The 144179-nt window shown below is 36.1% G+C and overlaps 1 protein-coding gene across 1 annotated transcript; it reads left to right on the top strand.

Moving 5' to 3' along the window:
• Window positions 1-140882: 140882 nt before the first annotated feature.
• LOC308427242 (ADP-ribosylation factor-like protein 5A) lies at window positions 140883-141428 on the top strand (the record flags this gene model as incomplete). The annotated part of the gene is made up of 1 exon (XM_080925325.1): window positions 140883-141428. Exon 1 carries the CDS (start codon window positions 140889-140891, stop codon window positions 141426-141428), a length of 540 nt encoding a protein of 179 aa, XP_080781451.1. The 5' UTR covers window positions 140883-140888.
• Between the last annotated feature and the right edge of the window lie 2751 nt (window positions 141429-144179).

Raw genomic sequence — 144179 nt, 5'->3', positions numbered from 1 at the left:
TGGATTATTTTTTAATTAATATCTGCTACAATTATTACTTGTATAGGTGACAGGAACACTCATTACAGACCCAACTTGTCAGCAGAGCCGTCACTGAGATATTTTTCTGTCTTAGACAACCATGAGATTTCACCTATAAGTCCATGGTCAGAAGAATTATGAGGTAGTACCTATGTTCCAGAGATGGTAAGGTCAGATTTAATGTGACCCATGCTAGATCAGTGTAAAGAAGACACCAGTCACTCCTATATAGATATAGTTCATTCACTTTTTGAAACCAGTATGTACTACTATTCCTTAGCAAATTTAGGGAAATATGTTTGATTTCATAAAATAGTATAGCCTTCAAAAGTGTATATTCTTCATCCAGTGATATAAAAGGGATATAAAGAGACTGGGAAATTTTTGGGAACAAACAGTTATTTTAGGAAAATACATACTTTGGGTCTAAATAATTTACTTATGACTACTAAGAAATTGCATTATGCTCTTGCAATTCAGACAATACTAGTGTCTTCACAGAAAAAGCATTCCTATAATACAAATAGCAATGAAAAAGAAACATGTCCTTGAAAAGAGAAAATAAAGCTAGTTGGTTTATAAACAGTGACTACATACCTTGTTACTTTGTCTTAATTTACTTAGGGATCCTTTAGATTCACCACCAATATTCTTTGAGAACCTCTAATACAGAAAATATTGTCTTGAGACTTAAAGTCAATAAGTTTGTGAGGCACATTCATTTTTATTTTGCTAGTTACTTGTCCCACTTCTCCTAGAAGGATCTGTCTTCATTGTTGAAGTGATTTCAGATGTTTCACAATACTTCAGTGTAGATATTTTTTTATGGACAATTGCTATATTCTTACAAGCTTGTTTCTTTGCTACTATAATTTTAGTTATCTCAAGGTATAAATCTAAAGCAGGTCTATAACCCAAAAGAATTTTGTTGGAAACATGTCCATATTAATCAAAAGTAATGCCCATGGCTGCAGATGCTACCATTTGTGGGTGAAATTTGTCCATAGAGAATCAAAGTTATATCAAGAAAGTTATTATTTCCATGTTATCATATTGAAAACATACAAAATTTATTCACAAACTGAAGGCAGAGAATTTGGTATATCAACTACTCCTGAACACAGTTTTACACACATTGTAAGTTTGATCTGATCAAAGGAAAATTACTATCATATGTTGGATAGACTTTCTCCTTCTTTTCCATTTCTCTAAGCAAAATAATATGATCTTAACTTAAGGCTGAGCACACTCAGGTCTAATTATTTATTTATTAATAATTAAATAAATCTGATATTTCCATAATGCATACAAATAATTTGATGACTAAAATAACTTTTAAACTATTTTAGTATTTTTAGCATTGGAATTTCAACTTATTTACATAATATTCCCAAAATTATATAACAAAATGAGGAAAATAGTATTTTCCTATTTAATTTGTTTTAGTGTTATTTAAATAATACCATCCACTTATTATCACACACAATAAAGGCAGTTCTTACTAAGTCCAAGGCCCAAGCCAACATACAACGTGAGAAACCCAAAAAAATCAAACTGAAATCAGGAACAAGAACAGGTTTGTTAGTCTCTCCATACTCAGTCATTATAGTACTTGAAGTCTTAGGTAGAACAATCAGGCAACTGCTGTAGTTCAAGGGTATACAGTTTGAAAAAAAAGAAGTCAATGTATTTGATGTAATGATGATATGAGGGTATACATGAGTTCTATTAAATGCCACCAAAATCTCCTATACATGATAAATATTTTCAGCACAGTAACTGTATAAACAGTAATTCACTAAGATCAGTAGCCTTCCTGTACAAGGAACAAATTAATTGAGAAGGATTTCTTTGAAAAAATACATTTCACAAAAGTCTCAAATCACATAAAACATCTTGGTCTAACGCTAACCAAGCATGTAAAAGTCTTGTTTAATATAAAATTTATGACACTGAAGAAAATTGAAGGTATCAGAAGATTGAAACTTTTCCAATGCTAACAAAATTGGTAGGCTCAATATAGTAAAAATGATCAACCTACTGTAATCTATAGGTTCAATGTAATCCTGTCAAAATGCCAACACAGTCCTTTAATGTTCTTAAAAGGACAATTCGTAGCTTCACACAGAAGAACAAAACCAATGCTGAACTATTAAAGAACTGCTGGATGTATTAGCATTGCCATCCACTAACCCAAATTGAAAGACAGAGCCAAATTAATTTAAAAAATTCATGATATTGGCATAAAAAGGCACATTAATCATAAACACACACAGTAAGTAGTAAATATACACACTTATGTCCACTTTATTTTTTATAAAGAATCTAGAAACATGTACTGGAAAAAAGACAGCATCTTTAACAGATAAAAATGGTCATAGTTGATGGTCACTAGTAGAAATCAAATACTTCTATGTATACAAATATGGTGACACCAACCATAAAATTAGATTCAGTGATTCCTCTGAACAACAATTTTGCTACTATTGAGAGTCATAATATAAATATCTAGAAAGTAGGATATATGATATTTGACTCCTGAGAAATAATTTTTCCATCACCTAAATGGGAAACAACCCACATCTTGAGAACACCCATACACCTTTTCTTTTGGTGTAGTATGATTCGATGTTTGGATGAAACCAAAACATTGATCCTGTTTTCTAATCCGATATTTAGTCTGCATATTTTTACAGTGAAATTTCATATCATTAACTATAAAAGTCATTAATGAAACATTTTTATTAATATCTTTTATTTTGTTATTGGGGTACGGGTTCTCAGTTTCACTAACTTTTCTGAGATTATTCATTCCTTGTGTTCTCTTAAATCCAATTAATCTTTTCATAATGAGGCTTTCTTTGTAGTTTATTCTGAAGTGCTAGATTGATGAACAGTACTTGCTTAGATTTTTTTTTCAGGAATTTTTTTCTCACACAATTGAGGATAAATCAAGATTTGTTTTAAAATGGTATACTGTAAGAAGTACATGAAGATTAAACTCAAGAAAATTAAGATATTAACAGAAGCCAGAAAACAAGGTACAAAGCCTCTTGCATACAGCTATATGAAATGATAGGCAGCCATGTGGAAGATGAGTACAAGGTATCAATTTAGGACAGTGAAGATATTCTGTGCAGATAGACTGAATGCAATGACTAAAGAATGCAAAAAAAAAAAAAAAGAGTTTTGCGGTTGATTCATTTGACTGGTGTTAGAGAAATTTAAAGAGAAGCAGACATGTGTTTTCCGGAAAGTAGAATTGAAGAGTCATATTTCAACCCTTGAATAGTGAGCCATTGCTTACAAATAAAAAGAGTGAAGTCAAATTCTTAGAAATTAAAATGAAGACATTCAGGCAAAGGTAGAACACAAAACATACACAAACACACACACTCTCTCTCTCACACGCACACACACACTGGTGCACATACCACAAAATTTAAATGAATATTAGCCATTCTATAGCCTTTAAAATCTTTATTAAATACTATTATTATTAACCTAACACAAGATTAGAACTCAAGCTTGATTAGCATGTCTCTCTCTGACTCTGTCTGTCTGTCTGTCTTTATGTGTGTGTGCATTAGTTTTATTCATTCTCTCATACAATACATCTTGACTACAGTTCCCCTTTCTTCGTTCATTTTCATACCTCCAAACTCTCTTCTCCCCCAGATCCACTTCTTTTCCCTTTCCCTCCAAAACTGACCAGGCACAAACCTTCACATCAAGTCATGGTCAGACAACCCACTAGGAGATAAAAGGGTTCCAAAAGTGGGCAAAAGAGTCAGAGACATTCTAACAGCCACTGTCAGGAGTCCATTAAATATACCAAGCCAAGAACCATAACATAAACAGAAGACCCCTAGCACTTCCTCATGCAGGGCCCACATTTACAGTTTTAATCTCCTTAATTCCCCCATGAGTCCTACTTAGTTGATTCTGCAGGGGCATGCTCTCCTAGTGTCCTTTAGCCATGTGGCTCAGACAATTTCTCCTTCCCTCTTCTGAGGTGTTCCCTGAGTTCCCAGAGGAGGAGCCTTACAGTGACCTCCAACCTGTACTCTTTCTCCGCCGAATGTTTTGTTATGGGTCTCTGAGTATGCTTCTATACACATGTCTTAACAGCATTACAACAGTAAACTGTTTTTACAATTAAGTTACAAGACAGTGCTTTATCCTTTGACTTTTTGGTCCCCATCTGGTTTTCCTGGTGTTGGAGATTCTAGGAATTTTAGGAGTTTGGACCAAGTTAGAGGGAGAGAATCACAACAGTGGTTCTATGGATTGATTATTCATGGTCACTTTGAGTGTTTTAGTCTCATTTCTTTTGAACTAGGAAGTGAACAGCACATTTCTAGTGCCAAGATTTTGTTGTTGGTGCTGGTGGTCCTGGTAATAGTACAGTAATTAACACTCATATTTATCTGAGTGTCAATACAAACCACCTATTAAAGAATATTTATTTGTTCTTCTCTTTTTCACCAATTGAGGAAATATATTAGACTCCTGTGTCTGCCATCATTAAGAACTATAAAGCTCTGAACACCCCAGAAACAACTCAGAGACTGTGTGAAGTTCAAGAAAAGAAAGAAAAAAAAAAAAGAAAAGAAAAAACCATTATGTTTACTCCTTACACACCAAGAAAACTTTGACTTATTCCGGGTTACATCCTGTTTTACATGTACTTTATGCTCATTGTAACTAGTAAGATCTTAATGTACACTATCAAACCTTTAAAAAAAAAAGCCAAGCAATGACAAAAATGTATTCGTACTCTTTTATGCAAAAATGCTTAAAATTTGTACATTTATCTTTGTTTGTTAAAATAAAGTTCTTCAATAAAAAAGAACTATAAAGCAGGCATCTTTTAACAACAACAACTTCCTTTATCACAGGTCTCAAAGCTGTGAGTCTGAAATCAACACAACAGAGCAGAAATCATGGTGTCATTCTATGTCCTTGATACAGCCTCTGAGAGTCTGTTCTTCCACTCAGTTTCCCCCTACTTTTGTCATGAGAGGTCATGGTACATCACTCCTGTTTCAACAGCCAGTTCATCCAGCGCTCTACTGTGTCTATAATCATCTGTAGTCATCACTTCTTCTATGGCCATTTCATATCTCCTCAACTGCCATTTGTGTGTGTGTGTGTGTGTGTGTGTGTGTGTGTGTGTGTGTGTGTGTGTGTATGCTGGTTTCACTTTGATAATTCAAAGATGATTTCACTCCAACTTTAATATTTTAATCTCATATGGCCTACCCTTTTACTGCAGAAAGCAACAGGTCTCATAAATTTTGTGGTTGATATTTGGTGATAGTGAGGTAGCCAGTTAATGCTGTCATATATAGCATTTAGGATAAAAAAAAGTTATAAACCTTAATGTCATAAAAATTGTGGTTAACTGTCAAAGCAGCCTAAACTCAAAACTTGACGTGAAAATAAAAATCAAATAAATTGATTTTAGAAATGAGTGAGGACAAAATTTTCTGTGCCATTTATCATAATGGAGAATTGCAATTTGTAAGTTTGAGAAGGGGAAAAATTCAAACACTAAAAGTTGTATAAAATGATCAAACTCCCTTGAATCTGCAAGAAAAACATATTGAACACCAGTTCCTAAAGAATCAGCTCCTTTTCCATCATAATTGTTTAACCTTTGGAGGATTTAAATAATTTATGGCTTAATATTAGTAAAAGTCCTAGATCATCTTTGGGGAAATAAGTTGTGCATATTTGAGACATAAAGGAAAACATATAATCAATATGTAATTATACTAACATTGTCTTTCTCAGTGGTTCTCAGTCTTCCTAAAGCAGTAACCACTTAATAGAATCCCTCATGTTGTGGTGACCCCCCCACACAGCATATAATTATTTTCATTGCTACTTTACAACTATAATTTTGCTACTGTTTTAAATTGTAATGTAAAATAACTGTGTTTTCTTATGGTCTTAGGTCATTAGAACCCCTGAAAGGGTTGAAAAAAACTACTGGTATCTGCTAACATTTCAAGGATAAAAAGGAACCCTGGAGAACTTTATTTTTCTTGGAGGCAACTTTGTATCAAGGATGGAGAGAAAACCACATATGGAGAATGGAGAACATGAAGAGTAGCTTGCAGGGGAGAAAGGAAAGGATAGAGAACAAGCATAGAAAACTGGAAAGAAAAACTGAGAAGACCATGACTAAGATTATTAGCATCTTTGTCATCACATGTGGAGGAGGTGGAGAACTGAGATATATTCCTGTGTTTCAAGGAGTTGCAGTGAAGAACACACGGTGAAAGCGGCTCCTGCATATCTACACTTGCATATCTGCTGCACGTTTGGGAGTGTGTTGTTCCATTTGACATAATCAAGAAATGACTGAAGGGGTAAAGCACCACATGGTGAAATCTGAGAAAATGATGTACATTGTTTATGTTCCCTGCATTTTCCAATGTTGCACACATAAATGTCTATAGACAGCCCTCACTGAGTAAGAGAAAATGAGATGTGTATCATACAGAGAGACAGAAAGACCTTTTAGTACTGCAAACATGCAGTGTCTCATACTACAGAGGACTGGAAATCACTCTTGATTGGGTAGTATGGTATTATTATTATTATTATTACTTTTATTTTTTACAGTCTAAATGTTACTCCCCTTTCAGTCTACCCTCTCACTATTCCTCATTCAGTTTCTTCTTGTAGTTCTTCCCAAGACTCCAAGAGAATGAGGTCCTCCTCGCTGCCACTCCCTGGGGCCTCAGGTCTCTCAAAGATATCTTCTCCCACTGAGATCAGATCAGGCAGTTCTCTACTGTATCTGTGTTTGTATATGTGTCAGGGACCTCAGATCAGCTGCTGTATGCTATATGGTTGCTGGTCAGTATCTGAGAGATCTCAGAGGCCTTATCTGTAAATTAAAAAGGAAGAGACTGGGGAAGAATTAGCATATCGGGGGCAGATAAACATCTACCACATACACAAATGCATGCACATACACATGTTTTTGTTAGCTGTGTTCATTTGGAGCATAAACATCCTGCCTTCAGCCTTTCTATCTTAGTAGAACTGATGAGGTAATATTAGCAAATTGTTCAGTGAAGCCTGGATGTTTTTCTGCTAATAAAAACATTTTCCTAATGTGACATTTGATTTGAAAGATTTGAAAATTGTGTGTGTACACTTGAGGGGCTATTGTAAGCAAATGATATAATTTTAGTAATGAAGACAAAGACGTGGATCTGCCTCCATGTCTCCATTCTGCATACTGTTTGTGTCAATTTTACACATATTTCAGAATTAATTTCAAAACAAGAAATATAGAAGGCTGTGACATTTAACTTTGTTCTATTTTCAGTTCTGAATGGAAGCAGCATGTGACCTCTGTGCACCTATTCCAGCTACAATTTCTTCTGCAGTGTTTTTCTCAGAATCCCCTTTCCCCAAGGCATTGGTGTGACTCTGACATTGCATTTAACTGTGGGGCTGTATGGTCCAACAGGCGGGGCCTCTACCTTTGAGATCTAATAGCATGTGAAAATTGTTGTCAAAATAGAAGTACATGTGCAGATATTAAAATGCAGTTCAAACAAACAGTTCATGGAAATCTTTTAGTGTGAATTTTGAACAGCCAAGCTCTGTCAAGCAGAGTCAGGGAAAAAGAAATGGACAGCTGCCAAGAAAAACACATTTTTTTTCCAGAAAAAATCAAATACAGAGAAGAGATACAAATGATAAAAAGTTTTGATACATGAAAACTGTTTTGAAAATTTCGAAGTCTATGATATGGTTATGAGGGTATGGTGGAAAGGTGGAGAGGTTATGGGGAATAAAAGTCCTTTTCAAAAGTAGAGCTGGTGACTGGCAAAGAAAGAGGATGAAGGTGAAGCCAGAGAAAGACACCAGTTCAAAGCAAGGAAACAAACAAAAAATCAGAATTGTTCAAGAGAAAACCAAAGAAATAAAGCATTTATTTATGGCATCCCAAGGAAGAATTTAAACAGAAGGAAACCTTGGGTCAAATTTGTCATTAAAATTGTTTCCTTACCTAGAGAATATGGGAAAGTAAGATGTCAGTTAACACTATGACCTAAGTGTCTAGACTTTGTGGATAAGAAAAAAATAAAGTTTGTTCTTCTTCTTATTATTATTATTTTACTATTTCCTACTGTAGAGGTTTTATCCCACTGGGTTCCTATTTACGGCTTTGTCATGTGGCTGTACTTTTACTCTTGCTATAGTAACTCAGGAACTAACAGTCTTTGGAGATCAGGTCAGGACTCAGTGGAACCCACAAATAGTATTTAAGGAGGAGAAACCAAGGGAAGTAATTACTATAATATAGCATGTCCAGACAGCTGGCTTGACCTTTCAGAATCCCATGAGCTGAAGTGCATGCTCCAGTTACTGTCTGCACTTGTGAAGAGATGCATTTTTCCTCCTAGGCTAAATAGCCTTTGTGAGAGATCCCGCTGAGGAAGGGAAGGAGGGATTTATGCCTGCTGAGTTAATGCAGGACACATAGTTGTTTGGCAGCCCAGGGTTGGATGCTGAGGAAGAGAAAGAACATGTGTAATCCTATAGGGATCTAACAGCCTAAAAGTAAACAATGGTTAACTCCATAAGTTGCTAAAAGTGATATGAACTGGGAAAGAAATGAAAAGGTGTTGCTCTGAACAGAGCTAAAACTAAACTATAAAGAATATAACATAACAGCATTGACATCCTGGTGAATTACATTTCATTTTGATGGAATGATTGTTTGGATATGAAAAATGCTCACACATGATTCATTGTTTGAAAATTTAATCACTGGCTAGTAACCCTGTTCGGTGGATTATGGAAATTTTGAGAGGTAGCAGTCTTACCTGAAGGAAGTTGACCTCTGGTTGAGTGGGTCTCAGATTAGTAGCCCTAACCCACTTCCAGTAAGATAGGAAATTATTTAAGGAATCTCAACTGCCTGCTTCTACTGACATCACACCGTGAACCTTCATACCTTAGGCAGGATAATAAATGATATTCCTTCAAACTATTAGTTCATCTTCTCATATGCGGCTTTGTTGTGTGTCACTGGACAAAAACAATAAGAAAAGAAGTTAGTGCTGAAAATGAATAGGATTTTTTTAACAGTAAGCAAAAAGCCTGTCAATAGGTTCTAAGGTTCAGTCCATTATTATCAAAGCAGGAACATGGCAGTGTCCAAGCTGATGAAAGGCTAGAGTAGCTGAAAAGTCTATATCTTGACCCAAAGGTAGACAAAATTTGGCCTCCATGTGGCTAGGAGGAGGGTCTCAAACCCAATCCTAACACTGACACATTTCCTTCAACAAGACCACCCCTCATAGTAGTGGTGGAATCCTCATATTCATATCACAAAACCAATGTATATTGAACACAAATGAAGATAATAGTCTCATCTGCAAGATATGTAGAAGCATGGTTTTGTATTTGCTTTGCTGAATTTTGGGATAGGATGGATCCTTACTTTTGTTTTTATTTTTGAGTCTCTGAATAGTTTTAAAAATTTGGAATTCATAAAAGAATATATGTCTATTTATGTGATGTACATGTGATTTCAGATGCCTACAGAGGCTGGAAGAGAGCTTCGGTTGTTTTTGAAGTGGAGACAGACATCGTTGCAGGACTCAGCTTCTCAGATGGATGCTGAGATCTGAGCTTGGGTTCTCTACAAGAGCAACATGTGTTGTTCAGCACTGAGACATCTCTCAGGCCCTCACTTTTTTTTCATCTTCTTCTTTTTCTTTTTCTTTTTTTTTGTTGGGGGAAATGCTTATTGGTTTTTGTTTGGTTCTGGTTTGGTTTGGTTTGTTTTTTTTTTTTTTTTCTCTATGTTAAACATGAGCGTTAGTTAACATTTTTAATGTGTCCAGACAAGAGAGGACTTGAATCTCAGAAGAATTTTTGAAGGTTAATAATTTCAAAATGTTATTGATTTTATAGTACATAAAATATCATAGAGACACTTGATGTTGTACTGAATACATTATGTAATATGTGACTATAATATCATAAGTTTATGCCATAATGTTATAACTTGGATGTGAATTAAATCACTCAGCCTCTTGTGATTCCCAGCCATGGGACTGTCCTCTCTCTCCCATGCCTTCTCTTCTGTGTTGCATTATACCTCCTCACACAATGAGCCAAATTAATTCTTCCTCTCCCAAGCTGCATTGTTAGGTTTGTTGTTATCATTGTTGCTGCTGTTTTATCAGGTTTGGTGACAGGAAAAATAAACAGTGGACAGAGAAGATTCATTTAACCCTCATAAAAATGGTTCGATCTGCAATCAACTTTTCATTTATTATATCTGTCTGTTTTTCTTGCTATGGTCACAAAACCCAGTCTAAAGTTTGTTTTTCTAGTTTCACTACTAAATCCATAGAACACCCCTGAGAGAGAAGGTATTAAATAATGAATGTTAATGCCTTAGAAAGGATACAAGATATTTCAGACCACTGATTATCAAATATTGAGAGGATTCCTATAAGGCACCTGAAAACTTTACTAGTCCACAGGATTTTACTAAGCAGTGTTAATTCTGAAGGTCAGGGTAGGTGTTATTAAACCACTATTCTTCTTAATGTCAGCCCATGACTCAGGCTTTTAGTTTAGAAATTAGAGGTGAATACCAAAATAGAAATTTTATTATTTTGTTAAATTTAACATGAAGATTAGGAAGCAACTTTGAATAAAATTCAGACCAGTCTGCTCTTTAATTCTGAAGAATGATCCTTCATTTGTTTCAGTGTACTGTTGACTTTAACTATTAATGTGGCATAGACTAGAGTTATCTGAAATGACAGTCTCAATTGTATAATTGCCCAGGTCAGCTTGGCTTATGCAAGTGTCTTGATTAATCACTATAGAACGACCCAGACCACTGTGGGCAGTACCATTCCCTGGGCAGTTAGTTAGTCTTAATCAGTAAAAAACTAAATTAAAAGAAATCAACTCAAATCTAGCTATAACTGATATGGAGATCATTTAGGTAAATTCAACAAGGCACAAATTCTTCCTATAGCCTTTCTATAGATGGCTTATCTAGTAAGCCACCAGCAAACAAAATCTTTCATAATTTCTGCTTTACTTCCTTGGCTATAAAATGTGTACTTTGATCAGAGAAAGTGGAATAAAAAAGGCCTGTATCCACATTCCTGCCTTAACTTCCTTCAGTGATGGATCTTGACTGGGAGTAGTAAATTAATAGTGGACCTTGACCTAGAATAGTAAACTAAAATGAACTGTAAAATTGATTATATTTAATATAACTGTAACCAGTGAATTAATCTGATAATTGTATTTCTTTACCTTTGCTAGTCTAGAAAAACCACACAGAGAAACCAAGATATATTTCAAGCTGCACCTCAATACTGGGCAGTTAAATGATCTATAATAACTTGTATGCTAATCTGGCTATTTCCTAGCCATGATCCACAATAATTCCATATTATTATTGATCTGGGTGATTGGATTTCAGATGGCTTTTGTTTGTTTGTTTGTTTGTTTCATTTCTTATGGCTGACCCTCTCCTCCTTCTAGATGTGAAACTCTTTCTCTCTTTTTCTCCAAGCTCAGAGAAACCCCACCCTATGCTCTCTTCTGCCCAGCCATTGAGTGGTCAGCACATATTAACAAGGCAGAGGATAGAGGGTAAGTGTTGTTTACACAAATTTAACATAGCATTACAATGCTGACATTAGCATTACAATGCTGCACTGAATTTAAACAAGAAGTATGGTTAGTGAAATCCAGCATTTGAATGACACAAAAATACCCTTTGCACAGCATGCAAAAACAGTATGCCTATAATGAACCTCTCTATCTATAAGTTGCTTTTAGTGAGATAATTTTATCACAGCAACAAAGGAATGGGAGAACTGTTACCAATTGACATTACAATATCACTGTCTCTTTAGGAAATTATGTGTTCATCTTTGGTTCTTAAAGATATTGTAAGGAGATGATGCCTCGCCTTGTCTGACTTGGGATAACTATATGCAAGTGGTTCCTGTCTTCTCGGAGACAATATACTATAAGAAGACATTGTTTGATGTTAAATTAGCCTAAATCATCTACATAGCTTCAGGTATATCTAAATTTGCCTTGGTTTCTCCTAATACAAAATTCAGCCTTGATAGTAATAGAAGTTGTCAATTGTTTGTTCATCTCAGCAGATTTGTTTGGTTTTTTTGTTTGTTTAGAAAAGTGTGAAATATGGGGCTTAAAACAACTGTGAAAGTGAAGATGAGTAGTTCAGTGTTAGGGGAAATGGAGAGTAGAGTTCATTCAAGTAGGCAAGTTTTAGTGCAGCGATTCTCAGCATTCCTAAATCTGAAAATTTTTAATTCAATTCCTCATGTCAGGGTGACTCTGCACCATAAAACTCTTTTTGTTGCTGCTTCATAACTGTAATTTTGCCACTGTTATGACTCATCAATATCTGTGTTTTCTGGTGGCTTTAAGTGACTCCTGTAAAAGGGCCATTCAGTTCTCCATGGAGTCATGACCCACAGGTTGAAAAACCTTGTCTTAGTGGATGACATCTATGTATTGGTTTCTGAAGGATCAGTAATAAATATTGTTAAAAAAATATAGCAGCTTGACCTTATCAAAAGTTTGTTTATTCTTTTTAGAACAGGTTGGGTGAATGACTCTCATTATAATATGGCTGAGATGATGAGCTATATGACTTGGGTTTTTACTGGGCAATGTGTACAGTAAAGAATAGGGGGAGATTCACTTTTCTCAGCTGTAAAGATGCAGAAATTTTAATTTAAAATTAACCTTTCGGCTGATTCCTTGCATAATTGCTATCTTGTTTTGCTAATACTGTGGCTAAATCATCACTTGCCAAAGCCTTTGGGATTTGCATGCTGGTTTATCCTCTGCATTAGTATTGACATGGTTTTCAGTCAAGTGTGTAACTAAATCCTGTGGCTATGAGCAAGGCTGGCAATATTTGCATTGAAAATCAGTGGGAGATTAGAGTAAGAATGGCTCTATGCAGCCTTCCTAAATAGATTCCATGATGAAAATTCTGGTCTCTCAAACCACCATTCACTCCCATTAACTAACTGTGGCTGCTGAGCCTGCTCTTGTGTCATATTCTCAAACAAAACCAGTCAAAATAAGGGAAGAGCACGGGCTTTGCAAGTGCCGATTCTGGCTTCAGTTGATAATACAGCTGGCTTAGGAAGTACAGTACATCTGCCTGTGATGATGGGGGCAAGGGTGAGCCATCCGAGAGGCATGAGCCCAGGGAGAAATGGCTTGGCATTGTGTTTGCTATCCTAGGCAGTGATGGAGAGCTTACCTTCGTGTTGTGGGTTTGGAAGAGTTGGTACGCACAAGAAATCTGCTATAATCCAGGCTCAGATGTGTGGCTTTGAGTTGGCCAATTCCAACATATACCCCATCTATACACTGCTGGAGAATATGGGTCAGTCTTGCAGATCCAAAGATGTAGGAATTCCATGACACAAAGCAACAATAGGGTATCAGAAAAGAATCCTGATGAGGATTCAGTATTGGAGCAATTCAAAAGCCAAAGGCCTTAAACCAGAACAATGACTCACTGTAATAAATATTTACAAGTAAAGGTGTGTTGACAAAACATATACTTAGGGACATACTGTTACACATTATAGCTTACAATTTTCTTATGCTTCATTTTGGTTATGTTTACTTACATTTTTTGGTTTTTATTTTCTTTCAGAGGTGAGGTGAGAAAGGAGTACATGATGGGAAACTCAAAAAAAAAAAAAAATCAATAAGAACTTGACAAAAATAATTGGGTTCACAACTATGGTGTTGGTGTTAGAGTGTTAGAAGATATTGTAAGGTAAAAGTCTACCATGTCATTTTGGATAGCTTTTCTAAAGACTAAAAGGAAAGGATTTCTTTTTCAACAGGGTTTCTCCTTCCCTGTTCTTGTCTGGGAGGCCCAACCCCCTACCCTCTGCCTTAGGAAGGTCACCAAAGCATTGACAAGTGTGCAGTTCCAATTTCTTCTTTCCTGAGAATAAGCCATCCCTCAAGTACCTGGGATTACTGGAATGCTTCTCCATACAAATAAAATATGCAGAGGACTTTAAATTCCATCCAAAAATTTTACATTCACCCTGGAAAATTTTTCCCACTCCTCACTGTTTACATGTATCCCCTCTACCACAAATGAAGTGTACGCACACCAGCTGTTTGACTGAAGATCATTTAAGATAACAGACTTATTGCATGTCATCCAAAAGACATATAACACTGAAATCTTCAGAGAAAACTTCTCTTTAAGAAGGACTCTTGTACTGTCACCATCCTTGCCACTCCTAACACCCAGCAGAATGGCATCATGCTTATTTGACCAAGTCCAGAAACACTGAAGAAGGAAATGGAGGACTTGAAATCACAGCTGGCCCCCAACAAATACCAGTTTAGAAGATTGAAAAAGAAACAAATACCATGGTAGAGGATTGAAAAAGAATTGGTGGCACAATTTGGGTAGTAGAGGACAAGCTAGACATGTGATTCGCTATTTGGTCTCCACTGTCACATAAACTGCCATTGTGAAACACACTTAAAATTCCCTAAGATTTAGAGATGGATGCAAGAGGATTATAAGTTCAAATCACATCATCATCTCCATAGATGCTACAAAAGCTTCTGACAAAATATCCATTCATGTTAAAAATATTGGAGAGATTCACAACCCATACCTAAATATAAAAACAATTTATAGCAAACCAACCTCCAATATCAAATTAAATAAAAAGATACTTGAAGTAATCCCTCTAAAGCCAAGGACTAGGTAAAGATGCCCACTCTCTCCGTATCTAGTCAATATAATACTCAAAGAGATCAAGAAGGTACAAATTAGGAAAGAAAAAGTAAAGGCATCCTTATTTGCAGACATATGATAGTATACATAAGAAACTCCAAAATTTCTACCAGAAAATATCTATAGCTGATAAACAACTTCAGCAAATTGGCTGGATATAAAATTAACTCAAATAAATTATTAGTCATCCTTTATACAAATAAAAATATGGCTGAGAAAGAAATTAGGAAAGCAACAACATTCACAATTCCCATAAAATTATACAATATCTTTGGGTAACTCTAACCAAACAAATGAAAAATATCAATGACAATAACTTCAAGTCTCTCAAGAAAGAAATCAAAGATCTCATAAAATAGAGAGATCTCCCATGCTCATGGATTGGCAGCATCAACATAGTAAAAATGACCATCATACCAAAAGCAATTTAGAGAGGCACACAAACCCCACCAAGAAATCCAACACAATTCTTCAAAGATATTGAAAGAGCAATTCTCTGTAGGAAGCCGTTGGCCCCAATAGATAGCGCCAGCTTCCTGCCCATTGTTCAGCCTACAAAAACCTTTCCCCTCGTGTTGCTTGGCAACCACATAAGTCACAGCCCAATCTCGGGGCACGTGATTGAGCTACAGGAGGATGCACCAATCAGGTAGCAACACAAGTCTCTTAGGCATATATAGCAGTGCATTTCTCCCTCACGTGGAGAGGGAGATAGTGGAGAGATTGCGGGAGACACCACGTGGAGAAATGGCAGAGAGATACCACGTGGAGAGAGACCCGATAGAAGAGATTGCGGGAGATCCCACATGGAGAAAGACTGGGCAGAGAGATCACACGTGGGAGACTGCACGTGAGAAGTCTCCTAGACAGTAGACCCCGGTAGGAAGTCCCCGGCTCAGAGAGAAGTTTCCTGCTCAAGAAGTCCGTTGCTCAGAGTGCTGTACAATAAAGGTTGTCCACAGAAGAATCTTGTTGTTTGTTGCACGCCTGTTCCTATCGGCAGGAAGCGTGGGCGCGTGACAAGTGGTGCCGAAAATCCCGGGAGTGCCAAGGGGAACCTTCAGGCCGCTGAACTAGATTCAGAACTGCGGAAGAATTAAAAGATAAGTTCTGAGAGACATGTCACTCTTTAGTTTTTACGGGGTGCCAAAAGAACATGCCAAAAACTTAGGCATGTCTCTTCTTGGATTTTCTCCGGCAGTAGAAGGGTTATTGCTTGTGTTTGTGGTAACTGTTATAAAATTACTGTTGTGGAAGTTATCTAGACATAAAGTTAGCATGCAGCACCTAGAGGGTGGGTCAGAAACAGAATGTGATAAAGAAAAAGATAAGGGAGATAGTCTCCGAGAGACATGTTCAAAACAAGTCAGAAATGGAGAAATGGCAAAAAAAAAAAAAAAATTAAAAAAGGTAGTCTCCAAGAGACATGGTCAAAACAAGTCAGAATCGGAGAGGTAGCGGCAGAAGAACTGCCGGGAAAAGAGAGGACTGCTCCAGAGTCCAATACTTTGTATCTTCTAAAGGATCAAATGGCGGAAAAACCGCCAGGAAAAGATAGGATCTCGTCCAGGGAAACAGAGTACAAGTTTCCCGGAGAGAATGCTTTGTATCCCTTAAAGGAACAGAAGGCCCCAGAGCTGGCAGAAAAAGGATCACAAACTGAATTTCAATTTGAGGAAATTTTAGAAAAACAAGAGACAAAAGAATTTGGGGCAGAGCAGTTTCAGGGGAAACAAAAGACTTTAGCAAAACAAAAGGTGGCCTCTACCTTTTCACCTCATGCAGAGAGGAAGTGTGAATTTTCCTTTTGTCCGCCAGAGACTTGCCTTGCCCTCAGGCAAATGTTTCCGGTGTTTGAGGAGAATAACATCTGCAGTTATCATACTCTAGAACATAAACAAGCCAAAGAGTTGGCAGAGTCAGTCAGAATTTATGGAGTCACTGCTAATTTTACTATGTCGTTAATTGAAAGATTAAGCTCTATAGCCATGACACCTGCTGATTGGCAGTTTGTTACTAAAGCTTGTCTCCCAAGTATGGGACAATACATTGAGTGGAAAGCCTTGTGGCAGGATGCTTGTCAGGTCCAGGGTTGTGCCAATGCAGCTGCAGGACAGCCAGCTTGGGATTTTGATAAGTTATCTGGACAGGGACAGTGGGCAGTAAATCAAACCACCTATCCCGCAGAAGTCTATGGCCAAATAGCACTTTGTGCCGTAAAGGCATGGAAAGCGCTCACTAATAAGGGAGAAGTGTCAGGAAATCTAACAAAAATTATTCAGAGTCCAAGTGAACCTTTTTCAGATTTTGTGGCCAGAAGGATAGAGACAGCTGGAAAAATATTTGGAGACCAAGAACAGGCTATGCCCTTGATAAAGCAACTAATTTTTGAACAATGTACTAAGGAATGTCATGATGCCATCACCCCCTGCAAGGCTAAAGGATTACAAGCCTAGATTAAAGCCTGCAGAGAGATAGGAAGACCTTTAACTAATGCAGGTTTGGCTGCTGCCATACTACAGGGTAAATGTCTTTTAAAAAAAGGTGTCAATTGCTTTCAATGCAGGAAGCCTGGTCATACTGCTAATTATTCAAAAAACCTGAATAGGCTAATGCCACCTGGATTGCCTGTTGCTGGCCTATTTTTCAGCCAAAGAGTAATTTGTTTATTCCAGCCCAACCTAAGTGGTCACATTTTTGTATAAGAAAAAGAGATTCAGCCCTGCATCCTTAGACTGGCTGTCAATCTCAGAGAGTACATTGGGCAGTTAAGGGCCTCTTTACCTTTTCTTCTAATATAAAAACTGTTTATAATAATACCTTAGAGAATTGATCTGGTTCAAAAACGGATGGATATATTGTGGCAGGTCACCCAGCTGGGCTGCCAATGAAAGTTCTCAGGATTACGTGTAACCACTATTCAGTATAAAAATTTTACTAAATCTGCAAATTATTCTAAACCATTATCTCAGTATCTTTTACATGTGTCCATTGATACTTGTTCAAGAGTTTTTTTGCTTCTCCTTTATCAGGAGAAAAGGCTTCTCATGTTATTACTCATTGTCTTGAAGCATGGAGTGCATGGGGCATTCCTAAAGTGTTAAAAACGGACAATGCTCTTGCATATACCTCGGCAAAATTCAAGCAATTTTGCCATCACATTGGAGTTTCACTCCTGACAGGATTGCCTTATAATCCTCAGGGTCAAGGCATCATTAAACGTGCCCATCGAACCCTAAAGGTTTATTTAAACAAACAAAAAAGGGTAATTGAGGAAGTGCCCCCTACACCTAAAATGGCCATTTCTACTATACTTCTTACTTTAAATTTTTTAAATTTGGACGCTCATGGCCACTCAGCTGCCGAACGCCATGGACAATGGTCTGTGCCACCTAAAGAGCTAGTGAAATGGAAAGATGTCCTCACTGGTAATAGGAAAGGCCTGGATCCTATTTTAATATGATCCAGGGGAGCTATTTGTGCTTTTCCACAGGGAGAAGAAAGTCCAATTTGGATCCCAGAATGTCTAACACGTCGAATGCTACCAGAACAAGAAGCTGTTCCACCTGCTTCAGTTGAGCCTGTCCTGCATGACAATTCAAGCGGAACCGAGTTGGAAGATTCTGTCGGTTTTCCCAAAACCGATGCCCATGTGTCTTAATGCAAAACTATTTTCTTGTTTGTTTGTCACCATTGTAACCTTTAATGTACTGTACTTGCCCTTAGACACAGAGATAGCAGGGTTATGGGGATTATAAAACTCTTGCCTTATCAAGTAATTTTGGCATGCTTTTGTGCAGAGAGACTGTGTTTCTGCTCTAGATGGTGTGCAAACTCCGTAATCAACAATAACGTGACAAAGTGGTCATAGCACAAGCTCTTGCTGAACTCAAAATGGGCACCTCTCCCTCTGTTTGGCTTAGTATGCTTTAAGAAAAATGTTGGCTCTGTGTATGGATAGCCCCTGCACCCTGCAGGGCTTGTTCCCATTGCACGCAGGAAGGTGCCTTAACCAAAAATTATTACTGATCATGGTCTTGAACCCTAAAGGTCCAACAAGAGCCTGATTGGTTGATCGGCCATGTTTTATGTTTTTTATTTAAGAGAAAAGGGAGAAATGTAGGAAGCCGTTGGCACCAATAGATGGCGCCAGCTTCCCTCCCATTGTTCAGCCTACAAAAACCTTTTCCCTCGTGTTGCTTGGCAACCACATAAGTCACAGCCCAATCTTGGGGCTTGTGATTGAGCTACAGGAGGATGCACCAATCAGGTAGCAACACAAGTCTCTTAGGCATATATAGCAGTGCATTTCTCCCCCACGTGGAGAGAGAGATAGTGGAGAAATTGCGGGAGACACCACGTGGAGAAATGGCAGAGAGATACCATGTGGAGAGAGACCCGATAGGAGAGATTGTGGGAGATCCCACGTGGAGAGAGACTGGGCAGAGAGATCGCACGTGGGAGACTGCACGTGAGAGGTCTCCTCGACAGTAGACCCCGGTAGGGAGTCCCCGGCTCAGAGAGAAGTTTCCTGCTCAAGAAGTCCCCTGCTCAGAGTGCTGTACAATAAAGGTTGTCCGCAGAAGAATCTTGTTGTTTGTTGCATGCCTGTTCCTATCGGCGGGAAGCATGGGTGCACGACAATTCTCACAATTAAATTGTAATATATCTTAAGGTTAGGGTGGTGATTCACTGAAATATATTTTATTGTTGAGACTAGTTTTTGCTATCCTGGGTTTTTTATTATTCCAAATGAATTTGTAAATTGTTCTTTCTGACTGCATAAAAAGTTGGAATTTGATTTGTAGATTGCCTTAGGCAAGATAGGCATTTTTACTATCTTGATCCTTCCAATCAATGAGCATGGGAGATCTTTACATCTTCTGAGGTCTTCTCTAGTTTCCTTCTTCAAAGGCTTGTGGTTCTTGTCATATAGACCTTTCCATTGCTTGGTTAGAGTTACCACAAGATACATTATATTCTTTGTAACTATTGTGAAGGGTGTCAATTCTCTAATTTCTTTTTCAGCCTGGTAAATCTTTTGAGTAGTGGAAGGTTACTGATTTGAGTTAATTATATATCCAGCAACTTTTCTGAAGTTGTTAATCAGCTGTAAAAGTTCTCTGGTGGAACTTTTGGGATCATTAGCTTATACTATCATATCATCTGCTACTATTGATATTTTGAATTTTTCCTTTCCAAATTGCCCTCTTTTTACTGTCTGATTTCTCTGTATAATATTTCCAGTACTATATTGAATAGATATCAAGAGATTGGGCAGCGTTGTCTAGTCCCTGATTTTAGTGGGATTGCGTCAAGTTTCTCACCATTTAGTTTGATGTTGCCTACTGGTTTCCTCTATGTTGCTTTTACTATGATTAAATATGACCTTGATTTCCTGATTTTCTAAGTCTTTTAAAATGATGAGTTGTTGAATTTTGTCAAATGCATTTTCAGCATCTGAAAAAATGATCATGCAGTTTTTTTCTTTAAGTTTATTTGTATAGTAGATTACATCAATAGATTTCTGTATATTGAACCATCCTTGCATCCCTGAGATGAAGCTTACTTGATTTTGGTGAATGATCATTTTGATGTTTTCTTAGATTTGGTTTGTAAGGATTTTATCGATTATTTTTGCATCAATGTTCATTAGGGAATTTGGTCTAAACTTTTCTATTCTTTGTAGGGACTTTCTGTGGTTTAGAAATGATTATAATTGTGGCTTTGAAGTATGAGTTTGGGAATGTTCCATCTTGTTCTATTTTGTGGAATATTTTGGAGAGTGTTGGTATTAGTATGCATGGTATTGATAGAGAAACAGAAAGGTAGATCAATGGAATAGAATCAAAGACCCAAAAATGAATCCATACACCTCTGATCACTTGTTCTTTAACATAGGATCTAAAAACATTCAATGAAAAATGTTTAGCCTTTTCAACAAATGGTGCTGGTCTAATTGGCAGTCAGCATATAAAGAATGCAAATTGATCTTTTCTTATCTCCTTGTACAATGCTGAAGTCCAACTGGATTAAAGACATCCACATAAAACCAGGTACACTGAAACTTATAAAACAGAATGCAGGAAAGAGCTTAGAACACATAGACACGGGAAATTTTCATGAACAGAACACCAAAAGCTTATGCTCTAAGATCAAAAATTGACAAATAGGACCTTATGAAAATGCAAAGCTTCTGTAAGGCAAAGCACACTGTCAAAAGGACAAAACAGCAACCAACATATTGAGAAAGGATCTTTACCAATCCTACATGGAATACAAGTATCCAATATATAAAAAGAACTGAAGAATTTAGACTCTATAGAATCAAACAATCTTATTAAAACTGGGCCACAGAGCCAAACAACTCAACTAAGGAATATCAAATGGCTGAGAAGCACCTAAAGAAATATTCAACATCCCTATTTATAAGGTAAATGCAAATCAAAAACACCCTAAGGCTCCACCTCACACTAGTCACAATGGCTAAGATGAACTCTGTTGACAGCAGGTGCTGGTGAGGATATGGAAAAAAGGAACACTTCTCTACTGCTGGTGGGGTGATAAACTGGTATGACCACTTTGGAAATCAATCTGGCAAATCCTCAGAAAACAGAACATACTACTATTTGAGGACCCAGCTCTACCACTACTGGCATATACTCAAAAGAAGCTCCAACATCAAACAAGGACACATCTTCTACTATGTTCATAGCAGCCTTATTTATAATAGCCAGAAGCTGAAAAGAACCCAGATGTCCGTCAATAGAGGAATGCATACAGTAATTGTGGTATATATACATAATAGAATAATACTCAGTGATTAAAAACAATGAGTTCGTAAAATTCTTAGGCTAATGGATGGAACTTGAAGCTATCATCCTATGTGAGGTAACCCAGCCACAAAAGAACAATCATGGTATGTAATCAATTATAAGTGGATATTAACCCAAAAAGCTTCAATACCCTAGAAACAACTCACACAACATATAGAGCTCAAAGAGAAGGAGGACTAAAAGATTGATGCCTCAGTCCTTCTTGGAAGGTAGAAAAAAATACTCATGGGCAGAAATAAAGGGACAAATAGAGGATCAGGGATTGGACAAAAGATCATCCAGAGATTGCCTGGATCCACTCCACGTGCAGCGACTAAACTCAGGTGCTATTGCTGATGCTTAGTAGTGCTTACTGACAGAAACCTGATAATGATACTTCATCAGAGGCTTTGCCAGAAACATACTGATACAGAGGAGGATTATTGCAGCTAAGCATCAGACTGAATACAAGGAGCTAGAAAAAGCACTGAAAGAGTTGAAAGGGTCTACAACCCCATGGAAAAAATAAAATTATCAACTAACCAATCCCACCACAGCTCCAGGGACTAAAACACCAATCAATGAGTTCACCCAGAGAGACCCTATGCCCCAGTAGAGGATAACATTTTGTGGGATCAATGTGATGAGAGGGCTTTGGTCCAGTGAAGGCTAGTTTTCCCAATGTAGGGGAATGCCAAGGTGCTGAGGTGGAAGAGGGTGGTTGGGAGAGGGAGTATTTTCATGGAGGCAATGGAAGGGAGAGGTATGATGGGATTGGCAAAGGTGATAACTTCTGAAATGTAAATGCAGAGAATATCTAATAAAAATGACAAAAAGGAGGAATTTTCAAATTCATCTGGAAAAAAGAAAAGAAAACCAGAATAGAGAAATACTATAGAGCGATAATGATAAAAACTGTCTGGAATTCATACAGAGAAATTGATCAATGGAATAAAATTGAAGACCCAGAAATAAAATAGACACTTGTTCTTTGACAAAGAATCCAAAAGTATACAAGGGAAAATCTGGAGAATCTTTAATAAATGGTACCAGTCTAACTGACAATGTCTATGTACAAAAATCAAAATAGATTCATATTTGTCACCTTGCCCAAAGCTCAAGTCTAAGTGGATCAAGGACCTTGACATAACAACAGATACATGGAATCTTTTAGAAAGTGGGAAAGAGCTTTGAACTCATTAGCATGGGGAAATTTCCTAACCAAACCACAGTGGCTCAGTCTCTAAGATCATGACTTTATAAACGAAACCTCATGAAACTGGAAAGCTTCTGTATGGTAAAGGACATAGTCAATAAGGCAAATCAGCAACGTACAGACTGGGGAAAGAACTCTTCCCAAGGCAGGTACAAGAGGAAACAAAGCCTGTCATTGGATGAGAAGGAAGGGTAGGAAAGAACAAAGTTTTAGAGAAGCCAATGCCAGAGAAGAAGAAGTTGGAGGGAGAGGCAGATTATCCTCTTTGTGCATCTGTGCATAAATACAGGTTCTTATGAATATTTTATGAGGGATAGATTTGTTCAGATTGTTTTCTCTTGATTTGTCTTGTCTAGATGGGCAAATTATATCATATTATTTGAATCAGAGTTTATGGTGTGGATGTTTTGTGGAGTGAAAAATGTACTGAGTAAATCTGAGATAAAGCTATAGATAAATTATAATTTTCTGGGAATTTAAATTTGTTAAGGACATTGGAGTGTCGGTAGTATTTGTGGCTAAAAGATATGCAGCCAGGAGAGATACTAAGCAGAGGGTGGTAACAGCTGGGATAAATATCCCATAGTTCTTTATGGCTCACCCACCAGTGCCTGAACTAATGTGGGTGAGGTGGCCACTGAGAAGAGTGAATATTAATTCTTTGTTTTATCACATTTATTGTATGTATTCTGTAATTACCTCTCCTTTCCCCATTACCCCTTTCATTTGGTTCCATGAAGATGCTCCCAGTCCCAAGCACCCACTCTCAACTTAGTGTCTTGGCATTCCCCTATACTGGAAAAATGAGTCTTTACTGGACCAAAGGTATCTTCTCCCATCAATGCCAGACAATGCCATCCTCTGCTACAGGTGCAAATACAGATATAGTTCTATTCATGTGTACTCACTGGTTAGTATTTTAGGGACTGGGAGCCCTGGGGGAGGGGTTGGTTGGTTGGTTGATATTGTTGTTCTTCCCATGGGGTTGCAAACTTTTTTAGGTCCTTCATTCTTATCTCTAGCTCCTCCAGTAGGGTCCCCGTGCTCAGTCGAATGGTTAGCTACAAGCATCCTCATCTGTATCAGTAGGGCTCTGACAGAGGCCCATAGGAGGGTCACCTATATCAGCCTTCTGGGAGTAAGAACTTCTTGACATCAACAATACTGACTGGATTTGGTGGCTGTATATGGGATAGATTCCTAAGTGATGCATTCTTTGGATAATCTTTGCTACAGATTCTCTATAATTTGTCCCTGTGTTTCCTCTCATGAGTATTTTGTTCTCCCTTCTAAGAAGGACTGAAGCATCTATATTTTGTTCTTCCTTCTTTTTGAGCTTCATAATTCTGTGAATCGCTCATTGGTTATTTTTAGATTTGGGGGGAAGTATCCACTAATCAGTGAGTGCATGCTCATTTGAGACTGCCTATCTCATTCAGAATGATATTTTCTAGTTCCTTTCATTTGCTCAAGAATTTCATGAAGTTGTATTTTTTAATAGCAGAGTAGTACTTCATTGTGTAATAAGTATACAACATTTTCTGTATACATTCCTCTGTTGAGGACTGAATATCTGGGTCCTTTCCAGCTTCTGGATATTATAGATAAGGCTGTTATCAACATAGTGGAGCATGTGTCCTTGCTATATGTTGGAGCGACTTTTGGGTATATGCTCAAGAATGGTATAGCCAGGTCAGGTAGTACTATGTCCAACTTTCTGAGAAATCACCAGCCTGATTTCTGGAGTGCTTGTGTCAGCTTGCAATTCCACCAACAATGGAGGGAGTGTTCGTTTTTTTCTACATTCCCACCAGAATCTGCTATTACCAGAGATTTTGATTTTAGTCATTCTGAGTGGTGTAAGGTGTAATCTCAGGATTGTTTTGATTTGCAATTCCATGACTAATGATGTTGAATAATTCTTTTCGTGCTTCTCAGATATTCAGTATTTCTCAGTTGATAACTCTTTGTTTACCTCTGTGCCCCTTTTTAAATAGGGTTATTTGATTCTCTAGCATCTACCTTCTTGAGTTCTTTGTATATATTGTATATTAGCCCTCAACTGTATGTAGGATTGGTAAGGATTTTTTCCTAATCTGTTGGTTGCCATTTTGTCCTATTGACATTGTCCTTTGCTTTATAGAGCTTTAAAATTTTATGAGATCCCATTTGTATATTCTTTATCTAGAGCATAAGCAATTGGTGTTCTGTTCAGGAAAAATTCCATTGTTTGAAGGCATTCTAGGCTCTTGCCTACTTTCTCTTCTATTAGATTCAGAATATCAGGTTTTATTTGGAGGTCCTTGATCCACTTGTACTTGAGCTTCTACAAATAAATAAGAATAGATAAATTTGCATAATTCTACATTCAGCCTGCCAGTTGAACCAGCACTATTTCAATGCATTAATTTAAACTATTGGTATGTTTTTTATATAAGTAGTAGTTGATATCTTTAAAATGGATCTTATGAGTTGATTTTCATAGAGCAGGAATATGCATGCCGTTGAATTATTTGAAATTAAGCGTTTGTTAGGAATTAAATAACTACTGAACCTACTTCATTAGTTATTTCTCAATAAGATCTAATAATGTTTGCCCTGATCATTATAGAACTACATGCTATTTTGGTGAAATACTTTAATTATGGGAAGAATCTAGTCAATAAAATAAACTGCATTGAATAAAATGTGTTTTAGGACCTAGTTTCTGAAACTTGTATTTATTTTCAGCATCTTAGATTTTCATACTTCTTTTTAATGTTTTGGTTGCCTAGCAACAACAGAGCAGTATTATTAACTATTTACAAGATGACATAAAGTATCATGTGCTATTAATATGGATGTATTAAATAAATTAATAGTTTTCTTTTGTAATTTTCCCTGTATTCATTTCTTATGCAGTCCCTGAATGTGTACATGTAATTACTTTATTTTCAGTATATTAGTAGTAAATAATTTTAGTTGAATTATGATATAAACTTGGTTCAAGAAAATTGAAGGTGATGGAATAAATGTAGAATGAAAGTGTGTATGCTAATTTTTATAGACCAGTCATCTTTAGCCATCATGTTAATGGTGATGAATTAGCATAATGATTTATTCCTGCCTTTAAGGTTTTCAGCTGCCTTCTCAAATTCATGGGTAATTATTGCATTTAGACATAGCAACAAAGATATAATTTATTGCATACATGTGTACTCATGATGTGGAGATATTTTCAGTTAAGGATATCTTGCTATAAAGTTCTTCTTTATGAGTGAATGTATAATTTTTTGAATCTGTTTTGATTTACTTTTCTTAGTGTTCAATGAACACAACAGTTAGTCTCATAACCATTTAGTTAGGGGTTTATGTTGTATCCAGTAGAAAAATCTGTACATTCACATAGAATTACAAACTTAGAAACATATATGCATTGCTAATTTTACATACCTGAACTTTCTTACAGATATGATATATATGTATATGTATATGTATATATATAATTTTTGAATATTAAATTATTTTTTACAGAATGGTTGGGAAGGGTTTTTTCTTAACTGGTAAAGCAGATGGAATTTATTAAACTTCCCATACCATTATTTTTCTCTAATAATCTGCCTCACCCAATACTGTGGTTGGAGTGGGGGGAGAAAGGCAGATATACTGAGGAGCCTATTCTTCCCTAACCTTCTCTGCAAGGCATCTGCTAAGACCCCATTCATCACAATGAAATTTGTGAATGGATATTTCTGTAATGCCCAAAGGTCTCATTGAGAATGGGGCTGCAATGTTTAACCACTTCTCTGGAAAAGTAAAATCAGCATACACTTTTGTCAAACTGTCAGCAAACACTTCTCGCTCGATACAGTTTGTTCAGCTCAACCTACTGAAATGTCAACTGGTCAGAAATGTTTCATTTGGAAACAATAAATAAATGAACCTCAAAGTTTACTTTTATGTGGTTCACACAAGTGAGAATATTTTCCTCTATGGTGGGGGAATATTGTCTCCAAAGGGCAACATAGTGAGGGGAGAAAAGGGCTTTAAAAAGTTATTGTCAAATTAGGTTAGTAATATATATGTACATTCTAGACACTGAACTGAATAAGATCTGTTCCACATAACCTACCTGATATTATAAGGGATCAGTATTTGTCTCCCACCTATCCTGGAAGTAATGGATGGGTACAATAAAAGCTAGAAGACATCATTCCTGATTTCAAGGCAGACTCCACTGGAATTGAAATATAATGAGGTGTTAACTATATGGCCGATGCTTCTATTCAATCATAAATGCCATTTATTTTCAATTAAGTTCAGAGAAGACTGAGCCTGTATTATATGTGAAAAAATGCAATCGTGGATTAAACAGAAGGCATAGAACCATGAACAAGAGACAATCACATGCTTTATATAGGATGAGATATGGCCTAATAAATTGTAGAATATTTCCCAAAGACTACAATCTGTTACTCCCTTCATAATTCTATACTCTACAGACTCAAATACAGGAAACTGGGAACGTAAGTGAACTTGAGTAATTGAAAGTGAATTATATATTACCCTTTCTACTTACTTTATTTGTCCTGGAATGTCTTTAATCATCAACGACCATTTTGTTTCTAATTTTTTTTTTTTACTTTTTAATGAAATGATTTCTGGCTTCCAGTATCTCCTGGGGACTGATGGAAGAATGTCCATGTATACTGAATTTATTCCCCTTCCCTAATGTCATTGGGAGTTTTGAATTCCACAGAAGTTACACATCTTAGGGCCTACTCTAAAAAATGTCTATTAGTCAGCCTCACAAATTCTAATAATAATTTTTTTAAGGACTTTATTTTGCAAAACAAAGATAAATGTACAGATTTTAAACATTTTTTGCTTAAAATTATACATTTTTGTCAGTACTGTTTTTTCAGACATTAAAATAAATTTTACATAAAACCATATATTTTTATGAATATATTTTTTGTCAGTACTTGATTTTTTTCAAGGGCTTGACAGTATGCATTGAAAACCTACTAGTTACAATAAGCATAAAGTACATATAAAACAAAACGCAACATGGAAATAGTCAAAGTCTTCTTGTTTTGTGAATATAGGTATATTTTTTGTTTTCTTTATTTCTTGGACTTCATACAGTCTGTGGGTTGTTTCTGGGGGAGTGCAAGCCTCTGGGGTTAGCATCCCACTATCAGTGACTGCATATTATGTCTGTTCTTTTGTGACTGGGTTATCTCACTCAGGATGATCTTCTCTAGATGCGGCCATTTTCTTAAGAATTTGGTTAAGTCATTGTTTCTGGTGGCTGAGTAGTATTCCATTGTGTATATGTACCACAATTTTTGTATCTATTCGTCTTCTGAAGGACATCTGGGATTCTTCCAGCTTCTGGCTATTATAAATAGAGCCGCTATGAACATTGTGGTGCATATATCTTTGTTGTGTATTAAAGTGTCTCTGGGGTATATGCCCAGAAGTGGAATAGCTGGGTCTTCAGGTAGTACTATATCCAATTTTCTGAGGTATCGCCAGATAGATTTCCAGAGTGGTTGTATTAGCTTGCAACCCCACCAACAGTGGAGAAGTGTTCCTCTTTCTCCGCAGCATCTCCAGCATCTGCTGTCATCTGAGTTTTGGATCTTGGCCAATCTGACTGGTGTGAGGTGGAATCTTAGGGTTGTTTTGATTTGCATTTCCCTGATGGCTAAGGATGTCGAGCACTTTCTCAGATGTTTCTCCGCCATTCGGTGTTCCTCAACTGAAAATGATTTGTTTAGCTCTGTACCCCATTTTTAATAGGGTTATTTGATTCTCTGGTGTCTAGCTTTTTGAGTTCCTTGTACACCTTGGATATTAGGCCTCTATCTGATGTGGTGTTGGTAAAGATCTTTTCCCATTCTGTTGGTTGCCGTTTTGTTTTCTTGACAAAATCCTTAGCCTTACAGAAACTTTGCAATCTCATTAAGTCCCATTTATTAACCTTTGACCTTAGAGCTTGAGCCATTGGTGTTTTGTTCAGAAAATTTTCTCCTGTGCCTATGTGTACTAAGGTTTTCCCTACTTTCTCATCTAATAGTTTCAGTGTATCTGGTTTAATGTGGAGATCTTTAATCCACTTACACTTGAGCTTTGTACAAGGAGATAAGTACGGGTCTATTTTAATTCTTTTGCATGTTGAGTGCCAGTAGGACCAGCACCATTTGTTGAATAGGCTGTCCTTTTTCCATTAAATGTTTACTGCTCCTTTGTCAAAAATCAGGTGACCATATACATGAGGGCTCATTTCTGGATCTTCTATTCTATTCCATTGATCCACCTGCCTATTTCTGTACCAGTACCATGCAGTTTTCAGCACAATTGCCTTGAAATATAGCTTGAGGTCAGGGATAGTGATTCCCGCAGATGTTTTTTTTGTTGTTGAGGATGGATTTTGCTATTCTAGGTCTTTTGTTATTCCATATGAAATTGCACATTGATCTTTCCAATTCCATGTAGAACTGGGTTTGGATTTTGATGGGGATTGCATTGAATCTGTAGATTGCTTTTGGTTGGATGGCCATTTTTAAGATGTTGATCTTTCCAATCCATGAGCATGGGAGATCTTTCCATTTTCTGAGATCCTCCTCAATTTCTTTCTTTAGAGGTTTGAAGTTCTTGTCATACAGGTCCTTCACTTTCTCAGTTAGAGTCACACCAAGGTATTTCATAGTTTTTGTAACAATTGTGAAGGTTACCTTTTCCCTAATTTCTTTCTCCACATGTTTGTCCTTTGAGTATAGGAAGGCTACTGATTTGTTTGAGTTAATTTTGTATCCGGCCACTTTGCTGAACTTGTTTATCAGCTGTAGGAGTTTTCTGGTGGAATTTTTGGGGTCACTCAAGTACACTATCATGTCATCGGCAAAGAGTGATGTTTTTATCTCTTCCTTTCTGATTTGTATCCCCTTGATCTCCTTTTGCTGTCTAATTGCAATTTTAAAGTAATCTGATAAATGTTCTTTCCAGTTTCAAACTTGTTTAACTACACATGTTAACCTTTTAAAAATCTCAGTAGAATAAACACATATTCTCTACTTCTAAAATCTTAGATATTTAACTGACAATATTTCTCCCCAATAAATAAACTTTAAATAGAATAAATAAGGTAGAATATTTTAAATTGGTCCTTTTACTACATGAATGTCGTAAACATTAAATATAAAATTAGAAATCCAGATTACTCAACATTTCAAATTTCAAGTACAAAGATGACTTTGATAAAAAAAAACTTTATATAAAATATTCACAAATCCAAATATATCATTTAAATAAAAGATTTTAATAATTGTTTTTTTAATTTTCAACATCTTTTGGTTAAAAATATAACTGTGTGCAAAATGTTTTGCCCCTTCAGGCTTTTTTATTGCTTATTTTTGTGGCAACAATTGGATAATTACTAGAAACACAATTTTCAGTTTGACTACTATATGCCAAGTTCTTTTTAGTGTCAAATTAGAGATCTGTTACTTAAAAGTTATGAAACAAATATTTTACAATAGTTTATTGATTTATTCATTTTACATTGTCATCACAACCCCCATCTACCTCAGTACCTGCCACACAGGCCCCATTAACTCCTCCCCTTCTCCTTTCTCATTCAGCTGATGTGTGGAGCCTCTCAAAGGACAGTTACTCTAGGCTCTTATCTGCCAGCATTTCAAAGTATCATTAATAATGTCGTGGGTTGGGTCTTTCCCTTGGAACGGGTCTCAGGTTGGACCAGTCATTAGTTGACCATGTTCTGTTTCTGCTCTATTTTTGTTCCTAAACATTTGTAGGCTGGACACATTATAGTTTTAAGCTTTTGCAGATGGGTTAGTGTTCTTACCCCTCTAGCTTTAGAAAGGAGTCACTTCAAACTCCATATCCCTCACAGCGAAGAGCCTCATAGATTCCCTGGAGCTTCCCCCATCCGAAATCTCTGGCCTTCCTAGATATTACCCCTCTCCCCACACCTGCTGCTCATTTTCCTTCCCTCTATCAGCCTTCTATTCCAGGCTTTATTACTGCATCTGATCCCCATTTCCTCTTCTCGTCCCCTCTCCATCTCCTCTCCCACAGATTTTTTCTCTCCCTCCATCTCTGATGTATATTTTATTTCTCCTGAATGAGATTCAAGTATCCTCCCCTGGGAACTTCTTGTTATTAACTTCTTTGGGCCTGTGGATTGTTACATAGATATCCTATACTTTAAGGTTGAGTACTTATGAGTACATATTATGCATTTGGGAGGGGGTCTGAAATATGTGATTTGGGGTAATAGAATCTAGTTCTATCAATTGGCCTGAAAATTTCATTTTTGTTTTTTTTTTTGGGAGGGGTGTTGGTATTTTTTTTTTTTTTTTTTTGTTTTTCGCTTTTGAAACTGAGAAGTAAGTATTACATTGTGCAAATGAACCTCATTTTATTCATACATTTTTTAGTAGAGAAATCTGGCTTGTTTCCCATTTCTGGCTATTAGAAGAAAGATAATATGAACATAGTTGATCATTTGTCCTAGTATTATGGCAGAGGATATTTTGAGTATATGTATAAGGATGATAAAGCTAGATCTCGAGGTAAGACTACTCCAAATTTTCTGTGAAATCCTAAAATTGATTTCAAGAATTGTTGTACAAGTTTGTACTCCCAGGAGGAATGGAGGAGTGTTCACTTAGTTCCAGATCCTCATTGGACTGTGCTGTCACATGAGTTTTTGATCTTAGCCATTCTGATGATGAATCTCAAGTTTATTTTCACTTACATTTCCCTGATGACTAAGGTTATTGAACATTTTTTATGTGTTTCTGGAACCATTAGAGATTCTTCTATTGAAAATTTCCTAATTATCTCTGTACTCCACTTTTTAAAATTCAGTTATTTGGTTTGTTGGTTTCTAACTTCTCGAGTACTTTATATATTTTAAATAGTACCCTTCTGTTAGATATATGATTGGTGAAGATTTTTTTTTACCATTCTTTAGGCTGCCTTTTTGTCTTATTTAGGGTATCATTTGTCCTTACAGAAGATTTTCAGTTTCATGAGGTTCCATTTACTTAATTGTTAATCTTAGAGCCTGAGACATTGTGTTCTGTTGAGAAAGTTGTCTCCTATACCATGGTGTCCACTGGCATGGAATACAAAATGCAAAAGAAGAAGTCACCCTACCACAATTTGCAGAAGATATAGTATTTATAACTCTACCCTAAGACTCCTACATCTGATAAACACCTTCTGCAAAGTGGCTGTATGCAAAATAAAAAAGAAATCAGGAGCCCTGTTTTATATAAATAATAAGTAGGCTCAGATAAAAATCATGGAAACAACACCCTCATACCAGCCACAAATAACATAAAATATATCGATGAAACTCTAACTGAGAAAGTAAAGTATATGTATGACAGGAACTTCACATCTCTGAAGAAAGAAATTGAAGAAACAAATATTTTTTTTATCATGTCAATATCTGAATTTTTGAACCCACAGACATCAACAAACATCACCAAGATGCTATGCCAGCCAACATAAAACTGTAGTATTAAATTTTATCAATGTAAGAGTCTCCTTCTGGTATACTCTAAACATTTGAACTAGACAAGTTCTTTTCTTTCTGAAAAGGAAATCATGACTGAATTATTATTTTCACTGCAGTTCAACCATCCTAGCTACCTGTTTTACAGTTATAAGAAGACTTGCAAGCAATTCCTGTAAGTGAAGACTGAACATTGGAAGTTCTTCATGAAGGATTAACTTATTTTTGTGGTCTGTCCTATAGTAATTTATCACTCTCCTTCTGAGTTAGTGATTCTTAGCTAGTGCATCCTCTACATTAATAATATCATGTTCTAATATTCCAAAATCTCAACTATCTTATCTCCCAACTTTCATTACTCAATTCAAGTGCCTCTTTCTCCGCAGTGATTTTAATTTTTTTTTCAATCACACATAATGTACACCTTAATGGTGAGCTGATATGGAACTTGTGAAAGTCTCTTATATATTAGTTCATAACCAAATATTATAAAGTGTTTGAGGTAATTCTCAATTACCTTAATTAAATGTAATAATATCTGACATTACACTATAATATGTAGGGCCCTTAATTCATCGATGCTGTTCATAACTGAGAAAGATAATACCATCAGGATAATGATAGAGAACAACAGACAATGAGCAGACAGAGCTCCAAAGCTTCCTTCAACCAAAGTGTGATTCCTGATTATTTGATTGGTTGCTTAATTAAAACTTACATTTATATACTATGGCTCAATAATTATAATATTAATTAACAATGAAGATTAGACTCAATATACAAAACAAAAATTTTGAATCAATAATAATGAGTACATACATGTCTTGCAAAGAATCTGAGTGGTTACTATCACCATAGAGAGGGGCTCAAAATTCCCTGTATCTTTAGTTACAGGAGATTGGATACCCTCTGGCTTTCACTGGCCCCTAAACTCTTGTGCACTTATCATTCTATGTCTCACACACACATATAAAAATAACCTAATTCTTATCATCCTAATAAGTGAATATAAAGTGAAATATGAAGAAAGAACATCTTCCCTACTGGATTTAAAAGCCACAAAAAGGATCATGTGCAGAATTCTTTTGATTTCTCAATGCCAATTTATAAAAATATTTGCTAAGTAAACAAATAAAATGATAGTAATTACATTGATATAAGAAAAATAAACCAAGACCCAATATGGTATCATTGAAGGACAATCAGGCTAAGGTTTATGGAAGCAAGGTCAAACCTATAACTAGCTTACCGTGTTAGTTATAGAGGTGATGTAACCCTGTTGGTGGTTAAATTGCAATTATACTTGATAATAATTACTGTGGTGGTGAAGTCACACACTGATTCTGAGTGGCAAAGATATTTTTCATTAAGAGCTGGTCTCTGAGACAGAACTTTCCAAATTCATATCCTGACTATTATTTCCAGCTTTGACCTTGATCAAGTTGTATAACCTTCCAAACTCTTAGTGATGCTGATTGTGAAATAGAAATAATATTATGGCATTTCTTGTAACAACTTAGATTACTTTCTGTGGAATGGCTTAATTCAATGTAATCCATCCATAAGATTCAATAAAGAGATGCCTTGAAAAATGTAAGGCACCTATAAGTCAGAACGTAACACTGAGTAACATAGTACTTTTCAATTTTCTATTGAAGCTCTTTTAGCTATGCAGAGTTTGGCATTCTCAGAAAGATTTCATGAACACTAAAAAGCCTTTCATTTAAATCACATAAATGCAAAATTATGTATTTTTCTTTATATTAAAAAAATACTACTATAACAGCATCTACCTTGAATAATTTCCTCAAAATATGCAATAGCTGTGGACTAAAACCTAAGTGTGACTTGCATTATTTTTATATAATGTTTTATGTAGTATTTGAGAATTTTATATAATATTTTTCTTTAATATTCATTTCTCTCACAGCAATTTTTCTCAGATACAACCTTAGCACTCTCCCTACCCAGGTTAATGTTGTCTTTCCCAAATCTGAACCCCATGGAGTCTAGCTTGTATTGGCTGACTGTTTCTGGGGATGGGGACTAATGTGTGGTATGGTCATATGGAAAATGTAACATTGCTAAATAAAATCAAATGCCAATAGTTTCTCAGCTAAGGATGAAACCTCTCATCTACCTCTTATCTTCCAGGTTGGGGTTTTGTCTGCATTAAATTTACAAAGGTTTGGTGTCTGCTGTCACAGTCACTGCGAGTTATTCCATTTGTGAATCTGCCCAGTTACGTTTGAAAAGGTGTTTCTGTGAAATTTTCCAGCAAGTCTGGCTCTTACTGTCTTCCTGTCTCATCTTCTGCATGAATCCCTGACCCTTGAGGTACTCTAAAGATTCGTTTTCTATGGGCATTTACCAATTGTGAATTTCTGTGTCAATTGTCCTTTATGGAAAGAAGACTCTCCACTGGCGAGCAAAGTACTCAACTATGTGTAAGGCAAAATGATGTTAATAGTCCTTTATTTATGTCCATTTAGCAGAATGAGAGATGTAGGTTTTCCCCCATGAACCATGACCTAGCTAGCCACTTATTTTTGGATTTGTTGACAGTATCGTATATTAGTTTTATTTTATGAAGTGGGACTAAATCAAAATCAAAGGGTGGTTGGCCAGTCATTTAACCTGTATTCTACTACACACCACAGGCAGGCACATCTTGACAGGTAGAACATTAATGTAGCCTTCCTACAGGAGTAAGGTGATACCAGAAGAAAAAAGCAATCACCATTTTCACCCTGCTGGAAATTGACATGTTCATTCTTCATTATCATTTACCCCTTGATGTAAGCACCCTAAGAGTACCACCTTCTCACGGCAAAAGAGCAAGCTCAGGAATGTCTCCAATTTTCCAATTTTAGCACGAAAAATTCTATTTTCGAGCACAGCTATTAGAAAACTCCATGAATTGGTTAGTTCCCCTCAGTTCTATGTTCTACCATAGAAAAAAATCAGTCTCCTAAGTTGTAAACAAAGTTAAATTACCATCCATTACATCACAACAAATAGATTTATGGCTGGCAAAATGCCCCAAGGAGTAAGGAGTAAGGTTGCTAGCTAACAATACTGATGCCCCAAATACCATGTAATTCATATCATGGAAATAGAGCACTAAGCTCTCCTAGAACCTAGACACCCCCCCGCCTTTAGAATATTCCCTCTCACACAATGTGTAAAAAGATTTGATGAAATTTTCAACTAAATAGCAAAATTGAATGAGCTTTTGCCAAAATTCATCAGTTTGTTATCAATCTTGACATAATGGAAAATGTGCTGAGCATCTTAAAAGACAAATGGGTTATCGGGTGAGTTAGTGAAGATCCAAGAAAGTCACTGAAGTAAACAAACAATACCAAAGTAAATCCAATGATATATACTATAAGAAAACTACCTGCACAATGTTCATTGACAATAATTACATTTCTTTTCCATCCATCAGGAAGAATGAGGGAAGTTAATCTTAATTATCCAAATATGTAATATTAAGTTAAATATCTGTACTTGGCATCCAAGTTTATTTTAGCAAAGTAAAAATTGCACATTTAATAAACATTAACAGCTGGTGAAAATATGGCTATGAGACATTCTGGAAAAGTGCTCTGAAATGTATTTCTTGTTAAGAGATTCAAAATATTTTAATACATGATATTTGGAAAGTAATATTTAATTAGATGAAGATATTAACCATATCTGCTTTAAATAAAGCATAGATAAGGGTTCTTAATTAATAGCATTAAAGCAAAGGATAAGGGTCTGTTTAATGATTCAAGTTTCAAAGTTTCCTTAATGTTATCTTGGTTCTGGAGGTCACTGGAAAGGGAAGACAGACCTGATAAATTTATACTCTACTCTCAAAGCTTTGGTGACAGGGAATCAAAGAGTTAGAAGTTTATAAGTCATATTTTCTTACCCAGTCCCTGTTAGGAATAACAACAGAACATTCCCTCCAATGTGTTTTAAGTTCTTCCAACCACTGTTGGAAGCAGGAAGAGAAAAGGGAAAAACAACACACACACACAGACACACACACACACACACACACACACACACACACACACACACACACGCACACACTACATTTACAAAGTAAAGAAACAACATCAAACTTGAAAAATAGAAGAGGAAAGAATTTGGATAAATTTGGGTTTGGATGAATGTTAGGATTTTTCTTTTTCCTTCCCAATTATTAACTCACCAAGCCCATGTTCCTGTGAGGGCAGAATGTCAAGCAGCTTTGTCCTTTGTGTCCCTCTGTACTCTGAGTGACTCCTCTAAGCTCTGAGCTCCCACTGACTTCAAAGGAGGAAAGGCCAGGGGAAACCCTGACAGGGGGCTGAGTGGGAAAGACCAGGCACAAAGCACAGGGTTCAGTCATCTGGATTTTGTGTGGTTCCTGGGCATCATCTGCTGGGATCAATTAGGTGCTTTAGCACTATGCAGATAGTGGTATATTAGTTTTGTTTTATTTTTTTCTTTTATGGGGAACAAAACTGTGTATATATTATAAGAAAGAAAACCTTAAAACTACATGGTAAATAATTCTGGATGTTTGTATGTATATAGATCTCCAACCAGACAAATATTGGAACTGCACCACAACAGTTGACTGTGAAGTTCTATCCCCTCCTCCTTCGAGGGTGCATATAATGTGGTCATTGTCAATGGTGGTGACTTAGTGTAGGTTAAGTCAAATGAGTAGTGTCCAAGTTGTTCAAAATTGACCAATGTGTAGTTGGTAGGGAATTGTGGTTGCATAGAAACACTAAGAAAAGCAAGGTAAATTAAGGAAGCAATGAGTGCCTGACAGCTTTTATGGAAAGCAAGTTTCACTACGGTAATCATTCTTGCATGTGCAAATTTCATGCATCAATGACCTCTTCTCTCTCTATTTAACCCTCACCTCTAAGTACTTCTCTTGACCTATATGTTGAAGTGCACAAGAATAAAATTACTCACTTTTCAAAGCACTTTACTAAAAATAAATTATTCAAGATGTATATCTTATTTATATAAGAATGATTTGTGTTTGAGTCCTTTTCTGTTGTTGTTTTTGTTAGAATTTTTTATTTACTTACTTTATGTATATGAATATACTGAAACTGTCTTCAAACATTACAGATGGTTGTTAGCCACCATGTGGCTGCTGGGAATTGAACCCAGGACCTCTGGAAGAGTAGTCAGTGCTCTAAACTGCTGAGCCAACTCAGCAAAATAAAATTCCAGCTTATTGTTGGACATTGTTTCACACATACAACAAACAGGCCAAATAAATAAATAAAGAGCAACTTCACAGACACAATAAAAAAAAAAAGGAAAAAAAAATCTTTGGCCTTTTTAACCATCCCATACAAACCAAACTTCTAGTATAGCTAGGTACATACACAAAAAAGGTACTGGAAGGCTCAGAATAATATTTTTGTTGTTGTTGTTGCTGAGATTATAATGAACATGGTCACACCACAAGTAAAGTCTGAGGACAGAGAACCCTCTGAAGGCTGATGGCTGACCTCTACCAATATGTACAATAATATAAAATGTAAATAAAAAATACAAACAAATTTTCCTTTTAAAATATTTTTAAGAAAAAAAGCAGGGCCTGGGAAGTTCTGTTCTATTTCCCTCCCATGTTGCCAATTCATGTAGTGGTTTTGGCAGTGTGGTGGAGAGTGTGTGTCATCAGTGGGTGGCACTGCCCACTGTGGGCATGCAGGGCCTGCTTCTCTGCTCGAAGTTGACCACGTTTAAATTCTCAGCTGGGAAGTGGAGTGTGAATAGCTCACGGTGTGTAAGGTCAGCTTTTCCTCTTGCTGTCTGGTCATCCTCATCAGTCTTCTGCTTCTTGCTGTCAGCATCATCGTCCTCATCATCCTCAGCTAACTGCTTGCTGGTAGGAGCCTGAGATTCCTCATTTTTATATCCATCCTCTTTCTCACTGTCACCTTCTTCCACCTCCTCCTTTTCCTCCCCACCTTCTTCCTCATTGTCAGCTTCCTGCTCCCCATTTTTTTCATTCTGAGCATTATCCATTGGCAGGTGCATCTCTTTGGTTCTCTGACTCCTTCACAACTTCCTTCTTCTCCTTCAAGTTCTTGATGGTGGTCTCAGAGCATTTCTCATGGTGGGGCAGGCCGGTGGTCTGATGCTGAGTTTAAGAGATTAGTAAGATGCTGAGAGTTTGAGGATTCTGGTGATAAAGCTGCTGGAGTCCGCATTGGAGGAGGTGGTGGGTGGCAAAGGTGGCTGCAGTAATAAGTGTCGGGAACAAAGCAAAGATGGCTTTTCAGAGCAACCATGCCTGTTATAATTCTTAACACACTGGCTTGTATGCAGGTTTCACATCAACTTGATTTTGTAATTTTATTTTCTGGGCACATCTTAGTCATTGACCAGCTCTGCTGTCAAACACGGTTTCACAGTGCAATTTCTAGTATTTCCACTCAGATTTCCACAGCTCTGGTGGAATTTGTTACTTGAACATCATATTCATGTTATCCTTCTTCCAAAAATCTAATAATGAGCCTTGAAAAATCTGTGACTAATTTCTTCCAGAACTCGTCACTACCAAGCACTCACATTTAACTTTACTCTATTGCTTATGTAAGAAGATCTACACTCAGCCAATTTTTCTTTCTCTGTTATTTCTCAAATAGCCAAACACTGATCCCTATGGTCACCACTAAAGTAGAACCCTAGATGATCTGACAAGGTCTTTACTCATAGCTTAACTTCCCCAAGAAGTCTTATTCTCTTTGAGACATATTACTAGCAATTACAGGGAATATGGTAACAGAATAGATGATACTCAAGTCTCCGAACTTCTCTGGTGCTCCTTTGTTCTGATGGTAAAATTAAGGCACAGTTCAGGCATTTCGTGTTACCATATGCCATAAACTCGGACTAATAGTTTTCCTGAATGAAGCCTCCTCATATTAAATCTGGCTACCAATTCTTTGTTTCCTCCTAAGTCTAGCTTCTAACTCCCACAACTTCACTGGATCATTAAAACAGGAACATGTTACAATTCAAAACTGGCTCAAAATATTGACAGCCTGGCCTGGAAAATAAGTTGGCCAAGTACTTCTGTAACAGAACCACTAGTAATTCCTATGATAGAGCATCTGTGAAACTTTCCATTTTGTTAGGTTTTCCAACAAAATGGGGGTGCTTTGTCAACAGCGAGGAATCCATCTCGAATTTCTCTCTAATTTAGATGAGTTATTCCTAATGTGCAATTTATAAATTAGAGTTTGGATTACTTTCTTCCAGGTCTGCATGTACAGTTATTTTTCAATAGAGCAATCATGTGCAATCAAGTGTAGTTTGAGAAGATGCTAGGATGTGAAGCAAAATCCATCCTTGGACTGCATGAGATATAACATAGCTTAATAAGACCTCCTGAGACTCAGTTGTCTTATACAAAATCTTAGAGACACTTACTATACTTGAAAAGCCTTGATAAGAATGAAAAGAATCATATCACCGAAAATGCACTTATATGTATGTATATGTAAGTTCATATCCTATCTATGAAAGTGCTATCAGTTCATTATTATTGGGTAGGAAGCTAGTTGAGTATTCAGGGTCAGAATACATTAACTAGTTATTCATGCCTCTCTCTGGAATTCAAGCTAAGATGGTTTATCCCTATAAAGTATCTAATAAAACGCACTAGTTTGTTTAGTATAAAATGCACAGAGACAGTAGATTCATGAAGCACAATTGATAGACTTCATTAAATACATTCCTGGAAAGCATACATCACATCTTAGCTTAATTCTAAGAATAACTAAAGTGTATTGAGTGAAAAAATATCCAAATGCATGTTACAATGGATTTTTTTTCATATCTTTGAATCTCTAACCATAAACATCAGAACATTTTTATATTTTTACTTTATTTCTAGGCTGGTGGGATAGGCACACTGTGATTATTAATAAAAAATACATAGCTCACCAGTTGAATGGTCATTTGGAAAATAGAAATCAATACAGTAGAGTTTCTTGAAGTCTGCTAAATTTCCTTGAGGGACACATGACACTTAGATTTATTTAATAATTAAAAATAGCAGGGCTTTAGCTTGACCAACTCATTGTTTAACTAAGGAATAAAACATACAGGATGAATTTGAGTTTAGAAGACAGACCTGGTTATTTTCCATCCTTTCTCATCTGAAGTGGTACCAGCAGCGTTGAGAGTGACAATACATATGTTATGCCTGTTTGCATTTCAGAAAGCCTTTGGTTAGATTTCTGCATAATTGGTTCCTGCTTACCAAAGAGCTCACAAGAATCCAGGAGGAGACAAGGGAGTAGATAAAGAATGAGTGGAAGAAACAAAAAACAGACACTCCTGGAATGAGGAACCACATCCATTCTGAAGGGAAGTATTAAGGGGGTCCCACATGGAGCCTTGCTTAGATCTTGGCTGCCTTTTATCTGAGTAACTGACTCAGACAGGGGGATCAGATTTAAGTGGTCACATTTGCAGACAATGATTGGAGGACAGCGAATATGAAGATAGTTGCCAGGGAAATTCGGAAGGCACGGATGTACTTCATTACCGCATAGACCAACACATGGCATTTAATGGTTACAAACACATTATGCTCAGATCTCATTTCCATGAAAATACCTCAGGAGGAGACGAGAGGCAGAGCCCTAAACACAGGCATATATGGCAGAGAAATCTATCCATAGAAGCATGGGTTTGAACATGTTTTCACTCAGTGCACTAAGATTTTATATAAAAGGAGTTACCTGTTTAAAATAAAATCTTAACTTTGAAGTAAACAATACTGCTCCAGAGATTAAGATAAAGGTAGTATCACTTGCATCTTGGAGGCAGCTTCAAAGTGTTTGAATCCATTAAGAATTCAATTCAGAAAATTCAGCTACAATATTCCTCTACAGGTGGACTTTAAGGGGGCATTGATGGGAACAGGGAGAGAGAGAGGTCATAATCAATTCAAGAGTAGAGTGTCCTCCAGTAGACTGTCAATACAATTACATTAGTTTGGAAAGAATGTGGGACATTTGGAAAGATGACTAAATAAGCAAGAGTCAATCAATAAAGGCTGAGTCAGCACTAAAATGTTCTTTATTGTCATCTTATAAACTTTGCAGACTCTATTGACAACAACTGAATTTTTCACAAATCCTGACCACTCAGATTGAGTATTTAGCTCTGTGGTAGAACATTGCAAGACCTGGCTCTTTTGCTAACACCAGGAAAATAAAAATAGTACACATGAAAATGTCATCATTGTAGCTTCAATTTAAAGAAAGCAACTTAGTCATTACCATTACTGGATTCAAAATGAAGGGGAAAGTGCATGTAGTAGGAACTAACTGCTTTCCTTAAAATACACAGCCATTGTCTATAAGCCATCCGATGACTCACACCGATTTAAAAAAGAAAACACTCACATAGCTTGTAGCACACAGTTCTATTCATGTTCTTATGTGATTGTGCAAAACACCCCGGGAAGATGACAGATCCCTAGTTTTCATTATGATGGATCATCACCAAGGCAAGAGCAGAAGGTGCCAAGTCAGAAAAGAAATGCTTTGAAATCAAATACTTGAGACAAGGCTCATTTTTTTTTCCCTGTGTGACTCAGCTGAATCTCATAAAATAAAGCAGAACATATAAGAGGGAAAAAAAATGGAAACCTGATTAAACGTCTGGAATTACTTCACAGATATTAGTTTCCTGTGCCAAGGTTCTTGTATTTTCTAGCTGATAAAGACATTTTCCCCCTTGATAAATTCTAAGCAAGTGAGATAAGAGCTAACAAGCAAATGCACTGAATTTCATTTGTGGAGAAACAAGATTAGATGCAGTTAACAAAGCTGTTCTCACTTTTATGTTTGCCGTATGGAATGTGCCTGAAAGATTTCGAAGCCATACCTAGGTTCACTGGTAGAGTAACATGATGACAGCTTTTGAGTGTTTCATGCAGGAAACTCTTGATAGATTGTTTTGCCATAAGAGATTAGGAAACTATTTTAAAATTTCTAAATTTTACTTTGGAAAAAAATGTGTATGTGTCTGTGAGTGCTTGAAGATTCTCATAGAGACCTTATCTTAGAAATTTAAATCTTAGATCTCTTTAGAAATTCAGGAAGGAAAAAATCTGAATAAATTCAGAAGTTGATCATTATTTATTTTTATTATTACTACTATTATAATTTTCCTACAAAGTTGGGGAAAGGACTGAATGCCCAATGGTGATAGGGACTTCACAGGACACCAGGAGTCAATAAATCTGGACACTAGGGGTTCTCAGAGACTGAACCACCTATCAAACAAACTGAGTGAGCAGGAAGTAAGCCCCTGCACATATGTAGCAGATGAGCAGCTTGGTCTTCACGTGGGTTCTTAGTAACTGGAATGGGATCTCGCCCAAAAGCTATTGTTTATCTGTAGATTATGTTCTTGCTGGGCTCTCTTGTCAGGCCTCAGTGGAAGAGGTATGTTCCTAATCCTGCAAAAACTTACTGTACTAGGGTGGTGGGATAATAGGGCCCCCCACCCTCTCAGAAGAGAAGGGGATGAGATGAAAGAGAAACTCTGTGAGGGGAGGACCAGAAGGGGTTAGTGTCTGGGATGTAAAGGTGGGGGAGGGGGAGAGGGAGAGACAGAGACAGAGAGAAAGAAAGATTAAAGATAGATTCTTCAACTGTTTTACTTGTCAACCATTTTTTTTTTTTATACATTATTTTTTTCCTGTGAAGTATGGATGTCTTAAACAAGACAATAAACTATTTTTATTACAACTTTTAAATTTTGTCTTTAATGTAATAAAGACACATGTATAGCTGTCATACCTGTTTAAAGTACATAAACTAAAAGATATTTAGCTTATATTTTCTTAGAAGTTTTGCTAGATCATTGGGCCATCTTATATTTATAGATTATATATTGTGTGGTTATAGCTAAAATTAGAGTGCCACTTGATATATTACTATGAATTTCAAAAGTGTTTGCACAATGATTCAAAACTCTTACCCTTCTTTGGAAATCCTCTGTTTTTTTGTTTTTTTTTTTTTTGTTTTGTTTTGTTTTTTGATTTTTTTTTGCTGTTGTGTTTTAGTTTTGTTTTGTTTATTCATCATTTTGATGATTCCTTTTCTTTACTTATATTATTATCATTTTTTAACCATTTAGTCATTGCACTCCTCCTGATCTGCCCTCCCATAGTTCCTCATCCCATTCCTTCTCTTCCCTGTCTTCAGAAGGATGCCTTCCCTGCTCCCTGCCAAGCATCCCCACTCCGTGCAGCCTCAAGTCTCTCAAGGGTTAGGCCCATCTTCTGCCATTGAGGCCAGATCAGGCAGCCCTCTGCTGTACATGTGTCAGGAGCTTGGACCAGCTCCTGTATTCTGCCTGATTGGTGGCTCAGTGTCTGGGAGATATCAGGGGTGCAGGTTAGTTGAATCTGCTGGTCTTCCTATGGGGTCACTCTCCACTTCAGTTTTTTCCAGTCTTTTTCTACTTCAACCAAAGGCATCCTCGATTTCAGTCTAACTGTTGGTTGTAATTGTCTGTGTCTGTCTCTATCAGAAGGTTAACAAGCTGAAGGACCCAAGTGAGGATGACTCAGTTCCATTTGGAAGAAAGAAAAAAAAAATAAGGGAGGCAGAGAAAGGAAAGAACCTAGGTGGAAAGAGAGGAATATGGTCAAGTATGAGAATTGGAAAAGACAGGATAGAAGCCCTAATGGCCAGCAGAATGAAAGGAAATATGCAACCTTGGGTGGTGGGAGGTGAGGGGCCCTGGAGAAAGTACTGGTGGGAGGTAAGTGGCTCTCAGGACTCAAAGGGACCTTAGATGAAATGCCCAACAACGGGGAGAGGAAATTCATAGTGTCCACCCCAATAGAAAGGCCTTCAAGTTGAGGGATGAGGTTGCCACCCCACAGTCACAAACCCCAACCCAGAATTGTCTCTGTCTTCAAGAACTTCAGGGACAAAATTGGAGAAAAAACTGAAGAAAAGGAGGTCAAGTGACTGGCCAAAATTAGCATCTAGCTCAAGGCATGACACTATTCCTAAGGCTATGGTGTGCTTACAGACAGGAGCCAAGCATGACTATCCTCTGAGAGGTCTCTGTTGGTTTGTACAGTGATAAAATGAAGAACATTTGTAAATGTCCTCTGTATTAAAAGTTTATAAATCACCTCAAGTGACTGAATTGTTGTTGGTGATTCTTTTTATTCATCTTTTCTCCATTAGAGGCATTGTTTGCTTGCATCTGGATCACTCCTGTACAAATTGTCTTCTGCAGACAATGCATAAGGAGTATGTTCTCATGAATTTTCATTCTCCCTAATTTAGTTTAATAAATTGCAACTATGTTATATTTTCTACACAAAACATGTAGGTAAAGGAATTATACAAAATTGTGTTTCTCCACACTACCAACATAGCAACCAATAAAAGAAACTGAGTAATAGCAACAATCAAATTAATAGTGAGGAAAATTTAAACTATAATCTCTGATTATATGATAAGTCTTTTAACTATGCTGCACTTAAATTGTTTAAGTAGCTGGAATTTCATCAGCAGAGGACATACCTTTCCCCTCACTGATTGCAGAAACTGCAAGTGGAGAGAGAACTTGTAAATTTAGTTAGATTTATTTTTGTATAACATATCAATATTATTTACAAAGGACAATAGATCTGAAAAAAGACAAACAAATAGCAAATCTGGACATACCTGTGGAAATACTACTTGGGTTTTTTCTAATCTCTTCAATGCTTTATAAAATGGTACATTTTTATATCATGTACAGCTTATCAAGTCTCATGATTGAGCTCACATAAGATGTTTGTAAATAGACTGATGTGTTCTAAGAAAATTACAAAATACTATCATTGAAAGACATTTGTTCAACACATAGTTCTAAGTAATACATATAACCATCAATGGTTTGTTGGAACAAAACTTCACATTAGAGTTACTATTTTAATCTCCTCCCCATGTTTACATTAAAGAAAGAGTGTAGAAGAGGCCGGAAGCTGATCTGAAGAAATTCTGTCATGGACAACAAGAACCCATGTTTCTTGTTACTATTAGTGTTTTCTGTTTATCAGATTCTTTTTTTTTTTTTGTTTCAGCTTCACTCACTCATTCAAGGACACAAACAGGACATATGTATCTCACTTAACCTTCATGCTTACATATTGGTAAACACAATGCATTTGAAGATTTAAATAAATAATGTACTTTAAATGCTTTAGAAAGATCACAGTAATTTTTCTTGAGTGCAGGAAAGAAACAGCAGAATGAGTTTAAAAGCACATCAGAGAAGAGAAACATGTTTCTGTATATTTCCACAGGGACCTTCTATGTCCTCTCCACTTTCTTTAGAGGCATAGCTACCATAAAACCATGAACATGTGAATGTCCCCATCACCCTAGAGCACTGTGAATTCCAAGGGTGAATGTGTAGATGTCATGCAAAGTGGCTTAATCACTTTGATGCTCTTACTTTTGGCTTATTGAACATGGGGGAGGAGATGTCACTTAGTTGGCATAAGGGCACAATGTTTATAAGAATGTTTATAATGAACACATAAAAATCCCCAGGAGGTGAAAGTGCATTTGCTTCTACTCACTAATGAAATCTGTTACTCCTGACACTGTTGCTGGGGTTCTGAGACATCACAGTGTCACAGCAGATTTAACTCACAGTCAATAAAATGTTTCATCATCATAGTTTAGTTTTATAAGTAGAAACTAAGACATAATGTATTGTGGAAGCCAATGGAGGAACACAGTTTTATACAGTATTTAACTTTGCCATGTAACTATATAATAAAACATGAAAATCTAAGAAATTAAATTGGTATTACAGGTAAATGTAAGTAATATCCTGGCTGAAAACAGATGTGCTCAATTCCTTGCAGCCATTTCTGGCAATAGAATAGGATGGCACTCTATTTAAAAGCCAATAAGCTAGGAAAGCACTGTGAAGTCTTGAAATGTGAGACACTTCAAAAGCATAGGCTAAAAAATTCTCCTGAAATAGCCATCCTAATATCAAATAAAATATATTTTTAACCAAAAAGTCATGAAAAAACATAAGGAAGAACACTTATTACTCATCAAAGGTAAAAAAATCTATCAAGATGAACTCTCAATCTTGAACATTCTATGCTCCAAATACAAGGGCACCCACATTCATAGAAGAAACTCTACTAAAGCTCGCAGCCTATATTGCACCATACACAATAACAGTGGGAGTCACTCTCATCAATGGACAGATCATGGAAGCAGAAACTAAACAGAGACACAGTGAAACTCATAGAAGTTATGAACCAAATGAATCTAACAGATATCTATAGACCATTTCATCTTAAAACAAAATAATATACCTTCTTCTCAGTACCTCACATAACTGTCTCCAAAATTCACTATGTAATCAATCACAAAAGAGGGATCAACAGAACATTGAAATAATCCCATGAATTCAATAAGATCATTCTGGACAAAGGCTGGTCATCAATAACAAAATAAAACAAAAACCAAAAAACAAACCAAAAAAAAAAAAAAAAAAAAAAAAATCACGCGCCCACGCTTCCCGCCGCTAGAAACAGGCGTGCAACAAAACAAATAGCTTCTTCTGCGGATAACCTTTATTGAACAGCACTTTGAGCAGGGGCTCCTTGAGCAGGAAACTTGTCTCCGAGCCGGGGACTCCCTACCGAGTTCTACTGTCTAGATGGCCTCTCACGCGCAGTCCCCCATGAACGATCTCTCTGTTCAGTCTCTGTCCACGCGGGACCTCCCACAATCTCTTTTACCGAGTCTCTCTCCACGTGGTGCCTCTCCGCCATCCCTCCACGTGGGGTCTCCCGCAATCTCCCCACTGTCTTCCTCTTCTCTCACGTGGGGGAGAAAATGCACTGCTATACATGCCTAGGAGACTCGTGTTGCTACCTGATTGGTGCATCCTCCTGTAGCTCAATCACGTGCCCCAAGAGTGGGCTGTGACTATGTGGTGCATGCGCATTAAGTCTCTTGGCTGGGCAACAGCTCTGTTTGCTGAGTTCTCGGCGGGAAGCCGGCACCATGTTTGGGCGCAGCACAAATGGCTCCCTACAACCCCCCCCCCCAAAAAAAAATCCAAAAAATAAACACATGGAAGTTTAACAGTACTCTACTCAATCATAGTTTGGTCAAGGAAGAAATAAAGACAAATTAAAAACTTTTTAGGATTCAATGAAAATGAAGGTACAACATACCCAAACTTATGGAACACAATGAAAGCAGTTCTAAGAGAAAACTCATAGGTCTAAGCACCTCCAAAAAAGAAACTGGAGTGGTCCTGGGCTTTTTTTGGTTGGGAGGCTTTTAATGACTGTTTCTATTTCTTTACTGGTTATGGGTCTGTTTAGATGGGTTATTAACCTGGTATCGCTCTAGAAAATAGTCTATTTTCTCTATATTTTCCAGTTTCCTTGAGTATAGGCTTTTGTTGTAGGATCTGATGACCTACTGAATTTCGTCATTTTCTTTTGTTATGTCTCACCTTTTCATTTCTGATTTTGATAATTTGGATACTCTTGCTGCATCCTTTGTTTATTATTTCTAAGGGTTTATTAATTTTGTTAATTTTCTCAAATAACCAGACCCTGAATTTGTTGATTCTTTATATAGTTCTTTTCATTTCTGTTTTGTTATTTCAGCTCTGATTTAATAACTTCTTGTTATCTGCTTTTCATGGTTCTGTCTACTTTTTGTTCTACAGCTTTCAGGTGTGCTACCAAGCTGTTATTTTATGCTCACTCCAGTTATTGTGTATGGTGCAATATAGGCTGTGAGCTTTAGTAGAGTTTCTTTTATGAATATGGATGCCCTTGTATTTGGAGCATAAAATGTTCAAGATTGAGAGTTCATCCTGATATATTTTTACCTTTGATGAGTAATAAGTGTTCTTCCTTATTTTTTCACGACTTTTGGTCATGAAAAATAGATGGAGGGACTAAGATATTCCAAGACAAAACTAAAAGTACACAATATCTGACCACAAACCCAGCACTACAATAAATTATAGGCAGAAAACCCAATACAACAAGGAGAACTACATCCTATTAAAACAAGAAATCTCCTAAGCAAGAAAAGCAAAAGAAGACACACAGACAGTTCAAACTACAAAAGGAAAATAGGAGGAAACATTAACGACTATACCTTGATATCTGTTCACATAAAAGGACTGTATTCTCCAATAAAAAGATACAGGCTATCAGACTGCATACATAAGAAAACCCAGCATTTTGCTGCATACCGGAAACTCATCTTAAAGACAAAGACAGACACTATCTAAGAGTAAAAGCTTGGGAAAGAAAAACTTCCAAGCAAATGGCCCCAAGAATCAAGCTGGAGTGATCATTCTAACATTGAATAAAGTAGATTTTCAACCAAAAGTTATCAAAAATGATAAAGAAGCACACCTTTTTACAAATTACAGGAGAAATTTGTCAGTGGGAACTCTCAATCCTTAACATATGTGCTCCAAATACAAAAGCACCCATATTCACAAATGAAACACCAACTAAAGCTCAAAAAATTCATTGTGACCCACACAAAAATAGTGGGAGAACTCAAACCCACTCTCACTAACGAACAGATCATGGAAACAGAAAATGAACAAGGACATTGTAAAACTAGCAGAGGGTATGAACCAACTGGAATTAATAGCCATCTACAGAACATAACATCCTGAAACAAACAAACAAACAAAAAAATACACGTTCTTCCCAGCACCTCACTGTACCTTCTCAAAAATTGACCACATAATTTGTCACAAATCAAGCTTCAATAGATATAAGAAGATTGAAATACTCCCATGCATCCCTTCAGATCACCATGGTATAAGGCTGGTCTTTAATAATAACAAAGAAAACAAAAAGCCCATATACACATAAAAACTAAACAATGCTCTATTAAACAATAGCAGGGTCAAAAAAGAAATAAAAAAATTAATATTTTTATAGAATTTAATGAAAATGAAAACAGAACATACCCAAATCTATGGGATGCAATGAAAGCAGTACTGAGAGGAAAAGTCATAGCTCTCAGTGATTTCGAAAACAAACTAGAAAGCATACACTAGCAAATTGACAGTTCAGATGAAAGCTCTAGAACAAAAGAAAGCAGATCCACCCAAGAGGAGTAGAAGGCAAGAAATAATCAAATAATGGCACAAATAGACCAAACAGAAACAAAAAGAACCATTCAAAGAATCACAAAAACCAATAGCTAGTTCTTTGAGAAAATTAACAAGACTGATAAACCCTTAGCCAGACTAACTAGAGGGTAAAAGAGAGTATCCAAATTAAAAAATTGGAAATGAAAGTGGAGACATAATAACTGAAAATGAGAACATTCAAGAAATCATCAGATCTTACTATAAAACCTATACTCAAGAAAGCTGGAAAATCTCTAAGAAATGGATAAATTCCTAGACACATACCAGATACTAAAGTTAAACCAGTAACAGGTAAACCATCTAAATAATCCCATAACACCAAAAGAAATAGAAGCAGTCATTAAAAGCCTCCCAACCAAAAAGAGCCCAGGTCCAGATGGGTTCAGTGCAGAATTTTATAAGACATTTATTGATGACCTAATACCAATATTTTCCAAACAATTCCACAAAATACAATCAAATGGACCACTACCTAACTCATTTTTGATGCAAGAAATAATCCTTGTTCCTAAAACCACACAAAGACCCTACAAGGAAAGACAACTTTAGACCAATCTCACTTAAAACATTGATGTAAAAGTACTCAACACAATCCTTGCAAACCGAATCCAAGAACACATCAAAATGATCATTCACTATGATTAAGTAGGCTTAATCCCTGGGCTGCAGGGATGGTTTAATATATGGAAATCCATCAATTGTAATCTACCATATAAACAAACTCAAAGGAAAAATCTATGGTCATCTCAGTAGATGCTGAGAAAGCACTTGACAAAATTCAACACCACTTAATGTTAAAAGTCTTTGAAAGAACAGTAAACCAAGGCCCATACCTAAACATTATAAAGACAATATACATCAAACAACAGCCTACATCAAGCTCAATGGTGGGAAACTTGAAGCTATCCCACTAAAATCAGGGACTCAACAAAGCTTCCCACTATCCCCCTATTCAACATAGTACTGGAATGCCTTGCCAGAGCAATTAGACAGGAAAATGGAATCAAAGAGATAGAAATTTGAAAGGAAGAAGGAAAACATCACTATTTGCATATGACATGATAGTCTACTTAAGTGAACCCACAAATTCCACCGGAGAACTCCTACAGTGATAAACAAGTTCACCAAATTGGATGGATATAAAATTAACTCAAACAAATCAGTAGCCCTACTCTACTCAAAGGACAAACACGTGGCGAAAAAAAAATAGGGAAAACATACCCTTTACAATAGTCACAAAAACTATGAAATACCTTGGTGTAACTCTAACTAAACAAGTGAAGTACCTTTGTGACTGGAAATTTAAACCTCTAAATTAAGAAATCGAGGAAGATCTCAGAAAATGGAAAGATCTCCCATGCTCATGAATTGATAGGATCAACATTGTAAACATAGCCATCTTACCAAAAGCAATCTACAGATTTAACGCAATCCCTGTCAAAATACCAACCCAGTTCTTCATTAAGTTGGAAAGAGCAATGTGCAATTTTATCTGGAATAACAAAAGACCTAAAATAGCGAAATTCATCCTGAACAACAAGAAAACATCTGCTGGAATCACTATCCCTGACCTCAAGCTATATCACAAGGCAATTGTGCTAAAAAAAAAAAAAAAATACATGGTACTGGAACAGATATGGCCATATGAATCAACGGAATAGAATAGAAGATCCAGAAATGAGTCCTCACATATATTGTCACCTGATTTTTGACAAAGGATCTGTAAACATTTCATGGAAAAAGGTCAGCCTATTCAAAAAATGGTGTTGGTCCAACTGGCACTCAAAATACAGGAATGAAAATAGACCCTTTCTTATCTTCTTGTTTAAAGCTCAAATCCAAGTAGATCAAAGATCTCCACATTAAACCAGGTACACTAAAACTATTACATGAGAAATTAGGGAAAACCTTAGAACACATAGTCACAAAAGAAAATTTCCTGATCAGAACACCAACGGCTCATGCTCTAAGGTCAAAGATTTACAAATGGGACTTATTGAGATTGCAAAGTTTCTGTAAGGCTGAGGACACTGACCAGAAAACAAAACATCAGCCACCAGAGTTGAAAAAGTTCTTTACCAACCCCACATCAGATAGAGGCCAAATACCCAAGGTATACAAAGAACTCAAGAAGGTAGACACCAGAGAATCAAACAACCCTATTAAAAAAAGGGGTACCAGCGGAACGGCAGCTCATAGAGGCTGAGCAACTGGGATTGGGAACAGAAAATTAGAACTTCTGTTTCCAACCGGAGGTGACTTCCAGACACAGAGCAGAGCCTGGCTTACCTGCCACCCGGATCAGCAGCTCATAGAGGCTGAGCAACTGCTATTGGGAACAGAAAATTAGAACTTCTGTTTCCACCCGGAGGTGACTTCCAGACACAGAGCGTAGCCTGGCCTACCTGCCACGCAGAACGGCGGTTCATAGAGGCTGAGCAACTGGTGAGTGGGAGACCTAGACCGCAGGGGAGCAGAGAGATCTCTGCGGAGTGCACAGCAAAAGTGCACCCCCTGTCTTGCCCTGCCCTGCCATGCCTGATCCAGCAAACAAAAACAGAACATGGGAACTTCTTCTCACACCCAACAACTCTGAGACATAAAACAGGGCTCAACCCATCTGACACCTCAACCAGTGGAGAACCAGAGACACAGACCAGATAAAAGGGAAAGGCAAGAACATATCACTGACAACAAAATGGAAAGAGAAAAGAGAAAGAGTATATCCCAAGGGAAACAAGACAATCTAGCAACAACAGAGCCCAGCTCTCCCATAACAGCAAACATCGGAATTCCAAACACTCCAGAAAAAGAAGACACAGACCTGAAATCATACGTCAAGATGCTGATAGAGATACTTAAACAAGATAGGGAGGAAAAGCAAAAAGATTCAGAAGCTTTTAAAGAAGAAACAAGAAAAACACTCAAAGATATCAAAGAACAAGAGGAAAACAGAACCAAAGAAATAAAGGAATGGAAGAGGGAAACTAAAACAGAGATTGACACAATAAAGCAAACACTAAAAGAGATAACCCTAGAGTCAAAACACCAAAAAAAGAAATCAGGAGTCACAGAAGCAAGCATTTCCAATAGATTACAAGAGACCGAAGAGAGAATCTCGGGGGCAGAAGACAACATTGCAAACATAGACAAAACAGCCAGAGAAGATGCAAAAAACAAAAAGCTCCTAACCCAAAATGTCCAGGAAATCCAAGACACAATGAGAAGACCGAACCTAAGGATCATAGGAATAGAAGAGGGAGAAGAGTATCAACTAAGAGGCACAGTAAATATCTTCAACAAAATCATAGAAGAAAACTTCTCTACCCTCAAGAATGAGATGACCACGAGCATAAAAGAAGCCTTCAGAACTCCAAATAGGTTGGACCAGAAAATAAATACAACCCAACACATAATAGTAAAAACATCAAGTGCCCAAAGTAAAGAAAGAATACTAAAAGCAGTAAGGGAAAAAGGTCAGGTAACATATAAAGGCAGACAAATCAGACTCACACCCGATTTCTCAACAGAGACTATGAAAGCTAGAAGAGACTGGACAGATATCATGCACTCCTTAAGAGAGCACAAATGCCAGCCCAAGCTGCTATACCCAGCAAAACTATCAATCACCATCGATGGAGAGACAAAGATATTTCAAGACAAATCGAAATTCACACAATATCTGACCACAAAGCCAGCACTACAACAAATTATAGGTGAAAAACCCAATACAACGAGGGAAAATACAGCCTAGTAAAAACAAGAAAACTCCTAAACAAGAAAACTAAAAGAAGAAAAAGACACATACACAACTCAACCCAAAAAAGCAATAATGGCAGGAAACAGAAACAACTACTCCTTGTTATCTATTAACATAAATGGTCTCAACTCCCCAGTAAAGAGACATAGACTATCAGACTGGATACATAAACAAAATCCAGCCTTTTGCTGCATACAGGAAAGTCATATCAGAGACAAAGACAGACACTATCTCAGAGTAAAAGGGTGGGAAAAAAACTTCCAAGCATACAGCTCCAAAAAGCAAGCTGGAGTGGGTGTTCTAATATCAAATAAAGTAAATTTCCAACCAAAAGTTATCAAAAAAGATAAGGAAGGACACTTTTTACTCATTACCAGGCAAATCTGTCAGGAGGAACTCTCAATCCTTAACATATATGCTCCAAATAAAAAAAACACCCACATTCATAAAAGAAACCCTACTAAAGCTCAAAAAATACATTTCACCCCACACAATAATAGTGGGAGACATTAATACCCCACTCTCAGCAATAGACAGATCAGGGAAACAGAACCTAAACAAGGACACTGCAAAACTAGCAGAGACTTTGAACCAACTAGAATTAATAGATATGTACAGAACATACTATCCCAAAGTAAAAGAATATACCTTCTTCTCACCACCCCATGGCACCTTCTCAAAAATTGACCACATAATTGGACACAGAACGAGCCTCCATCAATATAAGAAGATTGAAATACTCCCATGCATCCTCTCAGATCGCCATGGTCTATGGCTGGTCGTTAACAACAACAAAGACAATAAAAAGCCCACATACACATGGAAACTAAACAATGCTCTGTTAAAGGATAGCAGGGTCAAAAAAGAAATAAATAAAGAAATTAAGGATTTTCTAGAATTCAAACGAAAACAAAAACACAACATACCCAAACCTATGAGATGCAATGAAAACAGTATTGAGAGGAAAACTCATAGCCCTAAGTGCTTCCACAAAGAAACTGGAGAGAGCTCACATCAGCAACCTGACAGCACAGCTAAAAGCCCTAGAACAAAAGAAAGCAGATATACCCAAAAAGACTAGACGGCAAAAAATAATAAAAATTAGGGCAGAAATAGACCAAATAGAAACAAAAAGAACCATTGAAAAAATCAACAAAACCAAATGTAGGTTCTTTGAGAAAATCAACAAGATTGATAAACCCCTAGCCAGACTATCTAGAGGGCAAAGAGAGTGTATCCAAATTAACAAAATCAGAAAGGAAAGTGGCAACATAACAACTGAAACTGAAGAAATTCAAGAAATCATCAGATCCTACTACAAAAACTTATACTCCACAAAATTGGAAAATCTGGAGGAAATGGACGGATTCCTAGAAAGATACAAGATCTCGAAGTTAAACCAGGACCAAGTAAACCATCTAAATAACCCTATAACACCTAAAGAAATAGAAGAAGTCATCAAAAGCCTCTCAACCAAAAAAAGCCCAGGTCCAGACGGGTTTAGTGCAGAATTTAATCAGACATTTATTGAGGATATAACACCAATACTCGCCAAACTATTCCAAAAGATAGAATCAGATGGAATATTACACAACTCATTTTTTGAGGCTACAATAACCCTCGTACCTAAACCACACAAAGACCCTACAAGGAAAGAGAACTTCAGAACAATCTCACTTATGAACATTGATACAAAAATACTCAACAAAATCCTTGCAAACCGAATCCAAGAACACATCAAAACGATCATTCATCATGACCAAGTAGGCTTCATCCCTGGGATGCAGGGATAGTTTAACATAAGGAAATCCATCAACGTAATCCACCATATAAATAAACTCAAAGACCAAAATCACATGGTCATCTCACTAGACACTGGAAAGCATTCGACAAAATCCAACACCCCTTCATGTTAAAAGTCCTGGAAAGAACAGGAATCCAAGTCCCATACTTAAACATATTGAAAGCAATATACAGCAAACCAACAGCCAACATCAAACTTAATGGCGAGAAACTTGAAGCAATCCCACTAAAATCAGGGACTCGAACAGGCTGCCCACTCTCCCCCTACCTATTCAACCTAGTACTGGAAGTCCTGGCTGGAGCAATTAGACAGCAAAAGAAGATCAAGGGGATACAAATTGGAAAGGAAGAGATAAAAACATCACTCTTTGCCAATGACATAATAGTGTACTTGAGTGACCCCAAAAATTCCACCAGAGAACTCCTACAGCTGATAAACAAGTTCAGCAAAGTGGCTGGATACAAAATTAACTCAAACAAATCAGTAGCCTTCCTATACTCAAAGGACAAACATGTGGAGAAAGAAATTAGGGAAAAGGTACCCTTCACAATCGTTACAAAAACTATGAAATACCTTGGTGTGACTCTAACTAAGCAAGTGAAGGACATGTATGACAAGAACTTCAAACCTCTAAAGAAAGAAATTGAGGAGGATCTCAGAAAATGGAAAGATTTCCCATGCTCATGGATTGGAAAAATCAACATCTTAAAAATGTCCATCCTACCAAAAGCAATCTACAGATTCAATGCAATTCCCATCAAAATTCCAACCCAGTTCTTCATGGAATTTGTAAAATCAATGTGCAATTTCATCTGGAATAACAAGAGACCTAGAATAGCGAAATCCATCCTCAACAACACAAAAACATCTACGGGAATCACTATCCCTGACCTCAAGCTATATTTCAAGGCAATTGTGCTGAAAACTGCATGTTACTGGTACAGAAATAGGCATGTGGATCAATGGAATAGAATAGAAGATCCAGAAATGAGCCCTCATGTATATGGTCACCTGATTTTTGACAAAGGAGCAGTAAACATTCAATGGAAAAAGGACAGCCTATTCAATAAATGGGGCTGGTCCAACTGGCACTCAGCATGCAAAAGAATGAAAATAGACCTGTTCTTATCTCCTTGTACAAAGCTCAAGTGTAAGTGGATAAAAGATCTCCACATTAAACCAGATACACTGAAACTATTAGATGAGAAAGTAGGGAAAACCTTAGAACACATAGGCACAGGAGAAAATTTTCTGAACAAAACACCAATGGCTCAAGCTCTAAGGTCAAATATTAACAAATGGGACTTAATGATATTGCAAAGTTTCTGTAAGGGTAAGGATATCGTCAAGAAAACGAAATGGCAACCAACAGAATGGGAAAAGACCTTTACCAACACCACATCAGATAGAGGCCTAATATCCAAGGTGTACAAGGAACTCAAAAAGCTAGACACCAGAGAATCAAAAAACCCTATTAAAAAATGGGGTACAGAGCTAAACAAAACGTTTTCAGTTGAGGAACACCGAACGGCTGAGAAAAATCTGAGGAAGTGCTAGACATCCTTAGCCATCAGGGAAATGCAAATCAAAACCACCTCACACCAGTCAGATTGGCCAAGATCCAAAACTCAGATGACAGCAGATGCTGGCGAGGCTGCGGAGAAAGAGGAACACTTCTCCACTGTTGGTGGGGTTGTAAGCTAATACAACCACTCTGGAAATCTGTTTGGCGATTCCTCAGAAAATCGGATATAGTACTACCTGAAGACCCAGCTATTCCACTTCTGGGCATATACCCCAGAGACACTTTAATACACAACAAAGATATATGCACCACAATGTTCATAGCGGCTCTATTTATAATAGCCAGAAGCTGGAAGGAACCCAGAATATCCTTCAGAAGATGAATGGATACAAAAATTGTGGTACATATACACAATGGAATACTACTCAGCCACCAGAAACAATGACTTAACCAAATTCTTAAGAAAATGGCTGCATCTAGAAAATATCATCCTGAGTGAGATAACCCAGTCACAAAAGAACAGACATAATATGCAGTCACTGATAGTGGGATGCTAACCCCAGAGGCTTGCACTCCCCCAGAAACAACTCACAGACTGTATGAAGTCCAAGAAATAAAGAAAACAAAAATATATATTTATATATATATTTACACAACAAGAAGACTGACTATTTCCATGTTGCATTTTGTTTTGCATGTACTTTAGGCTTATTGTAACTATTAGGTTTTCAATGCATACTCTCAAGCCCTTGAAAAAAATTAAGTACTGACTAAGAAATATATTCACATGGTTTTATGTAAAAATTATTTTAATGTCTGAAAAAACAGTACTGACAAAAATGTATAATTTTAAGCAAAAAAATGTTTAAAATCTGTACATTTATCTTTGTTTTGTAAAATAAAGTCGTTTAAAAATTAAATAAAAAATAAAAGCTTAAAAAAAAAGGGGTACCCGAGCAAAGCAAAAATTTCTCTATTGAGGAATATCAAAGGGCTGAGAAGCATCTAAGGAAGTGCTGGACATCATTACCCATCAGAGAAATGCAAAGAAAACAGCCCTGAGATTCCACCTCACACCAACCAGAATGGCTAGCATCAAAAGTCCAGATGACAGCAGATACTGGCAAGAATTTGGGGAAAGAGGAGCACTGGTGGTGGGTTTGTAAACTGATACATCCACTTTGGAAATCAGTCTGGGGATACCTCAGAAAACTGGACATAGTACTACCTGAATACACAGTTATTCCACTTCTGGGCAATACCTAAAAGATGCTCCAATATACAACAAAGACTCATGTTCCAAAATGTTCATAGTAGCTCTATTTATAATAGCCAGAAGCAGGAAAGAACCCATATATACTTCAGTAGATGAATGGATATAAAAAATTGTGGTACATTTACACAATGTTGTACTAATCAGCTATCAGAATCAATGACTGTATGAAAATCTTAAGAGAATCGATGCATCTGGATAATATCATCCTGAGTGGGAAAACCTAGTCACAAAAAATAGACATAATATGCAGTCACTGACAACTGGAAACTAACCCCAGAAAGCTCTGAACACCCCTGAAACAACTCACAGAGTGTGTGAAGTTCAAGAAAAGAAAAAAACAGAAAAGAAAAAATCATTATGCTTAATCCTTACACACCAAGAAACTTTGACTAATTCCAGATTACATCCTATTTTACATGTACTTCATGCTCATTGTAACGAGTAAAATCTTATAGCACACTATCACACCTTTAGTAGAAAAGCCAAACACGTTTTTTTGGGAAGCACAGAACAGGGCTCATCTCATCTGCCACCTGGACCAGCAGTTCCCATAGAAAAAGCTGGTGAGAAGGAGATCCGAATAGCCAGGGGTCAGAGAGATCGCTGCCGAGTGTGCACAGAAAGCGCAACCCTGCCCTGCCTGATCCAGGGACCAGAAACCCAGCATTGGGACCTCTGTTCCCACCAGGCGGCTTTGGAGCTCAGAACAGGGCTCAGCCCATCTGCAACCTGTAACAGCTGAGATCCAGGGACACAGACCAGGTACAAGTGAAAGTCAAGAACATATCACTGACAACAAGATGGCAAGAGGAAAGCAAAAGAGCATATCCCAAGGAAACCAAGACAACCTGGCAACAGCAGTACCCAGCTCTCCCATCACAGCAAACAGCAGAATGAAAAACATTCCAGAAAAAAAAGACACTGACCTTAAATCATACCTCAAGATGCTGATAGAGATACTTAAACAAGATAGGGAGGAAAAGCAAAAAGATTCAGAAGCTTTTAAAGAGGAAACAAGAAAAACACTCAAAGAACTCAATGAACTAGAGGAAAACAAAACCAAAGAGATGAGAAGACCAAACATAAGGATAATAAGAATAGAAGAGGGAGAAGAATATCAAGTAAGAGGCACAGTAAATATCTTAAACAAAATTGTAGTAGAAAACTTCCCTACCCTTAAGAATAAGATGACCACGAGCATAAAAGAATCCTTCAGAACTCCAAATCTGTGGGACCTGAAAAAAAATTCCTTCTGACACATAATAGTCAAAACTCCAAGTGCCCAAAGCAAGGAAAGAATACTAAAAGCAGTAAGGGAAAAAGGTCAGGTAACATATACAGGCAGACCAATCAGAATCACACCCGATTTCTCAACAGAGACTATAAAAGCTAGAAGAGCCTGGACAGACATCATGCACACCCTAAGAGAGCACAAGTGCCAGCCCAAGCTGCTATACCCAGCAAAATTATCAATCACCATAGATGGAGAGATAAAGATATTTCAAGACAAATCTAAAATTACACATTATCTGACCACAAATCCAGCACTACAATGAATTATAGGTGGAAAATCCAATACAATGAGGGAAACTACATCCTATTAAAAACAAGAAAACTCCTAAGCAAGAAAACCAAAAGAAGAAAGAGACACAGACACAACTCAACCTATAAAAGCAATAATAGCAGGAAACAGCAACCACTATTCCTTGATATCTATTAACAAAAATGGACTCAACTCCCCAATAAAGAGACATAGGTTTTCAGACTGGATATATAAACAAACCCAGCATGTTGATGCATACAGGAAACTCATCCCAGAGACAAAGACATACACTATCTCAGAGTAAAAGGTTGGGAAAAAACCTTACAAGTAAATGGCCCAAAGAAGCAAGCTGGAGTGGCTATTTTAATATCAAATAATGTAAATTTCTAACCAATAGTTATCAAAAAAGAGAAGGAAGGACACTTTTTATTCATTACTGGGGAAATCTGTCAGGAGGAACTCTCAATCCTTAAAATATATGCTCCAAATACAAAAGCATCCACATTCATAAAAGAAACCCTACTAAAGCTCAAAAAATACATTTCACCCCACACAATAATTGTGGGAAACTTTAATACCCCACTCTCACCAATGGACAAATCATGGAAACAGAAACTGAACAAGGACACTGTGAAACTAGCAGAGACTATAAACCAACTGGAATTAATAGATATCTACAGAACCTATCATCCTAAAGTAAAAGAATACACCTTATTCTCATCACCCCATGGCACGTTCTCAAAAATTGATCATATTATTATTATTAGAAAATTGAGATCAAATCTTTAATCATTCTACAAGTGATGCAGGGCTAGTATTAAATATATACAAAGAATTCAAAAAGTCACACTCTAGAGAATCAAATAATCCTATCTAAAAATGGAGTACAGAGCTCTACAAAGAATTCTAAATTGAAGAATATCTAATGTTTGAGAAGTACCTAAAAACATGCTCCACATCCCTAGACATCAGGGAAATGCAAATCAAAACAACTCTGAGATTCTACCTCCCACCAGTCAGAATGGCTAATATCAAAAACTAAGATGAAAGCTGATGCTGGTGACAATGTGGAGAAAGAGGAACACACCCCCACTTTGGTGGGCTTGTAAACTGGTACAACCACTCTGGAAGTCATTCTGGTGGTTCCTCAAAAAATTGCATATATTACCTGAGGACCCAGGTATACCACTCCTTGGTATATACCCCAAAGATTCTCTAACATCTAGCAAGGACACATTCTCCACCATGAATATAGCAGCCTTATTTGTAATACCCCGAAGTTGGAAAGAAACCAGATTTTTTTCAACTGAAGAATGGATACAGAAATTGTACATTTACACCATGGAGTACTACTCAGCTATTAATAACAATGACTTCATGAACTTCCTAGGTAAATAATTGGGACTTGAAGCTATCATCCTGAGTGAGGTAACCCAGTCACAAAAGAACACTCATGGTATGTACTCACTGATAAGTACTTACTCAGTCCAAAGGCTTGGAATACCCATGAAACAATTCACAGAAATTATGAAGCTCAAAGAAAAAAAGGCCAGAACGTGGATGTTCATGATTATATAATCTTTGCATATGTATTCATTATCTAGCAACTTTATGAATGCTAATGTTAATCATAGCTATAATACTGTGTGGCTTTCAAGGAGTTACTTGAACAAGTATCTATTCATTTTAGACAGGGTATAAAAACAGACCAAGTACATGATTCCTCCTCTGTATACTTTAGTGATTCAACAGAATTTTAGGGATTATTTACAGAAGCAATGTTTGATAGGTTACTTGAAGAAGCTGGAAAGTCTCAAGACAGCAGCATTTCCCACCTCACTATGGGCAAAGACTATTGAAAGCTGATATTTGTTGATTGCTACTCAAGTTGAAGACAACACTAATGAATTACCTCCTCTTCTTCAGCCACAGTCATTGCCTTTTATTACATCAGAAAGTAGTAGGATTTGTAAACCATGTTAATGTTCTGATTTTCCTGAGTCTTCTGTGGCTTCATTATCATTCATGGCTGGATTTTTTAATTAAGCAGAAATAACTACCCAGTACCAAAGTGCTTTGAAGATATGAAAACTGGTGAGGATGTGAAGAAAGAGGAACACTCTTCCATTGCTAGTGAGGTTGTAAGCTGGTATAACCACTTTGAAAATCAGTCTGGCAGTTCCTCAAAAATTTGTACATAGTACTACCTGAAGATCCAACTATTCCACTCCTGGGATGTGGAGAGAGTTCACCTTCCAGAAGACAAGAGGAAGAGGAGTCGGGTGTGAGAAGGGAATCACATTTCAAAGGTAAATACAGAGAATATGTAATAAAAAATAAAGAAAGAAAATTAGAAACTCTAGTTTCCCATCAGTAGTCACTGCAGTCACAAACCAAATAAATTATGCTCAGAGATAGTTAATACATAAAGATATCACCTGAGATATACAGACAAATCAAAATTCTAGAATATAGTATGTCAAGGCCTTTAATGTAACCTAATTTTTCCTTGTATGGGATATATATATTCCATATATACACATATTTAAAGATCAATATACTGCATAAAGTAATTATTTAAATAGTAATATTACATATAATCCTTCAATGTTGTTAAACTGCATTTAGATTTCAGAAATGCTCTTATCCATAAATGATTATTGCATTTAATTATCTATTTGTTTCCAGCACAATTTTTTTTTTCTTCCTGAAGAAACAGTCATAGGAATTCCATTTTCTTTTTGTGAGAAGTGAAATGAAATTGAGTAATATTATGATTTCTCATCCTTACATTTTAATGCCAGGAACAGTGAAAAGTATCAATCTATTATGATTTACTCACTTACATTTTGGTAACTTTCCTTTCTTCTCAGAATTGGGTGTATATTCAAAGAAAGCAAATAAAATTTTAAAAAGTCTGGAAGACTTGCCATTATAATATTGAGAGGGACAATATCCACATTTGTTTATTATTGTCTAGTTTACATATCTGAAACTACAAAAGAAGATACTAAGGAATTATAAAAAATGCCATTATGAAATTCTATTTTTTAAAAAAAATTAAAATTAAGGGATGATTATATGCTTATGAATTATTACTGAAGCTATATAAATGTTCAGTAACAAAGCATGAAATATGATAATTCACAAAGCATTAATTTCCTGTTTTATTCCAAATTGTGCTCATGAAATACTTAATTTTAATATCTACCTTTTGTTTCCATATATGACTTCATTATCTGCTCTCATTCTGTCATTTATTTTAACCAGTTGAAGGGTGTATTTTCAAATTGTGAACACTAGAGTCAAAAGAAATCATGTTTTTTTTTTTTTTTTTTTTTGAACAAGGCATTATAATAGATTATGGTGGGGTGTGATTATCTTGTTGCATTGGCTGTATCATCTTCACCCCAAAGGTTCTATGTAATTTGAATACATGCCTGACATATTTAGGAAACCGCAATTTTAATAAGTTCCTCAAGCAGGAGAGCAAGCTTCAGACTCCAGTTCCCAGGTGAGTCATGCTCCATATGTTGGTAGATTATCACATCATTAAGAGTTAGTTAAGAACAGAACTTCTGCAATAGAAATAGATATCTGAGATCTGTGTGGGCTTTATTGTTTGTGTGCCAATGGGTTTATTCTTGGCAAAAGCCAATATTTATTATTTATATCAAATATCTTGCTAAATATTTGTCAGAAACATTTCAATATATCTAACCACATGATATTATAAAAGAATCTATGTTTTTAGGGATTGAAGCAATACTGAGTCAAAGTCTTGCTGTATAGGCATAAAAACAGTCTTGCTGTATAAGCATAAAAATTGAGCTCTATCACTGTAGATTAGGTATAGTGTTAGAAAATTATAATTCTTTTACTGAGGAGATATAGACATGTGAGTTTCTACTTGTTGGTAAGCTGGTGGATTCTGTCCAGCTAGTCTCAGGTTCCAGAAAAATACCTTCTCTCAAAGCATATGTTAGGTGTCTTAGTGGCTTGTAATAAAAGATACCTAAAGGTTGCTCCTTGTTTCCACCTCATCCACATACATACAGGAGCATTTGCATACATAAAGATAGACAGAATGAAACAAAGAGAATTTGCTTTTAATGCTACCTCACATGTTTCTCCAGGATTAACTTTGTAGGTAAAAAAAATAAAATATGTGGCTCAGTTTGATTCAGATATTGTACCCCATTTAGTTATATTTGTTGTAGAAATGATATTAATCATTTCTATGACAATATAACATCATTGTATGTTTAGAAAATATTTAACATATTTCAGATAAAGAAAACAGTTATATTTTAGAGCACAACATATGTAAACATATCATGTTTTATGGTATGATATTTTCATCCTTCAACTTTTTTTGTCTTTATTGATCCAACTGTAGTAGTAGTTTTCTTAAGTCTTTAACATATTTACATATGCATGTAGTTAATATCAATGCTCATGAACTTCAAATATAAAAGAGGATATTATTCTTGCAAGTATCATAAAATTTAAGTAAACATAGTTGACATTTTTTACTCACTTATGGGAGAGTAACTTCTAGATTAAACTTAGATGTATAGAAGGAAAGTGGGACGTGCTCCTTGATCTCATTAGAAATAAATAGTGGAGTATGTACCTGTCAACAAGCATATGTGGCTTCAATTTAGTGTGGAAGACTACAATTTCTTTTTCTGAATTTAATTATATTTTGGATGACATGTAGCCCAGATATTATCATTTTTCTTTCCTTTGAAGTAGCATATTTACAAAAAAATTAGTCAAGAAGTTTTTAAACACACTTGCCACATATCTTAGAGATTGTGTGAATATTCCAATATTATTAAGTACATTTAGTCTGCACTAAACAATGAGAGAGTCTTTTTATGGACTAAGGAATGGGGAAGACCACAGAGTACATTAAGGGTTACTACTGTGCCTGGAATAAAACAATTTATTATGACTATCTCATTTTATATTTTGCAGTTTTTTTATATGTATATAAACTCTCTCTGTTATCATTGCTTGTTTATGTCACATATAAGGTATTGTAGAGAGTTTGCCACACTCTACCAGGAGGGTGTGAACATAAACTTATGATCAGGGTTTCACTATTGTATCTCAACATTTTCTTCATTATTTGTTAGCTTTTTGCATATGTCACAATATCACAGGATGGACTGGATGTCAACTACAGACTTAACTGAATTGTGCATCATGAGTGGAAAACTGAACTGATTACCTTAGTGATGTTGCCATTTAGAAAGAGGCGGGATATACTGAGAAGAAAACCACAAAGATTCATGCTAAATTAATGAGAGAAAGTAATTAAAATGAAAAATTGTCTTTGTCATATACCTTATGATGATCTGATATTACAGCCCAGCAATTCTGAATAGAGATTAAAATTCTGATAAATCGAAGAGTAACATGTATGAGGGAAGTCTCTCAGTTTCTATGTAATTAGACACAGCATTCAGAAGTTGAGGCATGAAGTTATAAATGTGAAACCAAACCTTCAATAGAGGGGTCAGACAGTGAGAAAGGCCAGGGATAAGTAACACATTCTTCAAATAGACCAAGACAGTGACCAGAGCCAAACCAAGAGAATAGCCACAGGCAATGTAAAAGGAAAGTCTATGGAGAAAGCAAGGAATATCCAAGGCCTTTGGAGTTCACAGCGTAAAACATGTGTGATTCATCAGGCATAAAACTATAATGTTTAAGGTTTGTCCTGCTTGGTTGACCTTGTTTGTTTCAGTCCTTCCTAACATTCTCCTATTTTCCCACAGCAGTGGGAATATCTGGCAATGCATCTTGAAAAATTGTCAGTTATTTTAAGAGTTTTTGCAGAAGCTCATAGCTTGAGTCTTGAAGGCATCTTTCAAATTGCACTTTTGAACAATGCTTGGGTTTTGAGTATTGTAAAATGTCCTGGCTAGTTTTATGTCAACTTGACTTAAGCTAGAATCGTCTGGGGTTAGAGTCATTTGCAGTGACGAATATTGAGAAAACATCTCTATAAATCTGGTTGTAAGAAAGCCTGTGGGATGTTTCCATAATTAATGACTGATTTTGGAGGACAGAACTTATTGTCTGAGTGGTAGTTATGGGTAGGATAAGACTTCAGGAACAACATGGCAATAAGCATCTCTCTTGAAATTCCTCTGCCTGGTAATCAGAGGCAGTCATTATGAATGTGAGAGCAGAATGACACCACTTCAATGTAAAAGACAGACCCATACAGAGTACTAGAGGTCAGTTCACTAAGACCTTCATGTGGTACCAGCCATGGTTCTGACAATGACTAATATAGAGTACAGCTGCATTCCCTTTGCAACTTAAACCTGATCTCATCTTTGAAGATATCTGTGGGTTCTAATGGCCCAAGTTTAAGGTTCATTGGTAGATTAACCTTCCCAGGCAACCATTAGGCTCTTGTCCAGAGTTTAGATATTAGACAGATATTTTTGAAGCACCATAACAAGCTAGACTTCAAGAGCTTCTTTCTCCTAACTTCTGCAATTCTAAAATGGTGTGCTTGCATTAAGTAGACTAGTCTCCATGTGTATATCTAAGGCCTAGTTTTGCCCATTCTCCTATTAACACATACAAAAGACATAATTTGGCCATAGCATTATCTACCTAAGGTCAACATAAACCACAATTTTTTTAAACGATTTTATTTTTCAAAACAAAGATAGATGTAAAGATTTTAAACATTTTTTGCTTAAAATTATACATTTTTGTCAGTACTGTTTTTTCAGACATTAAAATAAATTTTACATAAAACCATGTGAATATGTTTTTTAGTCGGTACTTGATTTTTTTCAAGGGCTTGACAGTATGCATTGAAAACGTACTAGTTGCAATAAGCGTAAAGTACATGCAAAACAAAACGCAACATGGAAATAGTCAAAGTCTTCTTGTTTTGTGAATATATGTATAGTTTTTGTTTTCTTTATTTCTTGGACTTCATACAGTCTGTGAGTTGTTTCTGGGGGAGTGCAAGCCTCTGGGGTTAGCATCCCACTATCAGTGACTGCATATTATGTCTGTTCTTTTGTGACTGGGTTATCTCACTCAGGATGATCTTCTCTAGATGCAGCCATTTTCTTAAGAATTTGGTTAAGTCATTGTTTCTGGTGGCTGAGTAGTATTCCATTGTGTATATGTACCACAATTTTTGTATCCATTTGTCTTCTGAAGGACATCTGGGATTCTTCCAGCTTCTGGCTATTATAAATAGAGCCGCTATGAACTTTGTGGTGCATATATCTTTGTTGTGTATTAAAGTGTCTCTGGGGTATATGCCCAGAAGTGGAATAGCTGGGTCTTCAGGTAGTACTATATGCAATTTTCTGAGGTATCGCCAGACCGATTTCCAGAGTGGTTGTATTAGCTTGCAACCCCACCAACAGTGGAGAAGTGTTCCTATTTCTCCGCAGCCTCGCCAGCATCTGCTGTCATCTGAGTTTTGGATCTTGGCCAATCTGACTGGAGTGAGGTGGAATCTTAGGGTTGTTTTGATTTGCATTTCCCTGATGGCTAAGGATGTCGAGCACTTCCTCAGATGTTTTTTGGCCATTCGGAGTTCCCATAAACCACAATTTTAGGAGCACTCAACAATATCTCTAGTTCTAAAGATTATTATACTAATTGTGGCTGACAGGGAATAAGAAAAGTTCAGAAAGACAGGTCTGATAAACACCTCTCACACTGGCATAAAACCAACACCAATCTAAATGCTTAGATATATAAGCAACACCAAAATCTGCTCACCCCTTTTGCCTGTCAAAACCTCTACAGTGAACTCACAGTAAAGATTCTCCAGTCTTGTCAACTGAGTTATGTGGTGGTACACACCCCCTTTTTTTCTATATGGTATAATTTTAGAAATATTTAAATTTTAATTCATTGTCAATATTTTTTTTCTATTTTAACCCCCTTTGTTACATTTGTCTACTATATCAACTTTTGTGAGTACAGGAACTATAAAATCACTTACCTCTTTTTCTCTTTAATACTTAAGCTTTATAGTTAAGGAAACTAAAAGGAACATATACTATCAGGTATCCTGTGTGTTAGCTTTTGACACTGAGTACTGTAATGATGATTTTGGTTAATAAGTGCTGTGGTCTAATTCAAGAGTCTGCACATCTTCTTTGACCTCTAATGAACATTATTAAAGGTGAGGTATTTGGATTAGCTAAGAAATAGGGTCACCGTGTTGCTGAGTTGAGAAAGAAAATGTAATTAATGACGGGCACCCACGTGGAGAATAAATCACCCATTCCATAACTGAAGCCCTTATTTTACTTTTATTCTTACCGTGCCAAAAATAGCAGCAATCTGTGATTCATTTAAGGTCCTATAGCCGTCCACTGTTAGATGTCCTTGGGATGAGAACATGTGTTACAGGCAGTAAATTCTCTTTTCAGCACTTGATCTGAAGCCATACTTTGGAGCCATGTTTTCATGCCCTGCTTAAGAGCTTTTCTTAACCATATATAGAAGTCAGGGAAAAGAATTATCTTTGTTTATTTTTTAAATCCAATGGAAATCACATCTCAAATGTGCTCTTATGGTATTTATTTTGTGACTATAAAACTATCAGTTGGGCGAGCACACTCAGATCTGTTCCAACCAAAACCTATCTGTTTCTTATCACACAGTTTTCTTTTCTCTTTTTTGAGAACTATTTTCTATGAAGCTTCTATCTTAATTAAAGTAATGTTTTAGTATTATTTTTACACACTAAATTAAAGAGAGAAGGTAAGATGTATATAGATATAATATTCAAAAACGAAACATTGTGGTGATAGGTGTTTTAACGAAGAATCATATATAAAACAAGAGAACAATTTTACTTCTAATAGTCACAAAATGAAGGTTTCAGAGCCATGAAATATGTTAATTTGCATAATATTAAAACAGGAAACTAAACTGGAATTTACCCAGTATCTTATAGAATCATATTAAGCCATATTCACTGTCACTCAGACAGTAAGATGCTTTTATTCATATACTCTACTCTAATCAGTGCTTTCATATGATGATTATGTCTCTTTCATTATATTTCACAGCCTTAGATACAATAAATTCCGGAACTGTCTCAGATTGTCCCCTGTTCACACAGTTCATTAATCAGAGACCTAGCAGTCACATCCTTTACCTTATGCATTGTAAACTCATTTTCTTACAACTATATTAGATTCATCACACTTTTAAACTTTCTTATTGCATCGATTCTATGACTGAACTAATGTATGACTATGAAATTCTTAAAAAATTAAAATATATCCAGCATCTACTACAGAATAATGTGCTTTTTCCTTTTGTAATTACAAACCTTGTCTCCAAGAGATCAGTTAGAGGTCTGTGCACATTGCAATTTTTTTATTACTCATTTGAAAACCAGCCCTTGATTTGGATCACTCCCTGCTCTGATATTTATTTGTTTTTGTTTTTCTTTTGTTTATGTTCTGCTTGTTATACTTTTCCTATGTTTTGATTTGCATGTTGTCCTTCAAAAAGGGTTATAGAAATGTGTTTCAATATTCTTTCAACCTGATCCCCAATTTGTTGCATTTTCCTCTTCAACCCAAATAAACCCATTCAATGAAAACACAACTCAGTGATTAAGAAAACAAACTGTAGTCTATTTTGGGCAGATTTACCACTACACTTTCTAATCCCCTCCTCTCACTTGCCATGAAAAGTCCTCCTGTTCCCGAGCCTTTCTACCCTCTCTCTCTCTCCAGACTCCTCTTTTTCCTCCCTCTTTCTGACTCCTCCTCTTCTGTTTCCTCTCCTTTTCCCCACCTCCTTTCCCCATCTATCATGTATTGCCTTAACATAAACCTACAGAAATGGTCCATTGGTCAAGAGCGTAGACTGTTCTTACAGAGGACCCAGGTTCAGTTTTCAGGAGTAATAGAGCAGCTCCAAATCTAGTCAGGTAATCTGATAACTTCTGGCCTTCATGGGCACTGCACACATATGCTACACAGACATACATAACGATAATCATACACATAAGAAATAAAATATATCTTTTAGAAAGAAAATTTAGTTCCTTCCTTCTAGACATTTTGAAACATACATTTTATTATTCATATTCCATTACCTTAAAATAAAATGCATGCAGGCTCTTTCATCTTATCTAACTACAAAATTTATCTGCTGACCAAAGTATCTTGTTCATGTAGCTCTCCCTCATGTCTTTAGTAACCATCTTTCTTCTGTCAGATTTTATGAGTTTAAATTTGTTTGGTTTTATCTAAGTTCTTCCATGTTACAATGAAGAGCCATAAAATATTCCAGATACTTATCTTTTAATCCTAGGCTTCCTCTTCTGCATCTTGACTTCTTTGGACATAATGCAATTTATAACTCTCTTTGTTAGCAAAGAACAGCAATGAGAAGTCAAACCCATAGATTGTTCTTCATATATTTTTATTGAAATATTTCAAATGACTTTGGAAAATGAAATATATGAGGGACTTATCATTGTGACAAAACGTTCAACCAAAGCAACCTTGAAAGAAAAGTTTTATTTGGCTCATTCTTTGAGAATACAGGCCATCATGGTTGGTGAGCCATGCTAGCAGAAACTCGAATTGAAAGGCTGCACTGAAGCTACAGTCTAAAGGAAGAGTGAGATGGATGCTGGGGCATAGCTTCTCATTCCTATTCTCTTTATGACTATAGCACATGCAGCAGGGTCATCCACATTCAGGGTGGCTCTTTCCACTGTTAAGCTTTTCTGAAATCAACTTAGTAGACATAAACTGTTTGGGTCCAGTGTAGTTCTACATCCCTTCAGGTTGAAAATGAATATGATTCCACACTCTGTCAGAATAGTTGCAGCAAGTTGAGACTCAATCATTTTTCATTCCAACTCTCCCAGCAACCCCCCAGTGTATTAGTTTACTTAAATTTTCTTTTAGGGAACCATTTAATTGTAGCTTTCAATATTTTGTTGTAAATCGGGGGAAGAGAATGCAGAAAATCATGAAGCATCTACTTCAGAACTTGTATTTTGTTTTGTTTTTGTTTTGCTCACATTATAAAAAAAAGCTGATGTATAATGTAGAAAGTCTATATTAATATTGCAAATATATTAAGATCATAAAATATAAATCTGATTCTTTTTGAAAAATTTATTCTAATTACTGTATTAGTTTCTAAAAATATCATCATTATTATTATTATAGATTACAAGATTTTTTATTTTCACGGCTAAGAAATATTTTATCATATATATACAACCCAGTTTCTTGTTCTATTCCTGTTCCCATGAACTCTTGAGTGGTCCAATATATTGTTTATTTTAGAGCCACACAAGTATGTGTGTCTTTAGAATAATGGCATAAAGTTATTTGAATTGATGTATAAAATTGGATTAGAAAATATGCCATCTTCCCAAATAGCAATACTAATCCATAATGTTTTGTATAGTGTTGAAGGTTCCTTTCTTCTCATATTCAATAATATTTTTAGCCTTTCAGGCTTTTGATAAGAGTCAATCTCCCAGGTATTAAGTGACATGTCACTGTGCTTTAATTAATATTTTATGGTAATTAATGATGATGAACAGTTTTTTATAAATACATCAAACATTAAGCTATCTTCTTTTAAAAAATGTTCAGTTCTTTTTTTCCCGTGTTAAATGGAGAAATAATCACTGTCCTCATTTTGGATTCATCGTCATTGGATTCAACATCGTCTTGTTATATACAAGATTATAGCTGATATTTTCATCTGAATTTGTATAATGCATGGCTATTTATTTCACTTATATTATATTGTTTGTGCCCCTAATATACTTCTAAGGGAATATTCAATCTCTTTTTCACTACAGTGTTATTCGAGTTACCAAAAGAGATTATGTATTAATGGTGATTAATGTGGTTATAATATAAATACATTTCTTTAAAATTATCCTTCAAAATGTTCCACATATTAAAAAATACAATATTTGAATTTCTTGTAATTATCTCCTCATATATACTATGATTTTCTATATTGGAATGCACTGATTTATTTAGAATTTTATTTTCCACATAGTGAGAAGTACCCAGGTATCTTCTCCACTCTTCACATGCTTCAAGATTCCACAACTACTATTAATATTTGTGAGCAATACTCCTACTTTTTGGGATAAAATTTTGTAAAAGTTGGGCTTTTGATTTACAATTCCATACAGTCGTGTAAAGTTTTTCAGTTGAGTCCACCTCATATATCTTTACCTTCAGTCTCCCTTTTACTCTCTTTTCAACCTCCCCTTCCTCTGCTTTTTCTTTCTGAAATGCTGAGTCTACTTCCTGCTGACTATATGTGCATGGCTGAAGAGCCAAGCTCTGAAAGATGAGAAGCCTTGCTTATTATTTATTAATGTTCCAATACCAATATGACTGTTCGACTGTCTTCTGATTATTCTTCTATCCATACACACTCCCCATACCTTAGCCATGTAGTGACTATTAGTCTCTCAGCAGTGAAAACGAAAAATGAAAAACACTGCATCAAGATAACTGAACCAAAGTCTGTGAGAACATGAATTGCTTAGTAATTTGGTGGCACCAGTTTTCATTTTGCTTTGTGTTCCTCAGAAGATTATAAAATCCTGTCTTGTTAAAAAAAATTGAGTCATTTCAAATAAATAATACATTGAAAATAAAAAAAAAAAGACTCAGACACACCTATGCAGTGAACCATTTCCTCTCTTCTCCCTGACACAGTAACTATTGTTGTTGAAATAAACTCTTTAAGAAATCGTTTTCCTACATTTACATGAAGTGAAAAATAAACACATTGAAGCCAAGAAACAACAAAGTTGTCATTTACAGCCACACAACTTCAGTTGTTTTAGCATACATTAGATCTCTTATAAAGGGTATTTACTAATTTAATATTTTACTGAGTTGAGGCTTCCATGGGTTCTCATTATTGCCAGAATTAAGACTGAAACATACATGAGAAATTAGATTAATTACTGGAGACAAGTAATTATGGAATTAAGTGTGTGATACTGGATGAGATATTTTGAAAAAGTATGCCATAGTCATATAGTTTTTTCTCACAATGGTGTGAGGGCTAAAAATAATGCAGCTAATAAATGGTACATTTATGTTGTCTGCACGGTGGTTACATTGATGAAGTCTGATTGATTCACTATGTATCTGAGAGCAGGGATTCTTCATAAGACCTTAGGTGGATATTAAAGAGAGTAGAAGGAAGAAGAGGAGAAAAAATTACAAGTCCAACTAAACCTACAACTGAAATTCACAAAAGATACCAAAAGAGAACACAGAAATTATTTTTAAAATGTCATTCATCATTACTTGAATATAAGGAAAACAAACCAAAAACTTCTTTGCAGCTGTTAAAAGTATGATTCACAAATTCATCCTCTATTTATAAACTAAGAAAAAGCTAGAGAACACAATGGAAACTTATGTTTTTTTTCATGATATAATAACCTTTAAAGAATGAATAATGCAAAGAAGAAACAAATAAATAGAAATGAAATTATAACTAATGAATCAAAAATACACATTTCTACATATGACCAAAATTATTATAGGTTTACTAATTCAACTTTTTTTTGTTTTGTTTTGTTTTCTTTTTTTCTTGGACTTCACACAGTCTATAAGTTGTTTCTGGGGCTGTGCAAGCCTCTGGGGTTAGCATCCCACTATCAGTGACTGCATATTATGTCTGTTCTTTTGTGACAGGGTTATCTCACTCGGGATGATAGTCTCTAGATGCGGCCATTTTCTTAAGAATTTAGTTAAGTCATTGTTTCTGGTGGCTGAGTAGTATTCCATTGTGTAAATGCACCACAATATTTGTATCCATTCATCTACTGAAGAACATCTGGATTCTTTCTAGCTTCTGGCTATTATAAATAGAGCTGCTATGAACATTATGTTAAACCAGAAAAACTTGTTAAATGGTTTGATAACCGAGATCTATCAGTATGTTATGAATCAGATATAATCAGTAGAAGTAGGAGAAACAGTTCAAAAAAAGAAGAGATGGAAAAATTCTTTAGATATGGGAACCCACATATATAAATGTATTAGTCTTAGTTGTGCATTTAGACAAATCAAACACAGCTATATAAACAGGTGAAGTAGTATTTAGTAGAATTTACCCACAGATTTTATTGAGACAGATTACCCAGATATGCTGTGTGCAAGTTGGAACACCAAGGATGCTGAAACATGTCTCAATCCAATTTTAAAAGACTCAGCACTATGGATGCTAAAGAAGAGACTGTCACCTTAGTAATTTTGTCAGTATGTAACTGTTTTAGAAAGCCAAGGGCCCAAGGAAAATGTAGTGTCAACAATAAAAGCAGGAAAGGAATGCTCTGACATTCAGAGCAGCAAGTAGATGCATGCTTCCTCCACTATTTAATCTCCTGGAATATTAACTCATTAGGTAAGGTCAAATCACAGAGAAAGTGGCTCTTTCTTTGTCCTACTTAACAACTTACATCTCCTCTAAATTCCCCAGCTGAATCAATAAACACATTGGTTTATCAGTTTTCCACCTATGCCCTAATCAATAAATTTAAAGCCTACAACCAATCACATAAGCAGGTTCCATGATAACACAGAATGGGTTAGAGTGAAAGAACCATGAGGCTTGGAATAGTATGGCATGAAGAAGACTGTATTCACTTTCTTCTCACTGACCCCCTTCCCTTCCAAATACACATACACAACCACCATTATACTTCTGGAAGAGAGCTGGGTTTCATCTCTTCTTTCTAGGAACTGTTGCTTTTCAAATTCTAAAATGCATCTGCTCATATCTAAGACATTAGAATAGGTATAACACACAAATATATTACTGTATAGCACCTTGCCTTTCCTTGAGCATACCCTTCTTATCTTAAAGGAGCACTTATTTTTTTTTTTTAATCAGGTCCTCCAGAGGTCAGGCTGATTATCTCATTCTCACCACTCTATCCCTGATAGCAAGTACTCTTCCCTAGTAAGTGAGTGACATATACTACAGGCTGAATGAAGGAAATTCTGTCTATATTTTTCAGCTTCCTGTGTTGCTGAGATCACATGCCTAAAGCACTGGGATTATATAAATTAAGTATATTCATAGAGTAATCAATACCAATATCTCATATTTTAAATTGTAACTTTCCACAACTTGAGTTAAAAAGTAGACATATGGAAATATTTTGTTACAATTTGTTGGCATATTTTTAAAGTTCCTCAAGCCCCCCCCAAAAAAAAGATGTTGAAATAAGAATTTATGTGAAAACAGTTTAAAACCTATGGTTCAATTCTTCACCTGGTTATTTGGGAGTATACTAAGACTGAAGAGACAGTGAGATTCCTCTTTGTGACAAGAAATATCTAGTAGATATTTAATTGCAATATATAGGATTTAAATTCTCAACAGAATGTATACAGAATAGCCATACCTTGGAAAAAATGTATGAATGAGAGAATACAAAGCTCTATACATTTGTATTCCAATTCTTACAACATCAGTGAGAATTGTGTGACTCACTTTTTATATAGTCCAATCTGTCTCCATGTGGTGCTAGTTCTGTTTGGATGCCCAGCTATACCAAATAAATCCTACCATGTCACAAGTATTTATAGAAAATTTATTTCTAATCACCAGTTACTGGAAACAGCCTACATTCCCCTCAACCAAAGTATAGTTTAAAAAAAATGTTATACTTTGACACAGTGCAATACTATTCAGATATTAAAGACAAAATCCTAACATTTTAGGGAAATGAATAGAACTAGAAAATATCACCTAGAGTGGTATAACCTAGACCAAGAGAGACAGGAAGTAATGCTATGTATGCACTCATAAGTGGATATTATCCATAAATTACAGGATAACCAGGCTACAATTCAAAACCCAAGGATATTAAGTAAAAAGAAAGGCCCAATGGAAGATGCTTGAATCTCATGCAGAAGGGAAAATAAAATAGAATCTGAAGTAGATGAAGGGAGTGAACAATGTAGGAGAGTCGTAGGGAGGGGAAAGAGGGTGTAAATTAGATGTGTGAAGTTGGGGAAGGCTGGAAGAGAGAATGAAAATCAGTGGGAGGGAGCATCTCTGGGACAGGGGATACTTTTGGGAGTTTATGGGGATGATGCTAGCTAAGACCTCTATTGGTAATATGAAGCCTCTAGCCAGGCTGGGCATGCATTTGACTGAGGGAAACACAAACCAATCGAAAAAAACATAGACCCAAAATTTCCCATGCTTACAGAAGTGCTTGTAATGGATACCGATGTAGCAGAGATGGAGAGGATGGCCAACCAATGACTTGCCCAACTTGAGATCTACCCAGTGGATAGTGCCTATCCCTGATGCTATTGATTCCCTGCTATGGCTGCAGACAGGGAGCCTAGCATAATTGTCTTCTGAGAAGTTTCATTCATCAGCTGGTAGAAACAAATGTCCATACCTACAGCCAAACATTCGAAGAAGCTGGCTGTGTCTTGGGAAAGAGTTGGGGAAGGATTGTGGAAGCTGGAAGAATCAAGGAGACTACAAGAAGAACTACAAAGTACACTAACATGGGCCAATTGTTCTAACAGAGACTGAACCACCAACCAAAGAGCATGTATGGACTGGACCTTGGCCCCTTACACTGATGTAGCATATGTGCAGCTTGTTATTCATGTGGGTTTTCTAACAATTAGCATGGGTCTGTTTCTGATTCTGTTGCCTGTCTTAGGATTCCATTCCCATAACTGAACTGCCTTGTCTGGACTCACTGGAAAAGGATGAACTTAGTCCTGCTGCAACTTGCTGTACCAGAGACTTTAGGTATCTATGGGTGTCCTCCTTTTCTCTGGGGAAAAGGCAATGGGAGAGTGGGGAAAGGACTGTGAGGGTTATACTGGGAGTAGTGATGGGAACAGGGCTTCAATCAGGCTGTAAAGTGAACAAAGCAGTAAATTATCGAGAAAAAGAAGCATTTAAGGGATTTGAGTTTTGCTTGAAGGTAACAAATGATTGTATGAAGAAAGCAAGAGAGTGAGCAAGAGAAATATACACAAAGAGGGACAGAGACAGAGAGAGAGACAGAAAGACGGGGGGGCGGGGGGAGAAGGGGAGGTGAATGTATCTTTACTGTTCTAACAGAATGCTGCTGCCCATAGAAGGAAGTAGAGAGACACCGGTGTCAGAAGGAACAGATGGGAGAGAAGTCCAAATGCTTATGTTGAATTTTCTTTATACAATCAGAATGTGTTCATTGCCAGCTCTGCATGAGGCACTATGCTTGCCAACTGGGATGCAAACAAACCTAGAGAGAGCCCATAAAGTGTTTGATGAGAAGTACCAGCTAGCCCTCCAAGTGACACCAATGGTACACACAGCTTGTGTAACTCAAGGGGCAGAAGAGGTCCTGAGAGGACAGATGGCAGAATGATGTCATAGAGCCATAAGACTCACTTCACTAATGGCATTGTCCCTTGGCTTCAAAAGAACACTGACTAAGTGCTTCTTAGATGTAGAATACAAAGCACAGAGAAAAGAAGCTCAAGTGTATCATTTAATTCTGCTCATCTGCTTCACTTCTCTTTACCAATTGCTCCTATTCTCAAGATTAAAGGCCGAAGAGGTGTCTTCTAAGTTTAGCATGCTGTATTCCAATGGTTTAGATACTTCCTGTGTTCAGTCTCCTTTCCAGCTTGTCCCGCACTGTGATCAGATTACAGAGAAACCTAAGACTGGGAAGGCATTTTTGTGTAACACACATATATAGAACACTAAAGATTTCAAGAATTGGCTCATGGAGTAAAAAAATAAATGGCACTCTCTGTTTTCAGGCAGATCACTTTCTACTAAGCAGTGACTGGTTGCAAAAACGCGGGTTTTTACAATGGTTTTTTTATTTTAATTATCACAGTAGGTAGCCAGCTTAAAACCATACATTTGAAAGAGAACCTCTCTGTGAAGTTAACAAGTTCATTCAAGTACAAGTGGGAGCCTGGTCTAGAGGAATGCAGGAACTCAAGGAGTCACATGCTCCTGGTTAAACAGATATAAGATTCAATAGTTTGGATTTGCATGAGTAGAGAAAGAAGGCTAAGGTTAGTGATGTGTGGTTCAGTTGGTAGAACATAGCCCTAGCATGGGAGAGTCCTGGGATCAACCTCCACGAGCCTCTACTTTGGGTATGCTTGTAATCCAAGCATTCTGATCATAAAAGCAGGAAAATCATAATAAAAAAGAAAAAGGTCATCTTCAACTCTATAGCAAATTTGAAGCCAGCCTGCTACATGAGTCTCGTTCTCAAACAAAATGAACAAAAAGAGTGAGTGCTACTGGAGTGTGAGTGACTCCATGGCCTTCACATCAGCTTCTGCTTACTGACATGCTTGAGTTCCAGTCTGACTTCCTCTGGTGATGAAAAGTTATATGGAAGTTTGAGGTGAATAAGCCCTTTCAACCCCAGCTTATTCTTGGTTATGATGATTGTGCAGGAATAGAAATCCTGACTAAGTAAGACACATGATGAGAAAGAAATTAGCAAAAAGATACACTTCACAATAGTCACAAACAATATGAAATATCTAGGTGTGACTCTAACTAAGCAAGTGAAGGACCTGTATGACAAGAACTTCAAATCTCTAAAGAAGGAAATTGAGGAAGATCTCAGAAAATGGAAAGATCTCCCTTGCTCATGGATTGGATGGATCAACATTGTAAAAATGGTCATCTTACCAAAATCAATCTACAGATTCAATGCTATCCCTATCAAAACACCAGCTCAATTCTTTATAGAGTTGGAAAGAGCAATTTGCAAATTCATCTGGAATAAAAAAAAACCCTAGAATATAGAAATCCATCCTCAAAAACATAAAAACATCTGCAAGAATTACTATCCCTGAGTTCAAGTTATATTACAAGGCAATTGTGTTATAAACCGCATGGTACTGGTATACAGATAGTCCAGTTGATCAATGGAACAGAATAGAAGATCCAGAAATTAACCCTCACACACATGGTCACTGGATTTTTGAAAAAGGAGCCAAAAACATTCAATAGAAAAAAGACAGCCTCTTCAAAAAAATGGTGTTAGTACAACTGCTAGTCAGCATGCAGTAAAACAAAAATAGATCCTTTCTTATCTCTTTGTACAAAGCTCAAGTGTAAGTGGATCAAAGATCTCCACATTAAACCAGGTACACTGAAACTGTTGGAAGAGAAAATAGGGAAAATCTTAGAACACATAGGCATAGGGGAAAATTTCCTGAACTGAATACCAATGGCTTGTGCTCTAATGTCAAAGATCTAGAAATGGAACTTAATGAGATTTGAAAGTTTCTGTAAGTCTAAGGATATTCTCAAGAAATCAAAATGGCAGCCAACAGATTGGGAAAAGATCTTTACCAACCCCAAATCTGATGGAGGTCTAATATCCAATATATACAAAAAACTCAAGAAGTTAGATGCCAGACAAACAAATAATCCTATGAATAATTGGGGTACAGAGCTAAACAAAAAAAAATTCAATTGAGGAACATTGAATGGCTGAGAAGCATCTAAGTTAGTGCTCAACATCTCTAGTCTTCAGGGAAATGCAAATCAAAATAGCCCTGAGATTATACCTCACACCAGTCAGAATGGCTAAGATTAAAAATTCAGTTGACAGGAGATCCTGGCAAGGATGTAGAGAAAAAGGAATGCTCCTCCGCTGTTGGTGGGCTTGTAAGCTGGTATAAACACTCTGAAAATCAGTGTGGCTCATCCTCAGATATTGGACATAGTCCTAACTTAAGACCCAGTAATTCCACTTCTGGGCATATACCCCAGAGATACTCCAACATACAATAAAGTCATGTGCACCCCACTGCTCTATCAGCCCTATTTACAATAGCCAGAAGCTGGAAAGAATCCAGATGTCCTTCAGTAGATGAATGGATACAAAAATTTTGGTATATTTACACAATGGAGTTCTACTCAGCTATTAGAAACAATGACTTTATGAAACTCTTAGGAAAATAGATGTATTTAGAGAATATCATCCTGAGTGAGAAAACCTAGTCACAGAAGAACAGACATAATATGCAGTCACTGATAATTGGATACTTGTCCCAGGAAGCTCTGGATACCCCAGAAACAATTCACAAGCCATATGAAGCTCAAGAAAAATAAAGGCCAAAAAGTGAAAGTCTCATTCCTTCTTTAAAAAAAAGTGTATAGCACCCTCTCATAGTGTGGTACACCTGGACCTTAAATCATTAATAATCCAAGAGCTAAGAATATAGCCTTGTGGCAATTTTTGGTATTCAAATATCATTATGTTTAATCTATACACACCAAGAAAACTCTGTTTCCATGTTACATTCTGTTCTACATGTACTTTATGCTTAGGTAACTAGTAAGATTTCAATGCATACTATCAAACCTATAAAAGAAATAGATACTGACAAAATATATTAATATAGTGTTATTGCCAAAATGCCTTTAAAAATCTGTACATGTATCTCTATTTATTTGAAAATAAAGTTGTAAGAGAAAAAAAATATAAAAAATATTTAGAATATATTTGGGGCTATTCTTGTTTAATAAAGTATCAGAATCCTCCAAGATCTTTGGCTTTACAAGTAGAAGACATGGTTCCTTCATTTTGAGTTGCTCTTAAGTTCTACTGGAGAGTTGTTAGTTACCAGAAGTTTCTGTGTGTCATTATTGCAACCTAAAGCTGCATTTTAAAATCATTTTTGTCACAGCCAAAAAAAAAAAAAAAAATTAAGAAGAAATTTGTTCTGCTTTGAGCCTAGAAGCAAAGAGATTAACTGACATTTTGGACATTCTTGAAGATATGACTAGAATGTCCTTAGCAGCTAACATCTAAGGACGTCATTTAAAGTCCATGGTACTTTATCGGATTACCTGCCTGAGTCCTAACAGCACTTTCAAAGATTTCCACCCCAGGTACCAATCTTTATGGATGGAGATTTGAGAGATAGTCAGTAAAACTATAGTAGGTTTATAAAGACATGCCAATATATTCTTTAAAATTTATAATTATTCCAAATTATGTATATATGTGTGCTCTCAGGGGAAAGAGGAAATGGGATCATGTGAATGTTTGTGCCTATAGAATTCAGAAAACTGCCAGATTCCATGGATCCAGGGTTTCAGTATGTATAAGGTACATAACTTAGGTAGTAACTCTAGCCCTCTGCAGGAACACTCTTTCCAGCTTCTTTAAACATTCTTTCTACAAAAATATCCCATAGAAAGTTTGGCTGCAAAGCTAATTCATCATGTTAGAACAAAGGGAGTACTCTACTTTGAATTGACTCTAATTTAGATTTTTGAACATCTGATGACATCTTCTTTACTCTATTGAGCACTCAAAATATATTAATAAAAAACCTGAAGTAATGGTTCTTTAAAATATATTTGCATGACAGTCCCCTATATTCTGTAGACACATTTATGGACATATTATTAAAATTAACTTCACAGAGTATATACATTTAAAAATTAATCTGAGAAAAGTCATATGCAAAGGCCTATGAAAGAGCCAGTTCCTTTAAGAAGTTGTTGCCCCCCTCTTGATACCACAAGCATACACATGGCCAATAAAAGTTATATCATGAAAGTTTCTAACTTTGACAATAAAAAGCGAACTTTGAATCATCAGTAAGCTGAAAGTGTAATATCTTGGTACAAAGTTGGTTGTTCCCAAATAATTATGAAGGCATTTTGCAGAAGCAAAATAAATAAACCCTGGGATAGTATTTATTGCCATTCATATCACTCAGAAGAAAGCAGCAGTCTGTCAGGGTGATGTCAACCATGAGAAATTCCAATTGAGAGGAGTAATCTTTTGAGGAAGATAAAAGTAGTGGAAATATTAGCCCCAAATTGAAATGTTCCTAAAATGCTGTTTCATTAATGAGATGTATATCTCAGAAGAGCCTGTTTCACCTGAGTGAGCCCAAGAGAGCAGGCAAATGACTTTTGTGAGTAAATACAATTTCGTGGCTTTGCTGGGAATCAAAATCACATATATTTGTTTGGAATCCTTCTTAGTAATATTGCACAGTCTGAATCGTACACTGTGAAATGTGTGGCAGATAAGGAAGAATGAGAAAGGATCACTGCTGTGCTTGCAGTGAATTTCCTGAGCACTCAGGAACAAGACTACTGAAGAGTTTAGTGATGGAGTTAAAACACTCTCTCTGTCACCAACTCTCAGGTCCATGTTCAGGCTTCTCTTTAAAGGAGAGAGAACTTATGGTTAGTGGATGTGATCACTTTCAAGAAAGAGTTGAAAAGTCATGACAAAGAATACTTAGAGTCTATTGACATGATAAAGTCAGAGAAGAAAACTTACTTTTTTTTGATTTTATGAATCACCTCTTATTCTGTTTAAAGACACTTAACGCGTAGGTGCACACTATGGTTCTTGCAGAGGTTAGAGAACAGCTCTCAGGAGTTGGTCCTTTCTACTGCAAGGCAGGGTCTTTTCTATTACCAGGAAAACTTCAGGCTAGCTAATCTAAAAACTTCCAAGTAAATTTCCCCACCTCTTATCTCTCTAGAAAGGTACTGGGATTAAATATAAATACTGTTACACCAGGTCAACAGACTTGCGTGCTACACAATTTCACAAGCTGCGTCTTCTCACTGGTCAGTGAAATGATAAATTTTAAATAAATATTTTGAAGGAAAAAGTAAGAGCTATAATAACACCCAGTATCTGAATACAAAGAATGTAATATGAGGCATTATTCTATATTGTTAAGAAGATATATGATATTATAAGGCTTAAACCCATCAGGTTAAGGGCTACATATCAGCTATTAATGTTGTTTGGGTTACTCTATCAAAATTTATACACCAAGATATGTAGTTGGCAATGCATGTCGTGGGTTCTTTTTCCCACCCTTTCCCCCTTGTGTCACCATGTAACACTAGATGGGATAGAAACAAGGATAAAGAAAATGAAGAATTAGGAAAGTCTAATTTCATTCCTTTTATTTTTTCTTTGACCATAAGTACTAACAAATCTCTCCAAATGATCAAACGTCACCCACTCCACCTTTCAGGGTTCTAGCATGTATATACTCTCTGAGAAGTTCCAAAAATTCCAAATATCATACAATTGCAGAATCTATTGGCAGCTCACAAAAACCACACCTCTGCTAGAGTACAGGGAAGTCATAGACAGTTGCTATGGACAGTGTGCAAAAGCCTCACATTTCCTCACCTGGCATTAAAACAAAAGTACATTCTTACAATATATGTTTCTCTGTTTTTAAAGGAACCAGAATCTCAGAATTCTCACTGCAAACATATAAATGGATGTGTACAATAGTAGTTTTTATTTTCAGCATTTCATTAAAACATATAGATTTGCATAAATTTGTAGAGCTAATCATAAAGGGAAGGAGAGAAAAACACAATGGGTTCTCACACAGCTATGACATTGCCTGCATGCTAAAGGGTCACATCATGCTTTCTCTGTCATCTAAAAGATAATATTCCCACATCGTTCTCTCAGACAATAAATGGGGGTGTAGGTAAAAGAGGAGGATTTCCAGCTAGGCTCCACAGAAAAATAAAATCATAACAAAACAACACAAATGACATCCAGATAGGATATTAACAAAGAAAAAATTGCTCAAAACTCACTTTAATAATGTAGGTAAGTTTATAAACCCACTTTATCTAACAATTTTCCAACAGACTTTAGTAAATATTCAAATAAATGGAGTATAGAATTCAAGACCTGCCCATCTTCTACTTTCAAAGCTGCATTGTGAAATTCTAAAATATAACAGTTGGGGAAGCAGGAATTAGTTTTCGACTCAACATCCTAAATGTTTTCTATAATATTGATTGAAATGATTTTGTTATTTCTCCTCTGCTTATGATTATTGTTTAAAATGTTGAAACTATTCAAGTTGTTTTGGAGACAAAAGTGGTTTTTCCCACTGGTGTACTGTGATAGCAATGGCAGGCATGGGTAAGCATCCTAATCCTCTCAGCTCTGACCCTGACAATTGATATGGTGCCATATACAGTGTCAAGGTTGTAAATCAGTCCAGCATGAACTGAGTTTACCTTGGCCATAGATTCTCACAGGTTTAAATTGTTCCTGTTCTTTATACAAACAAAATTACCTTTTGGAATTCAAACTATGCAAACCTGGTCGCTAGAACATAATGAACCAATGTAAAGTATTAGGCTTGTTTACTGCAGTGACAAAGCCTGGAATTAAGCACAACACCCAACACAGAATTCTAGTCTGTCTTCTCTATGTAATCTTAGAAGCTTGTTAGCATTGCCTTTCTTAAGTTCTTTGCTTAATTTTTTTTTTTATACAGGGCCTGGGAGAGGCCTCAGGAATATATTTCTAAGCACCCTCCTGGATATTTTTATTATCCCACTAATTGTGGATCATTATATTTAGTAAAAGATGTTAAGAAATAAAATGTGATAGACCAATCAAAGCAATGCTATAAATATTTATATTTTTACATAAACCTATTAAAATAGATAAAATGACTCAGTATGTTTTGTAAATCTTAAAATACACAATTGGAACAGGAACAGCGGATACCTAAAGGCACAGGCCTGGTGAGAAGGGGTTCCAACTAGTCAGGAGACAGATAGATCTCTGCAGAGTGTGGGGAAGAGTGTGCCGCTGCCCGGCTTGATCTAGGGACCCAGGAACCCAGCATTGGGCCCTCTGTACACAACCGGTGGTTTTTGGGTGCACAACAGATGCTCGGACCATCCGCCAACAGGAACAGCAAAGACCCTAAGACAAAGACCTGGTGAGAAGGGGTTCTGACTTGCCAGGGAGCAGAGAGATCTCTGCGGAGTTCATGGAAAGTGCGCGCTGGCCAGCTTGATCCAAGCACCCAGGAACCACCATCCAGCCATCTATTCAAAGGAGCAGCTTTTGGGTGCACAACAGGTGCTCAGACCATCTGCCAACAGGAACAGCAGAAACCCAGAGACAAAGACCTGGTGAGAAGGGGTTCTGACTAGCCAGGGGGCAGAGAGATCTCTGCGGAGTTCATGGAAAGTATGCTCCTGCTCAGCTTGATCCAGGGACCAAGGAACTTGGTGTTGGACTCTCTGTTCCCAGCCTGCAAATTTGAGTGCAGAACAGGCGCTCGGACCATCGCCACCAGAAAAAAAACAGAGATCCAGGGACACAGAATAGGTACAAGGGAAAGGTGAGAACCAATCACTGACAATAAGATGGCAAGAGGAAAGCTAAAGAACATACCCAAGGGAAACCAAGAAAACCTGGCAACACTAGAACCCAGCTCTCCCATCACAGCAAAGAGCAGAATGTCAAACACTCCAGAAAAAGAAGACTCAGACCCGAAATCCTACCTCAAGATGATGATAGAGATCTTTAAACAAGAATGGGAGAAAACTCATAAAGAATTAGAAGCTTTTAAAGAAGGAACAAGAAAAACACTCAAAGAACTCAAAGGACTAGAAGAAAACAGAAACAAAGAGATGAAGGAATGGAAGAAGGAATATAAATTGGACATGGACACAATAAAGTAAACACCAAAAGAGACAACCCTAGAGGAAGAAATCCTAAAAAATAAATCAGGAATCACAGATGCAAGCATTTCCAACGGACTACAAGAGATGGAAGAGAGAATCTCGGGGGCTGAAGACAACAATCAAAAACTAGACATAACAGAGAAGATGCAAAAACCAAAAAGGTCCTAACTCAAAACATTCAGTAGATTTAGGACACAATGAGAAGACCAAATCTAAGGATAATAGAAATAGAAGAGGGCAAAGGATATCAACTAAGAGGTAAAGTAAATATCTCCAACAAAATTGTTGAAGAAAACTTCCCTACCCTTAAGAATAAGATGACCACAAGCATAAAAGAAGCCTACAGAAATCCAATTAGGTTGGACCAGAAAAGAAATTCCTCCCGACACATAATAGTCAAAACTCCAAGTGCCCAAAGCAAAGAAAGAATTCTAAAAGCAGAAATGGACAAAAGTCATGTAACATATAAAGACATACCAATCAGAATTACACCCGATTACACAACAGAGACTATGAAAGCTAGAAGAACCTGGACAGACATCATGCAGACACTAAAAGAGCACAAGTGCCAGTCCAAGCTGCTATAACCAGCAAAACTATCAATCACCATAGATGCAGAGACAAAGGTATTCGAAGTCAAAACTAAATTTACAAAATACTGACCACAAACCCAGCACTACAACAAATTATAGGTGAAAAACTTAATACAATGAGGGGAACTGCAGTGTAGTAAAAACAAGGAAACTCCTAAGCAAGAAAAAAAAAAAGAAGGAAAGACAGGTACAATTCAACCTACAAAAGCAACAATAGCAGGAAACAGCAACAACTATTCCTTGATATCTATTAACATAAATATACTTAACTCCCCAATAAAAAGGTACAGGTTATCAGACTAGATACATAAACAAAACCCTGCATTTTGCTGCATACAGGAACTCATCTAAGAAATAAAGACAGACACTATCTCAGAGTAAAAGGCTGGGAAAAAAAAAAAAAAAAAAAAAAACTTCCAAACAAACGGTCCCAAGAAGCAAGCTGAAGTGGCTATTCTAATATTGAATAAAGTAAATTTCCAACCAAAAGTTATCAAAAAAGATAAGAAAGGACACTTTTTACTCATTACAGGGATAATCTGTCAGGAGGAACTCTCAATCCTTAACATATATGCTCCAAATACAAAAGCAACAAAATTATAAAAGAAATACTACTAAAGCTCAAAAAATACATTATTCCCCACACAATAATAGTGGGAGACTTCAATACCCCACTCTCACCAATGGACAGATCGTGGAAACAGAAACTGAACAAGGACACTGTAAAACTAGCAGAGACTATGAACCAACTGAAATGACTAGATATCTACAGAACATATCATCCTAAAACAAAAGAATAAACTTTCTTCTCAGCACCTCAAGGCACCTTCTCGAAAATTGACCACATAATTGGACACAGAACGTGCCTAAATCGATATAAGAAGATTGATATTCTCTGATGCATCCTTTCAGATCAACATGCTCTAAGGCTGGTCTGTAAGAACAACAAAGGCAACAAAAAGCCCATATACACATGGAAACTAAACAATGCTCTATTAAATGATAGCAGGGTCAAAAAAGAAATAAAGAAAGAAATTAAGAATTTTCTAGAATTTCATGAAAATGAAAACATGACATAACCCAACCTATGGGATGCAATGAAAGCAGTACTCAGAGAAAAAAAATCATAGCTCTGAGTCTTCCAAAAAGAAACTGGAGAGAGCATACACTAGCAACCTGACAGCGCAGTTGAAAGCCCTAGTACAAAAGGAAGCAGATACACCCAAGAGAAGTAGATAGCAAGAAATAATCAAACTTAGGGCAGAAATAGACCAAATTGAAAAAAAAAAAAAGAACTATTTAAAGAATCATCAAAATGAAGAGCTGGTTCTTTGAGAGAATTAACAAGATTGATAAACCCTTAGCCAGACTAACTAGAGGGCAAAGAGAGAGTATCCAAATGAACAAAATCAGAAAGTAATAACAACTAAAACTGAGGAAATTCAAAAAATTATCAGATCCTACTACAAAAGCCTATACTAAACAAAGCTGGAGAATATTTAGGAAATGGATGAATTTCTAGACAGTTGCATGATACTAAAGTTAAACCAGGACCAGGTAAACCATCTAAATATTTCCATAACACCTAAAGAAATAGAAGCAATCAGCAAAAGCCTCCCAACCAAAAAAAAGCCAAGGTCCAGATGGGTTCAGTGCAGAATTTTATTAGACATTTATTGATGACATAATTCCAACACTCTCCAAACTATTCCACGAAATGGAATCAGATGGAATACTACCTAACTCATTTTTTGAGGCTAGGAGAACCCTGAAGTAATGATTTTCAGTGATCAGCAAGGATAACATAAGTTTTTATTGTGTTGGGATAGTCAAGAAACTATCTTAAGGATCTCTATATTTAAAAAGCTATAACATTACTTGACATACTGTGATTTTAATTGTCTGCTGTGTATTAATGTGTTTTAATACCTGCTTGGTTTGCTTATAAACAAGTCCAATATGTGAGTACACTATTAGTTATAATCTCCCTGTAATAATCATGCTTCCTAAAATCACTAATCATTAATGGGGCCATTAAAAAGACTAACTAGGGATCTGAATCAACTAAAAACTATTGTTAGGTTAAATATATGTTAGAATGTTTCAATGTTTCAATTATATTTATATTATATATACACATATATACTGCTGTAAGCTATCTAAATACTGGTTGAAGATTTAAAATATTTCCAAGGACTTTACTTTTCAGGTTTGATTATATATAACACATTCATTTTTTCAGTAGGAACATACAAAGTCAGTTTATCACAATGTGTAGGATTAAAGTAATATAAAAAGTATCCAGCACACAGTCCATAATTATGTGAGACATTGAAACACCATACTTCTCTTAGTTTATGTTTCAATTTCAAAAATCTTCTGAGTTCCTCCTGCAAAGATAGATCTCCATGTAAAGCCTATGTGATCATTAGTAGATGAATAAAATTAATAAAAAATAATCAAACAACGAATCAAAAACAAAAATAGACCAGGATGAAAGACAGTAAAAAAATAAATAAATAAATCAGGATGTAGGTTCTATTTCCCTTCTTTTTTTCTTCATCAATGTTCTTCCATTGAATGTCTGTTGTTAATAGCCAATTGTTTCTGTGGTACTATTAATGCTATTAATATTAAATCTTCTTCTTTGAGATAAGTCAGTAATCAAGGTATGCACACATACACACAAAGAGAGAGAGAGAATGTGTGTGTGTGTGTGTGTGTGTGTGTGTGTGTGTGTGTGGGAGAGAGAGAGAGAAAGAGAGAGAGAGAGAGAAAGAGAGAGAGAGAGAGAGAGAGAGAGAGAGAGAGACAGACAGAGACAGAGACAGAGGGACAGAGAGAAAGAGTTTGACTACAATATGACATTAAAAAATCACATTTCCATGAATTTGCTAAATCAAAATTACTAAATTTCTAAGACATGGAGGAAACCATAAGGGATTTTAACATTTCAAACTGTACAAGAGTTACATTTTTTTAAATTTTTGCTATAAACCCTTAAATTATGCATACTGAAAAAAAAAACAGATTACGTGGTGAATTTAAAGAAAATGTACCCACCTGTGTAAATACCATCAGTATGAGAGAATTAAGCCTTACTAGCCCTCCAACAGCCTCATGAATTTCCACAAAGTAACTTTCTAAATCCCAGAAACTAATCACTGTTTTGCCTTAAACATTTAGCAGGTGGATTAAAATATAGGTGGAGGATAAAAGATTATAAGTAGATAAAATATTTTGTTCCAATATCAGTGATGAAAAAAAAAGTGTTAGCTTATTTTGAAACTACTGAGTGATATTTCTTGCATCTGGGTTCTATGTGTTTTAACTTAATTTCTATTGTAAGATAATAATAACATGGGGTTTATTTTTAATACTATATTTTAAATCTAGTATTTGGGTGGAACATTTGGAGATGATTGGATGAGAACTTCCAAAATAGCCTTAACTGTTTATAATGAGAGAGAGTAGATGAGACAGGGCTACTACTCATTGTATCTTTCTGAAGAATGCTTTAAGCTACCTCTAGTCTCGTGTATAAAAAATAATTTTAAGAGGAGCCTTAACTTGATTCAAGAAAAATTACCAAAATAACACTTTTATTTATGACTTATCCAGCACAAGTAATATTTCAGACAGCAACAGGAAATTGATTAAGACTATGGGTATATCATACATACATGTACTTGTGATAATCCATAGTTTTGAGAAGCGTCTAGAACAAGGATGCTATCCTGAAGAATTTTCTTAGTCTATGTTAATTATTATACTATATAAACTGGTCATTAAAATTTGATGAACTTTAATATATGCACTGGCTCATGTAACCAACATAACAACAACTGGCTTTATGTTTCGTCTCCTCTCTACCCATGTTTTTAATAACATTGCTATATCACAATACTTTCCTAATTCCTCCAAAGGACATAAATTTACACCAGGCTCTTCACTGTTATATTTTTGTATTTTAAAGACTGATTGAATAACATGAATATTAACTGTTGGAACATATTTCTTGAAAGATGTATTTAATTGGTATGAATTGGGAGCAAAAAATTAGAACTTCTGTTTCCACCCGGAGGCGACTTCCGGATACAGAGTGGAGCTTGGCCTACCTGCCAGGCGGAACGGCGGCTCATAGAGGCTGAGCAACTGGTGAGTGGGAGACCAAGACTGCAGGGGAGCAGAGAGATCTCTGCGGAGTGCACACGGAAAGTGCACACCGTAACTTGCCCTGCCCCACCTTGCCCGATCCAGCAATTGGGAACAAAAAAATAGAACTTCTGTTTCCACCCGGAAGCGACTTCGGGACGCAGAGCGGAGCCTGGCCTACCTGCCACCCGGATCGGCAGCTCATAGAGGCTGAGCAACTGCGATTGGGAACAGAAAATTAGAACTTCTGTTTATGCCCGGAGGCGACTTCAGGACACAGAGCAGAGCCTGGCCCATCTGCCACCCGGAACAGAGGCTCATAGAGGCTGAGCAACTGGTGGGTGGGAGACCTGGGCTGCAAGGGAGCAGAAAGATCTCTGTGGAGTACAGAGGGAAAGTGAACCCCTGCCTTGCCCTGCCCTGCCGCGCCTGATCCAGCAAACAGAAACAGAACATTGGAACTTCTGCTCACACCTGACGACTCTGAGGCATAAAACAGGGCTCGACCCATCTGACACCTCAACCAGTGGAGAACCAGGGACACAGACCAGATCCAAGGGAAAGGCAAGAACATATCGCAGAAAACAAAATGGCAAGAGGAAAGAGAAAGAGTATATCCCAAGGGAACCAAGACAATCTAGCAACACCAGAGCCCAGCTCTCCCATAACAGCAAACATCGGAATTCCAAACACTCCAGAAAAAGAAGACACAGACCTAAAATCATGCCTCAAGACGTTGATAGAGTTACTTAAACAAGAAAGGGAGGAAAAGCAAAAAGATTCAGCTTTTAAAGAAGAAACAAGAAAAACACTCAAAGAACTAAAAGAACTAGAGGAAAACAAAACCAAAGACATAAAGGAATGTAAGAGGGAAATTAAAACAGAGATTGACACAATAAAGCAAACACTAAAAGAGATAACCCTAGAGTCAGAACACCAAAAAAAGAAATCAGGAGTCACAGAAGCAAGCATTTCCAATAGATTACAAGAGATCGAAGAGAGAATCTCGGGGGCAGAAGACAACATTGCAAACATAGATAAAACAGCCAGAGAAGATGCAAAAAACAAAAAGCTCCTTTCCCAAAATGTCCAGGAAATCCAAGACACAATGAGAAGACTGAACCTAAGGATAATAGGAATAGAAGAGGGAGAAGAGTATCAACTAAGAGGCACAGTAAATATCTTCAACAAAATCGTAGAAGAAAACTTCCCTACCCTCAAGAATGAGATGACCACGAGCATAAAAGAAGCCTTCAGAACTCCAAATAGGTTGGACCAGAAAAGAAATTCTTCCCGACACATAATAGTAAAAACATCAAGTGCCCAAAGTAAAGAAAGAATACTAAAAGTAGTAAGGGAAAAAGGTCAGGTAACATATAAAGGCAGACCAATCAGACTCACACCCAATTTGTCAACAGAGACTATGAAAGCTAGAAGAGTCTGGACAGACATCATGCACTCCTTAAGAGAGCACAAGTGCCAGCTCAAGCTGCTATACCCAGCAAAACTATCAATCACCATCGATGGAGAGACGAAGATATTTCAAGACAAACCAAAATTCACACAATATCTGAACATAAACCCAGCACTACAATGAATTATAGGTGGAAAACCCAATACAATGAGGGAAAACACAGCCTAGTAAGAACAAAAAAAACTCCTACACAAGAAAACTAAAAGATGAAAAAAACAGACACAACTCAACCCAAAAAAGCAATAATGGCAGGAAACAGAAACAACTATTCCTTGATATCTATTAACATAAATGGTCTCAACTCCCCAATAAAGAGACATAGACTATCAGACTGGATACATAAACAAAATCCAGCCTTTTGCTGCATACAGGAAACACATCTCAGAGACAAAGAGAGACACTATCTCAGGGTAAAAGGGTGGGAAAAAACTTCCAAGCAAACAGCTCCAAGAAGCAAGCTGGAGTGGCTATTCTAATATCAAATAAAGTAAATTTCCAACCAAAAGTTATCAAAAAAGATAAGGAAGGATACTTTTTTTTAAACGACTTTATTTTGCAAAACAAAGATAAATGTACAGATTTTAAACATTTTTGCTTAAAATTATACATTTTTGTCAGTACTGTTTTTTCAGACATTAAAATAAATTTTACATAAAAACATGTGAATATATTTTTTAGTCAGTTCTTGATTTTTTTCAAGAGCTTGACAGTATGCATTGAAAACCTACTAGTTGCAATATGCGTAAAGTACATGCAAAACAAAACACAACCTGGAAATAGTCAAAGCCTTCTTGTTTTGTGAATATATGTATATTTTTTTGTTTTCTTTATTTCTTGGACATCATACAGTCTGTGAGTTTTTTTTGGGGGAGTGCAAGCCTCTGGGGTTAGCATCCCACTATCAGTGACTGCATATTATGTCTGTTCTTTTGTGACTGGGTTATCTCACTCAGGATGATCTTCTCTATATGCAGCCATTTTCTTAAGAATTTGGTTAAGTCATTGTTTCTGGTGGTGGAGTAGTATTCCATTGTGTATATATACCACAATTTTTGTATTCATTCGTCTACTGAAGGACATCTGGGTTCTTTCCAGCTTCTGGCTATTATAAATAGAGCCGCTATGAACATTGTGGTGCATATATCTTTGTTGTGTATTAAAGTGTCTCTGGGGTATATGCCCAGAAGTGGGATAGCTGGGTCTTCAGGTAGTACTATATCCAATTTTCTAAGGTATCGCCAGACAGATTTCCAGAGTGGTTGTATTAGCTTGCAACCCCACCAACAGTGGAGAAGTGTTCCTCTTTCTCCGCAGCCTCGCCAGCATCTGCAGTCTTCTGAGTTTTGCATCTTGGCCAATCTGACTGGTGTGAGGTGGAATCTTAGGGTTGTTTTGATTTGCATTTCCCTGATGGCTAAGGATGTCGAGCACTTCCTCAGATGTTTCTCGGCCATTCGGTGTTTCTCAACTGAAAATGATTTGTTTAGCTCTGTACCCCATTTTTTAATAGAGTTATTGGATTCTCTGGTGTCTAGCTTTTTGAGTTCCTTGTACACCTTGGATATTAGGCCTCTATCTGATGTGGTGTTGGTAAAGATCTTTTCCCATTCTGTTGGTTGCCATTTTGTTTTCTTGACGATGTCCTTAGCCTTACAGAAACTTTGCAATCTCATTATGTCCCATTTGTTAATCTTTGACCTTAGAGCTTGAGCCATTGGTGTTTTGTTCAGGAAATTTTCTCCTGTGCCTATGTGTTCTAAGGTTTTCCCTACTTTCTCATCTAATAGTTTCAGTGTATCTAGTTTAATGTGGAGATTTTAATCCACTTACACTTGAGCTTTGTACAAGGAGATAAGAACGGGTCTATTTTCATTCTTTTGCATGTTGAGTGCCAGTTGGACCAGCACCATTTGTTGAATAGGCTGTCCTTTTTCCATTGAATGTTTACTGCTCCTTTGGGAAGGACACTTTTTACTCATTACCGGAGAAATCTGTCAGGAGGAACTCTCAATCCTTAACATATATGCTCCAAATAAAAAATCACCCACATTCATAAAAGAAACCCTACTAAAGCTCAAAAAATACATTTCACCCCACACAATAATATGGGAGACTTACATACCCCACTCTCATCAATGTACAGATCAGGGAAGCAGAAACTGAACAAGGACACTGCAAAACTAGCAGAGACTTTGAACCAACTAGAATTAATAGATATATACAGAACATACTATCCCAAAGTAAAAGAATACAACTTCTTTTCACCACCCCATGGCACCTTCTCTAAAATTGAACAAATAATTGGACACAGAACGAGCCTTCATCGATATAAGAAGATTGAAATACTCCCATGCATCCTCTCAGATCACCATGGTCTATGGCTGGTCTTTAACAAAAACAAAGACAACAAAAAGCCCACATACACTTGGAAACTAAACAATGCTCTGTTAAAGGATAGCAGGGTCAAAGAAGAAATAAGAAAGAAATTAAAGATTTTCTAAAATTCAACGAAAATGAAAACACAACATACCCAAACCTATGGGATGCAATGAAAGCAGTATTGAGAGGAAAACTCACATCCCTAAGTGCTTCCAAAAAGAAACTGGAGAGAGCTCACATCAGCAACCTGACAGCACAGCTAAAAGCCATAGAACAAAAGGAAGCAGATATACCCAAAAAGAGTAGACGGCAAGAAATAATCAAAATTAGGGCAGAAATAGAACAAATAGAAACAAAAAGAACCACTGAAAAAATCAACAAAACCAAGAGTTGGTTCTTTGAGAAAATCAACAAGATTGATAAACCCCTAGCCAGACTAACTAGAGGGCAAAGAGAGAGTATCCAAATTAACAAAATCAGAAAGGAAAGTGGGGACATAACAACTGAAACTGAGGAAATTCAAGAAATCATCAGATCCTACTACAAAAACTTATACTCCACAAAATTAGAAAATCTGGAGGAAATGGAAGAATTCCTAGACAGATACCATATCCCAAAGTTAAACCAGGACCAAACAAACCATCTAAATAACCCTATAACACCTAAAGAAATAGAAGAAGTCATCAAAAGCCTCCCAACCAAAAAAGCCCATGTCCAAACGGGTTCAGTGCAGAATTTTATCAGAATTTTATTGAGGATATAACACCAATACTCGCCAAACTATTCCAAAAGATAGAATCAGATGGAATATTACCCAACTCATTTTATGAGGCTACAATAACCCTTGTCCCTAACCAAAGACCCTACAAGGAAAGAGAACTTCAGACCAATCTCATTTATGAACATTGATGCAAAAATACTCAACAAAATCCTTGCAAACCGAATCCAAGAACACATCAAAACAATCATTCATCATGACCAAGTAGGCTTCATCCCTGGGATGCAGGGATGGTTTAACATAAGGAAATCCATCAAAGTAATCCACCATATAAACAAACTCAAAGACCAAAATCACATGGTCATCTCACTAGACGCTGAGAAAGCATTCGAGAAAATCCAACACCCCTTCATGTTAAAAGTCCTGGAAAGAACAGGAAACCAAGGCCAATACTTAAACATAATAACAGCAATATACAGCAAACCAACAGCCAACATCAAACTTAATGGCGAGAAACTTGAAGCAATCCCACTAAAATCAAGGACTCGACAAGTCTGCCCACTCTCCCCCTACCTATTCAAAATAGTCCTGAAAGTCCTGGCTGGAGCAATTAGACAGCAAAAGGAGATCAAGGGGATACAAATCGGAAAGGAAGAGATAAAAACATCACTCTTTGACGATTACATGATAGTGTATTTGAGTGACCTCAAAAATTCCACCAGAGAACTCCTACAGCTGATAAACAAGTTCATCAAAGTGGCTGGATACAAAATTAACTCAAACAAATCAGTAGCCTTCCTGTACTCAAAGGACAAACATGTGGAGAAAGAAATTAGGGAAAACGTACCCTTCACAGTCGTTACAGAAACTATGAAATACCTTGGTGTGACTCTAACTACGCAAGTGAAGGACCTGTATGACAAGAACTTCAAACCTCTAAAGAAAGAAATTGAGGAGGATCTCAGAAAATGGAAAGATCTCCCATGCTCATGGATTGGAAAAATCAACATCTTAAAAATGGCCATCGTACCAAAAGAAATCTACAGATTCAATGCAATCCCCATCAAAATTCCAACCCAGTTCTTCATTGAATTGGAAAGATCAATGTGCAATTTCATATGGAATAATAAAAGACCTAGAATAGCGAAATCTATCCTCAGCAACAAAAAAACATCTGCGGGAATCACTATACCTGACCTCAAGCTATATTACAAGGCAATTGTGCTGAAAACTGCATGGTACTGGTACAGAAATAGGCATGTGGATCAATGGAATAGAATAGAAGATCCAGAAATGAGCCCTCATGTATATGGTCACCTGATTTTTGACAAAGGAGCAGTAAACATTCAATGGAAAAAGACAGCCTATTCAACAAATGGTTCTGGTCCAACTGGCACTCAGCATGCAAAAGAATGAAAATAGACCAGTTCTTATCTCCTTGTACAAAGCTCAAGTGTAAGTGGATCAAAGACCTCCACATTAAACCAGATATACTGAAACTATTAAAAGAGAAAGTAGGGAAAACTTTAGAACACATAGATACAGGAGAAATTTTCCTGAACAAAACACCAATGGCTCATGCTCTAAGGTCAAAGATTAACAAATGGGACTTAATGAGATTGCAAAGTTTCTGTAAGGCTAAAGACATCGTCAAGAAAAATAAACGGCAACCAACAGAATGGGAAAAGATCTTTACCAACACCACATCAGATAGAGGCCTAATATCCAAGGTGTACAAGGAACTCAAAAAGCTAGACACCAGAGAATCAAATAACCCTATTAAAAAATGGGGTACAGAGCTAAACAAAACATTCTCAATTGAGGAATATCAAATGGCTGAGAAACATCTAACGAAGTGCTCAACATCCTTAGCCTTCAGGGAAATGCAATTCAAAACAACCCTAAGATTCCACCTCACACCAGTCAGATTGGCCAAGATCCAAAACTCAGATGACAGCAGATGCTGGCGAGGCTGCAGAGAAAGAGGAACACTTCTCCACTGTTGGTGGGGTTGTAAACTGATACAACCACTCTGGAAATCAGTCTGGCGATTCCTCAGAAAATTGGACATAGTACTACCTGAAGACCCAGCTATTCCACTTCTGGGCATATACCCCAGAGACACTTTGATACACAACAAAGATATATGCACCACAATGTTCATAGCAGCACTATTTATAATAGCCAGAAGCTGGAAGGAACCCAGATGTCCTTGAGAAGATGAATGGATACAAAAATTGTGGTACATATACACAATGGAATACTACTCAGCCACCAGAAACAATGACTTAACTAAATTCTTAAGAAAATGGCTGCATCTAGAGAATATCATCCTGAGTGAGATAACCCAGTCACAAAAGAACAGACATAATATGCAGTCACTGATAGTGGGATGCTAACCCCAGAGGCTTGCACTCCCCCAGAAACAACTCACAGACTGTATGAAGTCCAAGAAATAAAGAAAACAAAAAATATACATATATTTACAATTAAGAAGACTATGACTATTTCCATGTTTAGTTTTGTTTTGCATGTAGTTTACGCTTATTGCAACTAGTACGTTTTCAATGCATACTGTCAAGCCCTTGAAAATAATCAAGTACTGACTAAAAAAATATATTCACATGGTTTTATGTAAAAATTATTTTAATGTCTGAAAAAACAGTACTGACAAAAATGTATAATTTTAAGCAAAAAATGTTTAAAATCTGTACATTTATCTTTGTTTTGTAAAATAAATTCGTTTAAAAAAATAAGAAAAGAAAAGAAACAATGTGTTCCATTGGAATAAGTTATCAGACACCAATTTGGAGTTCCAGTTATGGTTACATGTTGTACATATTATATACATGGGTGTGTTTCTATAATTTTTGCTTAATTATGAGTAGTTGTTGGTAACTACTAATAAAAATATAAATAATAAAAAAAAACAGACACTGGAAGACTTACTGCAGGCAGATTTGCAGCTTCTGGATAATTGCTTGATTCCCTTCAGAAACTGTTAATCTTTTATTTGTTGCTAGTACCAATAAATCATTGATTTTGTTCAAAAAAAAAAAAAAAAAAAACTTTGTCTGGTAATGCATGTAGAATAATATTGCCCACAGTAAACTATCTTAATTTTTTCACAAGGCATTGCATTATTTAAGCTTCATTTATGAATCATTTGTACTTCAGAATATTGATTTTTCCCACTTTAATTCCATTTTACACTTAAAAAAATATCATGCTATTGCTTGCTAAAGATAAAATCTGTTATTCGAATGATTCCTGCCCTGGTGGTCACATGCATTTTCTCTTGCTGTTTTAAAGAGAATCTTTGACTGCCTATGTTTAGTCAATTTGTTTATAACATGGTGAGCACTTTATTTGAAACACTACTTATATATTTCAACGTATGACGTACTTTATTTTCTGGATTTATTTTCTGAGCCGAAATTTCTCCTTTTAGTAAAATTGCAAATATGTTAAAACAAGCCTAGTGATCTTTTTCTGCCTTTTCCAGAACACACAGCAGAAGTTTGGTTAAAGGACATCCATCAGAAATAGAGTCTGCCAATGCATGAAGAGGATGTATGTTGGCCCAGAGTACAGCAATGATACACCTTTAACTGAACTCCTAGTGGCCTGGAGAAAATATCTTACATTAAACCAGGCAGCCAAGTACTGATGGCAGGAAAGATAGTGCGGCCTAAGAAAAAAACAAGCTCATGTAGACGGAGAACATTCCCATTGGAATAGAGCTTTTCGTTGCTATTAAACAATAATTAGTTTTTGCTTAGAACTTCAAAAGAATTCAAGGCTGATGACAGATACTAACCAGAAATCACACTGGCCACTTGGGTTTCAATTTGTAAAGTAAATAGGCCAATCCATTTCCTTTCAATCATTCCCAGACAACATCGTGGACATATTAACAAGATCAGCCTGGGATTGAAAAGAAAAATGGAGAAGGACATCTAGAAATTGAAATGCTAACCCAGATGTTAAATGTCTTCACTTATTAAAATGCAGTGGCATAGGAGCATAGCGGTCCGCTTTCCCTTCTGTTTCCTGCATAGTCTCTTTCACAATTCTAACATTTGTTTTCTCGCAATGGTGTTGTATTTCTAAATCCTAGATCAAATGTTCATGAGTGCACACATTTTAGTTTTCAACCTTATCGTGTAGTTTATCAATTAACACACACATACACACACACACACACACAACCAAATTTATTAAACAAATGAATAAAGCACCTGTAACATCCTGAGTATAGAAATTCAAGAGTTACAAAAGCATGCAAAGCATTGGCTGTATAATTTGTTTACAGAATATATTTTTATATGTAGGTAATATCTGAAACTATAAATTGTTTGAAACTATGGTTGGGCTGCACATCTGTCTCCCTACTAGGGTGTGGATTACTACAGACCAGCTGCTCAGAGGAGGCAGAACACAGCCGGTAAAAGGAGTCCCAGGTCATCTTTCTTTGGGCAAGAAACAGGGAGATCTGGGATGAATGCTGTGATTATAAATCTCCTGTGTACCCAGAGGATTCTAGGGACCCCAAGGAGTAGAACTTCCCCTAAGTGCCAAGCACGAAGGGAATATATAAACCCAGTTCAGGACGCTTTGGTTCAGAATGAGTGCCGAGAGTTCAGAGGGACAGAAACAAAGTCTTGTCCTGCAGATTTAGGAGTGTCTCTTTACCATGAAGGCCTCTCCCCCCACAGTGATCTGTGACGAAGAAGATGGTCCTTGCTTGTCTAAACTGCTTTATTTTTATGATGTATGTGAATGCATACGCCTTACTCAGGGTGGCCAAGTTTTAAGTACCTTTTGCAGGAAGGGATCCCCAAGAAGGGAAGCTCACTGGCTAAACACTCGGGTTCTATCTAGATACTTCATTACCATGGAGAACTCCAGGTTTTTATGCAACATGACAGATTTTCATGGTTTTCTCAGTGAGGTGTCATACTTACATGTTCCAGGACAGGTAGATCCTGTCAGGGGCCTGGTTCCAGGACTGCTATTCTCAATTCTGAGATTATCCTAGGTTTTGAACCAACTTCAACCTTACCAGTTATTCTGTTGGCTGGCAGGGTCCACTTGCTCCAGAGAAAAAGGTAAAAGCATCTATTAAACAATATGGAATATTTTATACTAATTAGAAAATAAAACAAAAAAATTCCAGCAAATATAAAATGTCATTGCTGTCTTTACAAAGCAGAAATGAGTCACATGTAAGGGAAGTGATAAAAGAACCTGAAAGATTCTTTTTAACTGTAAATTTTGTTTATTGAAATACTAGTCATGAACATCACATTTAAAAACATGATCCCATTATATTTATACATCTGTCAGGTCCTAATTAAGTGTACTGAAAGATTTCCATGTATTCAGTATGCTTTAGTGTTTGTTCTGTCTATAATTGGAACATCAATAACATTATCTAGGCCATTACTTATTGAAAAGATAATATGTTTGACGAATATACCATACTTTCTAGAACATCATATCCCTTCAAATCTTTTCCTTATTAGAAGACAAGAAATTAAAGAAGAATTTAAATTATTGAACATTTATGCACATTCAGGATTCAATACCTAATTGATACGAGGAAAATGTAGGGACCGGATTCTAGAGTTCTTTGCACTCAATCCACCCTTAAAAACTGAGTTCAGTATGTGCTCGAGACAAATTTATAGCTCCAAAAGTTAGGGATGAACCTGAGTGTCCAAGTAGCCATCATTACTGGAACTGTCTATGCACAGTGCACTCCTGGGAAACAAGGTGAGAAATATATGTGAAAGCTGAGGGTTCTTAAGCACTATATAAAACTTTTATATAATCTTTTTGGGTAGAGCTCAGACATTGATCATACTACCCTTCTTGTTGCTGGCATTTTGTACGACTTGAGAATGCAGGTCTTCAACATGCTGCCCCACTATTCTGTGAGACCATTAGAGTACTGTCACTCTTGTTTCTGGAAAATGCTGTTTCCTTGGAATCATTCATTATTCCCAACACTCAATGTTTCCATCTCTTCTACATAGATTTTTGAGCTTGGAGGTGAGGTGTATTTCGGGCTGAGTGCTCCCAAGTTTCTCACCTTCTGAACATGGTCTAGTTATTGGCCTCTGTGTAAATTACAATCTTCTGCAAGAAGTAGTTTCTCTTGAGACTGTTTGAGGATGCTCTGATTTATGAGTGTACCACTGTATTTCCAGGAGTCTTTAATACTTTTGTTCCTCTAGTAGAATAAAATACAGTTTTCTGCTCCAGTCCACGAAATTTGTAATTTCTAGTGCCTTAACTAATTATCAGAGCCAAGTGTGGGTTCTATCTTATGCTTCTTGGAGGGGCTTTATCTACCAGACTGCAGAGTAGGCTTAATGTTTAGGAGTAGTTGGCTAACACAAAACAGGTTCAATTTTGTGTGTGTGTGTGTGTTTGTGTTGTTGGTTTTATTTTGATTTTAATTTTCATATTGGTAAGAGATTATAAAGACCTTAGAATTAGGTGAATGAAAGGATACTTGGGCACTGAGAGGTATTGATGGAGGGGAAATAATGTTATTAAAATATATTGTAGCAAAATAAAGTCATAAATATAGTAGTAAAATAAAGTTGTTTTAAAAAAATAAAATAAAATATATTGTATATATTTTTAATGATAAAAGCAATATTTCATACAATGAAATAGTAAAGAATAAAATCATACATTTATATAAGAAGATATTTGCCTTTCTATTTAAACAGGATTTTCTGTAGGCAGTGACTGCCACAGATCATCAATTTATACAGATCATTTCCTGAGATCATAGACAAAATCCTGCAGGAGAATGAACATCAAACAAACCAGGTGCAACCTGGAGGAGCTTCTAGGAAGTAGTCCCAAAGCGATAGAAGCATCTATGTGTTTGTTAATCCAGGATGCCTAGAAAGGTTATGTGAGGGTCGTTTAGGCTCAATAAATTAGTTAATAGAGCATATCAAGGAAAAAAGTCAGGAAAAAAAATGATGACACAAAGTGGTTAGGAACCACCACTGCAGAAGGGAGCTGAGGGGTCTCTAATTACACTTTAGTAAAGTGCAAAAATTTCCAGTGAATATCTCCAGTTAACTAAGGGGAAACAATCTACAAGTGTGTCCACGCATTCATATGGGGTACAGAAGCTTTACCACTACAGCTGTCAGAAACTGGGGAGAATCAAACTATTGGTATTTTACACCCTTAATTTTCATGTTAAATGGTAGGGAAGGAATACTTGGATTTTTGTCAACTGATTTTTGAAAAGATCAAAGTAGAGATGGAAACAATTATGCAATTGGAAGTTGCGGAACTATTACCACAGCTAGTAAATAAACTGATTTACAGGAAACCGTACGTTCCCATGGGCTATCTTTCCACTGGGTGATAGAAATGGCAGTGAACTAATTTTTCCGACCTGTGATTTCTACATGTGCAAATATGCAACATCGTGATGATACAATAAGCTGAACTATGCTTGTAAAATATATGGGAGAGTCTTATTTGTCAGTATTCTTCTCTGGGTACCTAGCAAGAGACTAGGAATACCTATGTAAGATCTTTATCTAGAAGATAATTAAAAAAAAAAACTTATGTGTAAATGACAATCTTTGGACCCTCTCAAGTTTGTTTTCTAGTCTTTACTGGGAGCTCTTACTTCTCCAAAAGATCTTAATTGCACTGATTTATTTTTCTCACAACAAAGAATCCATATTGAAGAAGTAAACCTTATTAATAGCTTATGTATGCAATTACGGTAGGAATGTGTTTATAACATCCTTTTTTGTCCCCATTCGTTAAATTCTAGAGAAAACTCTAGGAATATTTTGTTTTGTAAGAAATGACTGAGACATGAAGGGAAAACAAAATTATTCCACAGGTCAGTAATAGAGACTGCATGTCAAAGACAGCCGGGTTGTGACATCACCTGTTTTGCATTGTCATTATCAAATCCAACAATCATCAATCATCCTATGTAGAGCCATAGACTGTCCAAAAAAATAAAGAAAGAAAGAAAAGAAAAGAAAAGAAACACAGTTCAGCTCCAATGATATGCCAATAAAAAATGTTGTTATCTTATGTGAACTTTAAAAACTAATTAATTTTTGAAAATCAGATATTTCTTTCATATTAATATATTAACATCATTTTGATTCTCCCTATGAGAGAATTTTAAAGAAAGTTTAAAGAAATCACATACATTTTTACAATATGTTGATGTTTTTTCTCTCTCTCTCCCTTTCTCCTCTCTCCCTCCTTCCCCTTCTCCCCATCTCCCCCTCTCCTTCTCTCTTTTCCTCTCTCCTTCTTTCTCCCGCTCTCTCTCCCTTACTCTCTTTTCCTCTCTCTCTGTCTCTCTCCCACTCTCTCTCACAAGATAAATATAATTTTCCTTACATGAAAAGGCAGGTCAATGTGTTTTTCAACACATTTCTGTAATCATACAGACACTACAGCATTTGTGCAACTTCTCTTATAATAGCATTTTTTGTTATACGTGACCTACAAAGGGACCTCACTTTAAAGTAATAAAATTATTGTATTTTTATTTTTCCATACATATGTACTTATGAGAGATGCAAATATAGTAGGTCAAGTATTTCAGAATGTAAGCATATTCAGCTATTCTAATATTAGTATATTTGATATGGAATTTATATTGAAGGCAAAGTGGAAATAAAATGTGATAATTTATAACAAATATGACAACGACACACACTGCTAAACTGTGTTCACACAAAGTTCTTTGAGAATATAAATTAACTGAATGACTATATACTGGTCTGTGCAAATAGGTCAGTTAGTAGAATGTTTCCCTTAAAAGATCAAGAAGCAAAATTTCAGACCAAGAATCACAAGGCATGGTATTAGTAAGCACATACGATTCTACTACTCTGGCATCAAAGACAACAGATCCTGGAGGTCTCACAATGGCCAGAGAGCTCATAAAGGAAAGGTGAAGGCAGCAGGTCAGATTGAAGAATGACAGCAAAAGTTGTGTTCTTGACACTATACATGTACCTCTGTACATATAGGCATTAAAACAATTGAAAAAGGTGATATTTTATTAACTGAAATATTGTTAATTGAGAAAAATATAGAGAAGCATGTGTGCTATTGTGTTTGTTAAATGCTTTTCTGGCCAATACCATTTTTGTAATATCAGATAATCAGTTCTTGCTCTACAAACAATAACATCTCCTTTAAAAATGAGTATGGTATTACAGAATGTGAATATATTTAGTAATTTCAAAAGAAGATCATATGACCAGTCACACTTTTCAGGGATACTTCTTCCAAAATCATCTGGTAGACACTGCAAAAGGCAGTCTGAAAACCAATCTAAATACATACCCTTCTAATTTATTTTTTATTTTACAGAGCTTTTTGATTCTCCAGAGTCTAACTTTTTAAGTTTTTTGTATATATTGGATAATAGCCCCCTTTTGGATGCAGAATTGGCAAAGAAAATTTTCCGATTTGTTGGTTGCCAATTTGTACTAATGACAATGTCCTTTGCCTTATAGAAGCTTTGCAACTGTATGAGGTTCCATTTGTTGATTCTTTATCTTGGAGCATAAGTCACTGGTGTTCTCTTCAGGAAAATTTCCCCAATGCCTATGAGTTAGAGACTCTTCTCCAATTTCTCTTCTATTTGTTTGAGTGTAACTTTATGTGAAGTTCCTTGATTCACTTGGACTTGAGATTTGTACAGGATGATAAGAATGGATCAATTTGCATTCTTCTACATGTTGACTGCCAGTAGAAATAGCACCATTTTGTTGAGATGGTGTCTCTATACAAATACCATACTTTTTTTTTTTTTTAATCGCTATTGCTCTGTAATACAGCTTGAGGTCACAGATGTTGATTCCCCATGAAATTCTATAATTCTTGAAAATAGTTCTTCCTATTCTGGTTTTCTTTTTGTTGTTGTTGTTATTTCAAGAGAATTTGCAAATTACTCTTTCTAACTCTATGAAGAATTAATTTGGAATTTTAATAGAATTGTAATGAATCTCTAGATTGCTTATGTTAAGATGGCCATTTTTACTACATAAATCCTGCCATTCCATGAGCATGGGAGATCTCTCCATCTTTTGAGATCTTGTTAAATCTCTTTTTTCAGAGACTTGAGGTTTTTGTCATACAGATCCTTTAATCGCTTTGTTAGAAACACACCATGGTACATTATATTATTTGTAAATATTACGAAGAATTTTGTTTTCCTAATTTTTTTCTCAGCCTGTTTATCTTTTGAGTAGAGAAAGGCTACTCACTTGTTTGAGTTAATTTTATATACAGCAACTATGCTGAAGTTGTTAATCAGCTATAGGAGTTCTCTTGTAGAATTTTTGGAGTCACTTAAGTATACTATCATATCATGTGCAAATAGTGATATTTTGACTTCTTCCTTTCCAATTGTTATCACTCTGACCTTATTTGTTGTCTAATTACTTTGACTAGGACTTCAAGTACTATATTGAATAGGTAGAAAGTTAACTGTGCATGCTAATTTAGACCTGGGATTGCATTTGAGTACCATTTAGTTTGATGTTGTCTCCTTTTTCTGTATATTTCTTTCACTATGCGTAGGTATAAGTTTTGAATTCCTGCTCTTTCCAAAACTTTCTCTTTTTTAAACTTTATTTTAAAAAACAAAGATAACAGAAAAAAATTAAACATTTTAGCATAAATGTATACAGATATAATTGTGTCAGTGCTTTTTTTTTCTTTTTCTTTTTCTTTTTTTTTTTTTTTTTTTTTTTTTTTTTTTTTTTTTTTTAGGTTTGATACTCTGCATTAAGGTCTTACTAGTACATGTAAAAAAAAGCAAAAACTAAAAGTAAAACAAGATGTAACCCGGAATTAGTCAATGTTTTCTTGGTGTGTAAGGATTGAGCATGGGTTGTTTGTTTGTTTGTTTGTTTGTTTTTTGTTTTTTTCTTGAACTTCACACAGTCTGTGAGTTGTTTCTGGGACAGTCGGAGCCTCTGGGGTTAGCATCTCACTATCAGTGACTGCATATTATGTCTGTTCTTTTGTGACTGAATTATCTCACTCAGGATGATATTCTCTAAATGCAACCATTTTCTTAGGAATTTGGTTAAGTCATTGTTTCTGATGGTAGAGTAGTACTCCATTGTGTAAATGTACCACAATTTTTGTATCCATTCATCTACTGAAGGACATCTGGGTTCTTTCCAGCTTCTGGCTATTATGAATAAAACTGCTATGAACATTGTGGTGCATGTATCTTTGTTGTATATTGGAGTGTCTCTGAGGTATATGCCCAGAAGTGGAATAGCTGGGTCTTCAGGTAGTACTATGTCCAATTTTCTGAGGAATCGCCAGACTGATTTCCAGAGTGGTTGTATCAGTTTACAACCCCACCAACAGTGGAGAAGTGTTCCTCTTTCTCTGCAACCTCGCCAGCATATGCTGTCATCTGAGGTTTGGATCTTGGCCAATCTGACTGGTGTGAGGTGGAATCGCAGGATTGTTTTGAATTGCATTTCCCTGATGGCTAAGGATGTTGAGCACTTCCTCAGATGTTTCTCGGCCATTCGATATTCCTCAATTAAGAATGTTTTGTTTAGGTCTGTACCCCATTTTTTAATAGGGTTGTTTGATTCTCTGGTGTCTAGCTTTTTGAGTTCAACATGAAGGTGTGTTGAATTTTTTTCAAGTGTTTTCTCAACATCTAGTGAGAGGATCATGTGCTTTTTCTCTTTTAATTTGTTTATATAAGTGGGTGATATTGATGTTTTTCCATATATTGAACCATTCTTACATCCCTGATATGAATCCTACTTAATCCTGATGGATAACCATGTTGATGTGTTCTTGGATTCAGTTTGCAACAATTTTATTGAATATTTTTGCGTCGATATTTATGAGGGAAATTTCTGAATTGTTCTCCATTTGTTGGATCTTTGTGTGGTTTAGGTATAGGTGTAATTGTGGCTTTATAGAAAAAAAATTGGTAGTGTTCCTTCTGTTTCTATTTTGTGAAATAGTTTGGAGGATATTGATGCTAGGTCTTCTGTGATGACCATAAGGTCCTGGGCTTTTTTTTTCTTGAGACACTTTTGATGACTATATCTTTTTCTTTACAGAAATAGAAATATTTAGATAATTGATTTGATCCAATTTCACTTGGTAACCTCGTATCTGTCAAGAAAATTAACCACGTCATCCAGATTTTCCAGTGCTGTTGGGTATAGGTTTTTGTAGTAGGATCTGATTTTTTTTTATTGTTGTTGTTGTTTTAATCTGCTTCTTTTTGTTCTAGAGCTTTTATGCATGCTGTGGAGCTGCTAGTGCATGCTCTCTCCATTTTCTTTGGAGCTCTCAGAACTATGAGTTTTCCTCTTAACACTCCTTTAATTGGGTCCCTGATGTTTGGATTTGTTGTGCTTTCATTTAAATTCTAAAAATAGTTTTTATTTTTTTTTCCCTTGACCAACATATCATTGAGTAGACTATTGTTCAGCTTCTATGTTATTGTGGGCTTTCTGTTATGTTTTTTGTTAATTAAAGACCAGTCTGAGCCCATGATGATCTGATAGGTTTCATGGGATTATTTCCATCTTTTTATATCTGTTGAAACCTGTCTTTTGATCAACTATCTGATATATATTGGAGAAGGTACCATGAGGTGCTGAGAAGAATGTATAGTCTCCTGTTTTAGGATGAAATGTTCTAGTTTCTAGCTAGATGAAACATTCTAATTTCATGAAGTCATTGTTTTTAACAGCTGTGTAGTACTCCAATGTGTAAAGATACTACAATTTCTGTATCCATACCTCTAAAGTCCTCTAACTTCACCATGATTTGTGAATTTAAATTTGAATCTCGTTTTTCCAGTGTGTTGGTATATCCAGGGCTTGATGTGGTGGGAAAACTGAGTTCTGATGATGCCAAGTGGCATAATTTTCTATTGCTTAAGTTATTGTACTGTCTCTAGCCATCTCATTATCCTTGGTGTTAGTTGGTCTTGCTGACTCTGGCAGTGGCTTGACCCTCCTGTAAGCCTGTGTGTCAGAACTATTGGGAATCTGGTCTCTCCCAGTGGGCTATAGGTTCAGAGAATTGTGGCACAGGGTTATACAGGGACTAGACAGAAACAAGAAGGTTCCTGTCAGAAACTACTTCTTGATTTGTGTGTTCTGTCGTTCCTCAAAGCAGAAGTGGTCATCTCACCTGTGATCTCATTTGTCAGCACTTCTGAGGGACCAGTCTCGCCCAGAGGAATCCAGGGCCACAGAGCTATGGCATAGGGTGGTTCTGGGCACAGGCAGACACTCTAAGGATACTGTCCCAGACTCCTCTTTGGTACTTATTTAACAATACTTTATAAATCTGATCTTGTTTCAGTTTCCTGAATTACCGCTTATAATTATTTTTGTTGTTCAATAGCAAATTATTATATAAAATCCACCTAATATAATTTTCTATTAAGGAACTATAAAAAATTTAAGAGAGTTGCAATAATACTTTTAGTACAATAGATATGACAATTAGGTCTTGATATTTCACTTTAGTATATGCAACCAAAGGGAATGAACTCAGGATTGCAAATCTATAACAACGCAGTCATGCTACTTCGTCAAAGTTCAGAAGAGCTAGTACATAGAATCTGCCTATATGTTCACTAATATATATAATTGTTAAATGATATTAGATATGTGCCTTATGCATTTTTGTGTACCAAAAAAGAGTGGAATCACTCTATTATTTGTAGTAAAATGAATGGAACTGAAATTTTCTTAAATTAATTTATTTATTATATATAAGTACACTGTAGCTGTGTTCAGACACACTAGAAGAGGGCATCAGATCCCATCACAGATCATTGTGAGCCACCATATGGTTGCTGGGATTGAACTCAGGACCTCTGAAAGAGCAGTCAGTGCTCTTAACCACTGAGCCATCTCTCCAGCTCCCCCCCCCCCACGTTTTTTTTTTTTTTTAATTTATTTGGATTTTTTTTAAAAGGGAAACTAGCCTGACCCAGAGAGACAGGTTCTGCATATACTTCTTACAGGTGACATTTTAATCAATCTGAATGTAGAGTACTGATTAACAAGGGAAAGCAAAGCTGAATGGTACAAGAAGGGTGGTTGGATTTGATCACTACACAGGACATTCATGGAAATATTACACTGCATGACTCAGTACCACGCTGCATTCTGGATTCTCACAATGCATTTTTCAGCATATTCAAAGTTTATTCTGAAAAACAAACAAACAAACACCTCCCCCCAAACAAAGCTAAAAATGGAAGAAAGAAAGTTCAAGGGGCTATAAATACTTCTAAATAAAAATGAAAATTCTTTTTTTTTTCAGATTTGAAGAAAATTTAGCTTTTCTGTCTACTACTAAAATCTATGGCTGGTGTTTCCAATGCAAATAAATAAATAAATAAATAAATAAATAAATAAGGGTAAATTATTCAATTTCAGTGTGGCACAGATTTTGATTTCTTACGCCGATGTTGTCACATACTAGGAAATAGACCTTGTTTATCCCCTGAAACTTGAAATCTAAAATGAAGAGGCAGAAAGTAGGACAGCAGGAATACAATTTTCTTTTAGTTTCACATAGTCTGGAGTTTTGGCCTTTCTGAGAACTTTGATATATTGCAAAACTCAGGAAGTAAATGAAGGGAGAAGTTTCCATCAATTCCATCACCAGTTATTTACCATTTAAATTAGAGTGGTAGGCAAGCATCCAAATGAGAAAAAAAAATGAAGTTCAGACCAGAGGATAAAGGAAGGGCATTCTTCAGACTTTGCTTTTAAATAGGTCAATATGGAGATATGGCTTGGGTTTGACGAAAACTTCAAATGTGACTCCTGAATAAAAGCACTCTCTCATGTCTGGTGCTAAAGCATTGGTCAAAATTTGAGGCTGCTGAAATCATTGGCTCTACAGAGGAATTTGCTACTGATGCTTAGAGTGTCACAGTGCCTCCTAATTTTCTACAGGTATACTCATAGTCATCCCAACTTTATTCTGAGAAACTCTTTGTAACAGCAAACAGCAAGTGCAAAACTGTCCATGGGATATCTGCTCATAGCAAGCTAGACTCTAGAGGATTGCTGGCTATAGATGGGATGTGTGGAAGAGGCAGACTCATTGTGCTCACTTACATATTCCACGATGAGCCCACTGTCCTCAAATGGTTAATTAACTGTATCAAGCAAAACCTCTGGGCATATACACAAGGGGTCAGAAAACCAAACAAATGGTGGACAAGTGAAGGGGCAGGTAGGTGGGAATGGGGTGGACATAGAAGAGGGGGGGGATAAGAGACATCTGAGTGGATTAAATGAATCTGGTATATACTTATAGAACAAACAAATGAATTTTAAACATTTTGTAAGTGCTCAGGTCTAGATAAAAGCATAAAGAAACCATTTTCTACTTATGAATCAGTGTTCACAATAGCCTCAACTGACTTCTTGTAACATGAAGACTACTTTGGTATCACCTGGGGATACGGTGTAAATATATATTGGATAAAGTCATGAATTGGAAAGTCTGTGTGGTACTCAGCAAATCTTTTTATTATATTCATTTTTTAAATTTTTTTACATTTATTTATTTATTTTTATTTTTTAGGGTTTTACTTGATTGGTGTGAAAATTTCTGATGTTAGAAAACACAACCTAAAATATTTTTAAGGCAAATCTAATTCATTACTCAATCAGAATTGTGAATCATGTCAAAACTTTACACTCTACTTTAAGATATGCATTCCACATGGCATGAATGATGTGTGTGATTCTGGGATTTCTATGAGACCCTATGGACACCACACACTGGCCTTTCAGAAACACTGTATTCACCTGACCCAGCAGTAATAGCACCGTGTCATGCTCTCATTATTCTAGACTAGTTTGAAATGAGCTGAAAGCTTGCCCCAATTCCACTAGCCAGTTATGGATTTTAGTCATTTCACTTTACGCTTTGATATACTAAGCATTATAAGAATAGACTATATTATAAACAGATTTTGCATCACTAACATTGATTATATATTATCTGTCAGTCACTTAGCTAATAGCTATGCAGAACAGTAACAATAATATCATTTGCATCTACTCATGACAAGGGAAAACACTAGCAACGATAGCAAATTTGAGGAATTATGCTGGGAATGGAGCAGAATTCATGATAATGTGACTTTCTCATGTTAACTAAAGGGATGGTGGTAAACAGACAGGAAGTAAGAACTGAAACTGACATGGGAAATTTCCAGTTATCCAATATAGACATTTTTTCACAGTTTCTCTCTACAGATGGTTGCTTTCCAAGCTCCTTAAGCAAACAGTGGGGAAGATGCCACCCTTCACCATTTACCAAAGTATAAGCCACAAAACTTTAGCTCCTCAGATAGCTATGTTTTATCTTCCTAGTTAATGTCTTAGAGAGAAAAAATTTAGGCAAAGATTCCAAGTCAATTACATAAAGTCTATAATTAGACATGACAGAGAATGCATGCCTGGTTATACCATATTGATTTTTTTTCTAATGCAGAGGTTTGGAGGTTTCTCTTTTGAACTACGGATTTAAAAAAAATGTTGATGTGACCAAAACATTGTGTGAAACTAAACAGAATTCGGTAGAGATGCATGCACATACATGCTTAGAGAGGAGGATAACTCACGTGTTTCACTGTTCTCTCAGATACCTGTGCTAGAGGACCAAGATGGTTCAAGAAAAGCAGATACCTATGATATATTGGAAAACCAAACTAGACTACTTGTCAAGTTCCAGATCTATAAAAATAACTACTTTTCTAAGTATTCTATAGTGAGACTCAGCCCATATTTGTATATGCAAACTCAAAGGGGAAACATTATAATTTCTACACATATGCATTTATTATCTAAGGAAAAACTTTCTTTACTGTTAAAGGATAAATTTAAACATTTAAGCTTCTTCTGAACCATGCTTCCTTTCTGGCTGATCAGTCCATCTCCCATCTCTCTTCACATTCAAACCAATTCCAACTCCTCATTTTTCTTATTTCCTTGTTAAACGACATTATATCCCCTATATAGAATCCCCAGTGAGATTATTCACTACTCAACTGAAGTTAGTTAATAAAAAATAAATAATAAAAAAGTACTAGCTGAGTGCAAACTTCCATGTATACTTACATTTTAAGCCCCCAATGTACTAAAAATTTGTTCTATATTCCTAGATTTGTGAGTTTATGAAACCTTTTTGGAAACTTGTAGCATCTTTATATCACTGGTTGTAGAACACTAGGACTCTTACCTTTTTCTATTTTTGCATGAGAGAAGACTCTTCATATTCCCCCGGCCCAGAGGAAAGGGCCAGTTGGTTACCAACTGGAACCTTCCAAAATGATGAACCTAAATAGAACTTTCATTCTTATGAAAATTGTCACAGTTCTTTATCACAGTGACTAAAAGCCACTAACATAGAGAAGTAAAACATTTTGATGTATTAGTTCATTGCCTGTGAGGCCAAGATAACTTTTGTGGTTGGTATAGGATTTTCAAGTATAAAGTATTCATGTTTGGTAGAGTTACAACACTGCTTTCAGATACATTCATAGAGAGAATCATGAGTAAAGTAAATGAGAGAGGAAATCCTTGGAATATAACCAGTGTGGATAGTACAAGAGTCTTTACAATGCCATCTATAAGGATGACACAGTTAATGATGAAGATACTATGAATCCAAATGGGATATATTGGGACAAAACCTTTTATCCGTTTGAACATAGAACCTTTAGAACCGTGGTCTAGTGAGAAGTTCTTGAGTCATTAATGAGTGGCTTGGATTGGAATGTTGACTCTTAGGACTGTAGTTCTTCTTTTCATCGACTTGAGTGGTCATCCTCTGTGATTCATACCTGTCCAACTTCATCACAGCCCCAGGTTTTTCATTCACCAATCTGAATGATATTTACTGAGCCAAAGTAACCATCCCCCTGTTTTTACATTTTGTATAGTAAAGCATGTTATACTGTCAGTGAGGTGACTAATACAAATAATAAACACATTGAAGATATAATCAGGTCACAGAATGATTTTTCTATTGCTATAATTCCAGAGGTAAACCACATTGGAAAGTGCATAGTTTATCAAATAGTTTAGATTAAATACTTAATGAACGATTAGAGTTCAGCCTTTGGAAATAAATATAATTGAACACCTGCAGCTTAGATTTTTACTAGGAAATCAATGTAATTGTCAATTTAAAACAAATCTTTATCCAGTGTCCTAGTTTGCATTCTATTGCTGTGTTCAGAGTCATGGAAAAAGCAACTTGAAAAACAGGCTATCAGCTGGTGAACAGTTGGGCTCAGGCATAAAAAGTATGAGGAAAAGTGTCAAGGGCACACTCTTAATCCAAGCCCTTGGGATGCAGATGCAAATGGATCTCTATGTCTACAAATTGAATTCCAGGACAGTCATGCCTACTTAATTTAACAGAAAAGTTTTCTACCTGGGCCCCAGTTGCTAGATAACAACTTGGATGTTGTATTAAATATAATGAAGGCACCCACACTAACACAGACTAAATTCTAGTATGGCGATTCCCCACCTCCAGCGTCTCCATGGTCTCCGGCTTGCCCTTCTCTTGCAGAGGATCCTGCTCACATTCCCAGTCACCTGCCTCCATTGGTTAGCTGTCACAAATCCCTGTAACCCTGTAAAATCAAAACAATAAAGGCTTATAATTTATCAGTCAAATTTATATCAGTAAATTCTCAACCTACAAAACACCCACACAAAAAGCTTACAACTCAGTCGATATAAAGAAAAGCTGAACACCTTGATGGGGCAAACATACCCTACTCATGGTTTTTTAATTATCTATCTAAGAAATCCTCAATACTCGTGGCTCCCAGACTATGTGGTTTCTGGTTCCTCTTTTTCTTCTTTAGGTTCCATCTTCTCTCCTCATCTCTGTTTCTCTCTCTGTCTCTCTCTCTCTCTCTCTCTCTCTCTCTCTCTCTCTCTCTCTCTCTCTCTCTCTCTCTCTCTCTTCCTCTCTAAAACTATCAGCTTGCCTACTTTTTTCCTTGCCCAATCACAGGCTCTAACCTTATCTTGGGCCTGCCCTCATCTGCATATAGACAACAATCCTGACTTGGAGGCTTATTCATTTGTGAAAAAAAAGTTGTTTTAACCTAATTTCACTCTTTTGAATCATCTAGATGCTTATTTTACATTCATAAATGATTAAACCATGAATTTAATGAATGAATGAATTGAGAGATGAACCGAATTTAATAACTCCATAATGAATTAATTAATTAAAGTGAATACTTTTACACGAGGAAACTTTTTTTGAACTGAACAGTATTATTTTAAAATAACAAAGATGAATGTACAGATTTTAAGCATTTTTGCCTAAAAGTGTATAAATATATTTTTCTCAATACTTGATTTTTTAAAGCTTTGATAGTATGCATTAAAATCTTACTAGTTACAATGAATATAAAGTACATGTAAAACAAGATGAAACCTGAAAATAGTCAAAGTTTTTTAGTGTAACAGTACAATCTGTTTTCATATAGAATATATATACTAAAACAATCCAGTCTGTAAAACAGCCTTACCCTGATTCAGCCTCTTCAGATACTCTTGTGCTGTGCAGCAGTGGCTCTGTGTGTAAATGCTATGCACTGAGGATACACAAGTATGACGTGTACAGGATAATGCCTCATACCAATCAGATGTCCATTTGTTACTGTGTTTGTTAACAACCCTTTATCTCTTAGTGTTATAAACTCCACTTAAAACTGATTAAAGTCTCATTCTTGTAAAAAAAATTAAGCATAATCATTTTTTATTTTCATTTTTTGTCCTTTGTTTTTCTTGTACATGATAGTCTATAAGTTGTTTCTGGGGTGTTCAGAGCTTTCTGGGATTAGTATCCAATTATCACTGACAACATATTATGTCTGGTCTTTTGTGACAGGGTTACTTGTCTCAGGATTATATTCTCTAGAGGCATTAGTTTTCTTACAAATTTCATAAAGTCATTGTTTCTGATAGCTGAGTAGTGCTCCATTGTGTAAATATACCAAAATCTTTGTACCCATGCATCTACTGAAGAAAATCTGGGTTCTTTCCATCTTCTGACTATTATAAATAGGGTTGATATGAATATTGTGGTACATGTGTCTTTATTGTATGTTGGAGGGTCTGTGGGGTTTATGCCCAGAAGTGGAATAACTGGGTCTTCAGGTAGTACTATGCCCATTTTTTTCTGAGGAATCGCCAGACTGATTTCCAGAGTGGTTGTACCAGTTTACAACCGCACCAACAGTGGAGAAGTGTTGCTCTTTCTCTGCATCCTCACCAGCATCTGCTATGATGTGAATTTAAATCTTAGCCATTCTGGTTGGTATGAGGTGGAATCTCAGGGTTGTTTTGATTTGCATTTCCCTGATGGCTAATGATGTCCAGCACTTCCTTAGATGCTTGTCTGCCACTCGATATTCCTCAATTGAAAACTTTTGTTTAGCTCTGTACCCCATATTTTAATAACATTGTTTGATTCTCTGGTGTCTAACTTCTTGAGTTCTTTGTATACCTTGGATATTAGGCCCATTCAGATGTGGGGTTGGTAAAGATCTTTTTCTAATATGTTGGCTGTCATTTTGTTTTCATTACAGTGCCTTAGCCTTACAGAAACATTGCAATCTCATTAAGTCCCATTTGTCTATATATGACCTTAGAGCACAAGCGATTGGTGTTCTGTGTAGGAAATTTACTCTTGTGCTGATGTGTTCTAAGGTATTCCCTACTCACTCTTCTAATATTTTGAGTGTTCCTGCTTAAATGTGGAGATCTTAGATCCACTTGCACTTGAGCTTTGTACAAGAAGATAAGAAAGGGTCTATTTTCATTCTCCTGCATTCTGAGTGCCAGTTAGACCACCAACATTTGTTGAATAGGCTGTCCTTTTTCCATTGGATGCTTTCAACTCGTTTGTCAAAAATCAAGTGAACATATATGTGAGGGCACATTTATGGATCTTCTATTCTATTCCATTGTTTATTGTGCCTATCTCTTTACCAGTACAATGCAGTTTTAGCAAAATTGCCTTGTAATATAGCTTGAGGTCATGAATGGTGATTCCTGAAGATGTTTTCTTCTTGTTGAGAATGGATTTCGCTATTCTAGGTCTTTTGTTATTCCAGATAAAATTGCACATTGTTATTTCTAACTCTATGAAGAATTGGGTTGAAATTTTGATGGAGATTGCATTGAATCTGTAGATTGCTTTTGGTAAGATGGCCATTTTTATAATGTTGATCCTTCCAATCCATGAGCATGGGATATCTTTCCATATTCTGAGATATTCCTTGATTTTCTTCTTTAGAGATTTGAAGTTCTTGTTATACATGTCATTCACTTGCTTAGTTAGAGGTACACCAAGGTATTTCATATTTTTTGTGACTATTGTGAAGGGTATCTTTTCCCTAATTTCTTTCTCCACATGTTTGTCCTTTGAGTAGAGGAAGGCTACTGATTTGTTTTAGTTAATTTTATATTCAGCCATTGTGCTGAACTTATCAGCTGTAGAAATTCTCTGTTGAATATTTTAGATTCAGTTATGTACATAATCATGTCATCTTCAAACATTCATGTTTTTCTTTATTCATTTTCAATTTGTATCCCTTTGATTTCTTTTTGCTATCTATTTTCTCTGGCCAGGATTTCTAGTACTATGATGAATAGGTAGGGGAAGAGTGGATAGCCTTGTCTAGTACCTGATTCTAGTGGGATATTTTCATGTTAAGTTTGATGTTGGCTATTGGTTTGCTGTATATTGCTTTTATTGTACTTAATTGTGGTCCTTATATTCCTGTTCTTTCCAAACCTTTTTACATGAAGGGGTGGTGAATTTTGTCAAACGCTTTCTCAGCATCTAGTGAGGTGACCATGTGTTTTTTTTTTTTTTTCCTTTGAGTGTGTTTATATGGTGGATTACATTGATGGATATAAGTTGGGAGGCTTTTGATGTCTGCTTCTATTTCTTTAGGTGTTATGGGATTATTTAGATTGTTTACCTGGTCCTGGTTAAATTTAGTATTTGGTATCTGTTTATGAATTAATACTTTTCTGCCAGATTTTCCAGCTTTGTTGAGTATAGACTTTTGTAGTAGGATCTGATAATTTCTTGAATTTCCTCAGTTTCAGTTGTTGTGTTTCCACTTACATTTCTGATTTAGTTAATTTGAATATTCTCTCTTTGCTCTCTAGTTAGTCTGAGTAAGGGTTTATCAATCTTGTTAATTTTCTCAGAGAACCAGCTCTTGGATTGTTGATTCTTTGATTTGTTCTTTTTGTTTCTATTTGGTCAATTTCAGCTCTGAGTTTGATTATTTCTTGCTGTCTGCTCTTCTTGCGTGTATCTGCTTCCTTTTGTTCTAGAGCTTTTAACTGTGCTGTCAGGTTGCTAGTGTATGCTCTCTCCAGTTTCTTTTTGTAAGCACTCAGAGCTATGAGTTTTCCTCTCAGTACTGCTTTCATTGCATCCCATAGGTTTGGGTATGTCATGTTTTCATTTTCATTGAATTGTACAAAATCCTTAATTTCTTTCTGTATTTCTTTTTTAACCATGCTATCGTTTAATAGAGCATTGTTTAGTTTCCATTTGTATACGGGCTTTTTCTTGTCTTCTTTGTTATTAAAGACCAGCCTTAGACCATGGTGATCTGATAGGATGCATGGGAGTACTTCAATCTTCTCAAATCTATTGAGGCTTGTTTTCTGACCGATTATATGGTCAGTTTTGGTGAAGGAGTGATGTGGTGTTGAGAAGAAGTTGTATTCTTTTCTTTTAGGATGATATATTTTATAGATATCTATTAATAACAATTCATTCATAACCTCTGGTAGTTTCACTGTGTCCTTGTTCAATTTCTGTTTCCAGGATCTGTCCATTGATGAGAGTGGGGTGTTGAGGTTGCCCACATTATTGTATTGGGTTCAATGTATTTTTGAGCTTTAGTAGGGTTTTTTTTTTAATGAATATGGGTGTTCTTGTGTTTGGAGCATATATGTTAAGGATTGAGAGTTCCTCCTGATAGATTTTCCTGTAATGAGTAAAAAGTGTCCTTTTTTAAATCTTTTTTGATAACTTTTGGTTGAAAATCTACTTTATTTGATATTAGAATTGCCAGTCAAGCTTGTTTCTTGGTGCTGTTTTTTTTGTAAGGATTTTCACAAATGTTTACTATGAGATTGTGTCTGTCTTTGTCTTTGTGATGAGTTTCCTTTATGCAGCAAAATGCTGGATTCTTTTTATGTATCCAATCTGATAGTCTATATCTTTTTATTGGGGTATTGAGTCCATTTATATTAACAGATATTAAGGAATAATGGTTTCTTTTTCCTGCTATTCTTGCTTTTAGAGGTACAATTGTGCCTGTGTGTCTTTCTTATTTTGGTTTGCTTACTTATGTATTTTCCTGTTTTTACTATGTTATAGTTTCCCTACTTGTATTGGGTTTTCCACCTATAATATGTTGTAGTGCTGGGTCTGTGGCTAGATATTGTTTAAATTTGTTTTTTTTTTTTTTTCCTGGAATATCTTGGTCTCTCCATCTATGGTGATTGAGAGTTCTGCTGAGAATTGCAGCTTGGGGTGAAACTTGTGTTTTCTTAGGGTCTGCATGATTTCTCTTCAGGATCTTTGAGCTTTCATAGTCTCTGTTGTGAAGTCAGGTGTGATTTTGATTTGTCTGGCTTTAAATGTTATATGACTTTTTTCCTTTACTGCTTTTAGTATTCTTTCTTTGCTTTGGGCACTTGGTGTTTTGACGGGAGGAATTTTTTTTCTGGTCCAATCTATTTGGAGTTCTGTAGGGTACTTTTATGCTCATGGTCATCTCATTCTTAAGGCTAGGGATGTTTTCATCTACGATTTTGTTGAAGATATTTACTGTGCCTCTTAGTTGATATTTTTCGCCCTCTTCTATTCCTATTATCCTTAGGTTTGGTCTTCTCATTGTGTCCTGGATCTCCTGGATATTTTTGGGTAGGAGCTTTTTGGCTTTTGCATCTTCTTTGACTGTTTTGTCTATTTTCCATGTTGTCTTCCGCCCCTGATATTCTTTCTTCCATCTCTTGTATTCTGTTAGATATGCTTGCGTCTGTGATTCCTGATTTTTTTTAAGGTTTTCTATGTCCAGGGTTGTGTATTTTAGTGTTTTCTTTATTGCTTACATTTCTATTTTAAATTCCTTCTTCAATTCCTTCATCTCTTTGGTTCAGTTTTCCTCTAGTTCTTTGATTTCTTTGAGTGTTTTTCTTGTTTCCTCTTTAAAACCTTCTATTTCTTTATGCTTTTTCTTCTGTTTTGTTTAAGGATCTCCATCATCATCTTTAGATATGATTTCGGGTTTGAGTCTCTTTTTCTGGAGTGTTTGGCATTCCGAGTTTGCTTTGATGGGAGAGCTTGGTTCTGGTGTTGCCAGGTTGTCTTGGTTTCCATTGGGTAAATACTTTTGTGTTCCTCTTGCCATCTTGTTGTTTGTGATTATATGTGGTCTTGTTGTCAGTGATTGGTTCCTGTCTCTCCCATGTACCTGGCCAGTGTCCCTGGACCTCCGATGTTCTGGGTGGCAGATGGCCTGAGCATTTGCTCTGCACCCAAGGACCCTCTGGGTGGAAACCAAATCCCTAAGGTAGAGTTTCTGTTCCTTTGAACCACTGGTGGGGGCATTTCTAGTGCATTCAGCCTAGACCTCTCTGTGCCAGATCTACTTGCAGTGCAGTCTCACCAGGCCTGTGTCCCTGGATCTTGGCTATTCCTGGTGGCAGATGGCCTAAGAGTTTGTTCTGAACATAAGGACCCTCCGGGTGGAAACCGAGTCCCTAAGGCAGAGTTCCTGCTGCCCTGAACCACTGGGGCTTGGGACGTGCTTTCTGAGTGCTTGGCCCAGACCTCTCTGCATCCCAGCTACTTGCAGAGCAGTCTCATCTGGCCTGTGTCCCTGGATCTTTGCTGTTTCTGGAGTCCCCAGGAAAAGTTTTTAAACCTAGTTTATCTGTCTCAGGTTAGAGCAATGAACACACTGTTTTAAAATATCAATTCAAATTATACTCTATTTGTCTTTAAATTATAAATTATAGATATTAATTTTCTCAAACAATTATAGTATACCAGACTCATCACTTAAAATAATGAGAAATTTTAAAATGTAAAAGTACATACATTTTTAATTTGTGGTGAAATATTTAACTCTCAGTTGCAAAAGCTCTCAATTGACTACTAGGAAAAAAAGTTTTATGACTTCAGATTGTCAGAAGTTCCCCCCCCCAAAAAAAAACAAATGAATTTGAAAAACAAAAAATTACAATGCATAACACAGTTTGACCTAAACAACCACTTCAGTTGTTATTTTCTATATTATTAGAGAAGGGTTTGTGATGTGGGTTTGTGTTTGCACGTCTATTTCTCTGTTTTCTCTGCTTCCTATTCTCCCTTGACTTTTTCTTTCTTTTGAGCTTCTTTCTCTTCTCCATCTTATTTTGACTTACTTCTCTTCCTAGTGTAGAACACTGACAAATAAATTCTAATCAAATCTGAATGTGAGTTATACAGAGATATCCTGGGTCCCTGTTTATACAGAAACTGAGTAGATTTTATGGTAGCAAAATTTTATCGTAGTAAAAAGTACCATTCAACTCTATTCTCAGAAGATGCCAATTCATCATTAAAGCACACTGTATTCAAATGGTTTTTATTCAAGTACGTTTATCTAAATTGAAACCCTGCTATATATCTTGTTTAAAAGGAATCAGTTTATCAAGCAAAGGCACTGCGAGGGACTAACATGAGCTTTCAATAGCACTAAAGTCCTCTGAGTCACGGGATGTTCAGTAAATGATAGAACACTTTAGTTAGCTAAAAGGTGTTGCATTTACATTTAGCTATGTTTTCACCCTTGGACTAGCACTCATGAAATGTTCGAAAAAAAAAAAAAAAACACTAAAAGGACAGAGATGTCTGATAGTAAGATGGATTACACAACAGAAGGTTTCTGTTTGAATTTTTTTTTAAATGTGTGTTTCAAATATCCTTACTCAAAATACACATATATCGTCCTGTGAATCTGTATTGTAAAAGGTGGGTTTTCAGAAGATACTCTTTTATTTTTGTCTTACAAACTCACATGTAGGCAAAAGATAGAAAATTTCAGGCATGAAGGCTTTATTTTATATAATTTTCTTTTATTTATATCATAATAAGAGAAATTGTACTTATGGTTTTTTGTGTTAAAAATATTTCTATATCGAGTAAAACAAAACAAAAAAAAGACTGTGAACTGAAGAAAACCTGTTTTGTGATCATGCGACTTACTTATGCTCTGTCTCTTTTCAAAATATGAAATTGTCTCGATGATTTTGTCCCACCAAACAAACCACTCCTTGTTGATACTTCACCAGACACATGAGCCATGCATCAAGAATGATTGCTCAGTCACCTTTTACTTTGTCATTACTGCTATACATTTAATAATAAAATAAATCAAAGCTGGAACACAAATAAGAAGTTACCACATATAAATGAATTTAAAATTATAAAAATGCATATAAGCCTGAGGATTTCACTGTGAAATTTCAAAGGAATGCTTATTTGTGTGTTTGTGTTGCATGAGCACAAAATGAGTGAAAATATTCAGGCAAAAAGAGTATGACCACCTACTTTGACCTTAGGACCACAGTATTCCACATGGTAAATTATTAAGGCAAAAGAGAGTCCTAAGCCTATGATCATGGTAATAAGAACTGTGCGCATGTGCATACATCATGACTGCCTCCAGGGAAAGCAATTATCTCACCTGTACAGGAGAGTTCAAGAAATCCTATTCAATTCCATGCTAATATTTGCCATTGATATTTACACCAATGGCCTCACATAAGTGCCTAATATCCTCAGTGTGAAAATCATCACATTTTGTAATCCCAGGCAAAGAACTAAAGAGCAGCGCTAAAAGCGATTACCCTTCTCAGAAAAATCTGTCAGGTCAAGAAAATAATTCCAGTAGTTCCACGTTCACAGCTTACGGTCTAGTGCAAGTGAACTTAAAACTAAGTGTTCTCATAGCAGCTTAAGGAAAATCGCATTCTTGTCCTTCACCACAGGCAGGCTCAATGGAAACTCTTCTACTATTCCATAGTTCCTCAACTAACATCTCAATTTGGTTGTTGTCAGCGTTGTTCCTGATTAGTATTCTAAAGTTCTGCAAAAGATGCTAGATTCAATCTTAGTTGAAGATGTTTATGGTGACTAGAAATAATACTACCCGAATACAAAAACTATCATCTATAATTAAGTGCATATTTTCAACTATGACTGGGAACAATATACAGTAGTGCCTATTCTAAAGTTAAAATTATTATTAACACGCTACTACATAAACATTCTCACTAAAAATTAAGGAGGTTCTTAGACATGTTTGACAGCCTTTTGCCCAATTCGAAAAGACCACATAGCAATACACTTCCTGCTAGACATCTGTCCTCATAAAAAAAAAAATCTCTCACAAGAAGCATCCTTGTTCACAATCTGAATGACCCACTTGTGTCTGGGCAGAGAGCCACACATTTGGGTACTGAAACATTGCTACAATGCAAGCCAAAAACTGCTCTTCTGTACCTAGACTTTACAAACAGTGAACAAGACACAGAAAACTTGGTTGCTCTGGTTTAATATAACACCCTTAATCATCAATTCACCAGGACAAGATGGAAACACTGCATTGGATGATTTAGATGATAGCCACAGTATTTCTAATTTCTCTTTCTTTGGAACTACTTTGAGGAAATGTATTTTGCTATTCAAGTTTTTTTTTCTAAGAAACTACACTGTAAGAAATCTTGTTTCATGGTTGTAGATGAATTTTTTTTTTCTTATACTATGTAAGAATTCTTCATTCTCCAGGTAAGTTAAATTTGAGTATCTGGTGACAAAATGAGAAAATATGAAACACATATTTTAAAAAAATGTTTGAACATCATTTAGAGGAATTACTTGCAATCTATTAACGACTAAGCATGATGCCCTTGAAAATTGAGCAAAAAGTACTTGATTCAGAATTATAGAGTAATTGGTCAACACATCCTAATATTTAAAAGAGAGATAAGAAGCATAAACTACCCTTATAACACATCTACCAACCCTCTTGAATAAGAATGTATTTTATACACTAGGTGATTTGTGAAAAATACATTGTCACTCCAGACCACAAATGCAGAAAAGCTAAATCAGGGCAGCCAATTAAAATTGTTATGAATAACCAACCTCACTTTCAAACCACAGTTTGTTTGTTAGCAGTTGCCAATTTCTACATTTATCCATTTTCTTAATTCCTCATGACATTATCTCATGACACTGAATAAGACTGATAATATAATATATCCAGTTCTGTTAGAGTCTGCATGAAACACTTTAGAGTTGAATGACATTTGTTAATTTCTGTTGTCTAGATAATAACGTCTTTTTCAGTTCTCACATTAAAATGGAGTGACTATTAACATCTTAGTAATAATTTCTCTAATTAACTACAGAGTAAATTTGTTTTAAGCTACAATTATTTGTGTATGTTTGTTCAAGTATGTGTGTGTGTGTGTGTGTGTGTGTGTGTTTGTGTGTGTTTATATTTGTGCACATGCATGGTTGTATGTATATGGAAGTCAGAGTGGAAAATCATGAGAAATGGCTATTTCCTTTCATATTCTGAAGTTCACATGGATCAAACAATATGAAAGGCTTTTCAACAAAAACCTTTAATTATTTATCCAACTCACCAGTACATCATCTACTTTTATAATGTGGCAATGTCCAATGTCTAACATATAGTTTTACATATGCATCTTCATTATAGCTTGTTTTATATTATGACTATTCTCTATTCTTTCACTTCTCTGTTTTAATGTTTTTCTATAATAAAATAATCATTATTTAAATGTTATATATTTAATAAATCTTTCTCATTTACCAGCTGTCTCTTGTTCCTTTGAGTCTTCAATTTCTCCCCTTCCAATGAATGTTCCTTATCTTTTAACATGGATATATATTTAGAAATTAAAGTACAAATATAACCTGATAGTCCATTTAGTGTTGCTAACATACACATGATTTTATTTTAGACATGAAATCTTTGGATTGGATAATAAATTATGTGGCTCATTCTGACAGAATATTAATCCTCTCATTCAGAGGTTATTGAGTGCCTGTATCACCTGAACTAGCAGAGGAGATATTCAAAGATTTCTCACATATGTGTGGCCTGATGTACAGATGTGACCATATTTCTTCCTTCCTTCCTTCCTTCCTTCCTTCCTTCCTTCCTTCCTTCCTTCCTTCCTTTTTTCTTTCTTTTTGACAGCCATATTTTAGAGATTCTTTTAAATCATAAAGAAAATATACCATCTTGAAACCTTTGTTATGGTTCTTTGGATCTTATAATCTTACCAACACCTCTTTGTCAATGTTCCATGAGCATTAAGTATAGGGAATATACTGTAGAATTATCCACTGGAGTTCAGTATCTCAAGGTCAGTTGTCCTCTGCATTTCAACTTGCTTCCTGTTATGGTATCTGCTGCAAAGCTAGAAACTTCCTTAATAAGAAGCTTAGTACCTTGGAATATAAAGATGAATATTTGGAATGAAGCTTGAAATGACAATGTTTAAAGGAAGTCAAATAATAGGCTCTCCTTGACATTCCTGACACCAACAGCCATGGGTATCTGGCCAGGTTTACAATATGAGAAATGAATTACCTCCTGTTGATTTGGCCTTAAGTCCAACTGGAGAGCTTCTGTGACCACCAAGATATAATTGCCCCCATTTTTGAAATGCTGGTTACTGTTGTGGTTCACTGAAGTCATATACTGAAAATTTTTACTGAAAGGATAATCCAAATTATAAACCACATGAACTACATTTTTTATTTGTTTATAAAACACTTTATTGTATCTCCTCTGGGCCAAAATTCTTCTGCTTTTATTTATATTTTTAATTTAGTTTTCATACTTATTTCATTTATTATTACATTTCTTCCTACAAGGGGATATGTGGATATGTGGAGGATGCCAGCTGAAATGTCAGGAGTTCGAATCTGGAGCTCTAGTGTCCCATGGTTGTAATCTGCTCAAGACAGGTTTTGGGAACCAAGCACGAGTCACCTGCGTGAGCCAAAAGCTCTCATAACCACTAAGTTACCTTTCCAGACTCATAATATCTTCTGCTTTCAGTTGATTTACTATTATGATGGTAATTTTTATCATTATGATTTTTATTATTGTATATGTAAGGATATTTTCATGCAGGTGTCTGTGTGTGACATGTGCAAACCCAAGGACTGCAAAGGACAGGATAGGGAATCAGGTGGTTCTCTGATTAGAATCAAACCTGAAAGCACAGAAAGGATAAGCTTTCTTAAATGCTCAGCCATCTCCAAGACTCAAATCCTGCTTTCAAATGTGCTGTTTTATCAATGGAGTAGCAGAAGATTATGTGAATGGATCTTAGCACACTTGATAGGAGTAAACAGCTCTGGCTGTTTTCCCCTGTTGTTCTACAGCACAAAATTATTTCTCCTACTTGTGTACAATATGAAATTTAGGGCAAACAAATTACATATTTAAATAAAGATTATAGAAGCCTTTAGAATATTGCCAATATACAATGGCTTGCAAAGGGAAGAATATAAAGTAACTGAAATACAGTGCTAAATTGAATAAATCTTCTCATTCTACTGAGAAAAGAGGCTGAGACTTTTGGACAGATTTTATTTCACCAATAATTGGGTGTAGTTTAAGGAGGATAATTATCAGCATTTTTTTTTTCCAAGTGCTAAGAGGCACAATAGATAAAGGAGTGAAAGAGATTCTCTTCAGGTCCTAGTTAAGGTAACAAATTCAAATGTTCTGTTTTGAAACATCTTTGGAAAGCAGCACTCTCTCTGTGAGGGCTCAGCCTTGTCAGATTTGCAACCTCCAACCAACCAACCAAAAAAATCACTTACTGACTTGATATTTTTTCAGGTCCTAAATATCATTTGCATGAATGAATAGCTCATATCAAGGCTTTTTTTGTGTGTGTTCTATAGACTTTCAAATGTTTACATGAATATTAATAAAGGTGAAAGCCACAGATGTTTGGGGTGGAAATACATCCTTCCTGAAGAGCATTGGTTTAGAGATGTAAGAGTCATCCTGGAGTTTCCAAAGTAACCTTCTTAGAGACTTGCTGGAGAAAACTAGTTTTAATAACCAGCTAGAGTCAGACCTGGCAACCAGTTAGACCATCGCTGACAACCAGCCAATTGGTTAGGTCAGCCGCTGTTCTGCCCGGTTTGAAGATAGTGTCATCCAAGAGGAGAAACTGGACATGAAACCAGAGTACAATTATCCACACATACCAATAGTTGTAGGTTCTCTCACTGGTGGCTGTAATCACCACAGTGTGAGGACTGATACTTCTAACTTTTGTCTAAAGTGAATTGGGAAACTAGAAATTACAACCAGAGGACAGCTGATAACTTTATAATTTTTTTTTCATCTCACCAACCTTCTTCTGTAAATTCTTATTAACGTCCATATGACTTAACCTATGCTTTAATCAGATTCAGATTACCCAAAGCAGTGATGTTAGATAAAACAATAAATTACTTTTTTATTTATTCAGCCATTACATAATATTATTTCAGCCCTAAAATTTAAAATCAATTTTAGAATTAATATTATTTCTGTAGCTTTGGCACTATACCGAGAACTCAGAGACACTGTAGCAGTTGTCAGAAGAGTCCCTTCCAGTATCTACAAAATTGCACAGTTGAAACTAACTGCTGCATGTGTAAGAAACTCTCTTCTCCTCTTTTCAGTCTTCTGAGGGTTCCCTGAGTGATTTTAAACTCAATTCTGCATACCAAACAGGTTGATTAAACATCCATAATCTGGTTCATTTTCTGAACACCAGTAAGGGACACTCTTGATAAACATTATCAGTGGTGCCCATGAGGAATTTTTTATGTTTTCTTTGCCCTGTCTGTTAAACTTACCTAAGACCTAATTTTTAATATTTTCATCTCTTGCTTTCTTGTAGCAGACACACCAGCAACTCTGCCAAAAACATATGATAATTTAATGTTGGTTAGAATTGTTTCACAGCCAAAGACTTGGGAGAGTTCAAAAGGCTTTAGCCTTTCAAATATCCAAATATTCAAGACTAAGGTGTCCTCAGACCAGTCTTTGCAAGATCATGAAGGTTTCCAGCAGTTTTACATGTTGAAGACACATATTAATACATACACTAAAGACAACAGAGTGAACCAGAATGATGATGATTACAGGGAGATCTCAACATCAATAAGAAGAAATGTTGCCCAGGGATTATTACATTATTTATTTTATGGATATATCAAAATTAAACACTAGAGTGTTTCTATGCCTTCAGTCTTTCTTTAGGTTTAGAGTCTTATTACTAAGTAAAATTTGAGACAACATTCTGATACTTAAGAAAAACACATAAAGAAAGAGCAGAAACTTAAAACACATATTGCAAACAACAAAATAGTTACTGGAATTCCTACAAGTATAGAATATAATTTTTAAATAAAAATGTCTCTTTTTAGTTTTAAACTTATCTGGTTTTAACACAATTGTTGTCTACCTAGAACACACAATTTATAGTTATCTAGAAAGGATCTTAATGAAGCCACACTCACTGCTATGAAAACAGCCCATATTTTGAGAATATGAAAATATTAGGTAGGATTTAGCACTACTTCCTTTTATCTTTCAAGAGTAGTGAAACAAAAATAAATCATTTTAACAGCTTTAGTTAGTGTTCTATTTTGATAATACAATAGTTCTTATGTTTACTCACATGAGCTAGAGACCCAGGGTAGTTCCTAGATAAATTTTACTATACAGAAACATAAGTTCACACAATTTATGTGACCATATATTTAATATTCCATCTGATAATTGTCTGAGATATATTTCAAAATACTGAGTTACTAACAGAGAGAGAATATATAATTTTTTCTTCATATTGTTCTCAAGGTTTTTTAATTTAATCTTTTTTTTACACTCCAGATTTTATCACCCTCCCAGTCTACCCTCTGATTATTCCACATCTCATACTTCTTTCCCTGCCCCTGTCTCTATGAGGATGACTGTGCTCCTACCCCCAACTACACCAGATCTCTACACTCCCTGGGACCTCCAGCCTCTTGAGGGTTAGTTGCACCTTTTCTGACTGAGTCCAGACCTGGCAGTCCTCTGCTGTATATATGTTGGGAGCCTCATATCAACTGGTGTATGCTGCATGGTTGGTAGTCCAGTACCTGAGAGATCTCAGGTTCATTGAGACTGCTGGTCATCTTACAGGGTGGCCCTCCTACTCAGCTTTTTGCAGCATTTTCCCAATTCAGCCACAGGAGTCAACATCTTCTGACCACTGATTGGGTGAAAATAGCTGAATCTGACTATTTGAGCTGCTCGTGGTGTCTTTCAGAGGGCAGTGATGATAGGTCCTTTTTGTGAGTGCTTCATAACCTCAATAATAGTGTTAGGCCTTGGGGCCTCCCCTTGAGCTGGGTCCCATTGGGGCCTGTCACTGGACCTTCTTTTCCTCAGGCTCCTCTCAATTTCCATGCCAGCACTTCTTTCAGATGGGGACAATTATGGGTCAGAGTTTTGGCTGTGCAATGAAAACCATATCTCTCACTTGATGCCCTGCTTATCTGCTGAAGGAGGGCTCTACAAGTTCCCTCTACGCTCTGTCGGGCATTTCATCTACCCCCTCCCCTTGTGTCCTAATATTCCCTCAGGTCCCAGGTCTCTGGTACATGGAAGATTTCCCCCAACATCCTACCTCCCAAGGTTGCCTGTTTCTGCTGTCCCTCAGGGCTTCAGTCGTTTTCACCCACCCAATATTTGACCATGTTCTTCTTTTCCCCTACTTTATCCCTTTTTCACCTAAGACCTTCCCTGGCTCCCCACTCCTGTGATTGCTTTCTTCTCCCTCACAAGTGGGATTGGCAATGTCCTTTCTTGGGTCTTTGGCTTGTTAACCTTTTTGAGTTTTGTGGACAGCATCTTGAGTGTTCTGTATTTTTTTTTTTTGGTGGGGGGAGCAAAAGACTAATATCCACTTATTAGTGAGTATATACCATGCATGTCTTTTTATTTATGAGTTACCTCACTCAGGATGATATTTTTTAGTTCCATCCATTTGCCTGCAAAACTCAGGATGTCCTCATTGTTAATAGCTTAGTAGTATTTCATTGTGTAAATGAACCGTGCTATCTGTATGCATTCTTCTATTCTGGGATATCTCGGCCATTGCCAGGTTCTGGCTATCACAAACATTGGTCTATGAACATAATGGCACATGTGACCCTGTGGCATGTTGGGACATCTTTTGGGTATATGCCCCAGAATTGTATAGCTGGGTCTTCAGATAGATATATTTCCAATTTACTGAGACACCTCTACATTGGTTTCCAGAGTGGTCATACCAGTTTGTAATACCACCAGCAATGGTGTAGTTTAGTTTTCCTCTTTATCTTGGAGTCTTCCTCACCAATATGTTCTGTCACCTGAGGTTTTGGTCTTAGCCATTCTGATTGGTATAAGATAAAATCTAAGGGTAGTTTTGATTTATACTTGCCTGATCACTAAGGACTTTGGACATTTCTTTAAGTACTTCTCCAACCTTTGAGATTTCTCTGTTGTGAATTCTCTATTTCTATACCCCACTTTTTGATTGTGTCAATTTTTTTTAGCTGACTGAGACCAGCTAGGTCAAACAACAGATTCCCCAGGACCAGAGTGAGGATTGAAAGAAAAAGAGACAGTCAAAATTGTAACTTGATGTAACTTCAGCCAGTTTTTGATGCTGAAGCAAAACCTTGTTTATTAAGTCCACTTTAATTACATGCAGAAAGATAGCATCAGTTCTGAGACAGGGAACAATCAAGTTAACAATCGAAGTTCCTATTAATTTCTTTCTGGAGGCCAGGCATGAAGATCAGGGACAAAAGGGGATCCCAAGAGACAAAGAGACTGCTGTGCCTAATCAGCTGAATCTGCCCGGTTTTGAGCTACAATTGTAAGGATTCCAGCCTGAACTTCAAATGCAAATGTACTTTCCTGGGCTTCAATCCTAACTGCTCTGCCCTGAACTTCAGATACAAATGTACTTACCTCAAGCCTTTCCAGTGCATAGCACTAAGGAACCTGAATTCCTGGCTTTGGCTAGTTTCAGAGTGTCCTGGTAAAATTAGATTATCCACCACCAACTGTCCAGAAGTGCACAAAATACTCTCCACAGTTAGCTTCTTGACTTCTTTATATATTTTGTTTATTAGTCCTCTATTAGACATGATATAAGGAAAGATTTTTCCCCCATTTTGCAGGTTGCAGATTTGTCTTAATTGACTATGTCCTTTGCTTTCCAGTTTCATGAGTCCATTTATCAGTTTTTGATCCTAGAGTATGTGCCAATGGAGTTCTGTTTAGGGAATTTTGCCCTGTGCCAATATTGAGTTCCAGGCACCTTCCAACTTTCTCTTGATTAAATTCAGTGTATCTGGTTCTCCAACATTCTACCCAAGAACATTTACAGCTGAGAGACAACTTCAGCAAAGTAGCTGGATATAAAATAAACTGGAATAAATAAGCAGCCTTTCTTTGTACAAAGGATAAACAGCCTGAGAAAGAAATTAGGGAAAATTTTTCTTTCACAATAACAACAAATAATATAAAATATCTTGGGATAATTTTAACCAAACAAGTGAAAGTTTCATTTGACAATAACTTCAAGTCTGTCAAGAAAAAAAACATCAAAGAAGATCTCAGAAAATTGAGAGATCTTTCATGATCATGGATTTGCAGAATCAACATTGTTAAAATAGCCATCCTACCAAAGGTGATCTACAAATTCAATGCAATCCCAATCAAAATCCCAAAACAGTTATTCAAAGATATGGAAAGAACAATTTTAAATTTTATTTGAAAAGGCAAAAACCTAGAATATAAAAAATTAATTATTAACAATTAAAAAAAAACCTGCTAGGTGAATCAGCATCCCTGACCTCAAGCTCTACTACAGAGCAATAGTGATAAAATCTGCATGATATTGGTACAGAGACAGACACGTTGATCAATGGAATAAAACTGAATACCCAGAAGTAAAACTACACACTCACAGACACGTGATCTTTTACAAAGCCAAAAATATACAATGGAATAAAGAATCTTTAATAAGTGGTGTTGATTTAACTGGCTGCCTTTATGTAGAAAAATGAAAATAAACTCATATTTGTCATCTTGTACAAAGCTCAAGGTAACAAGGACCTCACCATAAAAACAGATATACTGAATTTAATAGAAGAGAAGTTGTTCTCAAGTTCTAAGCAGAATAAATATTAGATTTATAATACATTTAATATTGATTTTAAAGATATCTGGATTTCAGGAGTATCTCTGTTTTTTTTTTTTTTTCTTTTTACATTTAATCAGTGTATATATAACAGGATGGGTTTTGAACTATCTTAATATCCCATATGTGTAGAAAGAAGATTAATAATTATGTGCCTATAAACAATGCTTAATTAAAAAAAAAACAAACAACTCAAAATATAGCTTCAGGAAGTTCCTGAAACTGGCCAGATTCACTAGTCCCCCATTCATGCTGGAGTAAGCAACAAAACCTGTAAATAACTCTCAAGACATGTCTAGCTACAAAGAAGACTCTGGGATCAAGTCAGGTAGCTGCCTTGCCAATATTTAGACCACTGGAGTTACTTGGAAAAGTTTCTGTCCAGTTTGCTGAGCTGCATGGAAGCTGTGCTTTATATTCCAGGTTCATATCTTTTGGTATCTGTCACCCATGCTGAGGTGGGCTTTGGTGAAGCAGATGACTTTCATCATTTCTGCTCCTGTAGGTAACCCAACAAAAATATTCCTGTAAGTAATGCCAATAACCCATTGATTAACCAGAACATGAAAAGAAACAATATAAAAATCAAAAGTTAATAAATTTGTCTTCTTCCTATTGTTTCAAAATCAATGGGAAGTTTTTACAATCTTTGATTTAAAGTATGGGATGATATCCATAGCTTGACTTTTACCTGAGGAATTACAACACATGCATACAGGTAAATACCCACATGCCTCCTCACTCTAGAAAACCAAAATAAAAAATTACATCACTGTCTTATTTGAAGAACTAACAAGTTTTGAATTGGGGTTACAAACAAGTGTATGGTTGACTGGTAACCTCATGGACCAAGGATAATTCAAGAACATTTTATCACCAGAAAGCCACTCACAACACGGGTTTCTGTATTATGCCATGTGAAAACTGGGAGTTCTTTTAGCATTCTTTAAAATACCCCTTCCTCCAATTTGTACAGTTGGTTAAGGTGGCCCAGGGGCCCACTGAACGTTTTTATTCCTTCCATATAGCCTTCTGTTTAACTCCATGTAGCCATGTGAGCTATGTCTCTTCTGGAGAAAATCTTACAACTTTGAGGAACAGTCTATACAATACCACATCATTCTTCCTTAAAAATATGTCCTCTTTTCAAAAATGTACAGATTTTTGAAGGCATTTTGACATAACACTATATGAATGTATTTTTGTCAGTACTTGATTCTTTAGAAGTTTGATAGTATGCATTGAAAGCTTATTAGTTACAATAAGCATAAAGTACATGTAGAACAGAATGTAACATGAAAACAGAGTTTTCTTGGTGTGTATAGATTAAACACAATAATTTTTGAATACCAAAAATTGCTACAAGGCTATATTCTCTGCTCTTAGATTACTAATAGTTTAAGGTCCAGGTGTACCACACTCTAAGAGGGTGCCAAACAAGTACTTTTTTTTTCCTAAGAAGGACTCAGGATTTCAGTTTTTGGCCTTTGTTTTTCTTGAGCTTCACATGGTCTGGGAATTGCTTCTGGAGTATGAGAGCTTTCTGGGGCTAGTATCCAATAGTCATTTTTTATGTATCAAATCATTCTCATGTGATTCTCATTAAAACTTTATTCTCATATTTTTGATCAATCCATTAAATTTTTAAAAAAACTAATATATTTGTAAGATCAGAGGAAAAAAGACTAAATTGGTTTCTCATGTAGACATGCTTCTTACCTTTGCAAGAGTTAGAATATTTACAAATAGTATAACACTTCCAATTATTTTCCTATCTCTCACCCTTACTTCACATATTTACCTACATAAGCACATAATAACTACATCTATGAAATGTGTAAAATTAATGGTAATTCTTAAGTTTATCCATTTCCCTCCAAGTGTAATTTTGCTTTCCAACAGAAATCAATTGCTCTATGAAGGCCAATTCTTCATAGAATATCAACAATAATATGACTACCTGCTATTTTAATCTTGCTTGACGTAAAATCGGTCGTTTTGTTGTATACTTTAGAACATGCCAATGTAAATACTATCTTTAATATGTAGCAGAAATGTGCTGCATTATTTAATAATATTTAGACTTGCTATAGACTATGAAAAATGAAAGGTGTCATTAAATTTTTGGATGTAAAACATTTAAGTCATTGTTGAATAGATCACATGTACAAACATAGAGTGGTGCACAAAGGAGAAATACCCAATACACACTGAATACTAAGTGTCAAGGACATCAACTTGACATCAGATATCAAACATGTATGAGACAACAGAGACTTGGATATTTATGACTTAATACGTATACCATAGGTAATGCAATCCAGCAGTAGTCTGTCTTAATTAATTTTCCTGTTAGTGGTATACTTTTGGTATTACTTTTCATCACCAAAGAACTACATAAATCCCAGTAATTATTATATAGCTCGTTGATGAGCTACACCAGTGACCAAGCTGACTTGCATTAACAATCTTTATAAAGACTAAGTGTTTGTTATTTGCTCCTAGTATCTTCCAGAGAATAAAGCATCAGAGTGTTTTTCATCAGAAACACTAGTGAGTTCTTCTGGTTAGGTTTTTGGTAACATACACTAGCTTTTTTTTTTATACCAGCATATGTCTCAAATATATTCTCCAATTCAAAATGAACAGTAGTTATATTTGTAGTTTATTTTGACACTACATTTGTATCATATCATTTTATATTTGGAAAAATACACATGTACTCATACTCTGATTTTACTTTAACCTATGAACAGATATCCTAGTTTGTTTAGGAAATGTGAAAATTAGAGTCTCACAGAAATACCTTTTTATATTTAGAATCAAATTGGAGTGTATCAATTTAAGTTGGCTGAAGCATAAATTGCATATATGTGTTTATCAGAGACATTTCTGGAGACAACTGTGATTGATCACCATGTAAAAATATCCATTGAAACTTACCCAACTTACAGAGACAGCTGAATATTTTGTAATAAAAACTCAAAACCTAAGAAAGACTCCAGAGATCCTAAAACACAAAGAAAGCCAGCTCCTCCTATATAAAGGGCCTGTCAGACAGATTTAAATTTACAATTATGAAATTAGCTTTTTGCTTTTATTGAGTATTTTATCATTAGAGTAATTGGGATTCCCTTGGGAAAATATCTATCATTGTGTCTTTGCTTAGTGACACAATTATATTGACACCAATGAAATTTGCACACTGAGTGGACAGAGCAGGTGCTTGTTGTCTGCAAGCTGACAGGGTAAGCATATTTACTAACCACTCAATCAATACTGAAACAGAAAATCCCAATTCCATCTCTTTTTAAAAATGAGGGGAAAAAAATCTACAAAACTTTTATAGATTGCTATACACTATAGAATCCAGATAATTTCCTTAATTTCCAAGGAAACCTCACAATTTTGTTTTCAAAGTATGTAAAAAAAACTTCCAATTTTCAGATTTAACTCACAGGGGATGTTTTATAATAATTGCATTTGTTCATGTCTGATTTTATTCTAGATGATGCTGTATCTTTTTCATTATATAATCTTTAGAAAATTTAGAAGAAACTCAATGCACTGATATTCTGCATTTTGTCACTGTATAGTTTTTGGGGTTCTTGCATGATAAGAAATCTTTCATATCTAGAACATGTATTGAATAAATATAGATGATAAGAGATTAAGACAAAATTGCTAGCAATAGTTCAAAAATCAACAATATGCATTCTGTATTAGAAATATTTCTTCATTTCTGTGCATTGATTTTCATTATTTTTGAAATATATGTACATATAAAACCAGAAATCTATTTTTTAATTTTAATACATCATTAATATTCTATTTTATTAAGGACTTTTACATCAGAAGTAAATTTAATATATAATGTTAATTTTATATATTCACACAAAATATTGTCTTATCTGAGATACAACCTTCAAAATTTCAAGAATATTATGTTTAAGTGTTATATTTAAGTGAAATGAATGTTAAATATCCTACAATACTCTTTGTAAATTTACATTGGCAATAGTTTTATATCTACCAAATAAAATATAAAGATATTATCAAGTATTTTTACTGTTTTATGGTCTGTCCTAATTCAGTTTGTTTAACAGATCATATCATTGGTGTTTTAAGGGATGTTTTAGATAACTTGGTCCTTTCTCCAAATTTCTCTGTCTCTGTCTCTCCCTTTCTTCTACCCTCCATTTCTTTATCCCTCTCTCACTATCCCTATTCCTCCCTTTATTTCTTCCTCTCTTCTCCCTCCTTTCCTTTGCATTTAAAAATTAAATTTAAACAATGCTTAAGAGAGGGAAGGAGTAAACAGAAGCACATACACACACACACACACACACACATGCCACATGAGAGACAGAGAGAGAGAGAGAGAGAGAGAGAGGGAGAGAGAGAGAGAGAGAGAGAGAGAGAGAGAGAGAGAGAGCACAAAGATATCATGGATCTAGTGCATACATTCCTTGCTCTTCTAAGATGGGACAACACATTGAACATTATGGTATAATTTTATTTTCCTTTAAGTCTTGTAACAATAGGCCTATCTACTCATCTGGCAGAAACTATTAACAATATTCTTTGTTTCATTGTATGTTACACTTAACACTTCATTTCTCTTCAGTAAATTTCTAAAATAAAGCACACTATCATCCAACTGTTTAAGAATTTTGGACTTTCACTCTGGTCACTTAGTTTTAAATGGAATTTAGACTGCATAGTTTTTTTTTTCTTTCTGACTTATTAAATATTCAATGAAGAGATTATTAGTCTCCCAGTACTCCCTACTTACAAAGAAATGCATTCTAAGTATAAAGATAATTCTGAAAACTATAGATAAATAAATTATAAGAACCTTTGACCAGAACCAAGTGTAACAGTGAACACCTTTAATCCTAGCACTTGAGAGGAAGGCAGATCTCTGTGAGTTCAAGACCAGCTTGGTCTACTAAGTAATTTTTAAATCAGCCATGACTGCCACACATAGGAAAACTCTAAAATTTTATAAGAATCTTTGTACATAAGAAATGTCAGTAGAGAATTTGGGTTTGTAGGTTGCTTAGTAATCTACAAGTTGCTAATTAGGGTTTTATTGTTAGAAGAAATCTTGGCCATGATAATTCTTTATAAGAAAAATATTTAATTGGTGCTTGCTTATGGTTTCAGAGGTTTAGTCCATTATTATTGTGGTCAGAACCATGGCAATATTTAGGCAGACATGGTACTGGAGAAGGAGCTAATGGTATAATTGATTGTATAATTATATAACTAATCAACTCTATATTTTGATTCACAAGCAACAAAATGAGAATGTGACATACTAGCCAGACATGAGTTTATAAGATCTCAAAGCTCATCTCCAGTGACTCACTTCTCCAAAACTGCCGCACTTACTCCAACAATGCCACAGCTCTTGATGGTGTTACTCACTATGGGCTAAGCATTTACATACATGAGTTTTTGGGGGCGGGGTACTTCTATTCATGTATACTACGCAGTAGTTATTTTGTAAGAAATTATATTTCTTCCATCTTTTCTTTTTTCTTTCTTTCTTCCTGTCTTTCTTTCTTTCCTTCCTTCCTTCCTTCCTTCCTTTCTTCTGTCCTCCCTCCCTTCCTTCCTTCTGTCTTCCCTTTCTTCCTCCCCAACTCTTCTTACTTCTTTGTCAGCGTCTTGGATCTGTAGTTGATATTGGTGTTGAACTTACATGCTCAGTCTGACCTTAACCTCTAAATCTTTTTAATTCATTCTCCTTACTTATGCTACCAGTTGTTAAACATCACTTTGAAGTAAAGACTACTAATGCACTGTTGTTAGTGGAGTTTTAGAGACAATGTCCTCTCAAATGCCTAACATTTCATATCTTTTTTTATCTGCATCAAAAAATGTCATCCAAAATTTATTATGCGTTTGTTCTGGTGAGAAAATTTAGTATCTTGAGAATGTGAATTTCTTTGCATAGTTTGGACTGTGCTATACTATCATATTCTTTTTATTCAGCAATGCTTCCTTCTTTTATGTTTATAAAGTGTTACTTATTTACATTAAATGCATTTCATTAAACTCATGTAAATACACACGTATACACAATACACTAACTTGAATATCTTAGAATCCTATTTTATAAGATAATATATAACATATAAATTTAACATGAATACAAATACAATTTATTGATAATGTATATGCTCACCTTAAATTCTCTGATTATGGTTGTAGTGCCTGTGGGTGCACTGTAACCATTTATTGGACTATCCATTGAAGGCCTTTCCTGAGAGTATCATGCTGACAAGGATCTGTAATGACTATAGTTGTCTGGAGTAACATAAAGCACTTATGCATTCAAGTCCATCCACAAAGACAATTTAGAAACATCACAGAAAAATATCATGGTAATGAACTCTCTGACTGAGAATGGCCCTCATTTTCTTTTCTGATGGAGTTTCAGTTCACTTTGCTCGGAATCGACAAAGAAAGTCTGTCACTTGGACTTGAAGGCAATCTCGTTGATATTTCAATGATTAGAGCATGATAAGGGAAACCTTCCAGCAGCTATACCCCTGAACCGACCTGCTTCTGATAACTCCGAATGTTGCACTTTCCCAATTGGAAATCCATTAAGCCTAGCCTGCAGTCAGTGCACGCTGAGTAAAAATGATATGGAAGCAGATAGGATAATAAGAAAGAGTCAGAAAGATCTCAGACTGCTGGAATGTCATTTTCAGCAGCAGAATCTGTTGCTGCTGTTTGCATTAGAATTTAGACAGTCACCTAAAAAGACTGGTGTTCATGTGCTGGACATCCTTGCGTTTTTCCAATTAGTAAATTGGTGGTAGCATTCTATAGCTTCTACATTCAATTTGCACTTAAATTTTTTTTATTTCTAATAGGAAGACAAGTAGTATTTCAAACATTCTGTTATATGGATACGGAAGAGAATATCAACTTCTCACTCTAATTTCCTACACAAAACAAAATCCATTCTGTAGAATGAACAGTTTCTGTGTTAACATGTGTGTGTCCATATTAACTCTAGGTATCCTATTCTTCCCATTATGAAAAAAATTAAATGTGTATGTACATATTACATTTTAGCATCATTCAACATGCAGGTTCAAAGTATGTATTTTATGTAACCTACCATAGGAGTAAAAATCTCAATTAACTCAGACTGATAAAGGGTTAAGCACAGAGATTGTTCTGGATAAAAACCCAGGGTAAGTGCTCTACTGAATTCTTCAGTCAGTTGCCATGACATCATATTGCAATATATTGTTTGTCTTTTGAGTAAGGTGTTGTAAATTGATCGGTCTTATCATAGATTTTTTTTTCAATAGGCCTCAACATATCATAAGTAAGATTAATTTTCCAACAATGCACTTCTTGCGTTATTTTGTGTGAAAATTTAGAAATTTGGTGTGGGCCTCTCTATATAACTTTTGAATATTTTAAATTTTGTAGGTCTTTAAATACTTTTCCCTGGTATTAATGTTAATATGATTTTATATTCCACATTCTTATCTTGTAATTCATTCTTTCCCTATTTTTTTTCCTCTAAGTCTTTTTTTCCCAAATATTACATTTAACATTCTTCTCCTCTTTTTAATCTTTAAAATTTCTTTTTATAAAGATTTACAGTCTCCCCAGAGGCAAGCTTTCCAGCCCCATTATGCTAATAGACCATCTCTGGAAATGGGCAGAGCCCTATAGCCAAGTTGCTCCTTTATAATCAAAAAAGAAAGAAAATTTGCTTCCAAAATGTAACGATAAAGTAAGATCAGGTGGCTTGTAAGAAGCACAAGCAAAAATGCATTTGGATATGCAAGTAAAAATTGGGGTTAGTTATCACTAAAACACAATAGTTTTGGTTTGATTATTGTTAAACCAGCAGAAAATGGCTTGGTAGCATGAAATATCAGAAAAACCAAGTGTATTAAATGATATGAAATCATGTTTTATGTTTGAAAGGCAGGAGAGATGTCTCAGCACATTGAGACAGATTGCTCATTTTTTTTTTTTATTTTTTGCAGAGGACCTGAGTTATATTCTTAGTGCCCACATTGGATGGTTGACAACTATCTGTAAGTCTAGATACAAGGGTCCCAACAATATTTTTCCCCTGCCTTCAAGTGTATACACAAATTTACATGTCCAACATATAACCATATATTCACACAGACAGATATCCACACCTTCACAGAGAGACATATGGACACATAGTCACACAAACATACATACACATGAGTAATAAGTCACAAACATTTTTCAAATGAACATGTTACTTTTGGCTATGCAGTACTGCAATTCCAATGTCATCCTGATAAAACTACTTTTTAATTTTTTTCAATTTTATTGGCTATTTTCTGTACTTATATTTCAAATGTTATACCCTCCTCTCCATTCTCCTCACTTCTCCCCCTCAACTTGCTTCCATGAAGGTGTTCCTTCTCCCAATCACCCTCTATACCTCAGTGCCTTGGCTAGTTGATGTTGTTCTTCCTATGATGTTGCAACCCTATCAGCTCTTTCAGTCCTTTCTCTAGCTCTTTCATTGGGGTCCCTTTGTTCAGTTTGATGTTTAGCTGCAACCATCCTTGTCTGTGACTCTATGACCCTGAGAGAGTCTCTGAGGAGACATCCATATCTGGTATTGCCAGTAAACACTTCTTGGCATCAGCAATGGTGCTTGGGTTTGGTGGCTGCATATGGAGTGGTTCTCCAGGTAAGGCAGTCTCTTTAGATCTTTTCTAAAATTCCTGTTCCTCTCTTTGACCTTGTATTTCCTCACCTTTTGGTTCTCACTTCTAAGAAGAACTGAGACATCCACATTTTGGTCTTTCTTTTCTTTGAGCTTCATAATTTCAGTGGTTGGTTTCTTGAGTATTTTGAGCTTTTTCTTTGGGGGGGGGGTGCTAGTATCTGCTTATAAGTGAGTACATAACATGAGTGCTTTTTTTGTGACTGGGTTACATCACTCAGGATGATAGCTTCAAGTTCCACCTATTTGCCTAGAAATTTCATTAACTTATTGTTTTTAATAGCTGAGTCATTGTGTATATGAACCACAATTTCCATTTCTCTGTGGAAGGACACCTGGGATCTTTCCAGGTTCTGTCTATTATAAATAAGACTACTATGAACATTGTTGAGCATGTGTCCTTCTTAGATGTTGGAGATACATTTGGGTATATTCCCAGGAGGGGTATAGCTGGGTTTTCAGGTAGTACTATGTCCAATTTCCTGAGGAACTGTCAAAATGATTTCCGGAGTAGTTGTACCAGTTTACAATCCCGCCAAAAGAGGAGGCATGTTCCTCTTTCACAACATCCTAAGATTAATAAACCCTTAGTCAGGCTAACCATAGGACCCAGAGAAAGTATCCAAATGGACAAAATCAGAAATGAAAGACATAACAACAGAAACTGAGGGAACTTCAGAAATCATCAGATTCTACTACAAAAGCCTATATTCAACAAAATTAGAAAATCTAGAGGAAAAGGACAATTTTCTAGACAAATTGCAGGTATTAAATTTAAATCAGATTCAGATAAACGATCTAAACTGCCCCATAACTCCTAAAGAAATAGAAGTAGTCATCAAAAACCTCCCGATCAATAAAAGCCCAGGAAGTGATGGGTTTCCTGCGGAATTCTATCAGACTTTTGTAAAAGACTTAATACCAATATTCTGAAAACTATTCCAGGCTGGGGGAGGTGGTGGCCTGCGAGGCTCGAGCAGAGGAGCGCCACTGCGGTAGCAGCGGGGCCTCGCGCGTGGCTAGGCAGCCTGGGCTGCGGCCTCCCCGCGTGTCTCTGGAAGCTGGCTCGAGGCCGGCGCCGGAGCAGAGGCGGAGGCCCCGGCCGCGTCCTTCTGCCCCGCAGCCTGAGCCGGGGCTGGAGGGCTCCGCTGCCCGAGGATGGGAATTCTCTTCACTCGGATCTGGAGACTGTTCAATCACCAGGAGCACAAAGTTATTATTGTTGGGCTTGACAATGCTGGGAAGACTACCATCCTTTACCAGTTTTCCATGAATGAAGTTGTACATACATCTCCTACAATAGGAAGCAATGTGGAAGAGATTGTGGATAATAATACACGTTTCCTGATGTGGGACATTGGTGGCCAAGAATCCCTTCGTTCTTCCTGGAACACTTACTATACTAACACAGAGTTTGTAATAGTTGTTGTGGACAGCACAGACAGAGAAAGAATTTCTGTAACTAGAGAAGAGATCTACAAAATGCTAGCCCACAAGGACCTAAGAAAAGCTGGGCTGCTGACTTTTGCTAATAAACAAGATGTTAAAGAATGCATGACAGTAGCAGAAATCTCCCAGTTTTTGAAGCTCACTTCTATAAAAGACCACCAATGGCATATCCAAGCATGCTGTGCTCTTACTGGCGAGGGGTTATGCCAAGGACTTGAATGGATGATGTCACGGCTGAAGATCAGATGATCTCTTCTCACCCTTCTCATGGACTCTATCTAAAAGCTGCAAAAAAAAAAAAAAAAAATGGTTTAGATATATTTATAATAAACCGACTTAAGAGTTTTCTATAAGAAGAAAATTAAGACCACTTATTTGAAAACAAAGATGAAATGTCACCACCTGGTTTGCTCTCATTTCTCCCAAGCCTGTGACTGGTATTTTCTCATGGTTAATCCTCTCAGGATGTGGTAGAGCTCTGGCAAATACAAAGAGAGAGGAAGACATTTGAACTTTGGAGCTTTATTTCAGAGTGACTCTCCCACCCTTCCCCAAGTTGAATGTTCCCTTTTAATTACATTGAATCAAATACAAATCAGCACAGATACTGTTTCAGTTTCAAAAAATGTAATATTATGAAAAGTATTTTGCTTAAAGTTGAATATGTATTGTGTATACACCTCAAGTTCAATGGCTTTGATTTGTGTTCTAAAGGAAAGCAAATGACACAAGTTAATGATGACTTGTTACTCTCCTGAAGTCACCGGGTTCCACCTTTGGTGTTAAGTGTCACTGTTTAGTTTACCCTCTGTTCTCTGTGTTGTCCTAACAAGCCAGCCCCAACCCAGAATCATTAAGCTGCTCCTTAAAAATAAAACGGGGGAAATCTTGACATTATATAACTATTTTTGTTGTTCAGTAATACAGACGGAAATCCATAACGCAAGTGGGCAGAGAATCTGCTAGACTCCTGGCCATCTGTGGCTGGGCAGAATTACACAGTAAACAGTTGTCCGACTTTCCCTTCTATTGGTTCTGACGCCAATTCAGCTACTAATTGGTCATTCATAAATCGTGATTAAAATGATCAGGTAATTTTTAATTGAAAACCATGGTGTGAGATGTATTTACCCAAAGAGGTAGCATCCTATAAATAGTAGTGATTAACTTAACTACAGCCTTCTTAGATATTAAATTATATAATAAACAGGTAAAATGAACTTAAGAGTAAACATAAAGCATAGTTTTCAGTAAACATTAATAATTTCTCAATTTGCAGATTAGTACCTGCAAAGGTATCTTCTTCCATTCCATAAACTGCCTTCTCTAATAATTAACAAAGCAAATATTCTGGATGACTGCAAAAATTTGATTGAAATTTTGACGTATTACATTATTTGTACTATAATTTGACCTAAAGCACCTTTTATATTTGTTAACCTTTTAACAATTTAGTTAAAAATTGAAGTATTTCTGTCATAATTATAAACAAAATTATTTTGTCTTTAAAAAAAAAGAAAACTATTCCACAATAGAAACAGAGGGAACACTACCCAACTCATTCTTCGAAGCCACAGTTATATTCTTATACCACACAAAAACCCTACAAAGAGAGAGATCTTTAGACCAATTTCCCTCATGAACATTGATGTAAAAATACACAATAAAATTCTTGCAAATTGAATCCAAGAACACATCAAAAGGATCATTCAACATTATCAAATAGGCTTCATCCCAGGGATGCAAGGATGGTTCAATATATGGAAGTCCATCAATGTCATTCACTATATAAACATACTCAAAGAAAAAAAAAATCACATGATTATCTCTCTAGATACTGAGAAAGCATTTGACAAAACTCAACACTCCTCCATGTTAAAAGTCTTGAGAAGGTTAGGTATTCAATTCTCATACTTAAACATAGTAAAAGCAAGATACAGAAAACCAGTAACCAACATTAAAGTAAATAGTAAGAAACTTGAAGCAATCCCACTAGACAAGGCTGACTACTCTCTCTCTCTACCTATTCAATATAGTACTGAAAGTACTAGCCAGAGCAATAAGACCACCACCACAACAACAACACAAAAAGGTCAAAGGGATACAAATTGGAAAGGAAGAAGTTAAAAGATCACTATTTGCAAAACTATTCTTAATGGAAAATATATCTAAAACAATCAAAGGATCTCAGTGCTTATGAGCATGGACTCCTGCCGAAGACCCAGCATGATATTCAGATGTTATATTAAAATATTTATAATTCCAGGATGGAGGCTCAGGATCAATCACCTGACCTCAAAAGGCATCCACACATATGTGGTGTTCATGAACACAGGCACACATATTTATAAGTATAAATGAAAACAATGTTAAAAAAAGCTAGCAAAGGCAAAAACCTGTGAGACAAACCAGTATGGAAGTAGCTTAGTATTAAGGTAGCTGACTGGCAATTACAGCAAACAAAGCAATTAGCAAACATAAAAATCATCGCAAACAAAAGTAAATGAATAAGACTTGGTGGTACCTGAGAAAATTGAAAATAGAACTCAAGAGGTTAGACTCCAGAGAATGAAACAACCCTAATAAATGAGCTACAGAGCTAAACAAAAATTTCTCTCCTGAGAAATACTATATGGCTAAGAAGCACCTAAAGAAATGTTCAACACCCTTAGTCATTAGGGAAATGCAAATCAAAACAAAGTTGAGATTCCACCTCACAATAGTCAGAATGGCAAAGATCAAAAACTTAGGTGACAGCAGATGGTTGTGACAGTGTAAAGAAAGAGGAACACTCCTCTATCATTGGTGGGATTGCAAGCTTTTACAACTACTCAGGAAATCAGACTAGAGGTTCCTTAGAAAATTGGACATAGTGTTACCTAACGTCACAGCTATACCATTTCTGGACATATACCCAAAAGATGCTCCAATATCTAACAAGGAAATATGCTCCACTATGTTCATTGCAGTCTTATTTATAATACCCAGAAGCTGAAAAAA

The sequence above is a fragment of the Micromys minutus genome (genome assembly GCF_963924665.1).
Source record: "Micromys minutus genome assembly, chromosome: 1".
NCBI classification, from domain to species: Eukaryota; Metazoa; Chordata; class Mammalia; order Rodentia; family Muridae; genus Micromys; species Micromys minutus.
This window is presented reverse-complemented; position numbering and strand designations above follow the sequence as displayed.